Source organism: Protomyctophum bolini (assembly GCF_963924005.1).
Source record: "Protomyctophum bolini genome assembly, chromosome: 4".
Classification (NCBI taxonomy): Eukaryota; Metazoa; Chordata; class Actinopteri; order Myctophiformes; family Myctophidae; genus Protomyctophum; species Protomyctophum bolini.
In genome coordinates this window covers 5,252,923-5,397,101 of record NC_137865.1, presented here as the reverse complement: position 1 = coordinate 5,397,101, position 144,179 = coordinate 5,252,923, and the positions used below count along the sequence as shown (strand labels likewise).

The window sequence follows — 144,179 nt, the reverse complement described above, 5'->3', positions numbered from 1 at the left end:
ACTGTTGTTGGGCTTTTCCTCCAGAATTGAACTACTTGATAAGACACTTCAAACTATCCCTTAAAGGGAAAACAACTACCTTTTCCATGTGTTTTTAAATTATTACATTCGTGAGTGTGACTGGATATTTGGATAAAGGACCATTTAAAACTTTTGACTGTGATGAAGATCCCCATGGCAACCCTACAAACTTTGTTATTTAATCGTACTGCAGTAAACGGAAATTGAAATCTCACAATGGTGTTTAATTCAGGAACGGTCCCAAATGAACATGTTCGTCCTCTTTGCCTGCTTGATGACCCTCAAATGTGAAATGATTACTTGGCACAGGCATTCTTATCACCATGGGTCGAACTTGTTTGAGTGAAGAGGGAAATCTCGTTTGGCGGCAATGGCTTCTCAGCTTCACCTCCCTATATGTATGAATGAATGAACCATTGTAACTGTATGTTTATTTATTTAAGTAATATTATTATTATTAAATAATGAAGTGACTTATTAGATGGAGGAAGATTGAATTTAAAATGTCTAGACTTATTCCCTTAGCATACACATATTCCCACAAGCCAACAGTCTTCCTAACAAGAGTCTATTTTCGTTTTTTAACATACAGTATGTGCTGTTCAATTAGGTACATTGAAGCTCAGTCTCTAGAGGGCTCCACTGCATCCAAGACCGGTTGCCATACCCTTGTGAACCCTTCCATGTTATCACAGACGCAGGGACGTGCAGAGAGTGTTAGAGTGGCTGAAATCCCGTAAGAGAGCACTTTTGGACAAAAATAGCAGATCTACAAGCTCTACGAGTTTGTAGATCAGCTATTTTCGGGGCGCCAACCCCTGAACCCAGCACTCTTCAGCTAGTGGAGATGCAGGTGTAACGACATGGATTTAAATGAGTTCAACGCAAAATGCTGCGTTCAAGTTCAGGAGACTTTGGGGGAAAAGGCAATGGTGCCCTCCGGTATATATGGCATGGAAAGGAGAGGAGTGGCATTTGTGTTTCATTCACCGTGTAGAAAATGCTGCATTCGTGGTCTGGAGAGGGCAGTTGTTTGTTTTACAGATGGGTAAAGGGGTAGCTGAAGCCCCCTTTGATGTCTGTGTGTGGACGTCCCTGCACAGAGGATATAAGTCAGTTTCTCCAGAGGTGCCACACTCACACACCTCTTTATACCAATCATCCCTAAAACATTTAAGTGGGTTGAACTGTTTATTAAATATTTCTCATTTCGTACTGGTGGATGGATTTAATTTTAGGCAAACACAGGAGATGGAGGAGAGAGGTATTGACCACCACGGTAGAAATATAACTGATACGAAGGAGACATGATACAATATAGATTTATTAAAATAGTCTTGTGAACAGAACGGAAACGAGTGGACTTGAAGGACCAACATTCTTTCGGATACAGTTAATTTATGGATGATAATTGAGTTAACGTTATAGATTCTTGCTTGTTTTGTGACTATTCATTGAATACTCATGCTTTAAGTCAAAACTACAAGTTCACAACAAACAATACAAGCTCACAACACCACCTTGCATTGCAACACCACGTTGTGAGCTTGTAGAGCTATGACGTCAACTTGTAGATCGGCTATTTAACAAAAATGTGGTTAAATGTGTATAATGTGCATGGTTTTGGATAGCTATTAGCTATAATTTATCTGGTTCAACACTTATCGGGTTTGTTTTTTAATGATTTATTAGGTTATTTTTGGTCATCTGTGCTGATTCAGCTGATAGTTTGTGTTGACATTAAATTATTTTTGAATCATTCTGTCTATCCAAAAATTATATCCCAACTCGACAAACATTTGACCAGCTCAGTGACTTGGAGTGTCTGCCCTGAGACTGGGAGGTCGTGGGTTCGATTCCCGGCCCGGGTCATACCAAAGACTCGGTGCCTCCCTGCTTGGCACTCAGCATCAAGGGTTGGATTGGGGGTAAGTCCCTCCGACATACTAGCGTCATGTCCAGGGGGTGTACTTGTACATCAAGCTGCCTCACGCTACAGAAACAGGAGTTATAGGCTCCTCTATGGGCCTTCATTGCTTGGCAAGGTTTACTTGACAAACCTTTAGAATTTCACTGAGGTCCAGAGATTGCTGTAAAGCGCTCCATTCATGCTCCATTGCAGGACAGTGTCGATTCCAACAAGATCTGATGTAAAAAGCTAATCACTTAACATAATTGTTATTAAGAGACAAAGCCTGAAGTGACTTTGTTCCCTTAAAGCTTATTGTATTTGTCAGTTGTTTTTTCTCCTCCTCTTCTCCTTCCGCCAAAACAAGCAGTATTGTGGCAATATGGTAGAGGGCTATGCCAAATGGTGAGGACGCGAAGCCCACGACCATTGGCCAAAGGGTGGCACTATAGCACTCAATTGAAAATGCAAACTTTGAACAGGCATAGCTCATGAACCATTTGTCCGTCAGCAATAAAACGTTGATACACATACGAGTCTCCTCATGCCGAACAACTTTCGTGTTCTGACTTTTGACCTCTGACCTCTAGATCTCCCACCATTTTCATGTAAAATAAAAAAAGTTAATGTTAAAATTAGCCCAACCATATTTGAATTTAAATGTCACTGTAAAGGTGCAGTGACATGCTTCCAACACTAGATGGCACTACCCATTAGTCCATCCATACATGCATGAGTCCTATTCTCTTTTTGGTGAAACTTACCGGTATAACTTTCATCTTGATCACCGGATCATCAATGTCTTCATCGTTATGCCAACATGCTGTCTTCATCAGTGTAGTAAGTCAAACTCACAGATGTTATAGTTAATTTCCAAAGTGATCAAATTATTTTGTGCAATTAAATGGTCAGCTAGATGATGATAGAAAGGTGAGTATGTGAATACCAATGAGGAGGAATTGTTTACTAATTAATTACATTGTTTCGGTACTCTGGTGTTTTAAACCTTTTAGCATGCCTACTTTCTCTAGTGTTAACTCTAAACAACTATCCTCTCTCTCTCTCTCTCTCTCTCTCTCTCTCTCTCTCAATTCAATGCAATTTAAATGAAGCTGAAGTAAAACTAAAATGCACTAAATCGTGGCGACTTGGTAAACTGGCGAGTTCTCCGGATACCTTTTTAGGAGTGGGGTGTTTACTTTCATGCCATTTCATGAATTGCATGTTGAGACTTAATTGGCCACTCAAAAATGTTCAGTCATGAGCTTTTACTTTTCCTTTAATTCATGTGGTCAGATTGCAGTGCATTCTTTCCCCCAGGATGCCCCCTCCCCCTCCCCCCTGCTGATGTTGGTGACCCCATGGCTTTCCTCTAGCTGCTAGCACCAACCTCTCCACTTGTGTTAACCCATTCTGACCTGAGATCAGATTGTAAGAATGTCTTCTACATCCTGACAGTTTTCTGAAAAAGCTATGTTTCTATGAAAAATCACACCTGTGTGAAGTGAGGGGCGTCATCGCGGGGGGAGACGTGTGGGGACAAGATTTACGTCATATTTGACCCAATTTCTCCTTTCATTGTCGATGGCAAATATTGAGTTGTGTGGGGAAAAAAGCTGTATATAGGAGGGGCTAGCTCCCCTCAAAAATCGGACTCATAACCATACTGATTTGTGTGATTTTCAGCCTGGCGGAGCCAACTATTTAGTTTAGGTTTCCATGGTTGTCTATGTCTACTTTGGCTTCAGCTTCTGATCCTGACGATTTAGGACTTTTTTTTAAGGTGGCTAGTTAATAACGTGCTCACCCTTTTACCTCACAGGATCAAACACGGCGCCCAGAGACCACCAACACCACTGACTGCATGTACTCCAAACCCAGAGTGGAAGAACTGAAAGATTCTTGGGACGAGCTCAGTGGAACAACTTGGCTGCAAGTGGTCTTCAGGGGAGTCCCTTGGAATTCTGGGACTCGTGGCACGCCACAGTGGAACCCCAGTATTTAGTCAACTGTCACATCTCATTAACCACTGGGTCTTTGGTCTTGGAGAAGCTCTGCGCCCTTTGGATCTTCCAGAACATTTCACCCAAACTCCATTTAATTTACCCATCGTCAAAGTCTTTATTATAGGACAATTGCAGAGAATGTTGAGGGAAAGAATAAACACTATAGTCTAGCTGGCAAAGTGTACTAGCTTCAGGAGTTACAACCATAAACGTTCTTCTATCCGACTCTGACTGACTCAGCCCTCCGGGTTATGCTTCGGAAACCACTAGGGACCCCTTTGGGATTCTGCCTCCCCAGCCACTGGAGCTCTCTGCCTGGGTGGAGGGCTGACAGACACTGGGTCTGATATGGGTGAACTATACAGAGCTGGGCTGTACCGCAGAGACGGAGAGAGAGAAGAGGAAAGACACCCGAACGATGAAGATGTGATGTGATCAGGCATGAGAGTGGATATGGAGAGAGAGTGAGAGAGAGAGAGAGAGGAGGGGAGGGAATCCTAGTGAGCAAACTGTGAGGAATGGCGTGAGAGAAGAGTCGATAGCCGGAAGGAAATAGGGCACGGGAGAGAGAGAGAGAGAGAGGGAGAGAGAGGGATGACCCAAAGAGAGAGAGAGAGGAGGGGGGGGAATAAAAGTTTAGTATTATAGAGAGTGAGGGCACATGAAGAAACAGAAGTAGCATTTTAGTTCTCTGCAATGGAGTGTGGCTCAGAGAAAAGCAAGCATCACCTTCAGCGTCATCACTCACCTCAACACCCTGCTCACCATCAGGACCAGCAGCAGCAGCAGCAGAGAAGGAAGAGAGTCGGCCACACGTTGAACAACCAGAAGAAGGTGAGTTGAGAATGCCTTTGGCACTTTCAACCCTATTATTTTGGGCATGTAATTGTAGGCGAATTAATTACATTATTATTTGAAAAGGGCTCATTGACTTGACTTGTTAAACGGTGCCTGTTATACAGTTTGTTGCAGCAGACAGTAGACTAGTGGTTTAAGGGTTTTGTTATTTGACAATATTGCACAGACAAGAAACACATGATATTTTTTTATTCTTTCACTCTTGCTCTTATTCATTTATTTTAATAATAATAATTTAATAATTTTTTGGTATGCATGCACAACATACTTTTCATCCAGTCTTTTACACCTGGTGTAAACAATTGACGTTGTTTTGCTTTGAGAACTACGTGGGTATAGCTTTGAGAATCTTTTGCCTATAGCAGCCTAATATTTAAATTGTCATTCTAGACTGTATTTCTGTTGCAGCTGTGTGGGCTATAGTTTTTGGTCATTATTGTGTCACCTATATGAAAGGAAATTGTGTTGTCACTTCCCCTGTTCTTCATTGAGACTGTGGGAAAGCTGAACAGGGGACCAGTACAATTTGACTTGGCAAGTCGACGGTAAATGTGGTGTTTGAACTGGCCAGCATTGAATGGCAACTGTCAAGTGTAGCTCTGGAGGCAATAACACTCTTAACAACTACACCGTCAATGGGTTCTTTATTTCACAGTACAGTACAGTAAAGCAAGAGCAGGACATTTGGTTGAGAACACATACAAAACAAATAGAACACGCGCATGTGCGGCTAGCTACTGTAGGCAGACAAAATGATCCGAAAAAATGTCCAGAGAAAGGGCCCATACATGCCACAATGCTGTACCTGTATGCATACATTCACATTCTTACTGTTCTTGGCTTCTGGGGGGGGTCCCTGGAACAACATATTTTCACATGGGGGTCGGCGGCCAATTACAAAATTGGTCCTTGACATGGAAATGTTTGAGAACGGCTGACATAGAAACATAGGGTTTCCCAGAAAAGGATTTATAAGGCATTTGTATAGAATTGTCCTCGCGGGTCTAAATGGGTGAAGCCGCCGCCAGGAATGCCCATAATTATATTCAAGTGAATGCTGTGGACCACCCTCTTAAATAATGAAGTCATTTTGAGGTGTCGTCTGGGCTAAGCATGTCTGTCTGTTATTCTAGCATGTTTAATGGATGAGCTGTGGAAAGGACGGTGGGGGGACGGGACGGGGGGGATTTCTAGACCAGTGGCTTCAACCACATACCCATGTATGGCAAATATTTATTTTAAAGGTAACCTGTCTCTTCTATGTTTTTGTTTTTTTATGTTTTTTTTTACGGCTTTCGCCTTTATTTTATATATTTTTTTATAGAGGGACAGACAGTATAGGCTGACAGGAAATGGGGGAGAGACATGTGGGAGTGACAATGACAGTAAAGGCCGTCTGGATCGGGAGTCGAACCCGCGGCACGCTGCCAGACTCGGGCTGCCGGGCCAAGGTGCCTGGACCGCTGAGCCACGGCCCCAGGCCTTTTATTTTATTTTATTTTAAGCTCCCTATATCTAATTAATGATCATAATCAGAGATTGATTTCTCTCATGTTTTGTCCCTTTTGTTTCTCCCAGCAGACAGAAAATCGAGGCGTTTAGAAAGAGAACTTTGAAATTTGTACATGGCATTTTTTTCTTAAGAACGCAGCACTCGGGAGTTTATTTTTTACCGGTATGTAGTATATGTGTGTACAGGTATATGTTCAGTCTCTCAAACCAGACTCAGAATATTCAAATGTTGCATTAGTCTGTCTGTAATTACACGCCCTGCACACAGCACACAGAATCGTTCGTCAATTCAGTTCATGAATAGATATTTTATATTTTCATTCATATATTTAGGGATGCACCAATTCTTGGCCGATACTGATATAATAACAATTTCGCCGATGGCTGATACTGATATGTTTATTTCCCCCTTTTGTGCCAGAGAAACAAATACATATTCAATGCAAGAAATCAAATCATGTTCAGAATCTACAGCTTGGTAGACTACAGGTAACCAACAGGCACGCGGGTGAGATCACCCCTCAACGTGCTTATCGACAACAGATAAACATCGGCTACTGCCATCGGTTGACGTCAGTTTCATTTGCCGATACCGATATTGATCGATACAGAAATATCGGCCGATACCGATTATGTGGCCGATACATCGGTGCATCACACACATTGTCTTTGTCTTTGGTGGTTTACATAGATTGTGCATTACATTCACCCATTCACACACACATTAATACACCGATGGTGGTGGAAACTGTATGCAAGGCACCAACCAGCACATCAGGCAATTGGTGAGAAGAAAATATATGGTATTTTATATATGGTACCACATCAGCACAATGGTTATATTAAGGTTTTCTTTAGGTTTCTATCTTCCAGCCCTGCATACATACACTATACCAATTGCTTTAGTTCTTTGTAAACATTAAACAACGAATGTTGTCTTCATAGGAGACCTTTTATGAAGTGAACTGAACTGAACTCTGGGAGGGGGACGGTTTGGGAGTATATGAAGAAATGGGGAAGGAAGGGAGGGTTGTGTATGATGGATGAGAGAGAGAGAGAGGGAGAGAGTGAACAAAGGCAAAAGAGATGAAAGGATACGGGGAGGTGATGATGATGCTGATGCTGATGCCAGGACTGGAACTGTGACACTGTCAGAAGACATCACTCAGCACCAGGGAAACACGGACGCTTCACTCGCGGACTCGCCCCTGGTGTTGAATGAAAGTTTCCCAGTGGGACGTTGCAGTTAACTGTGTCAGACTCTGATCTATACACTCCGTAATACTGAGTGTTGCGTTTAGTACCGTTGTTCAAATGATCTAAAATCCAGTAAAGAGGCTGTAGAGCAGAGATTCAGTGGAACCTGGCATATTTAGTGACTACAAGGCAACATTCTCTTCATGATATGAAATATGAACTCCAAATTAACAGGGATAATGAGCTGTTATATTGCGAATCTATTGCGATTCGCTCCATATCAGTCTGTCTCTCTGTCTCTCTGTGGCCTTGATAAGCACAGCTGCACACTCTTTTGGGTAATCCAAAGGTACACCAAAAGGTCTACTTTGTACCATCAGGAGCCATACTGTATATAGAGCTTGCCAAGTTCTCTGTCATACGCTCATTCAAAATGCTTCGTGGACACATAGCTGCAGTCCAACGTGACAGCAGACAATCCAACGGAAACATTTATCACCTGGCATTTTGAGGTGTCAAGGGGAAGACTAATAGAACGACTTGTCACTGATAGTTGCTACTCAATACATCTATAGGCCTATCAGTATACATGTATTACTACTACTACTATAGTACTACTACTACTACTACTACTACCTATGTTTGTTTAGCGCACTTATGACGTAAATCGTCTGCCAGTCAATGGACTTTAATGTTTGTCTAGGGTTCCTAAAATGATAACGTGAGACGTCATGTGGCTGATATAAATATTGTGGGCGCCCTGCCCCTCACTTGACAGTTGACACAAGTGTGATTTTTTTTTAATTAAAAGCACATTCAATAAAACAAATACACTTAGACAGAAGAATAGGAGAGAGAGATTGATAAAGTACAGAAGGAACAGAAGCTGTGCTACAGATACATAGCCTTGACAGAGAGACTGGTGAATTATGTAAAACCAGAAAAAAAGATCAGTTATTTTCAAATATTTTAAAATAGTAAACATGGCTTAATCATCAATATACAGTATGTTTTAAGTAAGCCTATACCAAACCTTTCAAATAATTATAGTGGAAGTACAATCTTTGCCCATGAGTTGCCCAAATAGCTCAAACTGATTTGAGCTTCCAAAGAGAAGGTACAAAAGCAATGTGACACTTGAGAGGACTGAGAATGGGAGGAGGAGGAGATGGGCAGAGAGGGGGGCGAAGGAGAAAGGGAGAGAAGGAATGACATCATCCTGTGTGTAGTTGTAACGCTGAGTGGCACTGTGCGTGTGTGTGTGTGTGTGTGTGCGTGCGTGCGCCAGCACGTGTGTGCGTGTTTTGTCTCTGTGGGACTCTCTCATTGCTAGTCCTCATTCCCTTACTTTCTCTGACTGCTATTTGAGAACGGGGCAATCAACTTTGTGTGCGAGATGGGGGAGGGGGGTTGGCAGTGAGGACTATCAGACCCCTCAGTCCTTCCGTAGGGTTAGATCAATAATAGATGAGTTTTGGGGTTTTGCTTCTGTCTGAATCAGAATACAGGTCAGTATGTCAGCGTTATTCAAACACTATAGACTGCAGGAAGGTTAGGGTCAATCTGATCCGTTCATCAGAATCTGTTGGGCAGAAACCTTGTGTCTCTATATTTCAACGTTTTACGTTTTCTCGTTATACTGCCCTACTTCCTCATACTACTGTGCCACCCACAAGTAGCACAAATAGCTGATCTACAATCTCACACCACATTACAAGTGGTGTGAAAGTGTGTGGGTCCATTGTATATTGAACCAATTAAAAGTATTTTTTAGAGCTTGTGACTAAATAATAACTAGGCCTACATTGGAACATACAGTAGGTATTTCCTGAAAAGTAACCGTTTTGACCATACCGGTATGGTTTCCACCGACAGCGATGGTCTGGAAATATTCAACCGTAAATGATTGTGTCGTTTTTCTGCTCATCTCGTGCAGACTTATATAGTGGCAGTTATCTTCATTTGCAGAATCTATTCTCAAGCCATATTATTGCCAATTGCTTTGGCAGCTCACAGTGCACCAGCACCCAGAGATTGATTGATTGACTGACTGACTGATTTATTAACAGATTGGAGAATTACAGTACATTTCAAGCCCAACTCAATACAAAACTGTTAACTGTGGACGACACCATAAAGCATTACACTTGTTTACAATAGGGTCCACCATGTCATTGTTCAATTCATCATAACATTTAGAGACATAAAAATATACACTTCTTTATAGCCAAAAACAGGACATCGTCATAGAGGAGAGGATTTGATTATATCCACCATTCACGTTTTGCTTAATCAATACAGGATTTAGATTTTATTTTAAATCCAACTGCTCTTAGAATCAATATATTTTCCACTTTATTTGAGTGGATAAATTCCAGCACCAGCCCGCCAGCAGTCCCATCTCTGTGTAGCTATCATCATAGACACAGTGCTGCCCTCTACTGTTGATTGATCATTATATCAGGCAAAGAAATGTCAGGGCTAAGAGAAGGGTATTCCTTTATTTCCTTATCTAATTTACATGGATTCAATGTCTTCTATGGAAGCATGACACATGATCACACCAACAATATTTTGGGCTATTCGTCATTTTAAGATTACGGAGTATTTGAAGTGGTCACACTAAGAATATAATACAGTATAAATCTTCCAGAAATTACCAATGATTATATTTCATTAAATAAGGGTTAAAGCCTTTGCTTTCATGCCATCATAATTCTACAAAATCTAGTCTACATGTTGAGCTAACAGTTTAGTGTGTGTGTGTGTGTGTGTGTGTGTGTATAAACACACATGACAGCACTTAATAACTTTAAAGAGAAAGAAAAGGACAGAGACAGTGCCTCAGTTTCACCAATTTATTTTTGAAAACTCATATACAAAATATAGCACACTACATGTTCAATTTGTCAATGCAAAGTAATGCTTCTAAATAAAAAAAGGAGTTGTAAAAACAAGAACAAAAATATTTTGCCACAATACAATGGTCTTCAACTTGAGCACTTTGTACAAAAAAAATCGTGAAAAATATTTGATAAAAAGAAAGAATGTTTGACACGGTCTTAGTGTGAACCTTGAGCTTGTTTTCCTGAACAAAGAGTTTTTATCCTGGCTGAGATGCTGGACAAACTGACACGGAGCTCCTCATCAACTGCTCTCAGTCTCTCTCTGCGTTTGTTTCTTATGCAAGTCAGGCTTGAAAAGCTAAGATCACACAGGTATGTTGTGGAAAAGGGGAGCAGCACTGCCATCGCGCTCTCTGTGATGTCTGGATATTCTTTGCCAACAGCCAACCAAAACCGGTCCAGGCTTAGCTCCTTGAATTTCCTTTTCCAGTCATAGTCCCCCTGTATGTCTATTAACTGCTCTTGCTCCAGAATTGGGCTGTCCTCGTTTGCCGCGTTGAATGGGTCACGGACCCAGTCAAAGTCTTCGGTGGAAAGTGGGGGGACGCTTACTGCATCATCCAACACAACTGACATGTCTTTTGGTAAAGTATTTGCAACCAGCGCCTCACGGTGTAAAAAACAGTGCGTAGCCATGACGTCAGGATTAATCTCTTTCACTCGGCTAACAAATAACTTGTATCGCCCGGTCATAGCTGCAGCTCCGACAGTGCACACACTGACACAATCTTCCCAGCTTAAATTCCATTTCTCCAAATATCCCGATGTCACCCGGAAAACGTCCTCTCCTGTTCTATCTCCAGGCAATTGTTTGCAAAACAGGTAATTCTCTCTGATAAAGCCACCATCTGTGTCACAGTCAATGAATCTCACGTTTGCCAACAGATGTGCGTGTCCACTTATATCTGTTGATTCATCCACTTGCAGTGCAAATTTACCACTCGTCATTATTTTGTGTATGACAACACTCTCGATGTCTGCAGACATTTCTTCAATGCGTCGGCCAATTGTGCTATTTGAGAGCGGCACATTTGCTAATTCCTTTGCAATATCTGGTGGCAAATAGTGACGCCCCATGAGTTTCATAGTTTTGGCTACTACTGTTTCTGCCAATGTATGTGGCATTTTTAACTGTGCCAACATCTCTGCGATTTGGTAGCTTAATTCCAGACATTTTTCAGAACTCTTAGTGGTACTGCGTATCAAGACACTTGCCTGCTTCGGTGTGTCTTTCTCCTTTTTTTCTTTCAAACTCACGAAAAAGTGTTTGTCCTTTGTAGCGAGTTCATCATGATTGGTATCAAGGTGACGCTTCAGTTTACTCGGAACCATGCCGCTGTTTGCAAGCTTGAATCCACAAACTATACACATCGGAATCGGGTACGTTGTATCCCCAGTAAACGTGAAGCCAAACTTCATGTAATCATCACGGTACAGTCTGGCAGGGGCTTTCTTTGTAGGCGTAATTGCGTTGGTAGTAGTCGCCGTTGTTGTTGTTCCCCCCGGCGGCGAGGGACCGCTTGCTGTGCCGTCATCAGATGCAGGTGACACGGCGGCGCTGTCTGTGCTGTCGGGTTCTGGTGGTGGTGTCTTTCTGGAGGGAACGAAATGTAGCGTCTTCTGGATGCATCTCTTTTTTGCTGCTGGTTCCATCTTGTAGTAGCTGTACAATGTGAATGCCATGTCTGTGCCCCATTTATACAGTAAAGTTGCCAGGCGCGATTAACATTTCTATGGCCGATGGTCGTTAGAGTCTATTGTTCCGTCGGCATGTCGTTATCGCACGTGTGACAACAACAACGACACAACAATAGGACGCCTATAGCTATCGCTTTCGGGGATGGGCTAGTGTTACTTTCGGTCAAAATCTCGAGGTACACCTAGACAGATCAAAAGGCACAGTAAAGTACCGCGGTACATATATGAGAAACACTGCTCTAGACTCTATATTACTATTATTACGAAACAAATGAATCGATTAAGTCTTTATGTACCTGTTGAAGGATATATAGTCAAATGTATGCAGTTATAACTTTTATTTATACACCTTACATTTTTATAAACAAAGACAAACATTCACCTCCCACCCTCTGAGGAACAAGGAAACAGAAGAGGAGAAAAAGTAAAATAAAGTAACATACAGTAATAGCCTACATATGGCCAAGATGATGCTAGACATTGATATGAGTGGAAGAAACACAATAATCATATGTTCTCAAGTACATGCAATATTTTGATTGAATGCCTTTGATAACAAATCACACCTGTGTGAAGTAAGGGGCGCTCTTGTCGTCATCCATCAATTGTCAATGGCATTTTATGTTTGTTGCCACACATTTATGTCATATTTGACCTAATTTCTCAATTCATTGTCAATTGCAAATATGAGACGTGTGGGGACAAGATTTACGTCATATTTGGCAGACATTTTACCTAATTTCTCCTTTCATTGTCAATGGCAAATATTGAGACGTGTGTGGAAAGCTGTATAGCCTATAGGAGCTATATAAAAACCACACCTGTGTACTGTGAAGTGAGGGGACGCTCTTATCATCATACTCTCATCATGATGTAAAATATAATAATAATCTTTATTGTCCCGAAGGATATTTGTCTTCACAATCTGTTCAACAGTTCAACACCCACATCAAAAACAACACAGAGCACATGACACCAAGACAGTACAAAAAAAACATGAGTACAAAAAAAACATGAGGTTTGTTTAATGCCGCGATGGCTGAGGGGACAAAACTCCTACTAAAACTGACCTTTTTCCAGGGCAAGGTTCTGTATCTTTGTCCAGATGGCATGAGGTTAAAGAAACGATACAGAGGATGGTCAGTGTCATTTGATATCGAGAGTGCTAGTCGTGTGATGGCGTTATTGTTCATATCAGAAAGTGTGGGTGTAGGGAGTCCGATGATTTTGGAAGCAATACGGGTGATACTGAAAAGTTTGTTCCTGTTAGGCATGGACAGTATGGTGTAGAAACATGCAGAACAGTACAACAGAACAGGTTGAATAATGCTTTTGTACAATAATAGCAGAAGATGAGGAGCAACAGATAATGATCTTAGTTTACGGATTACATGGAGTCTTTGCTGAAAGCGTGACTGGATAGATGTAATGTGTTGGTCAAACCTAAGTCTATTGTCCAGTGTGAGTCCAAGATAAGTGAAGCTGTCTACCTGTTCTATTGTTTTACCATTAATGAGTGGGTTAAGTCCAGTGTGGGTTGTTGTTTCAATGACCCAGTTATTTTGTTTTGACCACATTCAACTAGGTAGTTGTCAGTGCACCACTGTGTGAAATGATAAATGGTATTCTGATAGACCGTAATAGAGTTATTGTCATGGAGCACGACACCATAAAGCATTACACTTGGGTTTACAATAGGATCCACCATGTCATTGTTCAATTCATCATAACATTTAGAGACATACAAATATACACTTCTTTATAGCCAAAAACAGGACATCATCATAGAGGAGAGGATTTGATTATGTGACTGTCTTATCCTGTATATCCACCATTAACGTTTTGCTTAATCATCAATACAGGATTTAGATTTTCTTTTCAATCCAACTGCTCTTAGAATCAATATAATTTATTTTTTTAATACAGACTTTATTTGAGTGGATAAATTCCAGCACCAGCCCGCCAGCAGTCCCATCTCTGTCTAGCTATCATCAGACACAGTGCTGCCCTCTACTGTTGATTGATCATTATATCAGGCAAAAAAAATGTCAGGGCTAAGAGAAGGGTATTCCTTTATTTCCTTATCTAATTTACATGGATTCAATGTCATCTATGGACGCATGACAATATTTTGGGCTATTCGTCATTTTAAGATTACAGAGTATTTGAAGTGGTCACACTAAGAATAGAATACAGTATAAATCTTCCAGAAATTCCTAATGATTATCTTTCATTAAATAAGGGTTAAAGCCTTTGCTTTCATGCCATCATAATTCTACAAAATCTAGTCTACATGTTGAGCTAATTGTTTAGTCTGTGCAGGTTCCTTTCACGGCACAAATCGCATATTAGGATTTATACTAAAATGTTTCAATCGTGAGATTTAAGTTTTGCTTTAAACCATGAATAACTTAATAATTATTATATAACTTCAGGAAGTTTCCATTTAAATGGTATAAAAACAGGCACCTCAGATTCTGGTGTGACACTCGGCACTCACCACTGCAGCCTTTGTAAACGTTGTGGAGGTGTGTGTGTGTGTGTGTGCACTTTTAAAAACACACATGACAGCACTTAATAACTTTAAAGAGAAAGAAAAGGACAGAGACAGTGCCTCAGTTTCACCAATTTATTTTTGAAAACTCATATACAAAATATAGCACACATGTTCAATTTGTCAATGCAAAGTAATGCTTCTAAATAAAAAAGGAGTTGTAAAATAAAAAGAACAAAAATATTATTTTTGCCACAAAAAAATGGTCTTCAACTTGAGCACTTTTGTACAAAAAAATCGTGAAAAATATTTGATAAAAAGAAAGAAAATATGTTTGACATGTTCTGTCTTAGTGTGAACCTTGAGCTTGTTTTCCTGAACAAAGAGTTTTTATCCTGGCTGGGATGCTGGACAAACTGACACGGAGCTCCTCATCAACTGCTCTCAGTCTCTCTCTGCGTTTGTTTCTTATGCAAGTCAGGCTTGAAAAGCTAAGCTCACACAGGTAGGTTGTGGAAAAGGGGAGCAGCACTGCCATCGCGCTCTCTGTGATGTCTGGATATTCTTTGCCAACAGCCAACCAAAACCGGTCCAGGCTTAGCTCCTTGAATTTCCTTTTCCAGTCATAGTCCCCCTGTATGTCTATTAACTGCTCTTGCTCCAGCATTGGGCTGTCCTCGTTTGCCGCGTTGAATGGGTCACGGACCCAGTCAAAGTCTTCGGTGGAAACTGCATCATCCAACACAACTGACATGTCCTTTGGTAAAGTCTTTGCAACCAGCGCCTCACGGTGTAAAAAACAGTGCGTAGCCATGACGTCAGGATTAATCTCTTTCACTCGGCTAACAAATAACTTGTATCGCCCGGTCATAGCTGCAGCTCCGACAGTGCACACACTGACACAATCTTCCCAGCTTAAATTCCATTTATCCAAATATTCCGATGTCACCCGGAAAACGTCCTCTCCTGTTGCATCTCCAGGCAGTTGTTTGCAAAACAGGTAATTCTCTCTGATAAAGTCACCATCTGTGTCACAGTCAATGAATCTCACGTTTGCCAACAGATGTGCGTGTCCACTTATATCTGTTGATTCGTCCACTTGCAGTGCAAATTTACCACTCGTCATTATTTTGTGTATGACAACACTCTCGATGTCTGCAGACATGTCTTCAATGCGTCGGCCAATTGTGCTATTTGAGAGCGGCACATTTGCTAATTCCTTTGCAATATCTGGTGGCACCAAGCCAACATCCCCCACGAGTTTGAGAGTTCTGGCTACTACTGTTTCTGCCAATGTATGTGGCATTTTTAACTGTGCCAACATCTCTGCGATTTTATAGCTTAATTCCAGAACTTTTTCAGAAGTCTTTGTGGTACTGCGTATCAAGAGACTTGGCTGCTTCGTTGTGTCTTTCTCCTTTTTTTCTTTCAAACTCACGAAAAAGTGTTTGTCCTTTGTAGCGAGTTCATTATGATTGGTATCAAGGTGACGCTTCAGTTTACTCGGAACCATGCCGCTGTTTGCAAGCTTGAATCCACAAACTATACACAGCGGAATCGGGTACGTTGTATCCCCTGTAAACGTGAAGCCAAACTTCATGTAATCATCACGGTACAGTCTGGCAGGGGCTTTCTTTGTAGGCGTAATTGCGTTGGTAGTAGTCACCGTTGTTGTTGTTCCCCCCGGCGGCGAGGGACCGCTTGCTGTGCCGTCATCAGATGCAGGTGACACGGCGGCGCTGTCTGTGCTGTCGGGTTCTGGTGGTGTCTTTCTGGAGGGAGCGAAATGTAGCGTCTTCTGGATGCATCTCTTTTTTGCTGCTGGTTCCATCTTGTAGTAGCTGTACAATGTGAATGCCATGTCTGTGCCCCATTTATACAGTAAAGTTGCCAGGCGCGATTAACATTTCTATGGCCGATGGTCGTTAGAGTCTATTGTTCCGTCGGCATGTCGTTATCGCACGTGTGACAACAACAACGACACAACAATAGGACGCCTATAGCTATCGCTTTCGGGGATGGGCTAGTGTTACTTTCGGTCAAAATCTCGAGGTACACCTAGACAGATCAAAAGGCACAGTAAAGTACCGCGGTACATATATGAGAAACACTGCTCTAGACTCTATATTACTATTATTACGAAACAAATGAATCGATTAAGTCTTTATGTACCTGTTGAAGGATATATAGTCAAATGTATGCAGTTATAACTTTTATTTATACACCTTACATTTTTATAAACAAAGACAAACATTCACCTCCCACCCTCTGAGGAACAAGGAAACAGAAGAGGAGAAAAAGTAAAATAAAGTAACATACAGTAATAGCCTACATATGGCCAAGATGATGCTAGACATTGATATGAGTGGAAGAAACACAATAATCATATGTTCTCAAGTACATGCAATATTTTGATTGAATGCCTTTGATAACAAATCACACCTGTGTGAAGTAAGGGGCGCTCTTGTCGTCATCCATCAATTGTCAATGGCATTTTATGTTTGTTGCCACACATTTATGTCATATTTGACCTAATTTCTCAATTCATTGTCAATTGCAAATATGAGACGTGTGGGGACAAGATTTACGTCATATTTGGCAGACATTTTACCTAATTTCTCCTTTCATTGTCAATGGCAAATATTGAGACGTGTGTGGAAAGCTGTATAGCCTATAGGAGCTATATAAAAACCACACCTGTGTACTGTGAAGTGAGGGGACGCTCTTATCATCATACTCTCATCATGATGTAAAATATAATAATAATCTTTATTGTCCCGAAGGATATTTGTCTTCACAATCTGTTCAACAGTTCAACACCCACATCAAAAACAACACAGAGCACATGACACCAAGACAGTACAAAAAAAACATGAGTACAAAAAAAACATGAGGTTTGTTTAATGCCGCGATGGCTGAGGGGACAAAACTCCTACTAAAACTGACCTTTTTCCAGGGCAAGGTTCTGTATCTTTGTCCAGATGGCATGAGGTTAAAGAAACGATACAGAGGATGGTCAGTGTCATTTGATATCGAGAGTGCTAGTCGTGTGATGGCGTTATTGTTCATATCAGAAAGTGTGGGTGTAGGGAGTCCGATGATTTTGGAAGCAATACGGGTGATACTGAAAAGTTTGTTCCTGTTAGGCATGGACAGTATGGTGTAGAAACATGCAGAACAGTACAACAGAACAGGTTGAATAATGCTTTTGTACAATAATAGCAGAAGATGAGGAGCAACAGATAATGATCTTAGTTTACGGATTACATGGAGTCTTTGCTGAAAGCGTGACTGGATAGATGTAATGTGTTGGTCAAACCTAAGTCTATTGTCCAGTGTGAGTCCAAGATATGTGAAGCTGTCTACCTGTTCTATTGTTTTACCATTAATGAGTGGGTTAAGTCCAGTGTGGGTTGTTGTTTCAATGACCCAGTTATTTTGTTTTGACCACATTCAACTAGGTAGTTGTCAGTGCACCACTGTGTGAAATGATAAATGGTATTCTGATAGACCGTAATAGAGTTATTGTCATGGAGCAGTCCGAGAATGGCAGTGTCATCAGAGTATTTAAAGTATGTGATGTTAGTGGGTGAGGGGCTAATACAGTCATTTGTGTACAGAGTGTAGAGGATGGGGCTGAGGACACAGCCTTGAGGGGCACCTGATGAAAATGATGTACCTACTTTAACTGTTTGTGGTCTATTGCTCAGGAAGCTGTGAGTCCAGTGTATGAGAAGTGGGGGGATGTTGAGCTGATGCAGTTTCTTGATCATATGATGGCGTTGAATCGTGTTAAAGTCAACAAAAAGAATAGTGGCAAAATTGTCCGAAGATGAATCCAGGTGTTGGAGAAGGGCATCCTCTGTCCCGACACTATGCTTATTTGCTTAGACAAAATTCTCCATTCATTGTCAATGAGAATTCCATTTTTGTGTAAGACGGAAATCTACACAATAGCTGAATATAGGAGGGGCTCAAAAATAAGGGTCCAATTTTATTCTCACCTTAGGCAGAACCAGAACTGAGAAGGAGAAGCTTACCGGTCTCCCATTTACACTTATAATTTAAAGGAGATGTGCCGGGATATATGTGGTTATGCCTGGACTTAGGCCTACTTAAAACTGAACTGAAAAGTACTGACTCCAAAACTTAATTTTAGGTTTCAATCCTGCTCCCAGTCACACCTCAATTTTGAAGCATTCACAATTGAGGCTCTTTACATGAGCCTTAAAGCGTAGCAAAATAAATAAACTGAAACATTATAGCCAGTGTATGTTAATATAGGTGTTGTCCAGGGTGGGCATATGTTCAAAAGAGTCCTGATAAAATTAATTATCTGGAGAAAGCTGAAGAAGTGAGCTAATAGCCAAACATTTTGTTATTGCTGAAAGGAAAATAGGTTTCCCCTCAATAGTCAATACAAAGGCCTTTAAGTGTGCATTCCTGTAGATATGCTTAAAGTTTAACTATGACAGCAACTTCTAAATTACATTTTGCACACATGCCCATTCTCTGTTGAGAGAAGGGCATGTCCAAGGGCCGCAACTTTCCGCAAGAAAAAAATGTCTATTATTTTGAAACGTTTACAATTTTATTTTGTAACAGACAACAACAAAATTGAAGGAAACAGAGTAAAAAGCCACATTTAGCCACAAATAAGCCCACCGGCTGTGGGTTGAGTAGCACTGGATGACAGGGTTTTAATGCCGTTTGCTTGCAACAGGGTGTGGCATATCAGTCTGTCATACATCCCCCTCTGTACCCCTACCAAGGAAACTGCAAATCAGTTAATCTAAATACAGTAAATAAATACACACAAAGATTACGTATATTTTTCTCAATTATGAAGTATTATGATCTGAGTGTGTGGCTCATCCAAGTAGCCTACGGTTTATGGGTATAGTTATTACAGAGTAAATGTGACTCATTCATTATCATATTAGTACTCAATGGTAAACAATTGGAAATGTAATTGCAAAAGAGCCACCATCGTTCACACACCATTCCTTCCAGACAAAGCCATGCAAATCACACCTTTAATGATGACATTGAAGGTTCCCTCAACAGGTGATTCAATGGGTAACTGATGGCCATTCATGAGTTTGATCACAATGTTGTAATGTGTGCCTTTTAACCACACTAAAGAATGCTTGGTTGGTTTACACATATTGAAATAAATCACCCCAGACGATTTACACATTTAGCAGATGTTGGAATAAACATGAACTACTTAAACAACATGGATTAACACACATCCTAATAACATCTAAATCAAGGTCAAGATATGTGGTGTACTCTTTTTGGGCAAGAGTAATATGTTACTACTAGGATATATTACTTTACTTGGTATAAAGAATACTATGTTACATAATATTACTTTTGCTGGATAGTGTCCTGAAGGTGGGGTACGAGGCATCATCAGAGTTGGATTGATTGTATTTATTAATTAACAGACTGACAGTTACAGTACATTTCAAGCTCAATACAACAAATCAATACAAAAACTGTTAACTGTGGACGACACCATAAAGCATTACACTTGTTTACAATGGGGTCCACCATTTTCAATTCATCAGAACATTTAGAGACGTACAAATATACACTTCTATATAACCAAAAACAGGAAATCATCAAAAGGAGGTAAAAAATAGTCAATACAAAGGCCTTCCCAGGTTTACACAAATGCATCTGTTGCTGTTATTGTGTCTCTGTTGTTAATACCAATGCAATCATAAATATAGGATAGCCTATTAGTATGATAAGGATACTGATTTATTTAGCCTGTTAATGGATTAATAATACCTTATAATGGAGCACAATAGAATATGAGGATTTGACAATATACTAATTTGTTGTTGGGTCTTGACCAGTCCTGTACCAGACCACTGTATGGAAAAACTCCCAGAAATTATGTTTCCCACTGCTGATTGAGTTTTTAACTTTCTTTCACTTCTGCACTAGTCATGGTTTAATGTGTTTCCTAATTTATGTAAAGCACATTGAATGGCCTTGTTGAACTTTACTATAGGCTACATATAACTATGTTAATAATCATGTTTTCTATAGTATATGCTTTGACTCTGACAGTGTCTGTTCTTTAGATTAATGTTCACTCCTGCTTTGACTTTACTCACATTCACATAGACTATAGGATGTACTACAGCAATGTATCATTATGTATTGGATGGTTTAGATTAATTAAATATGAAGCTTACAAAGCAATCTCACAGTTACCATGTATTTAGTTTGAAATGTACCAATTCTTATATACTGTGAAATAAAACATCTCAATCAATCTAACCAGTATTTCTAGAATGTTTGCTAGAGCATGACCTGGGGGAGGAGCTACAGAGGGGTGGAGCACATGCAGCAGTTTGTTATGTTGTGATTGCTGGAGACATGATTCTGTTGTTCTCTTTTGCCAATCAACACCAAGCAGTTAGTGGTTCCACCTCAGGCTCTCTAGTATAAGAAGAGTTTGTAGTTGTCAGTTCTCCACAACTCCTCCAGGATATCATTCATTTCTGACTTCAGCTGAAGATGAACTCTACCAATGCCACCATGAACGGTTCTGCTCAACAGGGAGGACCCAATGATCACCAAGACCTCTGTAAGTTACTTTCTGTGTATATATGGATATACAGCATGTCAAAGTCATGCTTATTTGTTTTGTTTTAATATTAACATTGACTTAAAATACAGTAGTTTGTCTCTTTCTAAAATGCACAACAGATTGTTGAATCGAATTATAAATGGCTGCTAATGTATAATTCAGGGGGGCAGTCAGACGGATATTTTGTGAAGCCACTAAGGAAATGAAAGTTCATATAATGGCCTGTTGTGGCGCTCTCATTGGGCTCAAAAAAACCCATAGCCCCATAGAAGTCCATGTATTTGGGCCCAACTTCACCTAGACTGTATTACCTTAATAAACATGGTCATGAATACTTTTTGCTTCCAGTCACTAGTTTAAAGTCTCATTTCTAATGTCATAATATTCTTTTTGGAAAATTATGGTCCCATTTATTAGAAAAATGACCATAAAGTCGCGCATGTTCTGAGGGGCGTGGCTACCGTTACAGTCTATGAACGGGATCCCCCACCCACTCGAGTCAAAATAAAAACCACGAAGAAGAAGGGGGAAGTCCCGCCTCGTTGTCTGGGCCAGCCAATGGGCCTGAACTGGGCCAAAACGGCTCTAGAAAGATGGCGACTTCCATTGCAAGGACTGACAGGCTTCATTTTACGTTCACGTTAGACCCGCAGGACGCTTTGTCCATATTTTTTACAGTCTATGGTATAATTGTGTACATTAACTTCACATTTCTGCAATTTTAGGTCCATGAAGTACAACTAACCAATGTTTCATTTGTATTTGTTTCCAATTCAGTGTTGCAACATCAGTCTGGTTTACCTGTTCTACCAGAGGTGAATGAACAAAGAAGCTTGGCTATGCAAAAACACCACTGCTGTGATCAGTGTGGTAAACGCTTCCCTACAATGTCTAGACTTAAAACACACCAGAGAATTCACACCGGAGAGAAACCCTATGGATGTGATGAGTGTGGTAAACGCTTCTCCCAAATGGTAAGCCTTAAAACACACCAGAGAATTCACACTGGAGAGAAACCATATGGATGTGATCAGTGTGGACAACACTTCTCCCACATGGCACACCTTAAAAAACACCAGAAAATCCACACTGGCGAGAAACCCTATGGATGTGATGAGTGTGGTAAACGCTTCTCTCGAATGGGCAGCCTTAAAATACACCAGAGAATTCATACTGGAGAGAGAGCCTATGGATGTGATCAGTGTGGTAAACACTTCTCCCATTTGGTCAGCCTTAAACCCTTAGACATTGATATGAGTGGAAGAAACACAATAATCATATGTTCTCAAGTACATGCAATATTTTGATTGAATGCCTTTATGATAACAAATCACACCTGTGTGAAGTGAGGGGCGCTCTTGTCATCCATCAATTGTCAATGGCATTTTATGTTTGTTGCCACACATTTATGTCATATTTGACCTAATTTCTCAATTGCAAATATGAGACAGTACAACAGAACAGGTTGAATAATGCTTTTGTACAATAATAGCAGAAGATGAGGAGCAACAGATAATGATCTTAGTTTACGGATTACATGGAGTCTTTGCTGAAAGCGTGACTGGATAGATGTAATGTGTTGGTCAAACCTAAGTCTATTGTCCAGTGTGAGTCCAAGATATGTGAAGCTGTCTACCTGTTCTATTGTTTTACCATTAATGAGTGGGTTAAGTCCAGTGTGGGTTGTTGTTTCAATGACCCAGTTATTTTGTTTTGACCACATTCAACTAGGTAGTTGTCAGTGCACCACTGTGTGAAATGATAAATGGTATTCTGATAGACCGTAATAGAGTTATTGTCATGGAGCAGTCCGAGAATGGCAGTGTCATCAGAGTATTTAAAGTATGTGATGTTAGTGGGTGAGGGGCTAATACAGTCATTTGTGTACAGAGTGTAGAGGATGGGGCTGAGGACACAGCCTTGAGGGGCACCTGATGAAAATGATGTACCTACTTTAACTGTTTGTGGTCTATTGCTCAGGAAGCTGTGAGTCCAGTGTATGAGAAGTGGGGGGATGTTGAGCTGATGCAGTTTCTTGATCATATGATGGCGTTGAATCGTGTTAAAGTCAACAAAAAGAATAGTGGCAAAATTGTCCGAAGATGAATCCAGGTGTTGGAGAAGGGCATCCTCTGTCCCGACACTATGCTTATTTGCTTAGACAAAATTCTCCATTCATTGTCAATGAGAATTCCATTTTTGTGTAAGACGGAAATCTACACAATAGCTGAATATAGGAGGGGCTCAAAAATAAGGGTCCAATTTTATTCTCACCTTAGGCAGAACCAGAACTGAGAAGGAGAAGCTTACCGGTCTCCCATTTACACTTATAATTTAAAGGAGATGTGCCGGGATATATGTGGTTATGCCTGGACTTAGGCCTACTTAAAACTGAACTGAAAAGTACTGACTCCAAAACTTAATTTTAGGTTTCAATCCTGCTCCCAGTCACACCTCAATTTTGAAGCATTCACAATTGAGGCTCTTTACATGAGCCTTAAAGCGTAGCAAAATAAATAAACTGAAACATTATAGCCAGTGTATGTTAATATAGGTGTTGTCCAGGGTGGGCATATGTTCAAAAGAGTCCTGATAAAATTAATTATCTGGAGAAAGCTGAAGAAGTGAGCTAATAGCCAAACATTTTGTTATTGCTGAAAGGAAAATAGGTTTCCCCTCAATAGTCAATACAAAGGCCTTTAAGTGTGCATTCCTGTAGATATGCTTAAAGTTTAACTATGACAGCAACTTCTAAATTACATTTTGCACACATGCCCATTCTCTGTTGAGAGAAGGGCATGTCCAAGGGCCGCAACTTTCCGCAAGAAAAAAATGTCTATTATTTTGAAACGTTTACAATTTTATTTTGTAACAGACAACAACAAAATTGAAGGAAACAGAGTAAAAAGCCACATTTAGCCACAAATAAGCCCACCGGCTGTGGGTTGAGTAGCACTGGATGACAGGGTTTTAATGCCGTTTGCTTGCAACAGGGTGTGGCATATCAGTCTGTCATACATCCCCCTCTGTACCCCTACCAAGGAAACTGCAAATCAGTTAATCTAAATACAGTAAATAAATACACACAAAGATTACGTATATTTTTCTCAATTATGAAGTATTATGATCTGAGTGTGTGGCTCATCCAAGTAGCCTACGGTTTATGGGTATAGTTATTACAGAGTAAATGTGACTCATTCATTATCATATTAGTACTCAATGGTAAACAATTGGAAATGTAATTGCAAAAGAGCCACCATCGTTCACACACCATTCCTTCCAGACAAAGCCATGCAAATCACACCTTTAATGATGACATTGAAGGTTCCCTCAACAGGTGATTCAATGGGTAACTGATGGCCATTCATGAGTTTGATCACAATGTTGTAATGTGTGCCTTTTAACCACACTAAAGAATGCTTGGTTGGTTTACACATATTGAAATAAATCACCCCAGACGATTTACACATTTAGCAGATGTTGGAATAAACATGAACTACTTAAACAACATGGATTAACACACATCCTAATAACATCTAAATCAAGGTCAAGATATGTGGTGTACTCTTTTTGGGCAAGAGTAATATGTTACTACTAGGATATATTACTTTACTTGGTATAAAGAATACTATGTTACATAATATTACTTTTGCTGGATAGTGTCCTGAAGGTGGGGTACGAGGCATCATCAGAGTTGGATTGATTGTATTTATTAATTAACAGACTGACAGTTACAGTACATTTCAAGCTCAATACAACAAATCAATACAAAAACTGTTAACTGTGGACGACACCATAAAGCATTACACTTGTTTACAATGGGGTCCACCATTTTCAATTCATCAGAACATTTAGAGACGTACAAATATACACTTCTATATAACCAAAAACAGGAAATCATCAAAAGGAGGTAAAAAATAGTCAATACAAAGGCCTTCCCAGGTTTACACAAATGCATCTGTTGCTGTTATTGTGTCTCTGTTGTTAATACCAATGCAATCATAAATATAGGATAGCCTATTAGTATGATAAGGATACTGATTTATTTAGCCTGTTAATGGATTAATAATACCTTATAATGGAGCACAATAGAATATGAGGATTTGACAATATACTAATTTGTTGTTGGGTCTTGACCAGTCCTGTACCAGACCACTGTATGGAAAAACTCCCAGAAATTATGTTTCCCACTGCTGATTGAGTTTTTAACTTTCTTTCACTTCTGCACTAGTCATGGTTTAATGTGTTTCCTAATTTATGTAAAGCACATTGAATGGCCTTGTTGAACTTTACTATAGGCTACATATAACTATGTTAATAATCATGTTTTCTATAGTATATGCTTTGACTCTGACAGTGTCTGTTCTTTAGATTAATGTTCACTCCTGCTTTGACTTTACTCACATTCACATAGACTATAGGATGTACTACAGCAATGTATCATTATGTATTGGATGGTTTAGATTAATTAAATATGAAGCTTACAAAGCAATCTCACAGTTACCATGTATTTAGTTTGAAATGTACCAATTCTTATATACTGTGAAATAAAACATCTCAATCAATCTAACCAGTATTTCTAGAATGTTTGCTAGAGCATGACCTGGGGGAGGAGCTACAGAGGGGTGGAGCACATGCAGCAGTTTGTTATGTTGTGATTGCTGGAGACATGATTCTGTTGTTCTCTTTTGCCAATCAACACCAAGCAGTTAGTGGTTCCACCTCAGGCTCTCTAGTATAAGAAGAGTTTGTAGTTGTCAGTTCTCCACAACTCCTCCAGGATATCATTCATTTCTGACTTCAGCTGAAGATGAACTCTACCAATGCCACCATGAACGGTTCTGCTCAACAGGGAGGACCCAATGATCACCAAGACCTCTGTAAGTTACTTTCTGTGTATATATGGATATACAGCATGTCAAAGTCATGCTTATTTGTTTTGTTTTAATATTAACATTGACTTAAAATACAGTAGTTTGTCTCTTTCTAAAATGCACAACAGATTGTTGAATCGAATTATAAATGGCTGCTAATGTATAATTCAGGGGGGCAGTCAGACGGATATTTTGTGAAGCCACTAAGGAAATGAAAGTTCATATAATGGCCTGTTGTGGCGCTCTCATTGGGCTCAAAAAAACCCATAGCCCCATAGAAGTCCATGTATTTGGGCCCAACTTCACCTAGACTGTATTACCTTAATAAACATGGTCATGAATACTTTTTGCTTCCAGTCACTAGTTTAAAGTCTCATTTCTAATGTCATAATATTCTTTTTGGAAAATTATGGTCCCATTTATTAGAAAAATGACCATAAAGTCGCGCATGTTCTGAGGGGCGTGGCTACCGTTACAGTCTATGAACGGGATCCCCCACCCACTCGAGTCAAAATAAAAACCACGAAGAAGAAGGGGGAAGTCCCGCCTCGTTGTCTGGGCCAGCCAATGGGCCTGAACTGGGCCAAAACGGCTCTAGAAAGATGGCGACTTCCATTGCAAGGACTGACAGGCTTCATTTTACGTTCACGTTAGACCCGCAGGACGCTTTGTCCATATTTTTTACAGTCTATGGTATAATTGTGTACATTAACTTCACATTTCTGCAATTTTAGGTCCATGAAGTACAACTAACCAATGTTTCATTTGTATTTGTTTCCAATTCAGTGTTGCAACATCAGTCTGGTTTACCTGTTCTACCAGAGGTGAATGAACAAAGAAGCTTGGCTATGCAAAAACACCACTGCTGTGATCAGTGTGGTAAACGCTTCCCTACAATGTCTAGACTTAAAACACACCAGAGAATTCACACCGGAGAGAAACCCTATGGATGTGATGAGTGTGGTAAACGCTTCTCCCAAATGGTAAGCCTTAAAACACACCAGAGAATTCACACTGGAGAGAAACCATATGGATGTGATCAGTGTGGACAACACTTCTCCCACATGGCACACCTTAAAAAACACCAGAAAATCCACACTGGCGAGAAACCCTATGGATGTGATGAGTGTGGTAAACGCTTCTCTCGAATGGGCAGCCTTAAAATACACCAGAGAATTCATACTGGAGAGAGAGCCTATGGATGTGATCAGTGTGGTAAACACTTCTCCCATTTGGTCAGCCTTAAACCCTTAGACATTGATATGAGTGGAAGAAACACAATAATCATATGTTCTCAAGTACATGCAATATTTTGATTGAATGCCTTTATGATAACAAATCACACCTGTGTGAAGTGAGGGGCGCTCTTGTCATCCATCAATTGTCAATGGCATTTTATGTTTGTTGCCACACATTTATGTCATATTTGACCTAATTTCTCAATTGCAAATATGAGACAGTACAACAGAACAGGTTGAATAATGCTTTTGTACAATAATAGCAGAAGATGAGGAGCAACAGATAATGATCTTAGTTTACGGATTACATGGAGTCTTTGCTGAAAGCGTGACTGGATAGATGTAATGTGTTGGTCAAACCTAAGTCTATTGTCCAGTGTGAGTCCAAGATATGTGAAGCTGTCTACCTGTTCTATTGTTTTACCATTAATGAGTGGGTTAAGTCCAGTGTGGGTTGTTGTTTCAATGACCCAGTTATTTTGTTTTGACCACATTCAACTAGGTAGTTGTCAGTGCACCACTGTGTGAAATGATAAATGGTATTCTGATAGACCGTAATAGAGTTATTGTCATGGAGCAGTCCGAGAATGGCAGTGTCATCAGAGTATTTAAAGTATGTGATGTTAGTGGGTGAGGGGCTAATACAGTCATTTGTGTACAGAGTGTAGAGGATGGGGCTGAGGACACAGCCTTGAGGGGCACCTGATGAAAATGATGTACCTACTTTAACTGTTTGTGGTCTATTGCTCAGGAAGCTGTGAGTCCAGTGTATGAGAAGTGGGGGGATGTTGAGCTGATGCAGTTTCTTGATCATATGATGGCGTTGAATCGTGTTAAAGTCAACAAAAAGAATAGTGGCAAAATTGTCCGAAGATGAATCCAGGTGTTGGAGAAGGGCATCCTCTGTCCCGACACTATGCTTATTTGCTTAGACAAAATTCTCCATTCATTGTCAATGAGAATTCCATTTTTGTGTAAGACGGAAATCTACACAATAGCTGAATATAGGAGGGGCTCAAAAATAAGGGTCCAATTTTATTCTCACCTTAGGCAGAACCAGAACTGAGAAGGAGAAGCTTACCGGTCTCCCATTTACACTTATAATTTAAAGGAGATGTGCCGGGATATATGTGGTTATGCCTGGACTTAGGCCTACTTAAAACTGAACTGAAAAGTACTGACTCCAAAACTTAATTTTAGGTTTCAATCCTGCTCCCAGTCACACCTCAATTTTGAAGCATTCACAATTGAGGCTCTTTACATGAGCCTTAAAGCGTAGCAAAATAAATAAACTGAAACATTATAGCCAGTGTATGTTAATATAGGTGTTGTCCAGGGTGGGCATATGTTCAAAAGAGTCCTGATAAAATTAATTATCTGGAGAAAGCTGAAGAAGTGAGCTAATAGCCAAACATTTTGTTATTGCTGAAAGGAAAATAGGTTTCCCCTCAATAGTCAATACAAAGGCCTTTAAGTGTGCATTCCTGTAGATATGCTTAAAGTTTAACTATGACAGCAACTTCTAAATTACATTTTGCACACATGCCCATTCTCTGTTGAGAGAAGGGCATGTCCAAGGGCCGCAACTTTCCGCAAGAAAAAAATGTCTATTATTTTGAAACGTTTACAATTTTATTTTGTAACAGACAACAACAAAATTGAAGGAAACAGAGTAAAAAGCCACATTTAGCCACAAATAAGCCCACCGGCTGTGGGTTGAGTAGCACTGGATGACAGGGTTTTAATGCCGTTTGCTTGCAACAGGGTGTGGCATATCAGTCTGTCATACATCCCCCTCTGTACCCCTACCAAGGAAACTGTGCAAATCAGTTAATCTAAATACAGTAAATAAATACACACAAAGATTACGTATATTTTTCTCAATTATGAAGTATTATGATCTGAGTGTGTGGCTCATCCAAGTAGCCTACGGTTTATGGGTATAGTTATTACAGAGTAAATGTGACTCATTCATTATCATATTAGTACTCAATGGTAAACAATTGGAAATGTAATTGCAAAAGAGCCACCATCGTTCACACACCATTCCTTCCAGACAAAGCCATGCAAATCACACCTTTAATGATGACATTGAAGGTTCCCTCAACAGGTGATTCAATGGGTAACTGATGGCCATTCATGAGTTTGATCACAATGTTGTAATGTGTGCCTTTTAACCACACTAAAGAATGCTTGGTTGGTTTACACATATTGAAATAAATCACCCCAGACGATTTACACATTTAGCAGATGTTGGAATAAACATGAACTACTTAAACAACATGGATTAACACACATCCTAATAACATCTAAATCAAGGTCAAGATATGTGGTGTACTCTTTTTGGGCAAGAGTAATATGTTACTACTAGGATATATTACTTTACTTGGTATAAAGAATACTATGTTACATAATATTACTTTTGCTGGATAGTGTCCTGAAGGTGGGGTACGAGGCATCATCAGAGTTGGATTGATTGTATTTATTAATTAACAGACTGACAGTTACAGTACATTTCAAGCTCAATACAACAAATCAATACAAAAACTGTTAACTGTGGACGACACCATAAAGCATTACACTTGTTTACAATGGGGTCCACCATTTTCAATTCATCAGAACATTTAGAGACGTACAAATATACACTTCTATATAACCAAAAACAGGAAATCATCAAAAGGAGGTAAAAAATAGTCAATACAAAGGCCTTCCCAGGTTTACACAAATGCATCTGTTGCTGTTATTGTGTCTCTGTTGTTAATACCAATGCAATCATAAATATAGGATAGCCTATTAGTATGATAAGGATACTGATTTATTTAGCCTGTTAATGGATTAATAATACCTTATAATGGAGCACAATAGAATATGAGGATTTGACAATATACTAATTTGTTGTTGGGTCTTGACCAGTCCTGTACCAGACCACTGTATGGAAAAACTCCCAGAAATTATGTTTCCCACTGCTGATTGAGTTTTTAACTTTCTTTCACTTCTGCACTAGTCATGGTTTAATGTGTTTCCTAATTTATGTAAAGCACATTGAATGGCCTTGTTGAACTTTACTATAGGCTACATATAACTATGTTAATAATCATGTTTTCTATAGTATATGCTTTGACTCTGACAGTGTCTGTTCTTTAGATTAATGTTCACTCCTGCTTTGACTTTACTCACATTCACATAGACTATAGGATGTACTACAGCAATGTATCATTATGTATTGGATGGTTTAGATTAATTAAATATGAAGCTTACAAAGCAATCTCACAGTTACCATGTATTTAGTTTGAAATGTACCAATTCTTATATACTGTGAAATAAAACATCTCAATCAATCTAACCAGTATTTCTAGAATGTTTGCTAGAGCATGACCTGGGGGAGGAGCTACAGAGGGGTGGAGCACATGCAGCAGTTTGTTATGTTGTGATTGCTGGAGACATGATTCTGTTGTTCTCTTTTGCCAATCAACACCAAGCAGTTAGTGGTTCCACCTCAGGCTCTCTAGTATAAGAAGAGTTTGTAGTTGTCAGTTCTCCACAACTCCTCCAGGATATCATTCATTTCTGACTTCAGCTGAAGATGAACTCTACCAATGCCACCATGAACGGTTCTGCTCAACAGGGAGGACCCAATGATCACCAAGACCTCTGTAAGTTACTTTCTGTGTATATATGGATATACAGCATGTCAAAGTCATGCTTATTTGTTTTGTTTTAATATTAACATTGACTTAAAATACAGTAGTTTGTCTCTTTCTAAAATGCACAACAGATTGTTGAATCGAATTATAAATGGCTGCTAATGTATAATTCAGGGGGGCAGTCAGACGGATATTTTGTGAAGCCACTAAGGAAATGAAAGTTCATATAATGGCCTGTTGTGGCGCTCTCATTGGGCTCAAAAAAACCCATAGCCCCATAGAAGTCCATGTATTTGGGCCCAACTTCACCTAGACTGTATTACCTTAATAAACATGGTCATGAATACTTTTTGCTTCCAGTCACTAGTTTAAAGTCTCATTTCTAATGTCATAATATTCTTTTTGGAAAATTATGGTCCCATTTATTAGAAAAATGACCATAAAGTCGCGCATGTTCTGAGGGGCGTGGCTACCGTTACAGTCTATGAACGGGATCCCCCACCCACTCGAGTCAAAATAAAAACCACGAAGAAGAAGGGGGAAGTCCCGCCTCGTTGTCTGGGCCAGCCAATGGGCCAGCTGGCCTGAACTGGGCCAAAACGGCTCTAGAAAGATGGCGACTTCCATTGCAAGGACTGACAGGCTTCATTTTACGTTCACGTTAGACCCGCAGGACGCTTTGTCCATATTTTTTACAGTCTATGGTATAATTGTGTACATTAACTTCACATTTCTGCAATTTTAGGTCCATGAAGTACAACTAACCAATGTTTCATTTGTATTTGTTTCCAATTCAGTGTTGCAACATCAGTCTGGTTTACCTGTTCTACCAGAGGTGAATGAACAAAGAAGCTTGGCTATGCAAAAACACCACTGCTGTGATCAGTGTGGTAAACGCTTCCCTACAATGTCTAGACTTAAAACACACCAGAGAATTCACACCGGAGAGAAACCCTATGGATGTGATGAGTGTGGTAAACGCTTCTCCCAAATGGTAAGCCTTAAAACACACCAGAGAATTCACACTGGAGAGAAACCATATGGATGTGATCAGTGTGGACAACACTTCTCCCACATGGCACACCTTAAAAAACACCAGAAAATCCACACTGGCGAGAAACCCTATGGATGTGATGAGTGTGGTAAACGCTTCTCTCGAATGGGCAGCCTTAAAATACACCAGAGAATTCATACTGGAGAGAGAGCCTATGGATGTGATCAGTGTGGTAAACACTTCTCCCATTTGGTCAGCCTTAAACCCTTAGACATTGATATGAGTGGAAGAAACACAATAATCATATGTTCTCAAGTACATGCAATATTTTGATTGAATGCCTTTATGATAACAAATCACACCTGTGTGAAGTGAGGGGCGCTCTTGTCATCCATCAATTGTCAATGGCATTTTATGTTTGTTGCCACACATTTATGTCATATTTGACCTAATTTCTCAATTGCAAATATGAGACAGTACAACAGAACAGGTTGAATAATGCTTTTGTACAATAATAGCAGAAGATGAGGAGCAACAGATAATGATCTTAGTTTACGGATTACATGGAGTCTTTGCTGAAAGCGTGACTGGATAGATGTAATGTGTTGGTCAAACCTAAGTCTATTGTCCAGTGTGAGTCCAAGATATGTGAAGCTGTCTACCTGTTCTATTGTTTTACCATTAATGAGTGGGTTAAGTCCAGTGTGGGTTGTTGTTTCAATGACCCAGTTATTTTGTTTTGACCACATTCAACTAGGTAGTTGTCAGTGCACCACTGTGTGAAATGATAAATGGTATTCTGATAGACCGTAATAGAGTTATTGTCATGGAGCAGTCCGAGAATGGCAGTGTCATCAGAGTATTTAAAGTATGTGATGTTAGTGGGTGAGGGGCTAATACAGTCATTTGTGTACAGAGTGTAGAGGATGGGGCTGAGGACACAGCCTTGAGGGGCACCTGATGAAAATGATGTACCTACTTTAACTGTTTGTGGTCTATTGCTCAGGAAGCTGTGAGTCCAGTGTATGAGAAGTGGGGGGATGTTGAGCTGATGCAGTTTCTTGATCATATGATGGCGTTGAATCGTGTTAAAGTCAACAAAAAGAATAGTGGCAAAATTGTCCGAAGATGAATCCAGGTGTTGGAGAAGGGCATCCTCTGTCCCGACACTATGCTTATTTGCTTAGACAAAATTCTCCATTCATTGTCAATGAGAATTCCATTTTTGTGTAAGACGGAAATCTACACAATAGCTGAATATAGGAGGGGCTCAAAAATAAGGGTCCAATTTTATTCTCACCTTAGGCAGAACCAGAACTGAGAAGGAGAAGCTTACCGGTCTCCCATTTACACTTATAATTTAAAGGAGATGTGCCGGGATATATGTGGTTATGCCTGGACTTAGGCCTACTTAAAACTGAACTGAAAAGTACTGACTCCAAAACTTAATTTTAGGTTTCAATCCTGCTCCCAGTCACACCTCAATTTTGAAGCATTCACAATTGAGGCTCTTTACATGAGCCTTAAAGCGTAGCAAAATAAATAAACTGAAACATTATAGCCAGTGTATGTTAATATAGGTGTTGTCCAGGGTGGGCATATGTTCAAAAGAGTCCTGATAAAATTAATTATCTGGAGAAAGCTGAAGAAGTGAGCTAATAGCCAAACATTTTGTTATTGCTGAAAGGAAAATAGGTTTCCCCTCAATAGTCAATACAAAGGCCTTTAAGTGTGCATTCCTGTAGATATGCTTAAAGTTTAACTATGACAGCAACTTCTAAATTACATTTTGCACACATGCCCATTCTCTGTTGAGAGAAGGGCATGTCCAAGGGCCGCAACTTTCCGCAAGAAAAAAATGTCTATTATTTTGAAACGTTTACAATTTTATTTTGTAACAGACAACAACAAAATTGAAGGAAACAGAGTAAAAAGCCACATTTAGCCACAAATAAGCCCACCGGCTGTGGGTTGAGTAGCACTGGATGACAGGGTTTTAATGCCGTTTGCTTGCAACAGGGTGTGGCATATCAGTCTGTCATACATCCCCCTCTGTACCCCTACCAAGGAAACTGTGCAAATCAGTTAATCTAAATACAGTAAATAAATACACACAAAGATTACGTATATTTTTCTCAATTATGAAGTATTATGATCTGAGTGTGTGGCTCATCCAAGTAGCCTACGGTTTATGGGTATAGTTATTACAGAGTAAATGTGACTCATTCATTATCATATTAGTACTCAATGGTAAACAATTGGAAATGTAATTGCAAAAGAGCCACCATCGTTCACACACCATTCCTTCCAGACAAAGCCATGCAAATCACACCTTTAATGATGACATTGAAGGTTCCCTCAACAGGTGATTCAATGGGTAACTGATGGCCATTCATGAGTTTGATCACAATGTTGTAATGTGTGCCTTTTAACCACACTAAAGAATGCTTGGTTGGTTTACACATATTGAAATAAATCACCCCAGACGATTTACACATTTAGCAGATGTTGGAATAAACATGAACTACTTAAACAACATGGATTAACACACATCCTAATAACATCTAAATCAAGGTCAAGATATGTGGTGTACTCTTTTTGGGCAAGAGTAATATGTTACTACTAGGATATATTACTTTACTTGGTATAAAGAATACTATGTTACATAATATTACTTTTGCTGGATAGTGTCCTGAAGGTGGGGTACGAGGCATCATCAGAGTTGGATTGATTGAAGTATTTATTAATTAACAGACTGACAGTTACAGTACATTTCAAGCTCAATACAACAAATCAATACAAAAACTGTTAACTGTGGACGACACCATAAAGCATTACACTTGTTTACAATGGGGTCCACCATTTTCAATTCATCAGAACATTTAGAGACGTACAAATATACACTTCTATATAACCAAAAACAGGAAATCATCAAAAGGAGGTAAAAAATAGTCAATACAAAGGCCTTCCCAGGTTTACACAAATGCATCTGTTGCTGTTATTGTGTCTCTGTTGTTAATACCAATGCAATCATAAATATAGGATAGCCTATTAGTATGATAAGGATATTGATTTATTTAGCCTGTTAATGGATTAATAATACCTTATAATGGAGCACAATAGAATATGAGGATTTGACAATATACTAATTTGTTGTTGGGTCTTGACCAGTCCTGTACCAGACCACTGTATGGAAAAACTCCCAGAAATTATGTTTCCCACTGCTGATTGAGTTTTTAACTTTCTTTCACTTCTGCACTAGTCATGGTTTAATGTGTTTCCTAATTTATGTAAAGCACATTGAATGGCCTTGTTGAACTTTACTATAGGCTACATATAACTATGTTAATAATCATGTTTTCTATAGTATATGCTTTGACTCTGACAGTGTCTGTTCTTTAGATTAATGTTCACTCCTGCTTTGACTTTACTCACATTCACATAGACTATAGGATGTACTACAGCAATGTATCATTATGTATTGGATGGTTTAGATTAATTAAATATGAAGCTTACAAAGCAATCTCACAGTTACCATGTATTTAGTTTGAAATGTACCAATTCTTATATACTGTGAAATAAAACATCTCAATCAATCTAACCAGTATTTCTAGAATGTTTGCTAGAGCATGACCTGGGGGAGGAGCTACAGAGGGGTGGAGCACATGCAGCAGTTTGTTATGTTGTGATTGCTGGAGACATGATTCTGTTGTTCTCTTTTGCCAATCAACACCAAGCAGTTAGTGGTTCCACCTCAGGCTCTCTAGTATAAGAAGAGTTTGTAGTTGTCAGTTCTCCACAACTCCTCCAGGATATCATTCATTTCTGACTTCAGCTGAAGATGAACTCTACCAATGCCACCATGAACGGTTCTGCTCAACAGGGAGGACCCAGTGATCACCAAGACCTCTGTAAGTTACTTTCTGTGTATATATGGATATACAGCATGTCAAAGTCATGCTTATTTGTTTTGTTTTAATATTAACATTGACTTAAAATACAGTAGTTTGTCTCTTTCTAAAATGCACAACAGATTGTTGAATCGAATTATAAATGGCTGCTAATGTATAATTCAGGGGGGCAGTCAGACGGATATTTTGTGAAGCCACTAAGGAAATGAAAGTTCATATAATGGCCTGTTGTGGCGCTCTCATTGGGCTCAAAAAAACCCATAGCCCCATAGAAGTCCATGTATTTGGGCCCAACTTCACCTAGACTGTATTACCTTAATAAACATGGTCATGAATACTTTTTGCTTCCAGTCACTAGTTTAAAGTCTCATTTCTAATGTCATAATATTCTTTTTGGAAAATTATGGTCCCATTTATTAGAAAAATGACCATAAAGTCGCGCATGTTCTGAGGGGCGTGGCTACCGTTACAGTCTATGAACGGGATCCCCCACCCACTCGAGTCAAAATAAAAACCAACGAAGAAGAAGGGGGAAGTCCCGCCTCGTTGTCTGGGCCAGCCAATGGGCCAGCTGGCCTGAACTGGGCCAAAACGGATCTAGAAAGATGGCGACTTCCATTGCAAGGACTGACAGGCTTCATTTTACGTTCACGTTAGACCCGCAGGACGCTTTGTCCATATTTTTTACAGTCTATGGTATAATTGTGTACATTAACTTCACATTAGTTTCTGCAATTTTAGGTCCATGAAGTACAACTAACCAATGTTTCATTTGTATTTGTTTCCAATTCAGTGTTGCAACATCAGTCTGGTTTACCTGTTCTACCAGAGGTGAATGAACAAAGAAGCTTGGCTATGCAAAAACACCACTGCTGTGATCAGTGTGGTAAACGCTTCCCTACAATGTCTAGACTTAAAACACACCAGAGAATTCACACCGGAGAGAAACCCTATGGATGTGATGAGTGTGGTAAACGCTTCTCCCAAATGGTAAGCCTTAAAACACACCAGAGAATTCACACTGGAGAGAAACCATATGGATGTGATCAGTGTGGACAACACTTCTCCCACATGGCACACCTTAAAAAACACCAGAAAATCCACACTGGCGAGAAACCCTATGGATGTGATGAGTGTGGTAAACGCTTCTCTCGAATGGGCAGCCTTAAAATACACCAGAGAATTCATACTGGAGAGAGAGCCTATGGATGTGATCAGTGTGGTAAACACTTCTCCCATTTGGTCAGCCTTAAACCCTTAGACATTGATATGAGTGGAAGAAACACAATAATCATATGTTCTCAAGTACATGCAATATTTTGATTGAATGCCTTTATGATAACAAATCACACCTGTGTGAAGTGAGGGGCGCTCTTGTCGTCATCCATCAATTGTCAATGGCATTTTATGTTTGTTGCCACACATTTATGTCATATTTGACCTAATTTCTCAATTGCAAATATGAGACGTGTGGGGACAAGATTTACGTCATATTTGGCAGACATTTTACCTAATTTCTCCTTTCATTGTCAATGGCAAATATTGAGACGTGTGAGGACAAAAGCTGTATAGCCTATAGGAGCTATATAAAAACCACACCTGTGTACTGTGAAGTGAGGGACGCTCTTGTCATCATACTATCATCATGATGTAAAATATAATAATAATCTTTATTGTCCCGAAGGATATTTGTCTTCACAATCTGTTCAACAGTTCAACACCCACATCAGAAACAACACAGAGCACATGACACCAAGACAGTACAAAAAACAAAACAAAACATGAGGTCCCCACTGTGTACAGAACCATCCTATCGGCGGGGCAGTTTGTTTAATGCCGCGATGGCTGAGGGGACAAAACTCCTACTAAAACTGACCTTTTTCCAGGGCAAGGTTCTGTATCTTTGTCCAGATGGCATGAGGTTAAAGAAACGATACAGAGGATGGTCAGTGTCATTTGATATCGAGAGTGCTAGTCGTGTGATGGCGTTATTGTTCATATCAGAAAGTGTGGGTGTAGGGAGTCCGATGATTTTGGAAGCAATACAGGGGATACTGAAAAGTTTGTTCCTATTAGGCATGGACAGTATGGTGTAGAAAAATGCAGAACAGTACAACAGAACAGGTTGAATAATGCTTTTGTACAATAATAGCAGAAGATGAGGAGCAACAGATAATGATCTTAGTTTACGGATTACATGGAGTCTTTGCTGAAAGCGTGACTGGATAGATGTAATGTGTTGATCAAACCTAAGTCTATTGTCCAGTGTGAGTCCAAGATATGTGAAGCTGTCTACCTGTTCTATTGTTTTACCATTAATGAGTGGGTTAAGTCCAGTGTGGGTTGTTGTTTCAATGACCAGTTATTTTGTTTTGACCACATTCAACTAGTTGTCAGTGCACCACTGTGTGAAATGGTATTCTGATAGACCGTAATAGAGTTATTGTCATGGAGCAGTCCGAGAATGGCAGTGTCATCAGAGTATTTAAAGTATGTGATGTTAGTGGGTGAGGGGCTAATACAGTCATAATATTAACATTGACTTAAAATACAGTAGTTTGTCTCTTTCTAAAATGCACAACAGATTGTTGAATCGAATTATAAATGGCTGCTAATGTATAATTCAGGGGGGCAGTCAGACGGATATTTTGTGAAGCCACTAAGGAAATGAAAGTTCATATAATGGCCTGTTGTGGCGCTCTCATTGGGCTCAAAAAAACCCATAGCCCCATAGAAGTCCATGTATTTGGGCCCAACTTCACCTAGACTGTATTACCTTAATAAACATGGTCATGAATACTTTTTGCTTCCAGTCACTAGTTTAAAGTCTCATTTCTAATGTCATAATATTCTTTTTTGAAAATTATGGTCCCATTTATTAGAAAAATGACCATAAAGTCGCGCATGTTCTGAGGGGCGTGGCTACCGTTACAGTCTATGAACGGGATCCCCCACCCACTCGAGTCAAAATAAAAACCAACGAAGAAGAAGGGGGAAGTCCCGCCTCGTTGTCTGGGCCAGCCAATGGGCCAGCTGGCCTGAACTGGGCCAAAACGGATCTAGAAAGATGGCGACTTCCATTGCAAGGACTGACAGGCTTCATTTTACGTTCACGTTAGACCCGCAGGACGCTTTGTCCATATTTTTTACAGTCTATGGTATAATTGTGTACATTAACTTCACATTAGTTTCTGCAATTTTAGGTCCATGAAGTACAACTAACCAATGTTTCATTTGTATTTGTTTCCAATTCAGTGTTGCAACATCAGTCTGGTTTACCTGTTCTACCAGAGGTGAATGAACAAAGAAGCTTGGCTATGCAAAAACACCACTGCTGTGATCAGTGTGGTAAACGCTTCCCTACAATGTCTAGACTTAAAACACACCAGAGAATTCACACCGGAGAGAAACCCTATGGATGTGATGAGTGTGGTAAACGCTTCTCCCAAATGGTAAGCCTTAAAACACACCAGAGAATTCACACTGGAGAGAAACCATATGGATGTGATCAGTGTGGACAACACTTCTCCCACATGGCACACCTTAAAAAACACCAGAAAATCCACACTGGCGAGAAACCCTATGGATGTGATGAGTGTGGTAAACGCTTCTCTCGAATGGGCAGCCTTAAAATACACCAGAGAATTCATACTGGAGAGAGAGCCTATGGATGTGATCAGTGTGGTAAACACTTCTCCCATTTGGTCAGCCTTAAACCCTTAGACATTGATATGAGTGGAAGAAACACAATAATCATATGTTCTCAAGTACATGCAATATTTTGATTGAATGCCTTTATGATAACAAATCACACCTGTGTGAAGTGAGGGGCGCTCTTGTCGTCATCCATCAATTGTCAATGGCATTTTATGTTTGTTGCCACACATTTATGTCATATTTGACCTAATTTCTCAATTGCAAATATGAGACGTGTGGGGACAAGATTTACGTCATATTTGGCAGACATTTTACCTAATTTCTCCTTTCATTGTCAATGGCAAATATTGAGACGTGTGAGGACAAAAGCTGTATAGCCTATAGGAGCTATATAAAAACCACACCTGTGTACTGTGAAGTGAGGGACGCTCTTGTCATCATACTATCATCATGATGTAAAATATAATAATAATCTTTATTGTCCCGAAGGATATTTGTCTTCACAATCTGTTCAACAGTTCAACACCCACATCAGAAACAACACAGAGCACATGACACCAAGACAGTACAAAAAACAAAACAAAACATGAGGTCCCCACTGTGTACAGAACCATCCTATCGGCGGGGCAGTTTGTTTAATGCCGCGATGGCTGAGGGGACAAAACTCCTACTAAAACTGACCTTTTTCCAGGGCAAGGTTCTGTATCTTTGTCCAGATGGCATGAGGTTAAAGAAACGATACAGAGGATGGTCAGTGTCATTTGATATCGAGAGTGCTAGTCGTGTGATGGCGTTATTGTTCATATCAGAAAGTGTGGGTGTAGGGAGTCCGATGATTTTGGAAGCAATACAGGGGATACTGAAAAGTTTGTTCCTATTAGGCATGGACAGTATGGTGTAGAAAAATGCAGAACAGTACAACAGAACAGGTTGAATAATGCTTTTGTACAATAATAGCAGAAGATGAGGAGCAACAGATAATGATCTTAGTTTACGGATTACATGGAGTCTTTGCTGAAAGCGTGACTGGATAGATGTAATGTGTTGATCAAACCTAAGTCTATTGTCCAGTGTGAGTCCAAGATATGTGAAGCTGTCTACCTGTTCTATTGTTTTACCATTAATGAGTGGGTTAAGTCCAGTGTGGGTTGTTGTTTCAATGACCAGTTATTTTGTTTTGACCACATTCAACTAGTTGTCAGTGCACCACTGTGTGAAATGGTATTCTGATAGACCGTAATAGAGTTATTGTCATGGAGCAGTCCGAGAATGGCAGTGTCATCAGAGTATTTAAAGTATGTGATGTTAGTGGGTGAGGGGCTAATACAGTCATTTGTGTGTGTGTGTGTGTGTGTGTGTGTGTACAGAGTGTAGAGGAAGGGGCTGAGGAAGGGGGCTGAGGACACAGCCTTGAGGGGCACCTGATGAAAATGATGTACTTACTTTAACTGTTTGTGGTCTATTGCTCAGGAAGCTGTGAGTCCAGTGTATGAGAAGTGGGGGGATGTTGAGCTGATGCAGTTTCTTGATCATATGATGGCGTTGAATCGTGTTAAAGGCAGAACTAAAGTCAACAAAAAGAATAGTGGCAAAATTGTCCGAAGATGAATCCAGGTGTTGGAGAAGGGAATGAAGGAGGCATGCCACAGCATCCTCTGTCCCTAGACACTATGCTTATTTGCTTAGACAAAATTCTCCATTCATTGTCAATGAGAATTCCATTTTTGTGTAAGACGGAAATCTACACCAATAGCTGAATATAGGAGGAGAACCAGAACTGAGAAGGAGAAGCGTACCTGTCTCCCATTTACGCTTATAATTTAAAGGAGATGTGCCGGGATATATGTGGTTATGCCTGGACTTAGGCCTACTTAAAATTGAACTGAGAAGTACTGACTCCAAAACTTAATTTTAGGTTTCAATCCTGCTCCCAGTCACACCTCAATTTTGAAGCATTCACAATTGAGGCTCTTTACATGAGCCTTAAAGCGTATCAAAATAAATAAACTGAAACATTATAGCCAGTGTATGTTAATATAGGTGTTGTCCAGGGTGGGCATATTATCTGGAGAAAGCTGAAGAAATGATCTAATAGCCAAACATTTTGTTATTGCTGAAAGGAAAATAGGTTTCCCTCAATAGTCAATACAAAGGTCTGTCAGTCTGTCATACATCCCCCTCTGTAATTATGAAGTATTATGATCTGAGTGTGTGGCTCATCCAAGTGCACAGTTGAGGTTACGGTTTAGTTATTACAGAGTAAATGTGACTCATTCATTATCATATTACTACTCAATGGTAAACAATTGGAAATGTAATTGCAAAAGAGCCACCATCGTTCACACACCATTCCTTCCAGACAAAGCCATGCAAATCACACCTTTAATGATGACATTGAAGGTTCCCTCAACAGGTGATTCAATGGGTAACTGATGGCCATTCATGAGTTTGATCACAATGTTGTAATGTGTGCCTTTTAACCACGCTAAAGAATGCTTGGTTGGTTTACACATATTGAAATAAATCACCCCACACGATTTACACATTTAGCAGATGTTGGAATAAACATGAACATATTTAAACAACATGGATTAACACACATCCTAATAACATCTAAATCAAGGTCAAGATATGTGGTGTACTCTTTTTGGGCAAGAGTAATATGTTACTACTAGGCTATATTACTTTACTTGGTACAAAGAATACTATGTTACGTAATATTACTTTTGCTGGTTAGTGTCCTGAAGGTGGGGTACGAGGCATCATCAGAGTTGGATTGATTGAAGTATTTATTAATTAACAGACTAACAGTCACAGTACATTTCAAGCTCAATACAACAACTGTTAACTGTGGACGGCACCATAAAGCATTACACTTCCTTACAATAGGGTCCACCATTTTCAATTCATCAGAACATTTAGAGACGTACACATATACACTTCTATATAACCAAAAACAGGAAATCATCAAAAGGAGGTAAAAATAGTCAATAGTCAAATTTACAGAAATGCAGTTGTTGCTGTTATTGTGTCTCTGTTGTTAATACCAATGCAATCATAAATATAGGATAGCCTATTAGTATGATAAGGATACTGATTTTGCCTGTTAATGGATTAATAATACCTTATAATGGAGCACAATAGAATAAGACTATATTGAGGATATTGAGGATTTGACAATATAGTAATTTGTTGTTGGGTCTTGACCAGTCCTGTACCAGACCACTGTATTCTATACTAAAGTGGAAACAATACAAAACTTAATAATGCAGTAGTATACTTAGTATAAAGACAAGATGCCTAACTGCCTTTCCCCCCATATGACATCAGTCAAAAACTCCCAGAAAACAGCAGGTATGCTGCCACTCTGATTTATTTTATTTTTTTAAATTATGTTTCCCACTGATTGAGTTTTTAACTTTCTTTCACTTCTGTAAAGCACATTGAATGGCCTTGTTGAACTTTACTATAGGCTACATATAACTATGTTAATAATCATGTTTTCTATATTTTATGCTTTGACTCTGACAGTGTCTGTTCTTTAGATTAATGTTCACTCCTGCTTTGACTTTACTCACATTCACATAGACTATAGGATGTACTTATGTCCATACAGCAATGTATCATTATGTATTGGATGGTTTAGATTAATTAAATATGAAGCTTACAAAGCAATCTCTCAGTTACCATGTATTGACTTGTGCTTTCGTTTGAAATGTACCCATTCTACATATAATAAAACATCTCAATCAATCTAACCAGTATTTCTAGAATGTTTGCTATGACCTGGGGGAGGAGCTACAGGAGCACATGCAGCAGTTTGTTATGTTGTGATTGGTGGAGACATGATTCTGTTGTTCTCTTTTGCCAATCAACACCAAGCAGTTAGTGGTTCCACCTCAGGCTCAGTAGTATAAGAAGAGTTTGTAGTTGTCAGTTCTCCACAACTCCTCCAGGATATCATTCATTTCTGACTTCAGCTGAAGATGAACTCTACCAATGCCACCATGAACGGTTCTGCTCAACAGGGAGGACCCAGTGATCACCAAGACCTCTGTAAGTTACTTTTTGTGTATATATGGATATACAGCATGTCAATGTCATGCTTATTTGTTTTGTTTTCATATTAACATTGACTTAAAATACAGTAGTTTGTCTCTTTCTAAAATGCACAACAGATTGTTGAATATAATTATAAATGGCCGCTAATGTATAATTGTGTACATTAACTTCACATTAGTTTCTGCAATTTTAGGTCCATGAAGTACAACTAAACAATGTTTCATTTGTCTTTGTTTCCAATTCAGTGTTGCAACATCAGTCTGGTTTACCTGTTCTACCAGAGGTGAATGAACAAAGAAGCTTGGCTATGCAAAAACACCACTGCTGTGATCAGTGTGGAAAACGCTTCCCTACAATGTCTAGACTTAAAACACACCAGAGAATTCACACTGGAGAGAAACCCTATGGATGTGATCAGTGTGGACAACACTTCTCTCAAATGGCACACCTTAAAAGCCACCAGAAAATCCACACTGGCGAGAAACCCTATGGATGTGATCAGTGTGGACAACACTTCTCTCAAATGGCACACCTTAAAAGCCACCAGAAAATCCACACTGGAGAGAAACCATATGGATGTGATCAGTGTGGACAACACTTCTCTCAAATGGCACACCTTAAAAGCCACCAGAAAATCCACACTGGCGAGAAACCATATGGATGTGTTGAGTGTGGTAAACGCTTCTCTCGACTGGACCCTCTTAAAATACACCAGAGAATTCATACTGGAGAGAAAGCCTATGGATGTGATCAGTGTGGGAAACACTTCTCCCATTTGGTCAGCCTTAAAACACACCAGAGAATTCACACCGGAGAGAAACCCTATGGATGTGATGAGTGTGGACAACACTTCTCTCAAATTGCACACCTTAAAAGCCACCAGAAGATTCATACTGGAGAGAAACCATATGGATGTGATGAGTGTGGACAACACTTCTCTCACATTACAAGCCTTAAAAGCCACCAGAGAATTCACACTGGAGAGAAACCCTATGGATGTGATCAGTGTGGGAAACACTTCTCTCATTTGTCCAGCCTTAAAATACACCAGATAAGTCACACTGGGGAGAAACCCAAACGGGACATGCAGAATTGTTAAGCTAAACGTTTTTGCCACCAGGGCATAATTAACCTTGGAATTTGGAGCAATCATGTGCAAATTAAGCTTATATAGGAACTTTAGATGTACTAGCCTACAGTTCTATTTTAATAATCATGTTTTCTATATTATATGCTTTGACTCTGACAGTGTCTGTTCTTTAGATTAATGTTCACTCCTGCTTTGACTTTTCTCACGTTCACATAGACTAATAGGATGTACTTATGTCCATACATCAATGTATCATTATATGGATTGGATGGTTTAGATTAATTAAATATGAAGCTTACAAAGCACTCTCACAGTTATCATGTATTGACATGTGCTTTCGATTGAAATGTACCCATTCTACATACTGTGAAATAAAACATCTCAATCAATCTAACCAGTATTTCTAGAATGTTTGCTAGATCATGACCTGGGGGAGGAGCTACAGAGGGGTGGAGCACATGCAGCTGTTTGTTATGTTTGTAATTAGACGTGTGACAACAACAACGACGCAACAATAGGAAGCCTGCAGCTCAGTATTGCTTTCGGGGGAGGGTTAGTGTTACTTTCGGTCAAATCAGACGGCACACCTGGACATATCAAACTAAAGTGCCGCAGCACAGGTTGGGGAAAAACTGGTCTAGATTACTATTATTACGAAACAAATGAATTGATAAAGTCTTTATGTACTCGAAAATAGTCAAGCCACAAGCCTGATAAAATTAATTATCTGGAGAAAGCTGAAGAAATGAGCCAAACATTTTGTTATTGCTGAAAGGAAAATAGGTTTCCCTCAATAGTCAATACAAAGGCCTTTAAGTGTGCATTCCTGTAGATATGCTTAAAGTTTAAATATGACAGCAACTTCTAAATTACATTTTGCACACATGCCCATTCACTGTTGAGAGAAGGGCATGTCCAAGGGCCGCAACTTTCCGCAAGCAAAAAATGTCTGTATTTTGAAACGTTTACAATTTTATTTTGTAACAGACAGACTACATGACTAGTCTAAAATTGAAGGAAACAGAGTAAAAAGCCACGTTTAACCACATTTAGCCACAAATAAGCCCACCGGCTGCGGGTTGAGTAGCACTGGATGACAGGGTTTTAATGCTGTTTGCTTGCAACAGGGTGTGGCATATCAGTCTGTCATACATCCCCCTCTGTACCCCTACCAAGGAAACTGTGCAAATCAGTTAATCTAAATACAGTAAATAAATACACACAAAGATTACGTATATTTTTCTCAATTATGAAGTATTATGATCTGAGTGTGTGGCTCATCCAAGTGCACAGTTGAGGTTACGGTTTAGTTATTACAGAGTAAATGTGACTCATTCATTATCATATTACTACTCAATGGTAAACAATTGGAAATGTAATTGCAAAAGAGCCACCATTGTTCACACACCATTCCTTCCAGACAAAGCCATGCGAATCACACCTTTAATGATGACATTGAAGGTTCCCTCAACAGGTGATTCAATGGGTAACTGATGGCCATTCATGAGTTTGATCACAATGTTGTAATGTGTGCCTTTTAACCACGCTAAAGAATGCTTGGTTGGTTTACACATATTGAAATAAATCACCCCACACAATTTACACATTTAACAGATGTTGGAATAAACATGAACTACTTAAACAACATGGATTAACACACATCTTAATAACATCTAAATCAAGGTCAATATATGTGGTGTACTCTTTTTGGGCAAGAGTAATATGTTACTACTACTAGGATATATTACTTGACTTGGTATAAAGATTACTATTTTACATAAATATTACTTTTGCTGGATAGTGTCCTGAAGGTGGGGTACGATGCTATGGCCCTGATCTGAAGTATTTATTAATTAACAGACTGACAGTTACAGTACATTTCAAGCTCAATACAACAACTCAATACAAAAACTGTTAACTGTGGACGGCACCATAAAGCATTACATTTGTTTACAACAGGGTCCACCATTTTCAATTCATCAGAACATTTAGAGACGTACACATATACACTTCTATATAACCAAAAACAGGAAATCATCAAAAGGAGGTAAAAATAGGCCAATACAAAGGCCTTCCCAGGTTTACACAAATGCAGTTGTTGCTGTTATTGTGTCTCTGTTGTTAATACCAATGCAATCATAAATATAGGATAGCCTATTAGTATGATAAGGATACTGATTTATTTAGCCTGTTAATGGATTAATAATACCTTATAATGGAGCACAATAGAATATGAGGATTTGACAATATACTAATTTGTTGTTGGGTCTTGACCAGTCCTGTACCAGACCACTGTATGGAAAAACTCCCAGAAATTATGTTTCCCACTGCTGATTGAGTTTTTAACTTTCTTTCACTTCTGCACTAGTCATGGTTTAATGTGTTTCCTAATTTATGTAAAGCACATTGAATGGCCTTGTTGAACTTTACTATAGGCTACATATAACTATGTTAATAATCATGTTTTCTATATTTTATGCTTTGACTCTGACAGTGTCTGTTCTTTAGATTAATGTTCACTCCTGCTTTGACTTTACTCACGTTCACATAGACTATAGGATGTACTTATGTCCATACAGCAATGTATCATTATGTATTGGATGGTTTAGATTCATTAAATATGAAGCTTACAAAGCAATCTCTCAGTTACCATGTATTGACTTGTGCTTTCGTTTGAAATGTACACATTCTACATATAATAAAACTAAAACATCACAATCAATCTTACCAGTATTTCTAGAATGTTTGCTAGAGCATGACCTGGGGGAGGAGCTACTGAGGGGTGGAGCACATGCAGCAGTTTGTTATGTTGTGATTGGTGGAGACATGATTCTGTTGTTCTCTTTTGCCAATCAACACCAAGCAGTTAGTGGTTCCACCTCAGGCTCTCTAGTATAAGAAGAGTTTGTAGTTGTCAGTTCTCCACAACTCCTCCAGGATATCATTAATTTCTGACTTCAGCTGAAGATGAACTCTACCAATGCCACCATGAAAGGTTCTGCTCAACAGGGAGGACCCAGTGATCACCAAGACCTCTGTAAGTTACTTTATGTGTATATATGGATATACAGCATGTCAAAGTCATGCTTATTTGTTTTGTTTTAATATTAACATTGACTTAAAATACAGTAGTTTGTCTCTTTCTAAAATGCACAACAGATTGTTGAATCGAATTATAAATGGCTGCTAATGTATAATTGTGTACATTAACTTCACATTCGTTTCTGCAATTTTAGGTCCATGAAGTACAACTAAACAATGTTTCATTTGTCTTTGTTTCCAATTCAGTGTTGCAACATCAGTCTGGTTTACCTGTTCTACCAGAGGTGAATGAACAAAGAAGCTTGGCTATGCAAAAACACCACTGCTGTGATCAGTGTGGTAAACGCTTCTCTCAAATGGCACACCTTAAAAGCCACCAGAGAATTCACACCGGAGAGAAACCCTATGGATGTGATGAGTGTGGTAAACGCTTCTCTACAATGTCTACACTTAAAATACACCAGAGAATTCATACTGGAGAGAAAGCCTATGGATGTGATCAGTGTGGACAACACTTCTCTCAAATTCAACACCTTAAAAAACACAAGATAATTCATACTGGTGAGAAAGCCTATGGATGTGATGAGTGTGGTAAACGCTTCTCCCATTTGGTCAGCCTTAAAACACACCAGAAAATTCACACTGGAGAGAAACCCTATGGATGTGATGAGTGTGGTAAACGCTTCTCTCGAATGGACACTCTTAAAAGCCACCAGAAGATTCATACTGGAGAGAAACCATATGGATGTGATGAGTGTGGTAAACGCTTCTCTCGACTGGACCCTCTTAAAATACACCAGAGAATTCATACTGGAGAGAAAGCCTATGGATGTGATCAGTGTGGGAAACACTTCTCCCATTTGGTCAGCCTTAAAACACACCAGAGAATTCATACCGGAGAGAAACCCTATGGATGTGATCAGTGTGGGAAACACTTCTCCCATTTGGTCAGCCTTAAAACACACCAGAGAATTCACACCGGAGAGAAACCCTATGGATGTGATGAGTGTGGACAACACTTCTCTCAAATTGCACACCTTAAAAGCCACCAGAAGATTCATACTGGAGAGAAACCATATGGATGTGATGAGTGTGGACAACACTTCTCTCACATTACAAACCTTAAAGGCCACCAGAGAATTCACACTGGAGAGAAACCCTATGGATGTGATCAGTGTGGGAAACACTTCTCTCATTTGTCCAGCCTTAAAATACACCAGATAAGTCACACTGGGGAGAAACCCAAACAGGACATGCAGAATTGTTAAGCTAAACGTTTTTGCCACCAGGGCATAATTAACCTTGTACCACTCATACCACCCCCCCCCCCCCAAACAAAGACAATTAAACAATAACGCACTGTCCCTTAACTAGAACAGCTTGTATTGTTCTGAAGGAATTTGGAGCAATCATGTGCAAATGAAGCTTATATAGGAACTTTAGATGTACTAGCCTACAGTTCTATGTTAATAATCATGCTTTCTATATTATATGCTTTGACTCGGACAGTGTCTGTTCTTTAGATTAATGTTCACTCCTGCTTTGACTTTTATCACGTTCACATAGACTAATAGGATGTACTTATGTCCATACATCAATGTATCATTATGGACTGGATGGTTTAGATTAATTAAATATGAAGCTTACAAAGCACTCTCACAGTTACCATGTATGTGCTTTCGTTTGAAATGTACCCATTCTACATACTGTGAAATAAAACATCTCAATCAATCTAACCAGTATTTCTAGAATGTTTGCTAGATCATGACCTGGGGGAGGAGCTACAGAGGGGTGGAGCACATGCAGCTGTTTGTTATGTTTGTAATTAGACACGTGACAACAACAATGACGCAACAATAGGAAGCCTGCAGCTCAGTATTGAAATTACATCATCCTGTGTGTAGTTGTAACGCTGAGTGGCACTGTGCGTGTGTGTGTGTGTGTGTGTGTGTGTGTGTGTGTGCCGTGCGTGTGTGCGCCAGCACGTGTGTGCAAGTTTTGTCTCTGTGGGACTCTCTCATTGCTAGTCCTCATTCCCTTACTTTCTCTGACTGCTATTTGAGAACGGGGCATCAACTTTGTGTGCGAGATGGGGGAGGGGGGTTGGCAGTGAGGACTATCAGACCCCTCAGTCCTTCCGTAGGGTTAGATCAATAATAGATGAGTTTTGGGGTTTTGCTTCTGTCTGAATCAGAATACAGGTCAGTATGTCAGCGTTATTCAAACACTATAGACTGCAGGAAGGTTAGGGTCAATCTGATCCGTTCATCAAAATCTGTTGGGCAGAAACCTCGTGTCTCTATATTTCAACGTATTACGTTTTCTCGTTATACTGCCCTACTTCCTCATACTACTGTGCCACCCACAAGTAGCACAAATAGCTGTTTTTTAGAGCTTGTGACTAAATAATAACTAGGCCTACATTGGAACATACAGTAGGTATTTCCTGAAAAGTAACCGTTTTGACCATACCGGTAGTCCGGTACAAGGTTTCCACCGACAGCGATGATCTGGAAATATTCAACCGTAAATGATTGCGTCGTTTTTCTGCTCATCTCATGCAGACTTACAGTATATAGTGGCAGTTATCTTCATTTGCAGAATCTATTTTCAAGCCATATTGCCAATTGCTTTGGCAGCTCACAGTGCACCAGCACCCAGAGATTGATTGATTGACTGATTTATTAACAGATTGGACTGAGAATTACAGTACATTTCAAGCCCAACTCAATACAAAACTGTTAACTGTGTGGACGACACCATAAAGCATTACACTTGTTTACAATAGGGTCCACCATGTCATTGTTCAATTCATCATAACATTTAGAGACATAAAAATATACACTTCTTTATAGCCAAAAACAGGACATCATCATAGAGGAGAGGATTTGATTATATCCACCATTCACGTTTTGCTTAATCAATACAGGATTTAGATTTTATTTTAAATCCAACTGCTCTTAGAATCAATATATTTTCCACTTTATTTGAGTGGATAAATTCCAGCACCAGCCCGCCAGCAGTCCCATCTCTGTGTAGCTATCATCATAGACACAGTGCTGCCCTCTACTGTTGATTGATCATTATATCAGGCAAAGAAATGTCAGGGCTAAGAGAAGGGTATTCCTTTATTTCCTTATCTGATTTACATCATGGATTAAATGTCTTCTATGGAAGCATGACACATGATCACACCAACAATATTTTGGGCTATTCGTCATTTTAAGATTAGAGTATTTGAAGTGGTCACACAAAGAATAGAATACATTATAAATCTTCCAGAAGTTCCTAATGAATATATTTCATTAAATAAGGGTTAAAGTGTGTGTGTGTGTGTGTGTGTGTGTGTGTGTGTGTGTGTGTGTGTGTGTGTGTGTGTTTAAAAACACACATGACAGCACTTAATAACTTTAAAGAGAAAGGACAGAGACAGTGCCTCAGTTTCACCAATTTATTTTTGAAAACTCATATACAAAATATAGCACACTACATGTTTAACTTGTCAATGCAAAGTAATGCTTCTAAATAAAAAAAGGAGTTGTAAAAACAAGAACAAAAATATTTTGCCACAATACAATGGTCTTCAACTTAAGCACTTTTGTACAAAAAAAATCGTGAAAAATATTTGATGAAAAGAAAGAAAATATGTTTGGCAAGTTCTGTCTTAGTGTGAACCTTGAGCTTGTTTTCCTGAACAAAGAGTTTTTATCCTGGCTGGGATGCTGGACAAACTGACACGGAGCTCCTCATCAACTGCTCTCAGTCTCTCTCTGCGTTTGTTTCTTATGCAAGTCAGGCTTGAAAAGCTAAGCTCACACAGGTAGGTTGTGGAAAAGGGGAGCAGCACTGCCATCGCGCTCTCTGTGATGTCTGGATATTCTTTGCCAACAGCCAACCAAAACCGGTCCAGGCTTAGCTCCTTGAATTTCCTTTTCCAGTCATAGTCCCCCTGTATGTCTATTAACTGCTCTTGCTCCAGCATTGGGCTGTCCTCGTTTGCCGCGTTGAATGGGTCACGGACCCAGTCAAAGTCTTCGGTGGAAACTGGGGGGACGCTTACTGCATCATCCAACACAACTGACAGGTCTTTTGGTAAAGTCTTTGCAACCAGCGCCTCACAGTGTAAAAAACAGTGCGTAGCCATGACGTCAGGATTAATCTCTTTCACTCGGCTAACGAATAACTTGTATCGCCCGGTCATAGCTGCAGCTCCGACAGTGCACACACTGACACAATCTTCCCAGCTTAAATTCCATTTCTCAAAATATTCCGATGTCACCCGGAAAACGTCCTCTCCTGTTGTATCTCCAGGCAGTTGTTTGCAAAACAGGTAATTCTCTCTGATAAAGTCACCATCTGTGTCACAGTCAATGAATCTCACGTTTGCCAACAGATGTGCGTGTCCACTTATATCTGTTGATTCGTCCACTTGCAGTGCAAATTTCCCACTCGTCATTATTTTGTGTATGACAACACTCTCGATGTCTGCAGACATTTCTTCAATGCGTCGGCCAATTGTGCTATTTGAGAGCGGCACATTAGCTAATTCCTTTGCAATATCTGGTGGCACCAAGCCAACATCCCCCACGAGTTTGAGAGTTCTGGCTACTACTGTTTCTGCCAATGTATGTGGCATTTTTAACTGTGCCAACATCTCTGCGATTTGGTAGCTTAATTCCAGAACTTTTTCAGAAGTCTTTGTGGTAGGCCTACTGCGTATCAAGAGACTTGCCTGCTTCGGTGTGTCTTTCTCCTTTTTTTCTTTCAAACTCACGAAAAAGTGTTTGTCCTTTGTAGCGAGTTCATCATGATTGGTATCAAGGTGACGCTTCAGTTTACTCGGAACCATGCTGCTGTTTGCAAGCTTGAATCCACAAACTATACACATCGGAATCGGGTACGTTGTATCCCCAGTAAACGTGAAGCCAAACTTCATGTAATCATCACGGTACAGTCTGGCAGGGGCTTTCTTTGTAGGCGTTGCGTTGGTAGTAGTAGTCGCCGTTGTTGTTGTTCCCCCCGGCGGGGAGGGACCGCTTGCTGTGCCGTCATCAGATGCAGGTGACACGGCGGCGCTGTCTGTGCTGTCGGGTTCTGGTGGTGGTGTCTTTCTGGAGGGAACGAAATGTAGCGTCTTCTGGATGCATCTCTTTTTTGCTGCTGGTTCCATCTTGTAGTAGCTGTACAATGTGAATGCCATGTCTGTGCCCCATTTATACAGTAAAGTTGCGAGGCGCGATTAACATTTCTATGGCCGATGGTCGTTAGAGTCTATTGTTCCGTCGGCATGTCGTTATCGCACGTGTGACAACAACAACAACGACACAACAATAGGACGCCTAGCTACGTATCGCTTTCGGGGATGGGCTAGTGTTACTTTCGGTCAAAATCTCGAGGTACACCTAGAGTCTAGGTGTACCTCGAGAGTGTGCCTTTTGATCTGTCTAGGTCCTAGACAGATCAAAAGGCACAGTAAAGTACCGCGGTACATATATGAGAAACACTGCTCTAGACTCTATATTACTATTATTACGAAACAAATGAATCGATTAAGTCTTTATGTAACCCTAAGCATAGTGTCTATTTTATCATTATATCATGATGTACGACATACATCATCATGATGTAAAATAGACACTATGCTTATTTTCTTAGACACTATGGCGTAAATTTCTCCATTCATTGTCAATGAGGATTTCATGTTTGTGTAAGACGAAAATCTATACCAATAGCTGAATATAGGAGGGGCTAGAATTTATTATTCTCACCTTAGGCAGAACCAGAACACTTATAATTTAAAGGAGATGTGGTTATGCCTGGACCTAGGCCTACTTAAAACTGAACTTGAATGTTATAAGTACCGACTCCAAAACTTAATTTGAGATTTCAATCTTGCTCCCAGTCACACCTCAATTTTGAAGCATTCACAATTGAGGCTCATTAGATGAGCCTTAAAGCGTAGCAAAATAAAGAAACTGAAACATTTTAGCCAGTGTATGTTAATATAGGTGTTGTCCAGGGTGGGCATATATTCAAAAGAGTCCTGATAAAATTAATTATCTGGAGAAAGCTGAATAAATGAGCCAAACATTTTGTTATTGCTGAAAGGAAAATAGGTTTCCCCTCAATAGTCAATACAAAGGCCTTTAAGTGTGCATTCCTGTATATGCTTAAAGTTTAACTATGACAGCAACTTCTAAATTACATTTTGCACACATGCCCATTCTCTGTTGAGAGAAGGGCATGTCCAAGGGCCGCAACTTTCCGCAAGAAAAAAATGTCTATTTTGAAACGTTTACAATTTTATTTTGTAACAGACTACATGACTAGTCTAACATTGAAGGAAACAGGGTAAAAAGCCACATTTAGCCACAAATAAGCCCACCGGCTGTGGGTTGAGTAGCACTGGATGACAGGGTTTTAATGCTGTTTGCTTGCAACAGGGTGTGGCATATCAGTCTGTCATACATCCCCCTCTGTACCCCTACCAAGGAAACTGCAAATCAGTTAATCTAAATACAGTAAATAAATACACACAAGGATTACGTATATTTTTCTCAATTATGAAGTATTATGATCTGAGTGTGTGGCTCATCCAAGTGCACAGTTGAGGTTACGGTTTAGTTATTACAGAGTAAATGTGACTCATTCATTATCATATTACTACTCAATGGTAAACAATTGGAAATGTAATTGCAAAAGAGCCACCATCGTTCACACACCATTCCTTCCAGACAAAGCCATGCAAATCACACCTTTAATGATGACATTGAAGGTTCCCTCAACAGGTGATTCAATGGGTAACTGATGGCCATTCATGAGTTTGATCACAATGTTGTAATGTGTGCCTTTTAACCACACTAAAGAATGCTTGGTTGGTTTACACATATTGAAATAAATCACCCCACACGATTTACACATTTAGCAGATGTTGGAATAAACATGAACTACTTAAACAACATGGATTAACACACATCCTAATAACATCTAAATCAAGGTCAAGATATGTGGTGTACTCTTTTTGGGCAAGAGTAATGTGTTACTACTAGGCTATATTACTTTACTTGGTATAAAGAATACTATGTTACATAATATTACTTTAGCTGGATAGTGTCCTGAAGGTGGGGTACGATGCTATGGCCCTGATTGCCTTGCAGGGCATCATCAGAGTTTGATTGATTGAAGTATTTATTAATTAACAGACTAACAGTTACAGTACATTTCAAGCTCAATACAACAACTCAATACAAAAACTGTTAACTATGGACGACACCATAAAGCATTACACTTGTTTACAATGGGGTCCACCATTTTCAATTCATCAGAACATTTATAGACGTACAAATATACACTTCTATATAACCAAAAACAGGAAATCAATTTTTAAATTATGTTTCCCACTGAGTTTTTAACTTTCTTTCACTTCTGTAAAGCACATTGAATGGCCTTGTTGAACTTTACTATAGGCTACAATATAACTATGTTAATAATAATGTTTTCTATATTTTATGCTTTGACTCTGACAGTGTCTGTTCTTTAGATTAATGTTCACTCCTGCTTTGACTTTACTCACGTTCACATAGACTATAGGATGTACTTATGTCCATACAGCAATGTATCATTGTGTTTTGGATGGTTTAGATTAATTAAATATGAAGCTTACAAAGCAATCTCTCAGTTACCATGTATTGACTTGTGCTTTCGTTTGAAATGTACCCATTCTACATATAATAAAACATCACAATCAATCTAACCAGTATTTCTAGAATGTTTGCTAGAGCATGACCTGGGGGAGGAGCTACAAAGGGGTGGAGCACATGCAGCAGTTTGTTATGTTGTGATTGGTGGAGACATGATTCTGTTCTCCTCTTTTGCCAATCAACACCAAGCAGTTAGTGGTTCCACCTCAGGCTCTCTAGTATAAGAAGAGTTTGTAGTTGTCAGTTCTCCACAACTCCTCCAGGATATCATTCATTTCTGACTTCAGCTGAAGATGAACTCTACCAATGCCACCATGAAAGGTTCTGCTCAACAGGGAGGACCCAGTGATCTCCAAGACCTCTGTAAGTTACTTTCTGTGTATATATGGATATAGAGCATGTCAAAGTCATGCTTATTTGTTTTGTTTTAATATTAACATTGACTTAAAATACAGTAGTTTGTCTCTTTCTAAAATGCACAACAGATTGTTGAATCGAATTATAAATGGCTGCTAATGTATAATTGTGTACATTAACTTCACATTAGTTTCTGCAATTTTAGGTCCATGAAGTACAACTAACCAATTTGTATTTGTTTCCAATTCAGTGTTGCAACATCAGTCTGGTTTACCTGTTCTACCAGAGGTGAATGAACAAAGAAGCTTGGCTATGCAAAAACACCACTGCTGTGATCAGTGTGGTAAACGCTTCCCTACAATGTCTAGACTTAAAAAACACCAGAGAATTCACACCGGAGAGAAACCCTATGGATGTGATCAGTGTGGACAACACTTCTCCCACATGGCACACCTTAAAAGCCACCAAAAAATCCACACTGGCGAGAAACCCTATGGATGTGATGAGTGTGGTAAACGCTTCTCTCGAATGGACACTCTTAAAATACACCAGAGAATTCATACTGGAGAGAAAGCCTATGGATGTGATCAGTGTGGGAAACACTTCTCCCATTTGTTCAACCTTAAAACACACCAGAGAATTCATACCGGAGAGAAACCCTATGGATGTGATCAGTGTGGGAAATACTTCTCCCTTTTGGTCAGCCTTAAAACACACCAGAGAATTCACACCGGAGAGAAACCCTATGGATGTGATGAGTGTGGTAAACGCTTCTCCCAAATGGTAAGCCTTAAAACACACCAGAGAATTCACACTGGAGAGAAACCATATGGATGTGATCAGTGTGGACAACACTTCTCCCACATGGCACACCTTAAAAGCCACCAGAAAATCCACACTGGCGAGAAACCCTATGGATGTGATGAGTGTGGTATACGCTTCTCTCGAATGGACACTCTTAAAATACACCAGAGAATTCATACTGGAGAGAAACCCTATGGATGTGATCAGTGTGGGAAACACTTCTCCCATTTGTTCAGCCTTAAAACACACCAGAGAATTCACACCGGAGAGAAACCCTATGGATGTGATGAGTGTGGACAACACTTCTCTCAAATGGTAAGCCTTAAAACACACCAGAGAATTCACACTGGAGAGAAACCATATGGATGTGATCAGTGTGGACAACACTTCTCTCACATTTCAAACCTTAAAAGCCACCAGAGAATTCACACTGGAGAGAAACCCTATGGATGTGATCAGTGTGGGAAACACTTCTCTCATTTGTCCAGCCTTAAAATACACCAGATAAGTCACACTGGGGAGAAACCCAAACAGGACATGCCGAATTGTTAAGCTAAACGTTTTTGCCACCAGGGCATACTTAACCTTGTACCACTCGTACCACCCCCCCCCCCCCCCAAACAAAGACAATTAAACAATAACACACTGTCCCTTCACTAGAACAGCTTGTATTGTTCTGAAGGAATTTGGAGCAATCATGTGCAAATTAAGCTTATATAGGAACTTTAGATGTACTAGCCTACAGTTCTTTTTTTTGTGTTTAATAATCATGTTTTCTATATTATATGCTTTGACTCTGACAGTGTCTGTTCTTTAGATTAATGTTCACTCCTGCTTTGACTTTTCTCACGTTCACATAGACTAATATGATGTACTTATGTCCATACATCAATGTATCATTATGGATTGGATGGTTTAGATTAATTAAATATGAAGCTTACAAAGCACTCTCACAGTTATCATGTATTGACATGTGCTTTCGATTGAAATGTACCCATTCTACATACTGTGAAATAAAACATCCCAATCAATCTAACAAGTATTTCTAGAATGTTTGCTAGATCATGACCTGGGGGAGGAGCTACAGAGGGGTGGAGCACATGCAGCTGTTTGTTATGTTTATAATTAGACACGTGACAACAACAATGACGCAACAATAGGAAGCCTGCAGCTCAGTATTGCTTTCGGGGGAGGGTTAGTGTTACTTTCGGTCAAATCAGACGGCACACCTGGACATATCAAACTAAAGTGCCGCAGCACAGGTTGGGGAAAAACTGGTCTAGATTACTATTATTACGAAACAAATGAATTGATTAAGTATTTATGTACTCGCAAATAGTCAAGCCACAAGCCTAATTATCTGGAGAAAGCTGAATAAATGAGCCAAACATTTTGTTATTGCTGAAAGGAAAATAGGTTTCCCTCAATAGTCAATACAAAGGCCTTTAAGTGTGCATTCCTGTAGATATGCTTAAAGTTTAACTATGACAGCAACTTCTAAATTACATTTTGCACACATGCCCATTCTCTGTTGAGAGAAGGGCATGTCCAAGGGCCGCAACTTTCCGCAAGCAAAAAAATTCTATTTTGAAACGTTTACAATTTTATTTTGTACCAGACTACATGACTAGTCTAACATTGAAGGAAACAGAGTAAAAAGCCACGTTTAACCACAAATAAGGCCACCGGCTGTGGGTTGAGTAGCACTGGATGACAGGTTTTAATGCTGTTTGCTTGCAACAGGGTGTGGCATATCAGTCTGTCATACATCCCCCTCTGTACCCCTACCAAGGAAACTGTGCAAATCAGTTAATCTACATACAGTAAATAAATAGATATTTTTCTCCATTATGAAGTATTATGATCTGAGTGTGTGGCTCATCCAAGTACGGTTTATGGGTATAGTTATTACAGAGTAAATGTGACTCATTCATTATCATATTACTGTATACTCAATGGTAAACAATTGGAAATGTAATTGCAAAAGAGCCACCATCGTTCACACACCATTCCTTCCAGACAAAGCCATGCGAATCACACCTTTAATGATGACATTGAAGGTTCCCTCAACAGGTGATTCAATGGGTAACTGATAGCCATTCATGAGTTTGATCACAATGTTGTAATGTGTGCCTTTTAACCACGCTAAAGAATGCTTGGTTGGTTTACACATATTGAAAGAAATCACCCCACACGATTTACACATTTAGCAGATGTTGGAATAAACATGAACATATTTAAACAACATGGATTAACACACATCTTAATAACATCTAAATATGGTCAAGATATGTGGTGTACTCTTTTTGGGCAAGAGTAATGTGTTACTACTAGGCTATATTACTTTACTTGGTATAAAGAATACTATGTTACATAATATTACTTTTGCTGGATAGTGTCCTGAAGGTGGAGTACGAGGCATCATCAGAGTTGGATTGATTGAAGTATTTATTAATTAACGGACTAACAGTTACAGTACTTTTCAAGCTCAATACAACAACTGTTAACTGTGGACGACACCATAAAGCATTACACTTGTTTACAATAGGGTCCACCATTTTCAATTCATCAGAACATTTAGAGACCTAAATCTAACCTAAACCTATAACCAAAAACAGGAAATCATCAAAAGGAGGTAAAAATAGTCAATACAAAGGCCTTCCCAGGTTTACACAAATGCAGTTGTTGCTCTTATTGTGTCTCTGTTGTTAATACCAATGCAATCATAAATATAGGATAGCCTATTAGTATGATAAGGATACTGATTTATTTAGCCTGTTAATGGATTAATAATACCTTATAATGGAGCACAATATAATATGATGATTTTACAATATACTCATTTGTTGTTGGGTCTTGACCAGTCCTGTACCAGACCATTGTATGGAAAAACTCCCAGAAAACACAAGCACATTGAATGGCCTTGTTGAACTTTACTATAGGCTACATATAACTATATTAATAATCATGTTTTCTATAGTATATGCTTTGACTCTGACAGTGTCTTCTTTAGATTAATGCTCACTCCTGCTTTGACTTTACTCACGTTCACATAGACTATAGGATGTACTTATGTCCATACAGCAATGTATCATTATGTATTGGATGGTTTAGATTCATTAAATATGAAGCTTACAAAGCAATCTCTCAGTTACCATGTATTGACTTGTGCTTTCGTTTGAAATGTACCCATTCTACATATAATAAAACTAAAACATCACAATCAATCTAACCAGTATTTCTAGAATGTTTGCTAGAGCATGACCTGGGGGAGGAGCTACAGAGGGGTGGAGCACATGCAGCAGTTTGTTATGTTGTGATTGGTGGAGACATGATTCTGTTGTTCTCTTTTGCCAATCAACACCAAGCAGTTAGTGGTTCCACCTCAGGCTCTCTAGTATAAGAAGAGTTTGTAGTTGTCAGTTCTCCACAACTCCTCCAGGATATCATTCATTTCTGACTTCAGCTGAAGATGAACTCTACCAATGCCACCATGAACGGTTCTGCTCAACAGGGAGGACCCAGTGATCTCCAAGACCTCTGTAAGTTACTTTCTGTGTATATATGGATATACAGCATGTCAAAGTCATGCTTATTTGTTTTGTTTTAATATTAACATTGACTTAAAATACAGTAGTTTGTCTCTTTCTAAAATGCACAACAGATTGTTGAATCGAATTATAAATGGCTGCTAATGTATAATTGTGTACATTAACTTCACATTAGTTTCTGCAATTTTAGGTCCATGAAGTACAACTAACCAATGTTTCATTTCTATTTGTTTCCAATTCAGTGTTGCAACATCAGTCTGGTTTACCTGTTCTACCAGAGGTGAATGAACAAAGAAGCTTGGCTATGCAAAAACACCACTGCTGTGATCAGTGTGGTAAACGCTTCCCTACAATGTCTAGACTTAAAACACACCAGAGAATTCACACCGGAGAGAAACCCTATGGATGTGATGAGTGTGGTAAACGCTTCTCCCAAATGGTAAGCCTTAAAACACACCAGAGAATTCACACTGGAGAGAAACCATATGGATGTGATCAGTGTGGACAACACTTCTCCCACATGGCACACCTTAAAAACCACCAGAAAATCCACACTGGCGAGAAACCCTATGGATGTGATGAGTGTGGTAAACGCTTCTCTCGAATGGGCAGCCTTAAAATACACCAGAGAATTCATACTGGAGAGAAAGCCTATGGATGTGATCAGTGTGGTAAACGCTTCACTACAATGTCCACACTTAAAATACACCAGAGAATTCATACTGGAGAGAAAGCCTATGGATGTGATCATTGTGGGAAACACTTCTCCCATTTGGTCAGCCTTAAAACACACCAGAGAATTCACACCGGAGAGAAACCCTATGGATGTGATGAGTGTGGTAAACGCTTCTCTCGAATGGACACTCTTAAAAGCCACCAGAAGATTCATATTGGAGAGAAACCCTATGGATGTGATGAGTGTGGTAAACGCTTCTCTCGAATGTCCACACTTAAAATACACCAGAGAATTCATACTGGAGAGAAAGCCTATGGATGTGATGAGTGTGGACAACACTTCTCTCATAAGGCACAACTTAAAATCCACCAGAGAATACATACCGGAGAGAAACCATATGGATGTGATGAGTGTGGACAACACTTCTCTCAAATTACACACCTTAAAAGACACCAGAAGATTCATACTGGAGAGAAACCATATGGATGTGATGAGTGTGGACAACACTTCTCCCATTTGGTCAGCCTTAAAACACACCAGAGAATTCACACCGGAGAGAAACCCTATGGATGTGATCAGTGTGGGAAACACTTCTCCCATTTGGTCAGCCTTAAAAAACACCAGAGAATTCACACCGGAGAGAAACCCTATGGATGTGATGAGTGTGGACAACACTTCTCTCAAATTGTACACCTTAAAAGCCACCAGAAGATTCATACTGGAGAGAAACCATATGGATGTGATCAGTGTGGACAACACTTCTCTCGAATGGACGGCCTTAAAACACACCAGAGAATTCACACTGGAGAGAAACCATATGGATGTGATGAGTGTGGACAACACTTCTCTCTTAAGGCACAACTTAAAATCCACCAGAGAATCCATACTGGAGAGAAACCATATGGATGCGGTCAGTGTGGACAACACTTCTCTCGAATGGACAGCCTTAAAATACACCAGAGAATGCACACTGGGGAGAAACCCAAAAAGGACATGCAGAATTGTTAAGCTAAACGTTTTTGCCACCAGGGCATAATTAACCTTAATCACTAGAACAGCTTGTATTGTTCTGAAGGAATGTGGAGCAATCATGTGCAAATGAAGCTTATATAGGAACTTTAGATGTACTAGCCTACAGTTCTATGTTAATAATCATGTTTTCTATATTATATGCTTTGACTCCGACAGTGTCTGTTCTTTAGATTAATGTTCACTCCTGCTTTGACTTTTCTCACGTTCACATAGACTAATAGGATGTACTTATGTCCATACATCAATGTATCATTATATGGATTGGATGGTTTAGATTCATTAAATATGAAGCTTACAAAGCACTCTCACAGTTATCATGTATTGACATGTGCTTTCGATTGAAATGTACCCATTCTACATACTGTGAAATAAAACATCTCAATCAATCTAACCAGTATTTCTAGAATGTTTGCTAGATCATGACCTGGGGGAGGAGCTACAGAGGGGTGGAGCACATGCAGCAGTTTGTTATGTTGTGATTGGTGGAGACATGATTCGGTTGTTCTCCTTTTTTGCCAATCAACACCAAGCAGTTAGTGGTTCCACCTAAAAAAAACACCCCTATGTGATCAGTGTGGTAAACGCTTCCCTACAATGTCCAAACTTAAAATACACCAGAGAATCCACACTGGAGTGAAAGCCTATGGATGTGTTCAGTGTGGACAACATTGTGGCATTTTAGATGTGTTTTTGTTTGGTTTTGGGTTGTGTGATTTGGCTGTTTTATACTTTATGCATGTTTATTTTTAAATTACTTCCTTTATTGGAATTATTATAAACCAGCTGCATTTAGTTTTTATGCTTATACAGGCAACACACACACGTACCTTGTTTCCTTTATTGATTTGGCTGTGAGTTGATTAGGCTATAGTTTGTTTTCATGAACTACTCCTTTTTTCCATTAAAAAAAAGAAAGACATACAAGGAACATAGTACACAAAAACAAAACATCAACACCATCGAAAACAAAACTGACAATAACACATACCCACCCACCTGCTAGCCCTGAGGGGAGAATAGACTTATAGAAAAATGTACGATAATAAACAATACTTCCAAAAAACAAGTAGATTTTAAATTCCGGACTAGTTCTAAATTGCATGTATTGGTACTTTACTTAAGTAAAACAACTGAGTACCTTTTCCACCACTGGCCGTTTTGAATTTGGTAGTTGTGAATTGGATGCAAGCAACAGAAACCAGTGACGGAAATCTCTGGGTTTCTGAGGTTCTACTATTACAACTGCTACAGTTACTAATATCTGTGTAAGTCTGTGTCATTTATCTGAGATAATGGAAAAACGAGATCATATTGAGAGTGACCGAAGGGACGTGATTCATAAATTACAATCCAAAGAGGGAACAAGATATAAGACATACAAAGCCATCAACCCAGATCTATCTGTTCACCCACTCTATACCAGCACCAGCAGTACACCTTACATTGAGGACTATTTGAGGATAACCTTTACACGGTTTCGGTTGTCCGCTCATAGACTGCGTGATGAAATGGGAAGATGGAGCGGCATACCACCTGAACAGTGGTTTTGCCAATGTGAGACTGGTATATGCAAAACGAACAGCACATACTGGTTTGTCCCCTCACACAAGATATCGGAGTGAAATATGGACATGAGGGTATTGATTTGAGCTCACTCTTTGTGGGCACTAACAGAGAGACTTTGTGTATGCTACATGCCTGCCTGTCACGTGTGGAGCAATAGAAACCTCCTGTTGTAAAGGGTTTCTGTATTGTGTATTGTATAGTTTAATGTATTGTACCTTTTTAAAGTTTTTGATTCATGGGTTTTTTATTATTGTTTGGACCCAGTGTTTTATACATTTGTGTCAAAAAGGAACTAACTAACTAACTAAGTCACAACTTACTAATTGTACTATTCTGTGTGTGTGTGTGTGTGTGTGTGTGTGTCTCTCTCTTTGCACCTAGATCTATACAGACTGGGCCAACCATTATTTGGCCAAGTCAGGTCACCAGCAGCGACTCATAAAGGACCTCCAGCAGGACTTAAATGATGGAGTTCTGTTGGCCCAGGTTATACAGGTGGTCGGTAAGTCTGTGTCAACCTAATCTCCAAATTAACTGGCGACTGACTATTAACCATTCTTTTACTTTACTATAGCCTACTCCTTTATTGTACACTACCACTCTTTTACTATCAGAGATGACTTAACTGTTCTTAAAACATTATCAAACGAGCTTTATTAACCCATTCTGACCTGAGATCAGATTCATACGAGGTTTCCACGGGACACACACTGGTCTGATTAACCCATTCTGACCTGAGATCAGATTCTAAAAATGTCAGTCGTTCTTCGAATGTTTCAAAAATAGCAGACCTACAAGCTCGTATCGCGCCATTCGGTGGCACGATATGAGCTTGTAGATCTGCTATTTTTCAATAGGTAAAGCATAACATGATGCGAACACCAAAATGGGTGCCCGGTCAGAATGGGTTAAACACAGACTTAAACCTTGCTTATCGTAATTCAATGTGTTATGACATGGTACAACAATGATGCCCATTAAAAAGTAACCTTTAACCATTTAAAAGGTAACCTTTATTAAAAAAAGTAACCTTTATGAACTGAAGCCCATTTGCGCTCACGAAAACCTATGTTTCCCTTCATCCACAGCCAATGAGAAGATATGTGGCATTAATGGTGTCCCAAAGACCAAAGCTCAGATGGTGAGTGGAGACATTTAGTAGCTGTTGAACCACAAGTGTTGCTGATATTTATAATGTTTCATGTTGAAAAGGGACATTTCACTTTCAGACATTTTTTTGACAGTTTTTAAATGGCTCAATTCAGTATTTAGATTTATGGCCTATTTGATATTAATTTAATCAGACACGCCCCTTATACGGACCAGCTGTAACTTAAAACTCTATTTTAACCATGATTGATTGATTATTTGATTGATACAGGTGAAAAAAAAGCACAGGAAAGTAATACAAGGTCTGCCATGAGGATTTAAACCCAAGAAAGCCTATATGGCTTGTTTCCATTGGGGTACTTACTCAATACTCAATCCGTACTCAATTAATCAAAAAATATAAAATATCTAAATACTATTAAGCAACATAAAATTGTCTGGGGTGCTCACAAAAGCCAGAGTAGATAAAATGACAAGTTTCAAAGTGAAATGTATGCCTTTAAGGCAAGCTCTTTCAAAAGGACATCAAATGGTTGTTTTTTTCTCCCACTATAGTGGAATTACATATAATATAATTCAATAACCTATGTGTGTATTCCTCTCCTCTCCATGTAAGATTGAGAATATTGAAGTGTCTCTGGGTTTCTTGGCTGCTAAAGGAATCAACATCCAGGGCCTGTGTTCAGAGCGTGAGTTATTCTACTGTAACAGCATAACTGAGGCGATTCACGCTAATCACTGTTAGTTTGAAACAAGTTACAGTTATTCAGCACCAACATACCAATATCTCGAACATTGCTTAACCCATTTAAACCCATCTCAATCATGACAGTTTTCTGTATTACCTATGTTTCTGTATCGGTGGTTCTCAATATTTCATGTGAAGGACCCCCAAAAAAGACATGTAATTGGCCATCTGAAAGAATATACATTCAAAGATTTGTGACACATTTTCATGATTAAAAAAAATAATAGCGCGGCACCGAGTGCCGCGCTATGAGCTTGTAGATCTGCTATTTTCAATAGCTAAAGAATAACCTAATCCTTAAAACACCCGCCCAGAATGGGTTATAAGTATGTATGTCTGTCTCCCTCTCTCTCTCTCTGCCTGCCCAACTGTCTGTCTCTCCTTCAGAGATCAATGGAGGAAACCTCAAGACTATTCTGAGTCTGTTCTTCAGCCTGTCAAAGTACAAACAGCAGCAGCACCAGAAGACTGTCACTGTAAGACAGGCCGGACTGTCTGAAACGCCCATCACTCCTGAACAGGCCAGTCTAATCCACAGCATTAAACCAACAGAGAGGCCCCGCCACACACCGGAAAGACAGAAAACACCATCTGCTGATGCAGTCACCAGGTGAGAATAGAAAAGTACTACATTATCCTATATTAATTGCCTAGTGGGTGGGCGTACGGATATATATATATATATACTGTAATATAATAATAAGTAGCCTTGCCGAGCCATGGGGCCCATGTTTCTGTAGCGTGAGGCAGCTTGATGTACAAGTACACCCCCTGGACATGACGCTATAGTATGTCGCAGGGACTTATTCCCCCAATCCAACCATTGATGCTGAATGCCAAACAGGGAGGCACTGCAGGGTCCCATTTTTACAGTCTTTGGTATGACCCGGGCGGGGATTGAACCCCGACCTCCCAGTCTCAGGGTGGACACTCTAACCACAAGGCCACTGAGCTGGTTGTACGGAGGACATCACAAATCTGTAACATGCAGACCCGAGAGGCGCACCGTTGCTCCGATCCACACCAAACTTGGCACCAACACTGGTCAGGGCAGGGGTCTGCCATCACAATAGTCACACCAGGGCTACACTACCTTTCCTTCCACCCATCGTCAACAATACCTGTCTGTCTCTCTGTGTTTGCTGCAGTCCATCCCAGATGACCGGAGGTGGGGAGTTGTCAATGGCGCAATGGCTTTGGTTTTAGTTGCCGAAATGTCATAAGATTTTAGTCGACTAAATCTACAGTTGATTTAGTCGACCAAAATGTAATTTGGCGGGCCTTGATGCTGTCGTAATGGCTGATTTTACACTTACGCCTATCTACAACTGCGACGCATTGTGTGTAGATCTGCAATTTCAGCATGCAACCAAGTGTAAAATGACTTATACTGGATCTCTTGTCCACTTGTCCATTAGTAACATTTTAGTCTAGTTTTTAGTCATTATTTGTTGACGAAATTGTCAATATATAAATATTATGTAGTCATCATAGCTTAGTTTTCATTTAGTTTCCATTTAGTTTTCGTCAGTGAAAAAAGGTAGTCGGCGAACATTTTTCATCTTAGTTTAAGGGTCGATTCATACTCCTATTTTAGAGCCGAATAAAAGTCGGTTCGGCGCTGTAGAGCCTACAATTTGACGTCATTTGAGGTTCGGGGGGGCGGGTACCGTCCTAAAGTCGGCTCTTCGGTGCTACTGAAATTTTCTGACGAGCCGAAATCATTTCGGCACTACAGCGCCGAAACAGGAGTATGAATCGGCCCTTAGTCGACAAAAACAACACTGCCTCTCAACACTGCCTCTGCCTGACCAGAGTAATATAGTAAGAGAGTGGCGACACTTTTGCGTTGACTCCCATTGTATAACAATGGAATGCGGAAGTGCTCATTCTATCTCAATGGGATAGTTCCAGCCATATAGGAGCAATGTTTGGAACTATAGCCCATAGGCGCCCGAGATCAAAGTGTGTCGACTCGCTACTCTCATATTCTACACTCTGACACAGACATAATAACTGGGTGTGGCATATGCATTTCCAACTTGCAGGCCAGTGCCAAACGGGCACTGCTCTAGTTACTTAACATTCTCTAAAATTCATTTTATGTTATTCTAACTCAATTTCCTTCACTTTCTACCCACTCTTTTCTCTCTCTCTCTCCCCCAAACTCCCCCCCCCCCCCCTCTGTTCTATTTCCTCCCATAATTCCCCCTGCTCTTATCCCCGCCATTCCTCTGTTCCTCGCTCTCATATAGACTGCCAGCACCCATCATGCGTGTCCCACCAGGTAATGGTATGGCCTCCTCCCCTTCCCGCTCCAGTTCTCTGAGTTTCAGCCATTATGACCGGCCCAGGGTCTGTCTCCAGCCTGCAGCCAGCATGCAACAGCCAAGAGGTAGGTCTCTCACATGGGAGGAGGGTACCGGTGTATATAGAACAGACTAAGCTCCTCAGTGTAAAACTGTTTATCAACTGTTTATTTACAACTGTTAATGTACAACTGTTTATCAAGACTGAGCCTGATGAACCACAAGGTCAGGTGCAACGAGGAAAGATATGCCACCGAATTTGGAGCAATGGGGAAGTATGGATAATAATGCAGTCATATTTTACAATAATATTATTTAATGCATATGGGAATGGGATGTCTTGAAGAGATTAACTATTTGGTCAAAAAAGGTTAAAGGTCAAGGTCAATATCAGGAACATATGGGCGGGCTGCCCTGACGAGATGATTAACTTTTGGGTCGAAAAGGTCAAAAGGTCAAGGGCAAAATTCCTTATTCATAATCTAAAGGTTGAAATGGCATAGATACGTATCTTGACAGTTGCACAGTGTTGGCGTAGTTATGAATATGAACTCTATACAGCGTGTAACCGTTCTACTTTGTTACTGTAATATTGATGTGTGAAGGGTGCCAGTCAGCCTGTTTCAATCAATTTCATTGACTGTTCATTCCCTGAAGAACACCTTACAGGTCGAAACCCCCTTAGATAGCTCTTTTTGTAGACTTAGATAACATTTGATACAGACTTATAGCATGTTATGTAGACGGCACTAGAATTGCATTGTAGTCATAGAACCTATTATGTATAGCAGAGTATAGTATATATTTATAGTTTCATTATATAGATATTCCACTGTTACATTCTTAGCTTACGCATGTTTCATGATAACTACTTCTTATATATGTGCTTATTGTACATCGCTCTGGATTAGGAGCGTCTGCTAAATGCCTAAATTGTAAATAGTAATAGAAGAACATGATGCTAAATACAGTCTTTCCCTCCTCACTGTCCCTGTCCAACAGAGGGCAGTATTTCCCCCTCTCCTATCACAATGGAACGGGCTCTCTCCCTGGCAGAACCACTCGACCCAGCCCCGTCCTGCTCCACCTTCTCTTCCCAATCGCTCCCACAGTGCACCTCCTCCACCTCGTCCCTGCCACTGCCTACCACCTCCTGCCGCTCCACCTCCCCTCTGGCCCAGTCGGTGTTCGACAGCAGCAGCTACAAAGCCTGGAAGAGCAAGTCCCTCGGCGCCAAACATTCTGCCATCTCCTCGTCCCTGCTGTCTGTCAGACAGACGGACACTCTCCCTCCATCTCTGTCGCCTCCTCCGTCCTCCCAAGCGCTGTCTCGCTCTTTGCCTCAGCTCCTCTATCAGGCCCCCGTCCAACAATCTCACGGTGCAGGCGAGGACCAGAAACAGACCCGGAACCATCCCAAGACCCTGGCCCTTTCCCTGCCTCAGCCCCAGATTAACCAAGCCCTACAGCCCAGAGTACCCCAAAGACAACCCAAGGCCCTGCAGGGCAAGGCCCTGGAAGTCCCCCCTAAAGTCATAGCTCAGAAGTCCATGTTGGAGAAGCTCAAGCTGTTCAACAGTAAGTCGGCTACCAGGGGCGGCGACTGCAGCGCTGGACAGCAGGCGGACACTCGGAGAGGACGCGGCGACGCGCAGAAGAAAGGGAGAGGAGAGAAGCGGGCGGAGAAGAATAAGGAGGAGAAGAGCACGGAGAAAGGAGAGAAGAGGAGGGGGGGACGCGAAAAGAGATCCCAGAGTGTGGCTTCCGTCAAAGAGGATGCCTTGGTGACCTCCCCCTGCAGCCCACCTCCTCCTCCTCCTCCTGCTGCTGTCTCCCCTCCCTCCCCCTCCCCTGCCCCCTCCTTGCCCAGTCCCAAGCAGGCTCTAAGGACCCTGGGACTAGCGCTGACCAGCAGGTATACACACCTGCTAATCTGTTTATTTATTCCATCTCCTGTATATATACAGTACATTTAAATTCATGCTCTGTTTATTCCATCTCCTGTAACTTCATGCTGGCACACAGCAAACACATGAAACATTTGTGTAAAATATAGTCTAGTGATTTGACTGAAGATTGAAGAAATGTTATCAGTAAAATGCTGCAATTCCCGCATACTTGCTCATGGTACCATTTATTTGAAATGATGACAAAATTGTGTGTTGACAAAATTCCAGTTCTTTATTATGCCCATTTAAAACGAGTATTACTGTATTTCCAACACATTAAGTAGAACTAGTTTGGATTGGAACTATGTGTTTCAGAGATACACAACACATGCAATGCTGCAGATGAGATCCCACATAAGTGCATTCATTAAAGACACCCCAAAAAAGCAATGGTTTGAGCACCTGCGTTTACTTTGGACGTGTGTGTTCTATTTTTAGACTACTCTGAAATCACACACTTTCCACCTTTTGTCCTAACGCTAAGGGTCATAATGGATTCCACAAGGGAGCTTTGTTTTGATTTAATTTCACTGCATGAAAAGCCCTCTACTTTGATCTGGTCAGATTGACTCTATGTTGTTGTGTTCTACAACACTTTGCTCTGATCTGATGTCACCCAGGAAGGGCACCCTGAAGCAGGGGGACAAGGACAGGTCCAAGGCTGCTCTGGGCTTTAAAGACAAAGACAAGGCCGTCTCTAGAGAGGACAGACCTGGAGCCAAAGACAGAGACAAGAATGGAGCTAAAGAGAGAGAAAACGCAAGGTCTGCATTAAAGTGTTATTCGGAGAGTATATGTTAACTCTGGTATTAGTTAATAGTATGCCTTTTAACAATTCTGTTAGCATGTTTAGTTTATTTTATTTATCAAGAAAAGTGCTATATAAATTGTATGTATTATTATTTTTAATAATAATAAGGGGCGGGCCTTGGTGGCCTGTTGCATGCCCCCTGCAAGCTTTCTTAAAACTATTTTGTAAAGCGAAAAAAAACAAACGAGTGTGCTGGACCCTGACCTCTTTAGTTGAGACTTATGCACCACCTTGTGGTTGGTTTGTGTTATTTCATCTCTTTTTTTAATGGTATATTCCAGGTGATGGTATGGTCCAGTTTAGGTTTGTCAGGGGAAATTGAAGCAATTTAGTTCATTCCCTCATGGCATAATGAGAAGCAAGCTTGCAGCAGAGTGTTCTCCACAGCTCTCCAATGTTTGTGTTTTGGTGTAGATATGTCTGTAAGTAAAACTGAAGAAAATGTTTGAGTTGAGGGAATATTTGTTGTAGCTTAAACTGTTATTAGTGTAGTAGCTCATTTGTTTGTATCTCATGTTTTCATGTTTTTTTCATTTGAGTGTGTTTCTGAAATCCTTGTATTTGTGTGTTTATTTTACAGTCTACAGTTTAAATCTACAGTAAAAATTACTCTTCCCAAGAAACGTCTTTATTATTGGAGTTGTACGCTATCTGTCTAGCCCTGCACAGACACGCAAGTGTGAGGACAGAATAACTAGTGTTGTCTGAAAAGCATATCTCCTGTTAGGCCGCACATGGTCATCACATAACACTATTTACTGTTTGACACCACACGCACTAATGCAGAACTGTGCTTTGATCCCATGCTCATATATATAGGGAGAAGAATGGAGGCAAGGAGAAGGTGAAGGGTGCTTCAGTGTTTGGCTCTAGGAGAAGTTGTTCGCAGTCTGGACCAATGGTGGTCCGACAGGTCAGTATGGCTAGTGTATACAATACAAATTCCTTGCATGAAACGCTGGACAGTGGGCTTATTAAACATGTTTTTTTTAATGTTTCATGCTAACAAAATATACTGTATATATTGTCATCTGAATTAGTGTCTTGTCAGTTGGCACTGCTCGTTACAGATGGTTAAAGGTACATTCAGTGATTTCACTTAACCCATTCTGACCTGAGATCAGATTCATACGAGGTTTCCACTGGACACACACACACTGGTCTGATGAAGCCATTCTGACCCGAGATCAGATTCTAAAAATGTCAGTCGTTCTTAGATTTTTCAAAAAATAGCAGAACTACAAGCTCGTAGCACGCCACTCGGTGGCGCGCTATGAGCTTGTAGATCTGCTATTTTTCAATAGCTAAAGCATGACATGATGCTAATACCAAAATGGGTTCCCGTTCAGAATGGGTTGATTCAAATATCACTTATTTTTTTGTTTTGTTGTTTTGATAATCCTCCCTGTCCCCAGTTAAAGCCCTGTTTAGCCCGTTTTTGGCTAGGTGGCCCAGCCCTTCATCCAATCAGCATAGAGAGGGGGCCTTCCGCCAATCAAGATCGAGAGGGGGGGCGGGCCTTGGTGTGTCTGCCACGTGTGTCGTCCCCCCCCCCCCCCCCCACACACTGCATGTGCACATCTTGTTACCGGGGCGGACCGGGTTTTTTTTTTTCCAAATCACTGAATGCTCCTTTAATACGAATGACCGCTTGACAAGCTATAGTACTGTTCTAGAGGGCGATTTGAAACATTCCCGTTGTCTACCGTGGGTGTGCATGCAAAGATTATCTGTTCACAGACGGACCCAAACAGACAAAAAACCCCATAATCTCTGCATGGCCTTGCGACATAATCGGTATCGGGGTGTGAAAATGACGATATCGGTATCACATCAGAAATGTACACTGTGTAGTTTGTGTACCACTCATTTCAAACCATTCCTCCGCCATAAAAGACACCACTGTTCTTTATTCTATAGGAAGGGGTGGGGTCAGAGGCGGAGGAGCACGCCAAGAAGGGCACCACGAATCAGCTCTCCAGCCTTCATCATGGCATCGCTAACGAAAACAAACCCGGCACCGGAACCAAAAAGGGGAGTTCCAACAACCCCGCCATCTTCTTTCCTTCCACTTCCACGGTGTCCGCCACTACCACCACCACCACCAGCATCCCCAAGCCTGTCGCCAACAGACAGAGGAAAGGCTCATTTGGCACACTGAGCTCTCCCGTCATGGAAGGAGAGAGACGGGACAGAGAGACAGTACATCAGGCTGAAGCACGGACCGAAAGAAAGGTTGAAAAGCTGTCCGACCGACGGTCGGAGAGACAGAGGTCCACTTCCTGCTCTGGTGGCCTCGAGCCCTCGCAGGTCGCCGGCAGCCTCCGCCTGCAGGCCGAGAGTGCGGCGGTGCCCCCTGTGGCGGGGAATGGCGCTGCACAGAGTAGTGTTCCAATCGGCGCTACAGGCAGCGTTCAGCTCCCCAGAGCACAACTTTACAGCCACCATAACATGGCCACGGTAGCTCCATATATATACAGGTATGTATGTAGCTGTCTGCTGTTTGACCCATTTAGACCTGGAAAATGGCTTCTTCTAGATCCTAAAGGTTTTCTGAAAAACCTCTGTTTCTATGTCAATGGTGCTCAACCTTTTTCATGTCAAGGACCCCCAGAATTGTCTGAATTTTGGCTGCGGACCCCCCCCATCTGAAAATATGTTGTTCCGCACCCCCCAGAAGCAAAGTTAAAAATGTTGGCTCTGAAAGAATATAATATTCAAAGCTTTGCACTACATTTTCACGATTTTTCAAGTATAACATAATGCTTAAAACACCAAAAGGGGTTCCCGCCCCGAAATGGGTTAATATGCCGCACTAAAATATATATTCTGCATAAATATCCATATCCTTCAATTCTTTTGGCAATAATAATTGACCGAGTGACCTTCCCCCCGTGAACCCCCTCTGTCGGTGTTGTGCAGGTCCCAGCCTGATGTCACCGCTGCAGGATTCCTAGAGGTGCAATGCAGAAAGGCAACAACTTTCAGCCAATCGGCTCACAGCTCCCTGGAGGATCTGACAAGTGGGTGTGGTCATATATATGATTCGGGGCGTAATGAGGTCATTGTGGGCCCCGGTGCGAGAATATTTTGTAGGCCCCCCACCACCGCGGCACCGCCATAAACAAGTGTGCGTGCGCGTGCCTATGCGCGCACACACACACACACACACACACACTAGGTATAAACTAACATTACAGGTGAGGTGACCGGCCACACAATTAAATTATTCAATTAAATTCAAAGGGGCTTTATTGGCATGAGAACATATGGTACAGCATTGAGTAAGTTAACAGTCTTTGTATTGAGTTTGTGCTTGAAATGTACTGTAATTCTGCAAAAAAAAAATATTCAATCAATCACACTAGCACCAGCCTTTCAGCACCACATGCAGACAGCACCAGCTGCCAAGCTCAGTGTCCATACAGTATATTCATCAATAAACAACCTGCCCTGACTTGGGCACAAAAACAAAACTACCACAGCCTGATGTCTCCAAACTATCAAACATAAAAATAAAAAAACACAGCTCATTATATGCCACTATAAAACCACAGCATGGAATGGATGTACTCACTTATTAGAAGGTCACCTTACGGGCCTTGTACTCAGCAAAGTCATTTATGATGCTTCTCAGGTCCAAAGCCCTCGCTCTGCAGTTCTCAATAGAAAGCGTAGCCAGTCCACTGAGTCTCTTGTCCCATGCTGCTCCTTAAATAAGTCTTTATCAACTTTAGCTTGGAGAATGAGTGCTCTGCACTCTACAGTGACAGGTATGGTGAGATATAACATTAATGCAGTGCAAACATCAGTAAATGATGCCACTATATGTGTCCCTGTCAGGGCTAACTGGCACATGACAGCACAGTCCTTTGCAATTTGCAACTCTAGATTTATTATAATGATATAAAGTGACCATCAATTTGCATCTGCTTGCATTAAACAACATTAAACTCACCAACATTGCAGCTGTAGGGAAAGCTTGAATATCCACTTTGAAACTGCAAAGCTTTTGTTTCATAAAAATACACCAAATATTTTTCCCACTCAGCTCTGCACTTTTTCTTCTTTTTTTAGTTCTATCTCACTACTAGAACTTTCTGATAAGATTGTTGGCACTTAAGTTGGCTGTCAACAACAGCGTCCATTTGTTTTTTCAATGTTGTGGACCGGAGCGTGGTGAAATAGTTGCTAAGATATGATACTGCATAATGATTGGCTCTGCTGCATGCCTATGAAGAGTACTGACCAATGAGCTGTGCCTAGCGCCTTGCTAGACACCAGGTTCCATGTCTTCCTCCTGTTCCCATAGCTCAGCTAGCTGCCCCTTCTGCTTGTGTGTATGTGTGTGTGTGTGTATTCACAAAACAGCGCCTGTCAGCTGTTTCTTTTCTTTTCTTCCCTTCCCCTCATGGGCCCCTAGGGGGCGCTGGGCCCCAGTGCTTTGCACTGGCTGCACTGCCCTATGTTACGCCACTGACTGTGTCACATCCCTGCGTCCACCTCCCCCCCCCCCCCAACGCAATGTGTGTGTATGCGTACTGTATCTACCGTTACGTATGCATGCACATACATGTCACGCCCCATCCATCCTAAATTTGTTTATGCCTTTATGCATTTGTGTGCATGTTTGTTGAGGGTGTGCATGTGTGTGTTTAAGATTTACTGTTCATTTTAAAAAGCAGGTTGAACTCAGAGAAAAGACTGATTGTTCTCAAACCCCCCCCCCCCCCCCCCCCCCCCCCCACCTGGAATGCTGTATAAGCGCACGCACTTTAGGGAACTTAGCCCTGTTTTTCATGGCTCTGCACCAGTGTGTAAGTGCGTGCGCTTGTGTTTGTGTGTGTGTGTGTGTGTGTGTGTGCATGTGCAGTAGGTTTAAATCCCTCTCTGATGTGTAGAGGCTACTGTTTTTTTCTTTTCACACACACACACACACACACACACACACACAGACACACACACACACACTTCATTTTTGCCTGGGGACCCGGCGTAAACACAACAGACAAGGTTGCTGCATGACTTCCAGGACATTTCTTGACAACGGCTAACCTCCTTCTTGTCTCCAGATATTTCAGACTACAGAACCTTACACTAGAGGTAGCTCGTCTAGCTTCTCAAGAATAAGTTTGGAGGCAGAGAATTGAGAACTGTAAACTCTGAGTGAAAAGAACAATTATGGGCCTTGTATTTTGCCCATAAACCTCAAGTTTAGCGAGCATATAATACAGTTAATATACGGTAATATACAGGTGTGATGGTACAATTTCAGGAGTTTACCGGAGTTTCCTGTAATATACACATCCGTATTCCATGCTTTTTTCGCAGTGCATTCTAATAGTTTTATGCAGTGCTTTTTAGTTGAAGCAGTCATGGATATTCTCTGCAGGTAAGACATTGTGTTGCAACATTGACAATTCCTTTCGTCTCCTCTGTGCTCCCACAGGCGAGGACCCGGCTGAGGTGAGGCGTCTTCAGACGGTGAGAAACATGGCTGACCTCAGGCAGAACCTCCAGGAGACGATGTCCTGTCTGAGAGGAACCCAGATCAGATCAGACTGGTGTGTGTGTGTGTGTGTGTGTGTGTGTGTTTATTCTGGGCAGACCCCCAAAAAAACTAAGCTAAGAATTGTCATTTTGATCAACGTTTCCCTGGTATCGCTCCTAATGGTACCAATTACATCAATTCAGCATGGAAATTGTGGACCAAATCTTATTCAATAACAACAAAATATTCTGAGACAGGCAAAAAAAATATCATCAAATGGTGGTCCGTGGCTCAAATGCCCAATTCATAATGGTGCCTTTGTATATATGAAAAGGGTAAAACTTGAAAACCACTGGTTTTAAGTGGTTGATAACTATAAGTGTCCTGGGCATTCTCCTCTCCTCTCCTCTCCTCTCCTCTCCTCTCCTCTCCTCTCCTCTCCTCTCCTCTCCTCTCCTCTCCTCTCCTCTCCTCTCCTCTCCTCTCCTCTCCTCTCCTCTCCTCTCCTCTCCTCTCCTCTCAGCTACGTGCAGGACTCTGCCTCTGACGTCAGCGCTGCTGTCATGGAGGCCGACAGCAGTGGTGTGGTGAAGCCTCTCCCCAGCCCCGGCCCCGCCGGCCCTCCTGCCGGCGGCGGCGGCTCCACGTTACCCTGGCGACTGGCCAGTATGTCCCGTCCTCCTCGGCTACAGGCTGGCGACGCGCCCTCCTCCGTGGGCAACGGGTACAGGAGCGTGCCACGCCTGAGCAATAACAACAGAGCTGACAGCCCAGTGAGCGGGCGCTACCTGAAGAGACCACAGCCTGCCGGAGAGGAGAGGGTGAGGGTAGATTCATATACGATACTCGAATATACAGTAATCCTCGAATATGGAGGGGGGGGGGGGGGGGGGAAATACGTTGGAATCAGTGTTGTTTTCATTGACTAATACTATGACGACTTTCCTTTTCCCCTGACGAAAACGAAATGGAAACCTCGCGTTGTGGGCTTGTAGATCGGCTATTTTCAGCAACGTAAAAAAAAACCCAATTACGACGGCATCAAGGCCCGCCTAAACACATTTCACTCGACTAAATCAACTGTAGATTTAGTCGACTAAAACCTTATGATATTTAGTCGACTAAAACTAGACACTAAAACATTCCAGGTGACTAAAATGTGACAAAAACTAAATGAAAACTATTCAAGAGACTGGCCAAAACTAAAATCTAAATTTGCTGCCAAAGACAACACTGAATTTGGAATATAAAAAAATAATATTTGAATATTGTGCGTGTACAAAATATATTATTATTGGCATAGAGCAGCACACATGCTGTGTGTGTGTCCCTTACTCTTGAGCGCTTGCAGTCACTGTAGTCACTGTGTCCTGGATTTCATCCTAGCTCTAGCTACTGGACTAGGAACATTAGCTAATGTTTTAGATTTGTTTTTTTTACCTCCTGTTTCCAGGATTTTTGTTTGACTTGTCAGTGAACTAATTGGAACACTTAACTGGCACTGTTATCACTCAAACTAAAGATATTGTTTACTGAGGTGAGGGCAATGACCTGGCATATGTAAAGCCTATTATGCCCATTAAGCCTATTATGCGTAATAATATTCGATTTTCGAGCCAATGTTAAACCCAGGGTTTTAGTGACCTCAGATTTTCCTTTCTTTTTTTTTTTACACCACTGCAGTGTTGATTTCATTGACTAAAACTATGACGAAAAATGTCTGTCGACATTCCCCTCAGGAAAACCAAATAAAAGCTAATAAAAAATTCAGCTATTGACGACTAAAAGTAAAACTATGACAAAATTGGGTCAACAAATCCAGTCAAACTAAAAGACAAGTCATTTTATGTTTGGTTGTGCTCTGAAAATAGCATGATCGTTATATGATCATGCATTACGAGGTCTTCCAAAATACATTTTAGTTGACTAAAATCAACTGTAGATTTAACTGAACCTAGATCTAAAACATTTAAGGTGACTAAATCAGCACTGGACCGCTGAAACTCATTTCTTAAAAAGGTATATTCAGTGATTACACTTAATTCAAATGTCACTTATTCTTTTTGTTTTGTAGTGATTATCTCCCCTACTGTAGAGTGTGCTGACCATATAAGGAGTACCTCCCTGTCTCCAGTTAACCCCTGGGGTTAAAAAAAAAAACCCTGTAGGTTTCGTTTTTGCTTAGGTGGCCAAGCCATCATCCAATCAGGATAGAGAGGGGTCCTTCCGCTAATCATGATCGACCGGGGGGGGCGGACCTTGGTGTGCATGTGTGTTGTTGGCCTGTTGCGTTGTAGAGCGTGCATGTGCTACCGGGGAGGACCGGGGGTGTTCCAAATCACTGAATGCTCATTTAAATTAAATGACGAATCAATGTCTTCTCCTATAGGAGAAAGCAGACGACGCGAAGGCCGGTTCCATGGAAGCGGGCGGCTACTCCAGTGACGGCGACGTGCTGGGGAAGAAGACCACAATGACGAACAACACCAGGTGCAGTCATTTAACCCAATCTGACCTGAGATCAGATTCATACGAGGTTTCCACTGGACACACACACACACACACACACTGGTCTGATTAACCCATTCTGACCTGAGATCAGATTCTTAAAAATGTCAGTCGTTCTTCGATTTTTCAAAAATAGCAGACCTACAAGCTCGTAGCGCGCCACTCGGTGGCGCGCTATGAGCTTGTAGATCTGCTATTTTTCAATAGCTAAAGCATAACATAGTGCTAACAGCAAAATGAGTTCCCGTTCAGAATGGGTCTCGCAGCTAACCTGACCCTTCAACCCCGTCCCTATAACCACCAAATCTGAGTCTGTATAGGGATGTCCCCTCATAGCCGATTAAAATGATCAATCGGTCGGTTTGACCTTATAGTTGACCAAGACTTTGTCAGTTAATTATGCATTTGTTATGCTTTTCTTTTAATGCCCATGGCCAGTAATTCTTCCTTTCTATTATTTTTGTAATAATTAATATTATTATAATTAATAATATTGTTGAAATCAATATTAGAATGTTCACTTCTCAACCTCACCGACATCATGTAAACAGTTTTAGTCATAGTCTCTTGAATAGTTTTCATTTAGTTTCAGTCACATTTTTGTCCCCTGGAATGTTTTAGTGTGAGTCTAGCTTTAAGTCAGCTAAATATAAGATTTTGGTCCACTAAATCTACAGTTGATTTAGTTGACTTATAGGCTACTGGATCTCTTGTCCACTAGAGTCCCTTCCTAACATTTAGTCTAGTTTTTGTTTGTTGACGAAATCTTCGGTATATTTAGTCTTAGTTGTAGTCGTCATCATAGCTTAGTTTTCATGTAGTTTATGTCAGTGGAAAAAGATAGTCGACGAAAATGGTTCGTCTTAGTTTTAGGACGAAAACAACACTCTGTATGAGCAGCATAGCAGCACAGTGCTTGTAAGTAGAGGTGTGAGCCACTAGATGGCAGCAGTACACCCATCTCCTCCAGTCACTACTACTAGGGCAGTGGTTTGAGAAAACCAGGTACTGCACAAGGGCTTCCCAAATACATTTACGGAGGAAAATAGTTACACGTACATTAGTCTCCGGCGTGCTGCTGGGATTCTGTCCCAGGAACAAATATCTGAGAAGAGTTCTTAAATGTATAACCCACTACTCCATCGTGTCGTTTGCAGACAATAACATCACAGTGTGTTATGGTCCCCAGATGATTAGCTTAATGCAACATTGTTTTCTCACTCAACCGTAAACAAACCAACATATAGTATAAAGTAAAGTGTACACATGGTATCTGCACATTTCTAAAGTTACAATGTAATGTCTTTTAATACTAAATTGGCCGAATATCATGTACGGAAGAGGCAAACATTGTGAAAATAGACAATCTACAAGCTCTGTAGCCTACTATTCTAACAATATCACCACTGTGAATCTATTGCTTGTGTAAAATGATGACATAGTCATTAGTCATGCACAATTTAATATTAATTCATATCAGGGCCCCTAGGTCAGAATCAATATAGGTCAATGACAGGAACAAGTTTTAAAATGCCTACTGTACACTGCTTTGTTGACGCACGCACGCACGCGCACACAGTACACACACACACCTGAGGGTATGTCAGTCAGAGCGATAATGTTTTAGTTTCCTAGCCATTTCTCCACATGCATCTGAGTCAGCTGATAGACAGACAGCCACAGGTTACAATGTCTCTGCTGTTTCACAACACATGCACACACACACGCACGCACGCACGCACAATGTGCGTGTTATTGAGAAGTTAACCATGGCTACTGGTTCTTAATAACCGTCCTAGAGTCCTAGAGTCGTTACACAGGCACACACACACACACACACACACACACACACACACACACACACACACACACACACACACAGTTCATATTACTATACCTGTGAGGACTTTTATTAATGCCATATTTCCAATGTTTTGACATTTTTAAACCTCAACCCAAAAGCCGAAAATACATCGGCTATTTTTCGATGCATGACACAGCTGCAGAACTAATCAGGCAAATAACTCCTCACAATGTACTGTATATTTATCCTATTCTACTATACTTAATTGTGCAGACATTTGGTCCTCACAAATCGTAATACAAGTAAACACACACGCACGCACGCACATTACTGGCAGTGAAGCGCGTAACTAAAACCCAGCTGTTAAATGGTTTAATTATTCTTTAGTTTTTAGACAGACAGTCAGACAGACAGGCTGCGACATGCCCAGTCTCCATGGCGATCAGTATGGCAGCATGCATGCAGCTCTTTTGGCTCAGACTGTGCCAGCAGTGTGTTTTAAGAGTGGTTCTCTCTGTCTTAGTGAAAACAAATCACACACTGGACAGTATACATCTACACTCTAAATCGCTGGTTCTCAATTTGTATTTTTTTGTAAACTTATTATTAGTATTATTATTTATTATTATCCCAAGACTATTCTAAAAAAATGTCTTCTAAATCCTGACATTTTTCAGAAAAACCCATGTTTCTATGTCAATCGTTCTCAAACTATCTCTTGTGAAGGCCCCACAAAATTATATGAAATTGGCCGCCGATTCCCATCTGAAAATATGTATATTCCAGGGAACCCCCCCCCCCAGAAGCAAAGATTTGAGTTTAAAACATTCGCTCTGAAATAATATAATAATATATTCAAAGATTTGTGCCACATTTTCACGATTTTTCAAAAATGGCAGACCTACAAGCTCTTAGCCGCGCTATGAGCTTGTAGATCTGCTATTTTCCAATAGCAGATCAGTATAACATGATGCTTAAAACACCAAAAGGAGGGGAAAGGAACTGGTTGGAATAACGTGTTCCTTCCACGCGCTACGTCCAACCAGGGAAACTCCCCCCTGTCAGGTGTAAAGGAGCAACTTGGACACTCAAGCATGAAGGAAGCATGAGTTAAGTCCGTTGCTCTCCCCAGGTTGGTGGAGGGTGTGTAGAGCCCGCAGGATCACAGTAGATGATTGACACAGGGGTGAAAAATGGGTTACAAAATCGTGGGATAAAAAAAAAAAAAACACCAAAAGGGGTTCCCGCCCAGAATGGGTTATTATTATTTTTTTACATTTCAAAGATCCCCATAACTCTGAAATTGTACAAAAAAGACCCATACGGGTCCAATTGTTTCCATATATACACTTCCAGAGTCCAGTGGGGTCCAATTCGACACCACTTTGAGAACCACTGGTCTAAAATTCAACGAGTAAATATTTAAATGTATTTTTATATTTATTTTGGCAGACTGACTGAACATCATGGAATTAGTGTGGATAAAACGATACAATAGATTAATGGATAATGTTAATACATCAAACCCAAAAAAAACCCACCATTAGGTTACCGTTAGTGGTGGAAAAAGTACTCAATTGTTTTACTTAAGTAAAAGTACCAATACTGCAATTTAGAACTACTTCGTTACAAGTAAAAGTACGGAATTCAATGGACGGAGTAAATGTACAAATTGTGGCTCTGAGATGTAGTGGAGTAAAAGTAAAAGTACTGGAAATTGAAAATACTCAAGTAAAGTCCAAATACCTCAAAATTGTACTTAAAAAAGTACTTAGTTACTTTCCGCCCACTGGCTACAGTTACATTCTACACTGGACATATTTCCAAGTCATAATTTTTCAACGTCAGCGTCTGCTAGTCAGTACTGGCCCCATGACCTCATGACCTTGTTACCTGTGATTGGTTTAGGGTCAAGACCACAGGTTAGCCGGGAGGTCATTGGCTTAGAGGGGCCATAGATATTACTGCCAACACTTCACCAAGCAAATACACCCACCCACTCTCTCTCTCTATCTCTCTCTCTCCCTCTCTCACGCACACGCGGACACACACACACACTCACACACACACACACACACACACACACACACACACACACACACACATGCGCGCACACGCCCCTCAAGGGCTCTATAATGTCATTCCCAGCGACCTTTGTTGTTCAGTAACCACGGTTAACAAACCTCCAGTCCGTTTGTGTCTCTGTTTCTCTGCGGCCATCACTCTGTTTCTCTGCGGCCATCACTCTTGTTTCTCTGTCTGCCCTTTTCTCTCTCTCTTAGCTACTCTCTCGTGTTGTTCAGTAAACCATTCTTCAACGCTGTTCTTTCTCTCTTCTATAACCCCTTCAGACCGAGGAATAACCTATACTGTATATGTCGTTGTTGTTGTTGTTGTTATACGTTTTGAATCTGGCAATGTGTCTACAAAACATCATTCAGAAACTCTTAAGTCCCCATTTAGACTTTATCACAGAGTTGGGACGTCGAAAAGAAACCTGATCTGCAAGCTCACGGGCCCAGCACGTACGTCTCCAATCTGCTATTTTCCAGCATATAACACGTGTCTCACAGTGTAATAGTATAAACGAGGATTTAGAATAGAAGGCGGTGTTAGAATCATCCTCAGGTCTAAATGGGCTATAACTAACCCCAGCCTATCTATCACTCTGTATCTCGTATTCAACAGTGTTGCTTGCCCAAAAAAGAACAGATCTATAATATACCATATAAGCTACAATAACAACACGTCACAGTGCAGCGCGGTGACACCCCGGCGTGATGGAGTGTATACACTAAGCTTAATGTCATTGTATAGTATTTTACAGTATACACTCAGCTTAATGTCATTGTACAGTATATACAGTATATACACTCAGCTTAATGCCATTGTACAGACGTCAGACGGAATACCAATGGGGTCAGTATAGGAGGGAACATTTGACGATGATGTCACTGGCTTACGGTGGTGGATAAAAAGTACTCTATTGTTTTACTTAAGTAAAAGTACCAATACTGACAATTTTAGAACTATACTTCGTTACAAGTAAAAGTATACGGAATTGAAAATGTATACTTGAGTAAAAGTGCAAAAGTATCGGCATCAAAATGTACTTAAAGTACTCAGAGTAAAAGTATTGCTATTGCAGAATGTCACATTTCACAAATTCAAAATGTGTAGAAAGTCTATTGAAAATGGCTCGCAATGCGTCGCGTTGTGAGCTTGTAGATCGGCTCTTTTCAAATGGCCCGAAACGTATAGGGTTAATGTGTATGTTTTCTAATCCAAATTAAAATCGCTTTTTTAAAAAGTAAAGTAAATAATTCTAGTGAAGTAAAAGTGAAAATGTTGGCTCTGAGATGTAGTAAAAGTACTGGAAATTGGAAATACTCAAGTAAAGTACAAATACTTCAAAATGTACTTAAGTAAAAGTACTTAGTTATTTTCCACCACTGCTGGGTCAGTGGAATGTCTACAGACGGACCCCCCCCCCCCCCCCACCAACCCCATCCAAACACACCACACCTCAGGCTGTTTGACCTGAGTCATTAACCACTAGAAACCTATAGCATCTCCACCATTCTGGGGCTAATGTTTGAGGAATATAGCAGATCTACAAGTATTAGCTCGGCTGGTTTTGGAGAAGATACTGTACTTGGAGGCCTTGGGAATCTAGTAAAACTAGGTTTAAGTGAAGTCTGGAGGCTATACAAATAAACTGTACAAAAAAAAAAAAAAACATAATAAAGACATCATTTCACCAAAGCTACAAAGAAGATTTTCTCCCTGGATATAAAAAACGTCTGGGGTTTCCGAGGCTAAGAAGATTCTAATGCGTCTAGTCTTTAAACAAGCAATTAATTATGATTACAACGGTCGTTTCAATGCAAGCAGCTTAAAGGGGGAATGTCATGCCCCTCGGGAGAACGGATATCTTTCATACTGTTTTATAAAAAAAAATGTGCCCCCTTTAGTCATCGTTGGGACTAAGTATTTGAGTTGACCGTGTGCACTTGCGTCTGGTATTTGTCCTTTGCGTCATAACTATATATTGGAATTAGTATAGGCAACTGTTGAACAGCCCCCAGCAGTTTGTGTTGCGGTTGTTTTGCTCAAGGACACTTTGACACTAAAAGCTAAAAGGAGGAGCTGGGGATTGAACCGGGAACCTTCCCATTTCCCAAAACAGCCACTCTATACCTCCTGACCTCCCGAGCCACTGCTTTCGCGTGCCACAGTTTCTCGCCCTGTGAAGGAAAGTGTGACGTGTACGACACGTTGTAGTCAACGTATAGTGCAAGCATTTGTTGTCATGTTTAGTTAGTTTCAGCTTACACTTGACTTAGCAAACCTTAAAGCTTATACCAAACCTTCCCCCGTGGCTGTGCCTTGTCGAAAACAAAAGGCCCTAGTGATGAGTCAGCTTCTGTGAGTCATCATGCTGGTGTAACCGAGGATTTGGCAACACTTTATACATCATAAAACATCCAATAAATAATCTTGTCTGCTTTACGCTTGTTTGTTCATGGTCTGATCTCCAGAAATCCGTGAAAGCCACCTTGACAAACAAATTACCGCTTTCTAATCAAAGTAGGTCATGAGGAATAAATGGATTATGAAATACAGTGCTATTGGTCATGTAAGATGATTAGTCATCACAGCCGTTGGAACCGTTTTACAATGACTCAACATGATTGAGTTATTGCATTTTGATTTGCTCAAAGAATCAGACACAGGGATAGATAAATTCAATTAGGTTTCACTACCATCTCTCAGTCAAATGTCCTTAATTGGCACAGCTGTTTTGTTTCCCCAAACAGACGTGGGCGACTGGCTGAATCTCTCGTTTCAGAGAAACCAGTTTGGCCATATAGGAAAAAAAGCAGAGAAAAGAGAAGAGTCGTTTATAACTTGTCAGCACTGGGTCTTATCAGAGGAAATTACACTTCCTCTTAGGTCTGTAGTTAGTATGCTAATGTTCTGACCAGACAGAACCAAATTGATATCTACAGTCAAATCAACATTCTTGCATGGTAATGTGTTGGAGACTGAGGCATAACTTTTCTGGCCTATAGTTTAAACATTTCTGAGCCTCCCACACACACACACCCACACAAACCAACCATGATGGTATTATGAAAAAAATAACGATGTGGTAAATATTAATTATCTTAAGCAGAAGCGAAAGGAGATTATCCAGCAAGACATGTTTGCGTCTATTCATTCTAAATCCTACAGTATGGGAACTCCAAGAGGTTCTGTTACTGCTTGCACTGACAGGGAAATAAAAAACTAAAAAATCTTCTTCTTTTCCCTCTGTGTGACAATAACACTATTATTAGCCAATAACAGCCACTTTCAGCCTAACAGAGACACACCCACAAACACCACCTGCTTCTACATGTTACCTGCCCGGCATTTACAGAAGAGAGAGAGAGAGAGACAGAGAGAGAGAGATACAAACACAGAACAACAGAGGAATAAAAAGAGAGAGAAAGACAAAGAAATAAAGCAAATTGGAGAAAAGAGAGGCCGACCCCTACTTGGAAATTTCTTTTATCAGTAGAAAGAAGGAAACAGGTACAGTGTGCTGTCATTTAAAGCCTGATCTATATATACTTCGTCGTACGACACTTGTTTCTTGCCTAAAAATTGCAGACCCACAAGCTCGCAAACTCGCAAGGCAACTCGGACGTGACACATTGTGGCGCTTGTAGATCTGATATTTTCAGCACGCGACACTGTACTGTCATACGACGAAGCATAACTTGAGCATAATTGGTTATGGAGCTATATAGTTACGCCGGAGCAGTGAACTTTTATACGTTCTAATTCCTGTATAAAGTGCTAAAGCATAACAGACTTTAAGACAAAATGATTATTTGGAGCGCTGCTTGACATGCAGATGACAAAACAGCCTGTCAACAGTGTCAACCTTTATGAATTGAATACACAGGGCTGCAATGGAAAGGAGCCCTCTGGGGCTTTTTGTGTGTATAGCTTTATTGTATAACTGTACCTCTGTACTGTCGATCAGTCAATTCCCGGCTTAAACTGTTACTGTGACTAACGGTAACAGTTTGGTGTTTGAAGCATTATCTTATACTTTGCCTATTGAAAAATAGCAGATCTACAAGCTCATGCCGCGCTATGAGCTTGTAGATCTGCTTTTTTTTTTTTATCGTGAAAATGTGGCGCAAATCTTTGAATATATATTCTTTCAGAGCGAAAGTTTTAACTCATATATTTGCTTCTGGGGGGGGTCCCTGGAACAAACATGTTTTCAGATGGGGAGGCCAAATACATTAATATATTTTTGGGAGTCCTTGGCATGAAAATGTTTGAGAACGACTGTCGGGATTTAGCAGGCATTTGTAGAATGAAAACATTGAATCTATAGGGGCTCTTTAGAGTTATGTTATAGCTCTGTATATAGTATAACTCTATATGTGCCTTTTATCTCTATGGTCAGTGTTCTATTATACCTCTATACAGAATATACTGTAATATAGCTTTATATTATTTATATCCACCATATATCTTTATTCTTCAGTAAGGTGTTGACCTACTGTCGCCCCACTTTTGCCTTTTTTACATATTAAATCAAATATCTGTAGGTTATTGATGCAAATGCTGTCCGTTTATAATATCTAAACACACAAGTTTAATATTTTCTTTTTACTGGTCCCCATTTGCAATGTCACAAAATGTGACAATTGATTCAGTTTTGATGTATTAACTTCTTAGCTGTATTAACATTAGCTTCTTTTAATGTTATAATAATCAAACTCTGCGAGCATGTGAAGCGTTAATTTCAGAAACGTCTTTTTTGAAATTCATGTACAATTTCAAGCCGGTCTGGTTTGTTTATTGGTTTTCAGACTGCTATTAAACACGTTAGCATGTCAGTTACCGCCAGTAAACCTTACAGACACGAGGGTTGTGTGTTGCTGTGGCAGGTTGAAGGGGGAAGGTGTTTGTCTAAGGTGTGTACAGTAAGTTTGACGGGAATGTTTGATGACAAATATCTGTTAAACGGTCTCCTTTTACCACCAATTTTAGCGCAAGATAATGTGTGTGCGTGCTGCGCATTAGCGCGTACGGGCGCGCGCGCGCGTGTGTGTGTGTGTGTGTTCATCAGTTCGTTTTAGTGCATTATCGGTGCCCCTGTGCAGTTGTAAATACAGTATACATTGTCTTATTTCATTGGTCAGTACTTGATCAGTGTTTCTCTATACAATTGAGATGTCTATGCATTAATGTTTGTGTTTCAATAGTATATACTATACTATAAAATAACATCAGTATTCGTGTGTATGTATGCGTGCGTGCGTGCGTGTGTGTGTGTGCGTGCGTGCGTTCTCTGCATTATCACAGAGATCTAGCGGACAGACAGTTTGGAGTGTTTTGCCGGCGCATGGCCAGCCTCTCCCAGCTGGACGTCATGACATCATCCGTGGCTTCCTCCTCCTCGAGACGCGCCGCTCTGCAGCCGCCTGTCAAAGACCACCGGGACTACGACAGGTAGGACACGATGTCTGTCTGTCTGTCCCTCAGGGTTCTCAGAGTGGGTTCTACAGACCACCGGGACTACGACAGGTAGGACACGATGCCTGTCTGTATATACATTTAATTCGGTGGTGCCTCGGATGAAAATATTGTTTACACGTGTGACCTGAGGAAAAACAAAGTTGGAGAACCTCTGCTCTACAGGACATGTACCCCTCTGAGAGTGTTAGAGGGGCAGGGGCTGAAATCCCGCAAAAGGGCACTTTTGTACAAAAATAGCAGATCTATATACAAGCTCACAACGCGTCGCGCTGCGGCACGTTGAGAGCTTGTATATAGATCAGCTATTTTTGGGGCGAAAAACCCAGCACTCTTTTCCTATAGTGGAGATGCAGGTGTAACGAGTCTAGATAACGACATGGATTTCTAAACCAATTTGTTGAACACAAAATGCTGCGTTCAAGTTCAGGAGACTCCGGGGGGGGGGGGGGGGGGGGAAGCAATTCTCCTGAATGCTGCCTTCCGGCATGGCATGGAATTTGGCGTTTGCATTTCTTTCACCGTGTAGTAAACGCTGCATTCGTGGTCTGGAGACGGAGAGGGTTCAGTTGTTTTACAGACGGGTAAAAAGGGAAGGGGCAGGGGCAACCCTTTGATGTCTATGTGTGCACGTCCCTGCGTCAGAGACCACCGCCCGGGACTATGACGGGTATAGGATGTACCCCGTCCCTCCCAGTAGGGTAGCGAGCGAGCCTATGGTTCAGCGCTTCTCAAACGGTTTATTTCCAAGGGCCCCCCCAGGTTATAATAGTTAACTAAAACGAACTAAAAAAACTATAACTAAACTAAGAAACTAAGCATTTCACCAAAATATAAACTAAATAAAAACTAGCAAACCCGCTCTACAAACGAACTAAAACTAAAAATATGTCAAAACTATAACTAAAACTAAACTATAATGGAAAAAAACTAAACCTCCAGTTTGGTATGCATTATTAGGCCACTACGGGCCATAACTCTGAGAGTTACAGACCAATGAGGGTCCATTTGATTATTGACTATAACCCCGTCAAGGGTCCCCAGGGGGACCCCACTTTAAGAACCACTACACGGTAAAATCTGGAGTTTTAACCCATTCTAGACGGGAACCCCTTTAAGCATTGTTATTCTTTAGCTATTTTTGAGTGGTGAAACCACTCCAAGGAACAGCAATGTCCGTGTTCACCTATGTGTTCACCCACCTATGTGACGTTAATGAGCACCAGTATGTACCAGTAGGGGCCAGTAGGGGCGCTGTAGAGGTGCTGTTGTGCCACTCGACACTTTTATCGTGAAAATGTGGCGCAAATCTTTGAATAAATATTCTTTCAGACTCAGAGCGAAGGTTTTTAACTCAAAGCTTTGCTTCTGAGAGGTTCCTGGAATAACATATTTTCAGATGGGGGGGGGAGGGGGGGGGGGGTCGGTGGCCAATTACATTATATTCTTTGGGGTCCTTGACATGAAATATTGAGCACCGCTGACATATATAGAAACATGGGTTTTCAGAAATTTAGAAGGATTTAGAAGACAGGCCTGGGAAGGTATAATTTATAACAATGGTGCATGTCAGTTTTAGCGAAACCTAAAAAGGGCACTTATTGAACTGTTTTTAGCCCCCAGTCAACGTCACGTGACCTCACTTTTCAGATGTTTCCTTTATTAGTTGATTTAGGGGGGGTATTTGTCAGTGTCACTTGTACATATTTCTCCTTCCCTCCTCAGGGTATATAAGAATAGGTTGCAATGGTCTGAGTGACTGGTGAGTGTGAGCGGTCAGCACGGTGGTCAGTGTGGTGTGGTGTGGCGTGCGTGCGTGCGTGCGTGCGTGCGTGCGTGCGTGCGTGCGTGCGTGTAAGTGTATGCGTGGGACTGTGTCTGCTCACTAATAGGATAATACAGAGGTTAGTCAACAGAGCAGCCATTGTTTGAAGCCTAGGGGGCTTTTCACACACACACACACACACACACACACACACACACACACACACACACACACACACACACACACACACAGTGTGTGTCTCTGTTGTGCATGTGTGTGTGTGTGTGCGTGTGACTGTCTCTGTATTTGCCTTGCGTACCTATTTGTACGCAACACAACTAGGTCCAATACTTGCATATAGGACCTATATATTTTATATCCTGTATCTCAGGTCATGTGACATTTCACCTTTCCTCAAAGTTCAGTGCTCAGGGTGTGAATTTCAGACGTATACAGTATTACTGTCTTGTTGGTGCGACAGCTCGTCTTGCTACAAAGCAGAATTCTGGAGTGTTGATTCAACTCTGAGAGTGTAAAATCAAATGAATGAATGAATGGCCCACGTTTAAGGTCCCTGCACACTGGATGCGTTTTTAGGGGAAAACCGACGGAAAAACTCTGAGATCAGGTTCTAAAATGTTTCTATGTCCGTCGTTCTTCAATTTTTCAAAAATTGCAGACCTACAAGCTCGTAGCTCGGTGGCGCGCTAACATAATGGCTAAAGCATAACATAATGCTAACACCAAAAGGGGTTTCCCGTCCAGAATGGGTTAATGCGGACGAATTGAACGAAGGAACTAAGTAAGTAAGTAAGTAACTAACAGCTAAATGACATAATATAGCATCAAAATCAGTTTAAACAATTAAACACCCTATTTTATACTCTAGCTATTTTCAAACGTGTTTGAAGGACCTTGGGAGTTTGTGAACAAATGTTGAAGAATTTTGAATATCTTTGACACAAACCATCTCTTGTTTGGGGGTCGCTGCAGGCACAAAATCCTTTTCATGGGGTTCGGTGGTCAAATACAGTATAGGCCTACTAATATCAATTTGGGAGTCATTGACATGGAGATGTTTGAGGAACACTGGTTTGTAATCATTCGACATGTCTGCAACACGTGAGCCTGTACGGTAGATCCGTTCTCTATTTCCGGCTCGCGAACCAAGTATAAATCAGGCTTCACTATCTTTGTGACCGTCGTTTTAGTCATAGTCTGTTGAATAGTTTTCATTTAGTTTTAGTCAATTTTAGTCACCTGGAAAGGAATATTCTAGTGTTAATCTAGTTTTAGTCGACTACAGTTGATTTAGTCGAACAAAATGTATTTTGGCGGGCCTTGATGCCGTCGTAATGACTGTGTTTAACTAATTGTAAAATGACTAATACTGGATCTCTTGTCCACTAGTCCCTTCCTAACATTTTTGTCTCGTTTTTGAGTGGTGCAACCACTCCCTTACGGAGCTGTGTGTGGGTGGGTGCGTCTGATCACGAAAACAGCATGGTTGTTTTTCACCACCTGTGCGCAACCTAACACACACACACACACACACACACACACACACACACACACACACACACACACACATGCACATATTAACTGTATATGGTGATTTCGGGTGTGCCAGTACAGTGACAGTACAGTACAGTACAGTAGAGGGTACCCCCCCCCCCCCAGGACCCCCACACGGAGTTGCACCACTCACTTCACACAGGTGTGATTTTATTTGTTGACAAAATTGTCAGTATATTTAGTCTGTCAGTGGCATTGTATCTGCTTGTTTCCAGTAGGTTATGGCGAGTCAGTCAGTCACTATTTATACAAGTTTTTATTTCTATTTTGTCCTTCATTGTGGAACGCTTGCTTTTAAAGAAAGAAGGTCCCCCCCACCCGCACAACCCACTGGACCACTCAACTTTAAAGAGCAACTCTAAATGTCACTTTTGCAACAACAGTTTAGGTCTGCTCTGTCAGGTGGGCATGCATTATGCACTTGGAACTGTCAAGTCGTGTGTTTGCGTGTGCATGTGCGTTTGCAGCCAGTTAATCCAGCCTCCACCGTCTGGGGAGAATTGAGGCCACATTGGTTGGAGTTCAGTCCAGGGCCATGAATCAACATGCACGCACGCACGCATAAACTGCATGGGTCAGGCTTTTAAAAATGTGGGTAATTCAGGGATTACTAGTAAATAAAGTCAGTATTGTGTTCTGCAGCATAGTGTCATAACCTCACCGTGGAGTTCATCCCTTTTACCTCATAACAACTGTTGATATGCGAGCTCCAGAGCCATCTAGTGGTCCAGGTATCCAACTATTCCACATGGGAGCCTGTGTTACAGGTTGCAAAACTTGCAATGCAGCATAATTGTAAATGGTACATTACAGTGCTTTTATCCAAAGCACTGTAGCCCGGGTTTGAACTGGGAACCTCACGGCCACTCTAACCCTGAGCCATTTCTAACTGATCAAAGACTAGCTCCTTAACAGGCTGTATGGCCTTATTGGTCAAATAGTAATTTAGGCCTGCACACTGCAATCAGAGCTAGTGATTCCAGCTTGATGTGCCACAAGAGCTTCATTTTTAGTTCAGTTTGGCCAACAGTAAGGACCTGTGCAGTGTGTGTCATTCTTGATATGTGTGAGTAGCAGTATTTGTGGGTGTTTTGTGATTATTTGTTTAGTTAATTCAGTAGTGTGCCATCTTGGTTTGTTTGCGCTATATTTATGCGAGTGTTCCAGAACATGCTTTCTTTCACAGTTTGAATATGTGTAAATGACTAAAAGTGAGTGCTGTTATTTGACATACATGTAGCTTAATTGCCTGCATTTTATTTGATCGTTTCTGTACACATTAAGCCAAGTTTGCCAACAATGTTTGCACTTGAAACCGTTTTTTGTCTGTCTTGTCTATAAAAAAAAACCCAATACAGACTAGTAATATAATAAAAAAGAATAAGAACGAAAGGGCTGGAATATTGAAAGCCATACACGTAAAGACAGCATACAACTGAACTTTTATAAAAGCATACATAGAACACCTGCTCCACCCTAACTAGTGTGTATCCATGCTTGTATAAACGTAAATGTATGCTCTTTAAGAAACATTCTGTCTGCCTGTCTGTCTTTCATCCATCTGACGTCCTGCCTGTCTATGGTTAACAACATATAGCTAAACATAGGAGGCAGGCACTTTTACTGCAGTGTGGCTGTTGACACTTATACGTTAAAACCCATACTTTTATTTCCGAGGCTAAACACCACTTTGTGGTATTCCTGAGGGTGTATAATATGTGAGGGCAAATGACTCGCCGCATGCGCTTCTATATTTCTCATTAAGCTGCACATTTGCAGTGGAATGAGCCTATGGGTGTTTTAGGGAGCAAACGGAGTTAAATGAAGCATGACCTATTATGGTCTGTTTACCCACTGAAGGTTTTTCTGAGCACGTATACTGTGTGTTTGTTTTCGGGCGGTGGTGGTAGTTGCACACATGGCCATTTGAGAGCCGCACGCACAGCTCTCCACGACTCCACCAGAGTTGACTAAAAAAACTATGACGAAAAATATTTGTCTTTTTTTTTTCACTGACGAAAACTGAATGGAAGCTAAATGAAAACTAAGCTATGATGACTAAATATACTGACAATTCGACTAAAATGTTAGGAAGGGACTAGTGGACTAGAGATCCAGTATGTCATTTTACAATTCGTTGCATGCTGAAAATAGCAGATCTACAAGCCCACAACGCGTCAAAATACATTTTGTTCGACTATAGGTCAACTGTAGATTTAGTCGACTAAAACTAGACTAACACTAAAACATTCCAGGTGTAGTGTAAGTGACTACTGAAAAGACTATGACTAAAACTAAAATCTAAATTTGCTGCCAAAAACAGCACTGCTCTCCACTGAGCAGCTCTGCCAAAACAGTTGGGGGTTAGTTTGCGTGCATTGCTCAAGGGCACGTGACCTCACACATGCTCTGCGTGTGTTGCCTCCTGTGATCAGTTTTGGTACGATGCCAATCCTATTTTTTGGAAAGTCGTCGTTTTGACCAACATTTTGTAAAAGAAAGTGCAAACTTTGACAGAAAAAGACTCGCTCACCGTATAAATAAAGGAAAACTCCTTAGACCGAGACTTAAAAAAACAAGAATTTCCTTTTATTTTATCATGCTATTTTACTCAGTGCTTCAGTAAAAGAAAGTGCAACATCTTCTAACATTGTCTTGGCGGTCAATGACTTAATTTGATACAAAATTTGAATAAAGTTTATATTTTTGTGGGAAATCTATAGCTCATGAGCAATAAAAACTAATCGTAAGCTCAAATCACTTTTTGAAACAGAATTTTGTTAACCACTTAATAATAATAATAATAATAAACTTTATTTGTATAGCACCTTAAGCCCTATTCAAATACAAATAGGCGCTCTAACCTAACATTGGGTTGTGAGTTTTTAAAAAAGCTTATTCTTTGCTTATTATGACCTGTCCAAAAGTAGTGACGCCAGATTCAGACGTGCGTAAAAAAATTGTTGATACTGATATCAAATAATATCAGTGAAATAATGACTGATGTATCAGTCAGGATTGCTTCGTTACAATGTGATGCATTGTAAGCTTGTATAGAATAGATGAGCTGTTTTCAGCAAAGGTATTTATTCATGTAGAGTGAAAACAGAAAACACACTAGGATGGAGCCCTGAGGTTTAAAACAACGTTTAAGTGGTTAATTGCCGCTTTAAAAAAAAAAAGAGGCTTTTCAAACATCATGAGTGATCACGTTAAGGTTAAGGTCAGTGGTTAAGGGAATGAAAGTGATTGGTATAGTATCTCCTCCATGATCTCCTCACAAGCGTGCGTGTGCGCGCCCTCCTAGTTCTCAGTAGTGAAGTTACTCCAGGTTAAACAGGGATCGAATTGCTGCACACAGGAGTGTCTGTTGTGTGTGTGTGTGTGTGTGTGTGTGTGTGTGTGCGTGCGTGCGTGCGTGCGTGCGAGCGCGTGTGCTTGTTTAAAAGGTTTGTGTATATGTGCATGTTCGTCCATGCAGAGCTTTTTGTCTCCTGCATATCAGTCGGTTGATGTTTGTTTAAGTGGCGAATGAATAGTGCGTGCTGAGACAGCCAGGCCCCCCCCCCCCCCTCCCTCCTTCTCTGTGTGTGTGCGTGCGCGTGTGTGCGTGTGTGTGTGTGTGTGTGTGTGTGTGCGCGCGTGCGCGCGTGTGTGTGTACAGCTTCAGGCGAAAGCTTAGTCACTATAGTCAGTCAGTGGCTCAGTGGTTGAAGAGGCTGCCTGTGGCCAGTTGGTGAGCTGGAAGAAGCAGTTCGGAGCTAAACAGCAGAGCAGATAGAACAGAGAGAGAGCAAAGAGGACAGAGGGGGAAAGGAAAAGAGAAGCATTAAGGTGAGCAGGAAATGAAACAATGCACTGAAGACTGAGGTGAACAAAGTGTAAACTAGAAGCGGACGAGAGAAAGACGAAGACGAAGAGCAGAGGAGAACGTGGGTGAGTATGTGACTGTGTGAGAGTCCATCTGTCAGCACTGTCTGTGGCAACAAGTTACTGTTAGAAGCCGCTAATAATAGTGGGAATGCACTGTGATAATTGCTATACGCATGCGACTATTCATGTTTCACGCGTAATTCTTCCACATGGGATCTATAAGGCTGTAACTATATCCATTTATTCATTTCTTAGATTTTTTTTGTTCTCCAATTCATCAAATTTTATTTGTCTGGATAAAATAAAATAAAAGAATACACAAAATAGCGATTGATATAGCTCTTATTTTTTCTGTGTTTTCGAAAATCAATTTTTATCAACATTTATTCTTTGTTTTTATAATCGACTATAAATCCGCTTTGATTAATTGCCGCCGCGCGCCTAAATGGCATCCAATCGGGAACGAATGCGAGTCGGTACAGTTTGACGTCACATACATAGAGGGTCAAACCTCAACCTGTCGGTTGGACTCGGATATCAGTGTGCAAATACTGAACAAACGAGACAAACGAGACTGACAAACAGACCAATACTGACTACCATTTACCCGAGTGAATGATTATGTGGCGACGGCGTGTCCTGTCCTGGATGATGTAGCAACGTTTGACTTCGAAGCAATGTGTGACAGACAACAAGGCACCTCAGAACAAGTTGCAGGCTGTGGATCCCAAGCCACGGTTGACCTCTTTTAAGACAATGATGGCTCTCTTCGAAGCCACTAGGGTAAACACAACAGAAGCCTGCAGTGTCTCTCTCTACACTACGATCTGTATAGGCTACTTTTATTTATCGTACAGTAGTTCAACATTGAGAGTTACAGCGTGCAAAGTATTAATCAGAGCTGCAGCTCAGATTCATGTTCTGCAACGTGTGTGTGCGTGCGTGTGTGTGTGTGTGTGTGTGTGTGTGTGTGTGTGTGTGTGTGTGTCTGTGTGTTGTGTCTTGAGTCTCGACGAGAGAGTGCCGGTACAAATGGAACCAAATGGACCCGTTGGTACTCTCTCAGGGTTAAGTGTATACTGTACTGTGTGTGTGTGTGTGTGTGTGTGTGTGTGTGTGTGTGTGTGTGTGTGTGTGTGTGTGTGTGTGTGTGTGTGCGTGCGTGCGTGCGTGCGTGCGTGCGTGCGTGCGCGTGCGTGCGTGCACACTTGTGATTGGAGCATAGTTTGGCATTCCCTGGTGATACTATTCATCGCCAGGCAACAGAGCTGAATAGTTCCAGAAGAAGAGACTAGTGATGTAGAACTAATGGTTTAGCACTGGGACTCGGTGTGGATCTGACAGCGTCTGTCTTGTCTCTGCTTTACATTCATCCACTTTAATCTATTATCACTCGTGCTTTTGTGTTCTGAACCTGACTTTAAAAGCAAGGTTCACCTTTGTACCCCCCCCCCCCAGCACGCGCGCATGCACGCAAAGGCGCACAGCACACACACACACAAAATGTCAAGGACAGTTTGGGAATAGTTTTCGTCCAGGGAAAACAAAACAAAAATCTAGAACTCTTGATTGTTCGTACGCTCGTTTGGCATTACACCACGATGTGCTCATGAAAAACAACGTACACATGCATGGATGTGTCAACAAGCGTTGCATTTCACTGTTGTTGTGCAATTGGTGGAATATATTTAAGCAATCTGCTCTCTCTATTCTTCAGTCAGCCTCTGCAGCTGGGGACACCAGGAATGAATTAGCTTGGTAAACCTAACCCTAATCTAATTCCACTTTTAATTAAAATGTGACCATTGCGGGAACCCCGTCCCCGTCCCCCCTTTTACAGCTTTAGCTGTTAAGCTAAAGCTGTGTTTTCAATGAAGAGCTATAGTTGTGTCTAATTTACGGTGCTAGGGTATAAAAAAGAAAGAGTTTGGAGCTCCGCTCAAATGGGTTTTCTGACAGCAACAGCAGGATAGCCAGAGTTTCCAAAGCATCTTTTTTCATCCCACTAGCCAAGAAAGCGTCCGCTACACACAGGGGGACAAACGTCAGAGCACCGTGGAACTAAACAGGTTTCTTTCTGTTGATCTACTTTGATGTTTGAATCACATTTCTCTCACCACCACCCCACCCCGCCCCCCTCTCTCTCTCTCTCTCTCTCTCTCTCTCTCTCTCTCTTTGTCTCCTTTGCGTCCCTCCCTTTCTCTATACTCACCGTTTCTCTGTCATTCCTTTTTTTGTGTCTCGAGTAAATCGGGGCACACACTCTTCTAAAGCCTGAGTTAAATACTTTTGTTTGCGCACAGGTGTGTCACACCCCGGGAAAATAGCACATCTACGAGCTCACAATGTGTGTCGCACTCATGCGATGTGTTGTGAGCTTGTATTCAAAGTTCAGACGTATTAAATGCGACTTGTTTCTGTGTCTCTCTCTAGTTGGGACGACAGTAGCTCGGTGAGCAGCGGCATCAGCGATGGCTTTGACCTCGACGACGTCAGAGGCTCGTCACTTCACAACGAGTTCGCCGACACACCTGTGCCTGTCGCCCTCCATAAGGACGTCACTCTAGAGGTGAGCAAACCAAACCAAACCAATGGTGGAAAAAGTACTCAATTGTTTTACTTAAGTAAAAGTACCGATACTGCAATTTAGAAGTACTTCGTTACAAGGAAAAGTACGGAGTTGAAAATGTACTTGAGTAAAAGTACAAAAGTATCGGCAGTTCAAAATGTGTACAAAATCTATTGAAAATAGCAGATCTACAAGCTTGTAGATCGGCTATTTTCAAATGGCCGAAATATATAGGGTTGAAGTGGTTAATGTATGTTTTCTAATCAAAATTTTAATCTCCAAAGTACCTAGTAACTAAAGTTTTCAAATAATTGTAGAGGAGTAAAAGTATACATTTTGTGATGTAGTGGAGTAGAAGCACTGGAAATTTGAAATACTCAAGTAAAGTACAAATACCTCAAAATTGTACAGTACTTAAGTAAAAGTACTTTCCACCAAAGTTACTTTCCACCACTGCATGTACCTGTCAATCTGTCTAGTATAAGATCTTTACTGGCTCCTATCCGGAGGATACCTCTGCTTCGCACCGTAGGTGAAACACCGGTCTCTCGCGGGGGAAACCAAGCATTCACCACCATCCAAGGGGAGATATTATTATGTTTAGGAGCCTATGTTTAGGAACAAACCTGATTCAAGTTATATACGGCGTGATAATGACACCCAGGATTCAAACCCCCTTATAAGGGTCAGAGGAGATGTTAGGCTGGCTTATGAAACGACAAGACTGTCACCACTGCCACTCCAAAGAACAGCTATGTCCCTATGTCCACGTACCTGTCCCTATGTCCACGTACCTGTCCCTATGTCCACGTACCTGTCCCTATGTCCACGTACCTGTCCCTATGTCCACGTACCTGTCCCTATGTCCACGTACCTGTCCCTATGTCCACGGACCTGTCCCTATGTCCACGTACCTGTCCCTATGTCCACGTACCTGTCCCTATGTCCACGGACCTGTCCCTATGTCCACGTACCTGTCCCTATGTCCACGTACCTGTCCCTATGTCCACGGACCTGTCCCTATGTCCACGCACCTGTCCCTATGTCCACGCACCTGTCCCTATGTCCACGTACCTGTCCCTATGTCCACGGACCTGTCCCTATGTCCACGCACCTGTCCCTATGTCCACGTACCTGTCCCTATGTCCACGTACCTGTCCCTATGTCCACGTACCTGTCCCTATGTTCAGAGTACCAGTAGGGGCAAAAGTGGCGCTGTTGTGCTAGAAACAGAGAGAGAGAGAGATAGTGTTGCACTGTTGCCTGCTAATGAGAGAGAGAGAGAGGGGTGTCTGCTAAATGCTAATGCTAAATGCTAATTCCCCCACACAGTAACTCTGACCATTTCGGACACAGGGCGGCTCGCATTCCTGTAGATCTGTAAGTTCCGGGTATACCCACCGGGGACCCCCACACGGAGTTGCACCACTCAGTTCACACGGGTGTGATTTCTTTTTAAGCTACGCTAATCTCACTGTGTAAATTAGCTGCAGTGCTTTGATCCAATCCAGTCTCTTTTCAGTGAACTATACTGAACGAGTTCTCACTCTTGACATCCACTCCTATATACCCCATTTGGAAAACATTCATCTGCCTGGTGTGATGAATGATTGCGGTGTTGATCCGTCAATGTTTTGTCTGTACTCGCAGCCAAAGAAATCAGGTGCACACTGAACAGAGATAATGTGTTTTTTTTTTGCAATATACATCATGGAAAGAATCCGGCTGAGCCTTTTTTCTGGCACCGCAGTAGCCTGTTAACTCATCCTATAAGTCAAGAGGACGCACGCACGCACGCACTAAAATCACCTCGTCTCAGCATTCTGCAGCACACTGTTAAGATTCCACGTTGAAACCAATTATCAGTAGCAGCTTTAAGCTAACAACAGATGGATAATGGGGAATTAAAGAAACCAACCAAACAACAAACAAACACCAACTCTATTTTTTTTTCTCCTGCAGACAGAGGCAGACTGTGAGAATCGTGGTGCTGCTGCAGAGTGCTGCAATGCCCGCTACTTCTCCGGAGCAGAAATGACTGACAAATCACAGCACAGCTCCTCGGGCAGGAAGGCACCTTCCATTGGTCAGACAGGCTCCTGGAGGCGGGGCATGACTGCACAGGTAGGTGTGGTTCTGCTCCTATAGGTATGCACTCCTCACAAAAAGTTTGGAAAACGTAACTTTCGTAGATTATTTCTCCCCTTCAATAACACCACTATAGCCTATTGTATTTTATTGCAAAGGTTGATTTGCAACGATTGATTTGCAACGAGGTACAGCTTGTAAGGACCAGGCGTTCGTGGAATGAGCAACACAGTTAAATGTGTCGGTAGCGACCCCCAAAAAAATGCTAAAATGGCAAAATGGTTGGTATTCACCCTTGCTTTGAGTTACAAAGCAACCAAAGGTATGGCTCCCCCATATCTTGAAAGTATATGATCGAACCCTACAAACCCTCCCACGCACTCAGATCAGCCAACGCAGGGAAGCTGGAAGTACCCTCACTAAAAACGCCGGGACAATTAACGCTCCACAGAGTCCACACACGTCCCAAAGTCTAGAGAGTCTCCAAAACTATGTAATACACTTCCCATCACAATCAGAACTGCAGCCTCACTCCCTATATGTAAACTCTTGATTTCCACTTTCCAGCCATTCAGTTGAGAACCCCTGGCGTAAACTCTTAATTTAATTCCATGACATTCCTAAAATGGTCACCAACTATAATTTAATTCTCGATGCCTCGATGTTTTTCAAGAGTTGATTAAAACGATGCGTAATATTTGCAAATATTATCACAAAATAATGTCGTAATAGTGCAATTTACCTTTAGCTAAGCCCCGCCCTCTCCCACTTAGACACTCCCACTTGGACACTTTCCAGCCGGGCTCATTCATTTCAATGTAAAAATCATGGATTTTCTTTTTTTACCATTAAATACTGGTTCATTTTTGGAACCAGACCTTCAAAATCTCTTCCAAATCCAACAACAAGGCCTGCTGTATGCACTGGAAAAATATGTCTGTGACATTTTTTTTTTTTAAATAATGTTTTATCATATAGATAAAACTATTGGTGGAGACGTTTGTCTAACCCATATTATGCTTATGCTGTGATTGGACCATAGCAGTTTGAGGAGGGGCTTAGTTGCTATAGGTCCATTGATGTATTGCTGTATTGCAGGTGGGTGTGGCCTCTCCCCGAGCCAAGACTCCGCAGATGATCAGTATGACAAGCGCCTCACTGAAGACTCAGGGAACAGGTAACTATATTTACCAATTCTGGGCGGGAACATCTTTTGGTGTTTCAAGCATTATGTTTTACTTTAGCTATTGAAAAATAGCAGATCTACAAGCTACTAGTTTGTAGATCTGCTATTTTTGAAAATTCGTGACAATGTGGCGCAAATCTTTGAATTTATATTTCAGAGTGAATGTTTTTAACTGATATCTTTGCTTCTGGGGGGGGGGGGGGTCCCTGGAACAACATATTTTCAGATGGGGTCGGCGGCTAATTACATATAATTTTTGGGGGTCCTTGACATGAAATGTATGAGAACGACTGACATAGAAACATTTTCAGAAAACTGTCTGTATTTAGAAGACATTTGTAGAATCGTCCTCAGGTGCTTCTGCTTTTGATATCCCACCACTGGTGATACTTTTTTTCTTCCCTGAACATTTACATTTTAATTAGTGGACAGCAGACCATCAAACAAAAACAGAAAAAACAGAACATAGAGGTCATGGAATGGTCAGTATAACCAAAAACAGTGCTCTGAGTGCTCTTTTCTTTATTTTGATGTTGCGTGGCTATCTCTCTAATTCACAGGCACACGCGCGCACACACACACGCACGCACGCACGCACACAAAGATCCAAACATTTTACAAAATAATGAAGAAGAAAAATGTAAAAAAAACTCTAAGAAATAGTGAAAATCTCCAAGTTCACAATGCGTAGCATCGTAACGCATTGAGCCTGTGGATGTTTTCACTAATAAGCCCAGCACACACCGGGTGCGCAGCGACGCAGCACAGGCGTTGCCGCCTGGAAAATAGAACAGTGGCGTATCGGAGGAGCGTCAGGCGAGGCGTGAACGTGCATCGGACGCCGCCGGTGTGGGATATAGGTTCATTGAAAATAAACCTGTCGCACGGCGTTCGCAGACGGTGTGTGCAGCCCTATAGCACTATTTCACTATTATCTCTCTCCACACGGTCCTGCAGCGAAGACGGATGATGCCAAGGTGTCAGAGAGGAGCAGCTGTCTGTCTCCCAGGAGCCTGCTGCTCCACTCTCCATCATCTGTTGCTGGGGAGGACACCACCACCAGGAGACTGGGCTCGGCTAGATCGGCAACCACCAGCACTCTGGGATTCAAGAAATACTTCCCGGGTGGCGGTAGGTTTTCATTTTCATACGGAGATGCTGCTTTTTGCAGCAGACTGGGGGTCTCGCATCGGTTGTTTATTGCTCGTCGATGTACAGTAGTAGTATTATGTCCTGATGAAGATTGAATAAGGTTACGTTGGCTTTTTGAAGATTACGTCATATGGCAGCCAAATCTATGGGAGTTTGTTTATTAGAGCCTTTATGACATGGATCATTTTGCCAGCCAAGTCTATGGACGTTAATGTTTAGCCGGGCACTAAGTGACAACGTAGGGCGGCATGTGGACGATATAAATACATCTTTCATCATACAAGGATCAAGCCAGGATGGACTAAAAAGTTTATATCCTTTTTTTTTTACCGCTTTTATTTTATATTCTGTATAGAGCAGGGACAGACAGTATAGGCTGACAGGAAATGGGGAGAGAGGTAGGGGGAGGGGGAGGGGGGGGGGGGGGGGGGGTTGACAGACATCGGGATAGACCGGAACTACCGGCCAAGGTGCCTCATGGACCGCTGAGCCACGGCCCCAGAGGGCCAAAAAAGTCCATATTCTCGGCTGCCACCTCGTCACCTATAGCAGCCGAGTCTATGGATTGCCAAAATGATTCCTCCTAGAATATATGGATGCTTATAGGGTTCTATAGTGGTTGAAGTGTAATTAATTATTGCTATTTATCTCCTTCTCGTGAACAGGAGGAGGGTCAGGAGGAACCTCGGTGACCTCCGGCGGCGTCACCATCACGAGCGGCTCGGCCACGGTGGGCAAACTGCAGCAGCACTCTGCCCTCGGCGGCGGTGGCGGCGGCGGCATCACCACCGGGACCTCCTCCGGAGGCCGCGCATGTCCGCAGCCCGGCTTCAGCGCGCGCTCCACGGGCCGCCACGGGAGCGTCGACGACGGCTGCCTCTCCTCCGTCAACAGCCGCCAGTCGGTCCTCCAGTACCGCAGTCTGCCGCGGCCCAGCCGAAGCCACCACCACGGCACTGGCAGCAGCGCCGGTAACCACCACCACCGCAGCAACGCCATGACCGCTGTCTCGTCGTCCCACTGCACGACGACGGCCTCCGCGGTGGTCGACATTCCAGGAGGAAGCAGCAGCAGCGACTCCTCCAGGGTAAACAACACGAGCGTCGGCACCAAGAGGAGCGTCGGAGGAGGAGGACTCGGGTCCAAGCTGCCCGGCTCAGTCAACCGCACGGACAGAGATAAAGGAGGAGGAGGAGAAAGGAGAAGAGGAGGAGGTGGAGGAGAGGAGGACAAGCAGAACGGCGTGTGTGGAGGAGAGGAGGAGAGGAGCAGGCTGACCCGAGGAAAGTATCCCGACGTGGCCTCTACTACGCTGCCGAGGTAAGTGATATATATATGGCCTTCTCTTCAATCAACCCCATGCACCGCAAAAACAACCATCACCACTGAATTCACCTTATACGATGTCCGTCTCTGTGTGGTTCATGTTTACACTATCGGAGATAAATGAATGCCCAATGTTTTTACAGTGACATATGACACCTATAGGCCACCACCACCAGGCAGGAATCCTGCAACAAGAAAGAAAAAAAATCTTATTTCTACTAGTACATCTTACGTCTCCGGTGCTGTTTGTAATTTGCGGTTCCCAGCTTGAGTGTCCAGAAGGAGTGCAGAAATGATTCATGGCCCTGGGAGAGTGTGAGAGCAAAAACAGCCGCAAAATGTTCTAAGGCTGCAGTCTCTGATAAGCCATAATGATCTGCTAGTCTTGGCCCAAATTCCTTTAACTTGGAGTAGCATGTTTGTGCTTTTAAGCTTGATTAATTGAATTTGAATGCGGTGAACATGACGCTATATACTTCATTAGTTTTCGCCAACGGCGACTCAAATATATATATATATAAAAAAAGGCCACATTCCGTCTCCCTGACTGGGAAAAACCCACAGAACCGAGCCTTGTTTTGGTACACGATCCGTTGGAGTCACTGGTCTGTACCCTAAGGCTATGCCATCTCCACACCCCCCCCCCCCCCCCCCCCCCTCAGACACTATCACAGCAACGCTGTTTGGATTACTAATCTTACGCATTAATCTTTAGCCCCGACATGGCCCGGGCCGCGGCCTATCCCAGAGATGTCACCGGGCAGATTTACAGCTCCTGTTCCGACCGATGGCCAATGACATGGTCCAGTGGGTGCTGCTGCTGTACAAAGGGGCATTCCTTAAATTCATGTGGCAGTAGCTGGAGACTTTTGTTATGTTTAACCCATTCTGACCTGAGATCAGATTCATACAAGGTTTCCACGGGACACACACTGGTCTGATTAACCCATTCTGACCTGAGATCAGATTCTAAAAATGTCAGTCGTTCTTCGAATTTTTCAAAAATAGCAGACCTACAAGCTCGTATCGCGCCACTCGGTGGCGCGATATGAGCTTGTAGATCTGCTATTTTTCAATAGCTAAAGCATAACATGATGCTAACACTGGTTTCCCGTTCAGAATGGGTTAAGGATCGACGGGGGCAGAAAGGAAACGGAGGCTTGTTTAGTTGTTTCCCTGCATGTCTGGAGGCCTGTCGATGTGTCTGCGGGCATTATTCGAAACAAATCTTTCTCAGGGGAATAATCTGGTAACATTTTTGGGGTCACATGTGTGAGTCGTGCAATACTCAAGACCAATGACCAATAATTGACATCAGACGTGGCATGTCATTTTTAGTGTATGGTTGTGTGTGGTTATGTGGATTTGGGCTTACCAGACCAGACAGACACACAGACATACAGCTATTTCCAGCATGCTAACCAAGTGTGAAATGACTTAAGATCTCTTGTCCACTATAGTCCCTTCCTCTGAGAAAGGAAAGAGGCCGCACAGCTCGTATACAGTCACGATTGCCATCAAATTTGGATTATTTTTCTTTTCCATTTTGTTTGACGAAATCGTCAGTATATATTTAGTCTCGGTCTCTTAGTCGTCGTAGCTTCGTTTTCATTTAGTTTCCGTTCAGTTTTCGTCAGGTGAAAAAAAGGTATAGTCGACGAAACATTTTCCGTCTTAGTTTTAAGTCGACGAAATCAACACTGCCCCAGCGGTTCAGCGTTCCTAATTGAATTTGTCCCAACGAGATAACAAAGCTACGTTAGTACTCCTTTTACCGTTCCCAGGCCAATCACACGCGACTTGCATGCCAGAGAGCCCCCCCCCTCTCTCTCTCTCTCTCTCTCTCTCTCTCTCTCTCTCTCTCTCTCTCTCTCTTTATGCCGCTGAGCATGGGACGCCCCAGTAGCTCCCAGTGCTTCATGCTCAATAAGCTAATACCGCTAGAAAAAAGTGCTTCATGCTCAATAAGCTAATACCGCTAGGGAAAAAAAGGGATTTCAGTTCAGCGGTGGTTTATTGGCAGAGGGGGAAACTGAATGACTGGCAGTGGTGGTGAAAAAGTACTCAATTTTTTCTACCTAAGTAAAAGTACCAATAAACTGCAATTTAGAAGTGCGCTGTTACAAGTATAAAAGTACGGGATTGAAAATGTACTTGAGTGAAGGGACAAAAGTATCGGCATCAAAATGTACTTAAAGTATACTAAAAGTAAAAGTAGTCGTTGTGCAGAATGTGCCATTTCACAAGTTCAAAATGTGTACAAAATCTATTGAAAATTAGCCGATCTACAAGCTCACAATGCGGCGCGTTGAGAGTTGCGACGCATTGTGAGCTTGTAGATCGGCTATTTTTGAATGGCCGAAATGTATAGGGTTGAAGTGGTTAATGTATGTTTTCTAATAAAAAATGAAATCTGCAAAGTAACTAAAGTTTTCAAATGAGTAAAAGTACAAATGTTGGCTCTGAGGTGTAGTGGAGTAGAAGTAAAAGTACTGGAAATTGGAAATACTCAAGTAAAGTACAAATACCTCAAAATTGTACTTAAGTACAGTACTTAAGTAAAAGTACTTAGTTACTTTCCACCACTGAATGGCTGGAAACATGAAGGACCGTACCGGCGTCGGGACATGTCATCGTCTATTCAGTAGCTTCAGTCATAAATCGTACATAAACATAGACCATATTTCCCCCATTAAAGGGTTTAGTTTTTTTGATTTGCAGTTTTTTCTATATTTCTCCCTAAAGTCAGTCAAATGTCACCAAACACATCTGAATAACTGCAGAGTCAGTGTTGGCTAAATGTAATTGCATGGCCCACAAAGTCACGGGCGTTTGAATGTAGTTGGTAATGAATCGTTTCTCTAGTGACTGGAGAAATGATTAATTACTAATGTTGTAGACTAGAGTCTATATAGTCTGCAGAATGCATTCAAAACTAAAGCAATGATGACGTAAACTGTGAGCTTTTTTATTTAGACAGGAGATGAGACATGAAACCAAAGGCAGAGGATAGGGGAGATATCTGATACGTGGTGGACGTTGGATTTGAAAATGGGTCCTCGACTGACAACCCACTGAGCATTTTTTGGTGTCTAAAGGATCGTCTAAAAATGTACATTCTTTAGCGGTCTAGGCTTAAATTAGACATTGAAACAATGTTGTTTCATAAATATAGACGTTATCAACGTTCTAGGCTATAAGCTTAGACCGCTAAAAAACTTTCATTTTTTTAGACCAATTATAGACATTTTAGTTTTGTAAACTTTTGGACCAATTATAGTCAATTATTGGTCATAATAATTGGTCCTGTTGGACCAATTATAGTCCATTTTTAGACCGACTTCCAATACGACGACTATTGCTCAGTGGGAAGGAGCATAATTCATTGTTTATTTCATAAACGAATGCCCTACTTTGTCATGCAAGTGTGTCGCAAACAAGTAGGATCCATTTGGAACGCATGTTTTCGCGTGTGAGTGGACATTCAAGGTTTCCGCCCGGCAGCGACACTAAATGGCTGCACCCAACCATAACCTGTAAGGTTGACAGAAAACAACCACATATTACCTCAAGCAAATTGCAAGTCTCTGCAAGTCTATTTTCAGTCTGAGTCATTATTTTAGCTGCATTTTGCGTGTCTTAAGTACCAACTCGTATTACTTAACTTAAGACCTGGAGGCGTGCAGGTCAATGCCATTTGGCTATTCTGAGTGGCCAAAGTGCATTGACCACGCCTCCAGGTCTTAAGTTAAGTAATAAGACCTGGGTAGCCTATACTTAAGACACGCAAAATACAGCCCCCAGTGTTCAAAGTTGACATTTTGTGTCCATAGTGGAAAGGTCATGGGGACGTGCAGAGAGTGTTAGAGAGGAAGGGGCTGATATCCCGTAAGAGGGCACTTCTGGACAAAAACAGCAGAGCTTGTAGATCTGCTCTTCCCGGGGCGCAACCCAGCACTCTTTAGCTAGTGCAATTGTGGTGTAGCGAGTCTAATGTAAAATACTGCGTTCAAGTTAAGAAGACTTCGGGGGGGGAAAAAAAGCAATTCTCCTGAATGCTGTCTTTCGGTATAATGGCATGGAAAGCAGTGGCATTTAGCATTTCTTTCACCATTATTATAGTACATGCTGCATTCGTGGTCTAGGGAAAGGACGGTTGTTTTACAGACGGGTAAAAGGGCCATGTGTGCACGTCCCTGCTCCTATAGTGCTGAGGATGTTTAGTCTGCTGGAGGACTCCTCTAGGTCTGGGAGGTGTCGGGGAGGTGAAAACATACACTCCTTTTGTGTTGTGTCTCTCTACAACATCCTCCTCCCCGCGGATGTTTGTACTCTGTCCCTCCTCTCTGCTTCTGTACTGTTGCTGTCGGGCAGAAACCTCTTAACAGTCTTCTCCATATAATATTCAAACTTTTTTTGTATAAATTAATTTAACGCTGTAGTGTCATATTACAGCATCACACAAAAGTAGCAGAGCTCAAAAGGGGGAGCATGACTATATTATATATTATTGACTGTGGACTTAAATATTGACTGTGGGGCTTAATTTTATTTGTATGGCTTGATTCACCTCAAATAAAGAGTCATTAATATGTTTAACTGACATATGCTAGTGGTAAAAAAAAAAAAAAAAAATCAAGAACCACTCATTCCCTGTAGTTGCCCTTACTATGTTCTCATAACCTATTAACCTCATGTCTGAGTCATTGCAACTTAATATGTATGAGCAAGCAGACACATGAGATTGCATGATTATATGGGCACATTTCCCAAATAACGGTGACTCAACCAGTCAATCCGGTCCTAGCCTGGGGTCCACCATATGCTTTCTGTGGCATACTGTAGGCAGCTCCCGGCAGGATCCGCCGGAAGAATCTATAGACGCAGCTGCGCGACATGAGACTAATTAATTAGAACGACAGAGAGAGTGAGGAGTGTGTGTTTGTACGTGTGTGCGTGTGCGTCAATTTAACAAAGGTGCAGACGATCAGCAATCAGCAGAGAGTGATCGATGTTTGCGCTACTCTAGTCTTAAATGGATTCTCTCCCTGGAAATAAAAACGTCTGGGCCTCTGGGTTTCCCCGAGGCTAATCCGGTACAGTTCTTGAGATTCTAACTCTTGACGTCCGACTTCCCAGTAAATTAAAACATTGACGCGCCATTAAAACCCATTATGCACCACCAGGTCATTCAGTGCACCGTTTCTCAACTAATGGTCGATTTAAACAAGTCTTCAATTTCCTACATTACTGAATGCATGGTCAGCTGGGACCACATGCAATACCTTCACGGACCACCAGTTGAAAACCCCTGGTCCAAAGCAGGCGAGACTAGGATAGTGACACTTGTATTTGGGATGAATTTACCTAATGACAAGAGTCCTTCCTTTTTTAAGATATTATTTTTGGGGCTTTTTTGCCTTTTATTGATAGATGTACAGTAGGTAGACAGTATAAACGGGGAGAGAGATGGACACACACACACACACACACACACACACACACACACACACACACAGTACAGTTCGTCTGAATCAGGACTCGAACCCGCGACCCACTGTCATGCTGGATTACCAGCCAATTAAGGTGCCTGGACCGATGAGTATATTCATCTTTAATGATTAGTTACCATACGAAACCTTCCTTGTAATGAGCGCTCAAATGGAGAGGAATGAGAACGCCTCCTGGAATGAAGTTTGACCTGAAAGGGCATTGAGAGGCCAGACATGCTGTGGACGGTGTGTCTGCGTTTGGTTTAATTGTGTGTGTGTGTGTGTGTGTGTGTGTGTGGGTGTTCAGTTGCAAGTGAACCTTGTTGTTAGCGGCCTCTCTCAGTCACACACCTGGCCTCCGCGCAGCAGTCTATAGGTGTAATTATAGTGATCTTCCCTCTCTCTCTCTCTCTAGACTCTCGTCCTGTTTTAACTGATGTCAGCACTGTCATTTTGATTATGACCATCATTTGAATTATTCTAAGCACTTCACGTGTTGTGATGATAATCTAGACAGCACAGCACAATTGTGAGTGTCCATTTGACTGTGCAAAACCCGGGCCTGTGTAAGGTCAATTCGTTCACACTCATTTTAACTGAGAGTGTAACTAACAAGCACATAATCAGTGATAAGATGCGACAGGCTTTTGGTTTGGGCTTGAAAACTTTGGACAGACAGCCCAACCAACCGCAACCGACAGTTTGTACAGTTATCAACTTTGCGTTTTAGTTAAACGGATTCTTAGTATTTTTTACAGTCGGTAGAGCTCTCGCCTTTGGACCACAAGTTCATGGGTTCGATCCTGGGCACCTCCAACTCAGTGAATGAGTTGCTGCTTGGTGCAGCAAGTACTGGGAGCTGATGGTATAGGTGTGGCGCTCCACCTCAGCAATCCATCTCCCAGGGGTCTAGTGCATTGTAACGGGGATAGACTCCATCTCCCAGGGGTCTATAGCGCATTGTAACAGGGATAGACTCCATCTCCCAGGGGTCTAGTGCATTGTAACAGGGATAGACTCCATCTCCCAGGGGTCTAGTGCATTGTAACAGGGATAGACTCCATCTCCCAGGGGTCTAGTGCATTGTAACAGGGATAGACTCCATCTCCCAGGGGTCTAGTGCATTGTAACGGGGATAGACTCCATCTCCCAGGGGTCTATAGCGCATTGTAACGGGGACAGACTCCATCTCCCAGGGGTCTATAGTGCATTGTAACGGGGACAGACTCCATCTCCCAGGGGTCTAGCGTATTGTAACGGGGACAGACTCCATCTCCCAGGGGTCTAGCGTATTGTAACGGGGACAGAATCCATCTCCCAGGGGTCTATAGTGCATTGTAACGGGGATAGACTCCATCTCCCAGGGGTCTATAGCGCATTGTAACGGGGATAGACTCCATCTCCCAGGGGTCTATAGCGCATTGTAACGGGGACAGACTCCATCTCCCAGGGGTCTATAGCGCATTGTAACAGGGACAGACTCCATCTCCCAGGGGTCTATAGCGCATTGTTACGGGGACAGACTCCATCTCCCAGGGGTCTATAGCGCATTGTAACGGGGACAGACTCCATCTCCCAGGGGTCTATAGCGCATTGTAACGGGGACAGACTCCATCTCCCAGGGGTCTATAGCGCATTGTAACGGGGACAGACTCCATCTCCCAGGGGTCTATAGCGCATTGTAACGGGGACAGACTCCATCTCCCAGGGGTCTATAGCGCATTGTTACGGGGACAGACTCCATCTCCCAGGGGTCCAGCGTATTGTAACGGGGATACATACTTACATACAACTAATACATACTTTGAGTGGAGTAAAAAGTACAACATTTGCAGATGTAGCAGAGTAGAAGTATAGCGGTCTGTAGTACTTAAGTAAATCCACTCTTTCCGCCACTGCATGGAATGCGTGTCCCACATGTGTGCGTCCCTTAAAGTGCAGATGATGTTGTGATTGTAGATGCACATCATCATGTATAATATACAGTGTCACTGCAATGTCAGCTGGGTCACACTGCACATGTGACAGGAAGAAAGCCATGACCTACATACAGGCAGACTGTGAGCCATTGTTGCTCATAACACACACGCACGCACACACACACACGCACGCACACACACGCACGCACACACACACACACACACACACACACACACACACACACACACACAGTTCAGCCTCAAAGTGTTGACCTCAGGAATGCTTTGATAGTGCTGTGTGCATGTGCATGAGTGGCAATTAAAGAAAAAACTGTCCACTATTGTCCAGGCGAGTCTGTTTGCTCGTAATAAAAAAATGTGGAAAGGAAAGGAAAGAAAATAAATAACTGTGTGCAGGTGAGATAAAAAAAAAGTAATTTGGTTCATAAAAGAAAACGAGACAAAAAAACAGTTAATTAAGTCCTTGGCAGACATTGAGTTAATTAATAGACTTCTCTGTGGAAGCGCAAGGTGAGCTGGGATTGGTGCAGCAGTGTCACCTGAGCAGTGCGGCTCACCGTGATTGGTCTACTTTTGTGGGGCCAGCAGTACAGACAGACAGACAGAGATATAGACACAAACAAACCCTGTTCGATGGTACACGTTGGGCCCCTTTGACGCTGTGTAACTGGGATAAATTAAACGCCACAACTGAATAAAAACCAAATCTAGATACAGTAAAAGCATGACTGTGACCTTGGCACATGACATTTTGTGAGCACATGATGTATTGCTGGAAAGACTGGCCTCGAGTTACAACAACTGTACTTCCGTCTACAGTCTCTATACAGCAGATTTCTTCGCCCAAAATTGCCGATCTCTACAAGCTCACAATGCTTTTAGATTGTTGACAATGCTTGACAATGCGTCGCAGTGCGACACGTTATGAGCTTATAGATCTGCCATTGTTTTTTTTTGGCTATTGTCTTCACCTGCACCAGAATATGTACACTGGGGTTCCAAATGGTTCGACGTTACATTTCAGTTTCAGATGAAGGCACGAAAAGTGACTGTCTTCTATATAGGGATATGACTGTTTACCGCGTACACAGCACTGATTGGTCCATATCCCCGTCTGTCCAGGTACGGCCACCTGTCCCCTCTGCGAGGGGAGGAGCCTCGTGATTGGCTGCGCTCCCATTCGGGGGGAGGAGTCCAGGAGCCTTTGCCTTCGGGAGCGCGTTTCACCTACTCCTCCCAGCTAGGTGGGTACGGCCTGCCACAACCACAACGTATGTCCACATCTGTTACTTTGCAATTCATGGTAAAAAAATGTACGATGTGTTCCAAATGGATCCCATGTAGAGATTAGTCGCAAGCTCTGTTTAATACTTTTTCATTGGTTATTCTTTTGTAAAAGACACTTGATGTCCCTATTGGGCATGTCGTTATAGGTGAAAATCGTAATGTTCAAAGGTTTTCGAATAGCGGATCAACAAGCTCACAACGGGATTAGCTTACACACATTTTGAGTGACACTGTCATAATGAAATAAAAATGCAGATGCCTTTATTTGCCTATATACTGTATTTGACTATACAATATTTGTCTATGTATGGGCGTATCGGTCAGATTGCATCTGCATAACCGCCTACCCGTATTACTGTACCTGTAAACCTTTTGTAAACATGTGAAGTCATATATTAACTCACTCAATATCAGGTCAAAACTAGTAGAAAAAATACTGTTCCTGAAGAAACGGTGTGGGCTTGAGTAGTTCTCCACTCTGAGATCATGTATTGTCCCACATGACGCCCCCCCCTCCTCCCCTGTCTTCCTATTGGTCGACCCATATGATGTCACAGCCCAGCAGGAAAAACGGGCCCAGGAATAAAAATGTAAGAAATAGTGAGCTGGGTCCACAATTACTAACATGCTGTGTGTCTGTCTGTCTGTGTGTGTCTGTCTGTCTGTCTGTCTGTCTGTCTGTCTGTCTGTATGTGTGTGTGTGTGTCTTTTTGCCCCCCCCCCCCCACCTGTCTGTCTCAATTATAGGATGTCCTACGGTAGGCAATTCAGGAACCCAGTCTATTCCACGGGGTGGTGGTGGTGGTGGTGGTGGGGGCGTGGCAAACGGGCTGTCCAATCAGGAGCCGGGGGGGAGCTGTGACGCGCACAAGAGCTCCGACATGTCACTGGACGAGAAGAGCAGGACCATCTCTTCCTCTGGCTCCTTCAGAGACGGCCTGGAGGAGGGTGGGTAGTCTGTCTGTCTGTCTGTCTGTCTGTCTGTCTGTCTGTCTGTCTCTGTCTCTGTCTCTGTCTCTGTCTCTGTCTCTGTCTCTGTCTCTGTCTCTCTCTCTCTCTCTCTCTCTCTCTCTCTGTCTTTCTCTCTCTCTGTCTCTCTCTCTCTGTCTTTCTCTCTCTCTGTCTCTCTCTCTCTGTCTTTCTCTGTCTCTCTCTCTCTCTCTCTGTCTCTGTCTCTCTCTCTCTCTCTCTCTCTCTCTCTCTCTCTCTCTCTCTCTCTCTCTCAGAGGGTTCTTATACTGTTGTCTGTGAACAGTAGTTCTGTCAGCTGTAGACTAATGATGATGGATAGTTTCGATACAACATAAGCCACGGTTTCAGACCTGGCAGAGGTTGGCAACTACACAAAGGCCCTAGGACTACAAAGTACAGACGCGCACACACACACACACACACACACACACACACACAGTCACACACAGTCACACACACACGCCTTACTTTCCCTTGTGCAGGGAGCAGTCCGTTCTTGTCCCAGCCTTCACCGCTCTGTGACTCAGTATTATTCCTGTAAGGTTGAATCATTGGGGGGGAAAAAGGTCATCGCCGCCATTACTGAGGATTTAGAAAGTTCATTAGACGCCTGACAACGTTTCATCGACATGTCAGAACAAATGAAGTGAGTCACAGAATCCAGTATAGAGGCTCCCATGCAGGTGATCTTGAACCAGTGGTTCTCAAACATTTCAAGGTCACCCCTCATAACTCTGACAGTATACAAATGGAACCAAATGGACCCTTGTTTAGGCCCACTTTGAGAACCGCTGGTCTGGAACAACAAGAGGTCACAGAATGGACAAGAACCTTTAGGCAATACAACCTATAATATAGCCAATAAGACAATGGGAATAAGCTCTCGAGCGTTTGACAGATATGTACAAATATGTGTTCATGTAGGGCTATACTAAGTGCATTTTTGTCAATAAACACGTCAACCGCTCAATCGATATGTAGACTGTGCTTAAAAGAATGGATCTTCAAGCGAACAGTGTATCGCAAGTTAACACCATCTTTATATGGCATGTAGTTCCACAATAGTCCAGCTGTATCTCGTGATTTTGTAACGACTATATATACATTATTCTAAAATACAACGATTCGAAAACTTTAGAATTATTATTTTATTTAGTTTTACACTTTTTTCCCCGCTGGTTTTGAAGTTTGAAAAGCACTGCTCTATGAAGTATAAGTTCGCCATGATTAATTAATTCCCTAAATCGTGAGGTCTAGTAGTGCCTGTCTAGTATGTCAGTCTGTGTGTCTTTCTGTAATTCCCCGTTTTGTCTCAACCGGTCCAGAAGTCGAGGCAGACTTTGTGTTTTCAGCGTGTTCACGATCTGTTTGCTTGTTTTTGTTGTGTGTAGTGAATGGTTCCAGTCTGTCCCTGGTCTCCAGCACCTCATCTGTCTACTCCACCACGGTAAGAACAGGCACGGTACGTGTGTGCGTGCATGTGTGCGTGCGTGCTGCAAGTGGATATGTTGAGATAATTTATCAGACTGACACATCTATCCATCCATCTACTGTATAATCACACACAAGACATGTTCTAACTTCTGTGTTTTATACTTGTCACCTGTTTTATACCTACATCTCTTTACTCTTTGTGTTCTCCCTCTCTCTCTCTCTCTCTCTCTCTCTCTCTCTCTCTCTCACACACTCTGTTTTGCAGCCTGAGGAGAAGTCTCAGTCTGAGGTGAGATTGAGTTACTAGTCTGAGTTCATACCGTTATATCAATGGTTGACCCATTCTGGACGGGAACCCCTTTTGGTGTTTTAACTAAGCATTATGTCATGCTTTAGCTATTGAAAAATAGCAGACCTATACAAGCGCTCATAGCGCGCCACCGAGTGGCGCGCTATGAGCTTGTATAGGTCTGCTATTTTTGAAAAATCGTAAAAATGCGGCACAAATCTTTGAATATATATATATTCTTTCAGAGCGAATGTTTTTTTTCTTTTTTTCGACGTCGGGCCTAAATGGGTAAACTCGTTATAGCTGACATTGGTTTCTGCTGTGTCCCGTTTAGATCCGTAAGCTGCGCAGGGAGCTGGACTCCTCCCAGGAGAAGGTCTCGGTCCTGACCACACAACTCAATGCCAACGTGAGTAGTACTACTCAATTGTTTTACTGAAGTAAAAGTACCAATACTGCAATTTAGAACTACTACTTCGTTACAAGTAAAAAGTACGGAATTGAAAATGTACTTGAGTAAAAGTACAAGAGTATCGGCATCAAAATGTACTTAAAAGTGGCCCAACTCAAATGGCCAAAATGTTTAGGGTTGAAGTGGTTAATGTATGTTTTCTAATCAAAATTAAAATCTCCAAAGTAACTAGTAGTTTTCAAATGATTGTAGTGAAGTAAAAGTACAAATTTTGGCTCCGAGATGTAGTGGAGTAGAAGTAAAAGTACTGGAAATTGGAAATACTCAAAAGCACTTTCCACCACTGCTGATTGAAGCGGCGTGCGTGCACGGTGCTCGCCTGTTGGGTTGGCATTCTTTATGTATTATTTTATTCTCGTCCCGTGGCTCAACAGTTAATCAAACAAATCAATTTAGAATAAGGACATTTTTGCGTCCATCGGTTGATAAGGAATATATGGCTACGCTTCTCGATTATTAAATTAATCGATAAAGTCATGGATAGGATAGAGTGGACTCTTAAGGGAATAATCAGTCGCAGCCCTTAACACATTTTGTACATAATACGTCCTGAAACGTCATAAGGATTGGAACCGAGAGGTGCCTTAGACGTCTGTGGACGTCCTAGCGACGTCCAAACGACGCGGGGCGAGATAATAATATTCAGAATAATTACTTTTTTTTTTTTTTGGCATTTCGCTTTTCGCTTGCCGTATGCTAACGCTCTGTGAAACTATTAGCTTGTCATTGACTCCCATGTTAGCGCGGCGGAAAGAATGACTCGTATCTCCTCATCCAGTGCGCTCTCCGTGGTGATGAATGGATCGATATGCTGGCGCTGCGTTTCTGCTCCTCATCCGTCTCTCCCGCAAAATATGAACTATTTTTGGAGCGTATATAAATATATTAAGATGATCGGGGATTGTGATGGCACTTTGTCAGTCAACTTTTTTAAGAAAGTATTTCCGGTTCATGGCTTTCAAAATAGAAGCGATCACTACTCTGGCGATTACTCTGGCGCAAGCAGCGCCTTTATTTTGATGCAGTTCCTGTACTAAATGTGTTAATAATTTAGTGTCGACTATGAATATATGATTAACCACTTAAACCCTATACTTGGTTGCTTCTATGGGAGTCCCTGGAACAAAATATTTGAGCTGGGGGTCCGCGGCCAAATACGTATAATTTTGGGGGGGGGGTCCTTGACATGAAATAGTTTGAGCACCACTGATATAGCAACATACGTTTTTTTCTTCTCCAGAAAACTGTTAGAAGACTTAGAAGACATTTTTAGAATCGGCCTCAGCCTCTTAATGTGTCAAGTGGTTAATTGTGCTCATGTGCTTATATACCACATTTGTGACCAGATTTGACTGAGAGACTGCCATCGCGCAAATTCCAGAAAACCTTTTTCTTTTTTCTTTTTCTTTTTTTTTCTCCAAAATGAGTCGATAGCACAGGCGGACTCTTCACATACTAGAGCATCTCTGAAATAAGTGTCAGAGCTGAAATCGAAAATGCTTAAACATGTAGCTATAGGTGTAATGTTAGAGTCCACGGAAGTGAACCTTTCAAGCCTGTTTTCTCAACTCGCCGTTTCTCTGCAAGACATCACTCTATATAAGCCATATCTCCAAAACGGGTGGGTCAAACTGAAACTGTCAATTTGAAGCTATGACTCCCTGCTTTCACACGACACGAAATAACTCTTTTTTTTTGGGTCACATTTGTGACGAACAAGCTATAACGTTGTCCCTCATTACAAGGCTTTGACGTTATACGACAGTTATGTTAAACATGGGGTTGGGGAAACTGGTCCAAGGTTTTCTAGGAATCTCAGGGTCAAAGCAGTGATTCATTTTAGTACCAGTTGGGAGAGTGAAATCTGTTCCTTGTGGCCGGGCCGTATGACGCGGTCTGCTGAGATGTACATCACAGCAAGGACTCTTGTCTCATCTGCTCTGGTCTGTTGAGTGTCTAGACTCTAGACAGCATGCCTTTTACACATCCACCATCATATCGCTGCTGCTGCTGTCGGAGCAGAAACCTCATAACTCTAATGTTTAAAGGTTTTGTTTCATTATTAAAAATCCATTCTGGACGGGAACACCTTTTGGTGTTTTAACTATAAAGCATCATGTCATACTTTAGCTATCGAAAAAAAAGCTCATAGGAGCTTGCAGGTCTGCTATTTTCATTTTTTTGCGGCACAAATCTTTGAATATAATATTCTTTCAGAATACTTTTGTTTTTATTTCGACGTCAGGCCTAAATGGGTTCATGCCTTCATCATACAAAAGTGTCACAAAAAGGAAAAAATACCAGATATGCAGGCTATTTCACTATTATTATTATAATAATAATAATAAAAAGGAACTGTGTTGAACATATGAGGTTTTCAGCCGACAGTGACGATGTTATCTAGGATCAAGGCTCCAGTCAGAGCTCTAGCATGGCGTGAATGTTGCATAACAACAATGTTGATGTGATAAAAAATACTACTGTGTGGACAAGCAGACTGTCTTCACTTATCGCTATCAATAATCAGGCATGCCTGAAGAAGACATCGTGGCTGTGTTTCATTAACTCCATTGCATGCACCTGTCGCCAAAATGTCACTCTGGTGCAGCAAAAGACCTTTTATTATTATTATTATTATTATTTATTTGGATTACCTGCCAAAAAGACAACTGGAAATGGATTGTTTCACATTATGACTTGTGTGATGCAACGGCCTGTTTTTGAAGACGTTTGGAAATCTTGAACATTATTTTGTTAAACCCATTATAACCAGGAAAGCGTCCGTGTCATTTTAGATGTAGATATCTTTTTGCGTTGGCTATTCAAAAAGAGCAGATATATACTGTACAGGCTCAGCCAGCTTGTACATCTCACCGGTGTTGATTCCGTCGACTAAAACTATGACGAAAAATGTTCGTCGGCTACCTTTTTTCACTGACGAAAACTAAATGGAAACTAAATGAAAACTAAGCTATGATGACTAAAACTAAGACTATAAATATACTGACAATTTCGTCAACAAATAAAAACTAGACTAAAAGGTTATGAAGGGACTATAGTGGACAAGAGATCCAGTATAAGTCATTTTACACTTGGTCTGAATGCTGAAAATAGCAGATCTACAAGCTCACAAAGTGTCACGCTGCGACGCGTTGTGAGCTTGTAGATCTGCTATTGTCAGCAAGTGTAAAATAAGCCATTACAACGGCATCAAGGCTCGCCAAAATACATTTTTAGTAGACTAAATCAACTGTAGATTTAGTCGAATAAAATCTTATATTTAGTCACTAAAACATTCCAGGTGACTAAAATGTGACTAAACCTAAATGAAGTTTCATTCCAAAGACTATACGACTGCTGCCAAAAACAACTCATGTTTTTGAACATTCTCAAATGTGTGAGAACTGCTGATTTATATTAAGAAGACATTTTTTATAGAATTGGCCTGAGGTCTCGATGGTGTTTTAACCCATTCTGAACGGGAACCCATTTTGGTGTTAGCATCATGTTATGCTTTATAGCTATTGAAAAATAGCAGATCTACAAGCTCATAGCGCGCCACCGAGTGGCGCGCTATGAGCTTGTAGGTCTGCTATTTTTGAAAAATCGAAGAACGACTGACATTTTTAGAATCTGATCTCAGGTCAGAATGGGTTAATCAGACCAGTGTGTGTCCAGTGGAAATCTCGTATGAATCTGATCTCGGGTCAGAATGGGTTAAAGTGTCTTGACTGTCAACGTCCGCTGCCGATGCTGAAGTATTGTGGTTCCTTCCCAACAGTCCCACCTGGTGGCCGCCTTTGAGCAGAGTCTGGGCAACATGACGGTCAGGCTGCAGAACCTCACCACTGCTGCTGAACAGAAGGTAAGGTGGAGATGGCTGAGAGAGAGAAAGGACGACAAGGGGGAAAGAGTGAGAGAGTTAGAGAGTGAGTTGAGTGAGTGAGGGGGCTGAGTGAGTGAGTTGAGTTGAGTGAGTGAGGAGGGTGAGTGAGTTGAGTGAGTGAGTGAAGCCCATCGCACACCGCCTGCGACCGTCTGTGTTCTACCGGCGCGCCGGGCGACGCGGCGGACGGAGCCGGTGTGCGATAGCTTCATTGAAAATAATGGAGGCGGCTGTGTGGTGGGCTTGAGTGAGGAGGGGGTTGGGTGAGTGAGTGAGTAAGTAGAGTGAGTGAGGTGAGTGAGTGAGAAAATGTACTGCAGTTTTTCCCAAAGTGGGGTCTGGGGACCCCCAGGGGTCCATCAGGGAGTTCCAGGGGGTACCTATAGCTAAATGATAGTTTGGAACAAAATGGACCCTTATGTGTCTGTAACTCTGAGAGCGTACAAATGGAACATTTGTACGCTCTCAGAGTTACATTAACATTGATTTTACAATATAAATTGGGGGTCCATTTGTCTCTGTCTGTCTGTCTGTCATAACATGCGGCAGCATGTCCAACTTTGTTGTAAAACGTGACAAAGAAGTTATTAACCAGCTGTGCATGCTCCTCTCTGGGTCACGCAGAGTGTGGTGTCGTGAGGGTTGTGATATGGTTATACGGCGCTCGCTGACCTCTGACCTTCTTGCGTAACATTCCACCCACCCTGTGCTCCAGGACAGTGAGCTGAGCGAGCTGAGGCGGACCGTCGAGGAACTCAAGAAGCACACCAACAACAGGACTCAGGCCGCCATTAACACTGCTGTTAACACCACTGAAACCTGCACGCCAGGTGAACCACGCATGCACGCACACGCACACACACACACACACACACACACACACACACACACACACACACACACACACACACACACGGGCACACGGGCACACACTCTGTAAATGACTGTGTCGATCTAAAACCACAAAGGTAACGTAAATCCATACCACAGTGGAATCTTCACTGTTTTCTTTTCTAAGCTGCTTCGAAAGAATAATAACTTTTTACCAGCTGAGAGCTGGTCAGTCACTGACTGTGAAACTAACGCGTGCCCCATGAACTTAACAATGATACATTCATAATGATACTACCTTTCATATAATCACCAACATGAATTATTTGTTTGTTTGAAAGTTTTGAAATGCATTGTTTTCAGCTGGTTATTATCCACGACGTATGAATTCTTGTTTAACCCATTTTGGGGCGGGGAACCCCTTTTGGTGTTAGCGTTATGCCATGCTTTAGCTATTGAAAAATAGCAGATCTACAAGCTCCTACGAGCTTGTATAGATCTGCTATTTTTGAGAAATCGAGAAAATATTTAGTTCAGAAAACTGGAGGATTTAGAATAATTTTTTTAATGTTTTGAGGTCAGGCCTAAATGGGTTAAATAATGGACTATTATTATTAAACGTGTTGCTGCGTCTCTCCCCTCCCCTCTCCACAGACACGGGCTCAGAGCAGGGCAGCACGGTCAGCGGGGGTTCGGACGGCTCGGAGTCCTCCATGGTCCGCCAGCCGTCCACCGACAGCGTGACCAGTCTGACCAGCGCCAACAGCCGCACCAGCCGCTCCTCCAGCCTCAGCAGCAGCAACAACGACCTCCGCAACAGCCACGCCGCCGGCAACGTCAACAAGAAGAAGACCAAGAACTGGGTAAGAGGAGAAGAATGACTGCCATGACGCCTTCGTGCGTGTGCGTGCGTGTGCATGTACGTGTGTGTGTGTGTGTGTGTGTGTGTTTGTGCGTGCGTGCGTGCAAAAAATCATTGTTTCGGCCACTGTTGAATGGACTGGACTTGCTGGATGTTGAAAAGCCGGTCGTTAGGGCCGATTCATACTCCTATTTTAGAGCCGAATAAAAGTCGGTTCGCCTCTGTAGAGCCTATACAATGTGACGTCATTTGAGGTTCGGGGGGGGGGGCGGGTACCGTCCTAAAGTCGTCTCTTCGGTGCTACTGACGAAAAGTTCTGACGAGCACTACAGCGCCGAAACAGCGGTAAAATAGGAGTATGACGGCCCCTTTGTCTAACTTTTGTTTTCGCTATAAGGTGCCATACCTTGCTTTTTGAAGGCCAGCATCAGTTTTCCATATTATTTTTTCTGAAAAACCTATGTTTCTATATCAGTGGTTTTCAAACTATTTAATTTCAAGGACCCCCCCAATATCATATGTACTTGGCTGCCGATCACCCTATCTGAAAATGTGTTGTTCCAGGGACCCCTCCCCAGAAGCAAAGATTTGAGTTAAAAATGTTCACTCTGAAAATATATATTCAAAGATTTGCATCACATTTTCACGATTCTTCCAAAAATAGCAGACCTACAAGCTCGTAGCGTGGCACTCGGTGCTGCGCTATGAGCTTGAAATCTGCTCAATAGCTGAAGTATAACATAATGCTTGAAACACCTCCGGGAACTATTTTTGGGGTTGTTGTTGCTATATACATAGCAACAACTAGCATAGTATAATAGCAACATACTACTTTTTTTGGTAAGTTTTGAATACATATTTGTTCATATACGTTTTTCAGAATCGGCCTCAGGTCTAATTGGCTTCAAACCGGAAAAGTGTAATTTTCGATATTCTTTGGGGAAACTTGTGGCGAAATACATAATTATCATTTTGGAGGTCCTTGGTAGAAAAGGTATGAGAACTACTAGAAGGCATTTGTAGAATGGACTATCAGTCTGTGGGTTAATGTTCACAGTACGTGCTTGCCTTTTCTTTGTGTGTGCAGGGTTGCCAGGGTACACTGGGGGCGAACATCTTTGTGTATTCAACCCCCCTTGACCTTATCCCCCTGATAAAACTCTTCCAGATTACCTATACCTACAACACACAACACCTTGGTTCATCGTGATGTCTGGTTCTGTAATCGGGATAGTTTTTTTATTAGTATTATAATTAGTTCATGTTTTGTTAACATCAGGAACCTTGTTCGAGTGTACTTCATTGTAGGTTTTTGCTATTTTGAAAAACATTAAAAAATAATTAAAATAGCCAGTCTATAAGCTCACAACGTGTCTATGTAGATTGGCTACTATTTTAAATTGTGTTTCAAAATAGCAAATTATGGCTAATGAATTTAGGGACGCACGATAGGGCACGATAGGGCCCCAAATGTGGCTTCCAGTAAGAAAAATAATATTATCTGTAAGAATATATAATAATATAATAATTCTGAGATTTGCGCCACATTGGGCGCACTTTAATTTTTTTTTTAAATAGCTAAGTATCAAATAATGCTTTAAATGCCAGAATAAGCACTGTCCAGTGCTTCTCTTTTTTTTTTTACTCGAGATACACTCGAGATACACCAAAAATGTAATTTCTTCATGAAATGGATAACGGTATTCTCACTGAGACGTTCTTTGTCTGTGACACCAAAAGCGGGTCATGCATGCTGCAATGATTGAGAAACACTGTATCATTCTAAGAACAGAAATTGCTGTTTGTTCGTAGCTAATACACCTATAATAACCTCTCTGATAGTCTTGTCTAGTTGAGTTCCTGTGGGAAGAGAGGAGTGCTGTTGCCAGGGGGCGTAACAATACCGTGACGCAGACAACGCGACTGCGTGGGGGTGGCCCAGAGCCAAGGGGGCAAAAAGCCGTGCCGTCTGTAAAATAAAATAATAATACATAGACGCAATGACAGTTTAGTTGAACAAAGTTTTGGCGGAGCCTGGTGGTGGCTGCTGCTATAGCCACACACCATACCATAGACCAATTATTTTAGTTTACAAACCTTGGGACTGGGCGCACGGGTGACCGTTGTAATCAATTCCCAACAGATCTCCAAACCTGTTGTCTTAGGGAGCGCTGGTTTCAGTCCATTCAACCTCCTCTCGTGTGTTGGCTAGTGAGGTGCCATAGACGTGAGGTGCACCCTAGGAGACATTTATATACTTCAAAGCGCAACAGTGTCGCGCACAGAGAACAGCTGATATACAAGCTCACATCGCATCACGAATGCGACTGTTGTGAGCGTAGAGGTCTGCGTGCGGCGTGGCACCATCGCGGGACGAAGCGTACATTATACTTGATGGGCTGCAGGTGCGCGTGCAGCCGCGGACAAACATAGGCTCTGCTGCCATCATGAGCACACCTCCCGTTCTTATAACGGCGACTGGAGGTGTGGTTTTGAGGACAACTGTTTTGAATTGCTATATTATTGTTCAAACACAACAGAAACCAATGGATTATAATATATTTCAAGAGTGAGAGAATACAACAAAGATCCTATTCATTCTTCCTCCTCCACACTGGGAGAAAAACAGCATCTGAAAGTTCGATGGGGGATTTCGGGGGCACTCGCTGATCAGCCTGCGTCAGGGCCCAGTGACATCGAGTTACGCCCCTGGCTGTTGCACAAATTGTCCCTGATTGTTGTCCCGGTCGTGTTTTGTCTTTCTCCTCTCGCTGTAATGTGACAGGTCTGTGAGGTAAGGCAAAATATATAATTAGTATTTATTATAAAGTAACAAAATTGCCAATAAAACTAAAAACGTTGTCCCTTCTCTTTTGTTATACCGTCTTCATTCCGTCTTCCACCTCCAGCTGCGCAGTTCCTTCAAGCAGGCCTTTGGAAAGAGGAGGACTCAGAAAGCGGTCTCGTCCCATTCGGACGTGGAGGACTCCTCCTCTCTGCCCACCACCACCAACTCCAAGCTGTCCTCCTCCTCCGGTCAGAGAAAACAACAACAACAGAACACAGAAGGTCCCATGAAGGCGTCTTCTTCCCAACACAACCAGAATGTCTCTAAGGCCTCCCACAATCCCATCAGAACAGGATTGGGGAGCCCCCATTCCGGCTCTCTGTAAGTCTATAGTCTGGATGTATAGTTACAGTAGCTGCAACTTCCCCTTTAAAGCAGTGGTTCTCAACCTTGTCTGGCCCACGACCCCCCCCCCAAAATAATCATGTTTGAACTGGTGTTATGATTACGTCCTCTGGTGACGTTCAGGACCAGAGTGTAGAGTAGGAGAGTAGCGACACACTTTGATCTCGCCACAAAGCGGGTGCCTATGGGCTATACATAGTTCCAAACATTGCTCCTATGGCTGGAACTATCCCATTGAGATAGAATGAGCACTGCCGCATTCCATTGTTACTATGAGAGTCAACGCTAGTGTCGCGCCACTCTCTTACTATTATTACTTTGTTCAGGACTAGGCCAAATCACAGCCCATAATGCGGACGATCTTTACGTCATTTCCAGGACGTCTTCTCCAGTTGAAATAATATGTTTGTTAGTTAGTTAGTTAGTTTCATTTATTGTCCACGTGTGGAAATTCGTCTTCGGTCTCAACAGTAAAAAAACAAACGGTTACAACAACAGCAACAACACTTAACACAATTATTTTTGGCAAATGGCAAAAAAGTGCAGGACAACAGTGGCAAATACATTGGAAAAACAAACAAATCTAGCGAGACATGGTATCATTTAGTGCCTTAATGGCATTTGGTATTTTTTAATATATAATAAATATAGCTTTATTCTGGGCCAGATCTGACTAGTTATGATATGACTTAGGTTGATTTGCAGATCAGCTATTTTCCCAATCTTGGACGCTTTCTTATACTTTTTTTTTTGACAACTTTTGGCCAGTTTTATAGTAGTATAATTCGTTGATTACATTTGATGCAGTAATGGTCTTCTTTCGTTTAATTTAATTTGGGTTTTTTGGTGTGTGTCCCAGATAATGTGCGGACCCACATGTTGAGAACCACTGCTTTGAAGGACCATATCGGTATCTATACATGTCATTGTCTATTCCAGCTTACAGTAGGTCTATATAACGTACATAACGCACACCATTTACCTGTTAATTACCTTTGACATCACATTAGTTTGATTTAGTTATTTTGTCCAAAAATGTATTGGATTTACTGAATAGTTTAGTTTGTTTATTTCGGTATGGCATGATTCTGAACATCTACTTTAGTCTGCAAGTAGATTTTCATACCATCCAAAAAGTATAGTGTCAAAGTAATGTGAATATTTAGTCAATGGGCTCAACATGCCAAAACCACCGGCATGGTCCTTTAAATATAAAGATGATATTTTACCATGATATTTGACCATATTTTAGCCACACTCGTCTGTCAAAACCCAACTGTTTTAGTCGTTTCTTAACTTTCTTTCATTTATTCTATGTTGTGTTGTGTTTATGCACATGTGTTTGTGTAGTCCCTGTCTGCCCCCTGCTGGCGGAGGCTGGGCTTACAGCTCACTGTTGAGGACTGGCTCTTTGGCTCGGTAAACTGGCCTCAAATTAAATAATAATAATAATTATAATTAAGCAATAATAATCAATTAAATCACGGGTTTAGAGGTGCCACAAAAGGCAATAATCAATCAATCACAGGTTGTAACTGTAGGTCCTCAGACCCTCAAAGTAATTAAAGGTTTGTTGAATGAACGGAGACTTTGCACAGCTTGATGATGGGACTGTGATGGACTGTTGTTTGCTGAAATGCACAAACCTCTGTCTGCATGCGGCATGCAACCTCAGGTATATAATCGGCAAAGCCTTCCTCCCTAATTGTTCTCCCTTTCTCACCAGTCTTCACAATGGCCGCCATGGTAGATGTCCCAATTATCTTGCAACTTTGCTACAACTATCCGCTACATACTGCAACCAACAATCTCTTCTTTCTCAAAAACAATAAATTTAAACTTAAATAGAACACACAACTTTTAAATCCGTCAGATTAAATATTTGAACCATTTGGTGTCTGGAAAGGAAAGACATGATTGATTGATTGATTGAAAAGAAACATCTCTCAAAGATGGAAAGGCAGTGCGGCAGTATAGTGCAACAAATAAAGCAGTAAAAATGGGACATCTGCAATGGCTTTTATCTGCACGGTACTCCAAATCTAAGTGGAATCAAGTAACTATAGTTTAGGGAATATCTGGGTCTGATGGGAGTGGAGGACTTGATTTCATTTGACATTTATAATGGACACGTGATTTAATTTACAACACATGATTCACTGACTTTGGGGCTTTGGGTCTGGCAATTTCCACAAGTGAAATGAAAACAGTTAACACTGTACATGCTGTACATAACAGATGTTTTCCCACCAAGACCTGCCCTACAGAAGCTGCTTCAATTACAGTGGTTCTGTTTTGTTCTGCTTTTAACTGTGTTTTGTACTGTTTTTTTTTACCTGTACGGCGACCTTGAGTGCCCTGAAAGGCGCCTTATAAATATAATGTATTATTATTATTATTATTATTATTATTATTATTAAACCTTTCAGGGTCGACACTCAAAAGGGAGATATGAGACCAGGGACCCAAACTAGTGAAAATTGCAGATATAGATGCGAGCACACAACACAACGTGTGCTCCCCCGTTTGCAAGCTTGTAGATGGGGCCATTTTCACTACTTCTTAATTATTTTTTATGTATAGATTTATTTGTTTGTTTTGTTTAAGATGTTATACTTTTATACTTTTTATATATATAAAAAAATATTTTTTAGATAGTTATATTGATATTTTAAACGTAGGAAAATAAAGTGTATTTTTTTTACTCGAGGTCGTCGTGACTCATACAAACTGGTCCCAGTGTTTTGGGGAATAGCGAAGTTTAACCCATTTAAGGCCTGACGTCGACATTAAGAAAATGTCTTCTAAATCATGACAGTTTTCTGAAAAAAACCTTTTTATTTCTCTACAGTATATCAGTAGTGGTGCTCAAACTATTTCATATCAAGTAACCCAAAAAATGATATGAAATTGGCCACTGACCCCCATCTGAAAGAACATACATTCAAAGATTTTCGCCACATTTTCACGATTTTTCCAAAAAATAGCAGACCTATACAAGCTCGTAGCGCGGCACTCGGTGCCGCGCTGCGATCTTGTAGATCTGCCATTTTCCAATAGCTAAAGCATAACATAATGCTTAAATCACCAAAAGGGGTTCCCGCCCCGAATGGGTTTTTAACGGACTATAGAATCAAAATATGTTTTGTATTGTGTTCAGGATCTCGGAGGGTGTCTCTGCCAGCGAGGAGAGAGAGACGGTGATGCAGCTTCGCACTGAACTGAGAGACAAAGAGATGAAGCTGACCGACATCAGGCTGGAGGCTCTGAGTTCGGCCCATCAGCTGGACACCTTACGGGAGGCTATGACGCGCATGCAGGTATACAGCGTTCATACATATTAAGTCATTGTAAACTTGTTAGAAATTATTAACTAACCAGATCAAAGCTCCAGCTCTCCCTGAGGATACATTGCACCAGCATGTTCTGTTGGAATACTGCACAACTCACCCCGGTGCTTGCCCGTTTTTCCTCCCGGAATTTTCACCAGTGAGGGGGGGTAACTAGGTAATATGCAATTGGCTGTTTGTATTCTTTTTGGAAAAATATAAAAAAAGATACTCCTGTGGAAAGGCTATATTATTTTACTTATATTGACCCTATATAAAATGTAGTATTATTTAGTATATGTAAGGTTTTGCACACTCAAATGGTACCTCGTGAGATAATCCCCACATAATGTATCCTACAACAACTTATGTGAACAGACTTCACTGTAGTAGCTTTTCATAAATTATATTTGCACTTAGGCTGTTCTGCTGTCATGAAAGTTTATAGTTAGAGACATTCAAAGTCCAGCCGTCTGCTGTCCAGCCTCTCCCACCCCTCACTGGGGAGAATTCTGGGAGGAAAACAGAAACGGGGTGAGTTGTCGTGATACCTTCTGTTGCATATTTTTCCTACTTACTTTGCGTATTATTCAAAAATGTTCATTTCATTGCACTACTAGGGCCATGGATGGACCCCGTCCCCCATATAACTCTGAGAATGTACAAAATGAATCAAATGGTCCATTTGGTTCCATTGACGATCATTCAGCTCAGGCCCCAATTGGAACCCCTCAATAAAAGACTTTAGTCGACTAAAAGTTCCTTGATGGCATCGTAATGAAAGATTTTTACACTTGGCTGCATGCTGAATATAGCCGATCTACGAGATTTAGTCGCCGAAATGAACACTGGTCTGTATCAGTGTTGTTTTTTGCAGCAAATTTAGATTTTAGTTTCAGTCATATAGTCTCTTGAATAGTCTTTTTGAATAGTCACCCAGAATGTTTTAGTCTAGTTTTAGTCAACTAAATATAAGATTTTAGTTGACTAAATCAACTGTAGATTTACAGTAGTCAACTAAAATGTATTTTGGCGAGCCTTGATGCCGTCGTAATGACTGTTTTTACATTTGCTGAAAAGTGTAAAATGACTACTGGATCTCTTGTCCACTATAGTCCCTTCCTAACATTTTTGTGTAGTTTTTTTTTGTTGACGAAATTGTCAATATATTCAGTCTCAGTTTTAGTCATCAGAGCTTAGTTTTCATTTAGTTTCCATTTCGTTTTTCGTCGGTGAAAAAAAGGTAGTCGACGAACATTTTTCGTCTTAGTTTTATAGTCGACGAAATGAACACTGGCCTGCTGTATCCACACAACATGGAGAGATGGAGGCACTGAGGCAGGAGAACGTGAGACTGAAGGTGGAGACAATATTCAGTCTCAGTTTTAGTCATCGTGGCTTAGTTTTCATTTAGTTTCCATTTAGTTTTTCGTCAGTGAAAAAAAGGTAGTCGACGGACATCTTTCGTCTTCGTTTCATAGTCGCCGAAATGAACACTTGCCCTGTATCCACACAACAGGGAGAGATGGAGGCACTGAGGCAGGAGAACGTGAGACTGAAGGTGGAGACACAATTTGTTGACGAAATTGTCAATATATTCAGTCTCAGTTTTAGTCATCATGGCTTAGTTTTCACGTAGTTTAGGTTTTCATCAGTGAAAAAAGGTAGTCGACGGACATCTTTCGTCTTCGTTTCATAGTCGCCGAAATGAACACTTGCCCTGTATCCACACAACAGGGAGAGATGGAGGCACTGAGGCAGGAGAATGTGAGACTGAAGGTGGAGACCCAACAACAACAACACGACGACCAGCAGCAGCAGCAGCACAGCGTTGTGAACCCCGGGAGCCTGCAGACGCCTGCAGCAGCAGCAGCACAGCAGAGCAGCCTCCTCCTCCTCCAGTTCAACCACAACCACCACAACCACAACGCGTACCTGAACCAGCAGCAGCAGAACCACGGTGGCTCACAGCAGCCCAACGGCCGGCTGCAGCACAGCGCCCTCTACAGAGGAGGAGGAGGAGGAGGCGTGGTGGTGGAAGGAGGAGGAGGAGGAGGAGAAGGAGGAACGCAGCCCTGCGCGGTTCACACTCAGAACCAGCACGCTTCTTCAAACGTCACAGAGTCGACTACTGGCCTGGGTAAAAGAAGTCGGCCATATTGAATATTATAGATGGATGGATGGGGTGGGATAATAAGAAAAAGGATGCAGCTAAGGAAAAATTGAGTCATTCACATTGTACTAAAAAATTCTCTCATTGAGAGAATTTGACTAATGACTAATCTGACTAGTCTGCAAGTTTCACTTGGCATTTCAGTGAAACATCAGCAAATTGTCCAAGCATTGTCACAGACAACAAAGAAGGGGGGGGGGGGGGGGGGTTTCCCAAGTGTGGAACGCTAGGCTAGGGGTGTAACGATAATAGTAACTGCATCGAAAAATCCATTTTAATTTCAATAATCGAAGTATATCGAAATGAAAACTGCAACATCTACTATGTATCGTATCGCTTTGCGCAATGGAAATAATCGGTATCGAATCGTTTCGCTATGCAATTAATCGATTGTATCAATACAATTATTAGTATTTATATAGTATTTAGCAATTTTTTAAAAAAAAGTGAAAAAGAGGGGTTTAATTACTTAAAGTATATTATATTCAGTGATTTCACTTAATTCAAATATCACTTATTTTTTTGTTTTGTTGTGATAATCCTCTCTACTATAGAGTGTGCTGACCATATAAGCAGTTCCTCCCTGTCCCCAGTTAACCCCTGGGGGTCAGAAAACCTTAGGTTTCGTTTTTGACTCTCTATCCTGATTGGACGAAGGCTTATGTCCCACAGCCAAAAACGAAACCTATGGTTTTTTGAGTGAAATCACTTAATATACCTTTAATTTAAAATAATGTCAATGTATTTTAAACGGTCTACTCTATCGATTTCAAATCATTGAATCGTATCGTATCGTATAAAGAACCAATATCGTCCATGTATCGTATCGTCAACCATGTATCGTGATACGTATCGTATCTATGTTAAAATGTATCGTTACACCCCTACGCTAGGCACATCAGGCACAACAAAGGGGAAAATATCAGGAATAGAAAAGGGTGAAGAATGAAGATGGTTAGGTGTCATGTCTGTATAATGCAGAAAAACCAAAAAACCTACTACATTGTAGTCTCTGTGTTGCGTTGCAGACATGCTGCTCTTGGACGGTGCAGAGAGCGGCAGCAGGAAAGAAGGCCGACATGTCAAAGTGGTGGTGTCTCTGTCTCACAGGAGCAACACACCAGACACACAGGTACTGTAGTACCAGGGGTCCTTGAGGGAGTTCCAGGGAGTTCCCAGCTAAATGATAGTTTGGAACCAAATGGAGCCAATATGGGTCTGTAACTCTGAGAGTGTGCAAATGGAACAAAATTGACTCTCAGAGTTAAATTAATGAGTATCATGTTTGAGGTCCTTGACATGAAAAGGTTTGGGAACCACTGCTGTACCCCACATTATTTTTTGGGGGGGGTCCCCAGATGATTAGCTTTATAAACAGTAAACAAACCAACATACAGTATAAGTGTAGTATACAGCATTGGTTCCCAACCTTTTTATGCCACCTCAGAAAATATTTGGCTCCCCCACGTACCACCATAATAACTGATATAATATACAGGAGTGTATACCTGCCTTTTTATTCCATCCCTAAGCCAATAATGCTGCTGCTCTGACAAAACTATGTCTAATCACTAATCGGCACAACTGATGGTATTTCGAATTAATCCGTTCTCAAATATTTTAGTGTGTCTGTCATGCTCATTTCAACACGGCTGGATAGCCTAGCTATGTCAGAAGAACTACCTGTAGTAATATACAAATATTTCATTCCACTTTTGTCTTTTTTTGTACAGTATGTGGACCATGGTGACATTGATCAATTCTTGATAAAAAAAAAGCTTCTAATATATTATTTATGCCCCAAAATCTATAAATCTCACACTATTAAGGCAACCTGCACAAGGTGCCCTTTTTCACTTGAGCATCCACTGTGCACGCCACTGTTTTATAACTATTTGCACCGCAAGACACCATCGTGAAAGTCTTGACTGAATTTGGCGATCATGTCTCTATTTGTGAACTCATATTTCAACATAAAGGTGAAAAAGGGTATTTAGAGAATTACTACATTTGAGGAGTAAACTCACTCATTTTCTGTGTACAAATCATGCGTGTTATTTTGGGTTGGTGTTCCAGGAGGACAATGAGACGCAGTTCCTGATTGGCTGCATGCGGGTGAGTGGGCGGACCCGGTGGGACGTTCTGGATGGAGTGGTGCGGAGTCTGTTCAAGGTAAAAGAAAAATCCATCCATTAGATTCTATTTGACTTTAGTTATCTTGTTAACCCTCTGACTGGATAATCTTAATAACATCTTATTGTGCATTGGGCCAGACTTTTTGAATGACAATAGAAATATGTGCGATATGACCACAATGTCATGAAATGTCTCATTTTCAAGCTGCATGTCTGTACTTTACAATGAAAAAATAATTATGATTCTAGCATTTTCCATTGTTTACTAATAAGCATTTTAATACACCTTGGTTTCACTGTTCACTGAAACCAAGGTGTACTAAAATGCTTATAAGTAAACAATGGAAAATGCTAGAATCATAATAACTTTTCCATTGTAAAGTACAGACTTGCAGCTTTAAAATGAGACATTTCGTGACATTGTGGTCATATCTCACATTTTTTGATTGCCATTCAAATAGTCGCCAAGTTTCATTCCAAAGAGTTTCATTCCAAAGACTAGTGACTATAAAACTAAAATAGAAATTTGCTGACCAAAAACAACAATGACCTCCTTCCTTCCCTCTCTTCCCTCTGGCCTGTCTGCTGGGTATATAGGAGTATGTCCTCCACATAGACCCTGTGGGCCAGCTGGGTCTGTCCAGTGACAGCGTCCTGGGCTACAGCATCGCGGACGTCCACCGTCACCCCGGCTTACAGACGCCGGAACTGCTGCCCTGCGGATACCTGGTGGGAGACAGCGACACCATATCTGTCTCTCTGAAAGGTACACACAGTCCTGTCTGTCTGTCTGTCTGTCTGTCTGTCTTGTCTGTGGACATTTGAAGAGGTCATAGCCATGTGATATATATAAAAGCTTAATTTATACCAGAAACAGACCCATGTATACATGTGTACATTTTGGCCGACAGTCATTCTCTTTTTTTCTTTTTCTTTTTGCCAAACCTGTTGTGAGCTTGGTAGATCGGCTATTTAATGTAGACTAGCGAAAGCAGAAAAGACACACTTTAGTAGAGCACCGTAAAGTCTGAACTCACTGTGACTGCCACTAGAGTGCGCTATTATCCCCCCCCCCCCCCCCCTGAATCACAGGTTATTTCTTGTTTTTGGATTTGGATTTCCCACAATAGGGAGAATCTTAGATGTCGTGTTCCTGTGTTCCAAGAAATGAACAAATCATCGTTAACCCATTTTGGGCAGGAACCCCTTTTGGTCTTAGCATTATGCTATATGCTTTAGCTATTGAAAAATAGCAGATCTACAAGCGGTGGCGCGCTATGAGCTTGTAGGTCTGCTATTTTTGAAAAATCGAAGAACCACTGACACAGAAACATAGCTTTTTCAGAAAACTGTCAGGATGTAGATGTAGACATTTTTTAGAATCTGATCTCAGGTCAAAATGGGTTTTAAATGCGAGTCTCTCTCTCTCTCTCTCTCTCTCTCTCTCTCTCTCTCTCTCTCTCTCTCTCTCTCTCCAGACTCGTCTCTCCAATGTGCCGACGGCCTGGCGTTCGAGACGCTGCTCCCGCTACCCATAATGCAACGGTACATCTCGCAGCTGCAGGAGCGTCGCTGCGTGGTCCTGTCGGGGCCCAGCGGCACGGGCAAGAGCTTCCTGGCCGTCCGATTGGCCGAGCACTTTGTGCTGAGGGAGGGGCTAGACGTCGCGCCGGGACTAATCACTACCTTCAGCGTCGGGGAGGACAACGTGCAGGTGTGTGTGTGTGCGTGTGTGTGTGCGTGTGTGTGTGCGTGCGTGTGTGTGTGTGTGTGCGCGTGTGTGCGTGTGCGCGTCGTTTTCTGTTTGTGTGTCGTCATTAGCCACATGAGCCATATAGCATCCCTATCTCGGGTGAACATTCGGGCGAAAAAAGCTGATCTACAAGCTACGTGAAACCACTCATCTGCCATGTGATCATGTCCCTGAGCAGGGCACCGACTGACAAACACCATGACCTGACCTCCACGTGGTTGGAAACAGAACTTGTCCTGTTCCTAACCAGTATAATGATTTTCTTTTAAAATAAAGTATAGGGTCATCTTTAATTTGTGGGTATTTGCAATCACATTCATAACACACATGTTTTCCCAGGCAAGGTTCAAAGGGTGCAAGCTTGGTTTCAACTGTCGCTCTCTCCACTTGCAATTATTCTGATACAGGAGAATTTCCAGGTCATTTCTTTGGCTAAACAATGACCAAACCGCTAAACAAACCGTGTGTGTGTGTGTGTGTGTGTGCGTGTGTGCGTGTGTGCGTGTGCGTGCGTGCGTGCGTGCGTGCGTGCGTGCGTGCGCGAACAGGAGGTCCATCAGTCTCTCTGTAAGCTGTGTGAGCTGTACAAGGCCAGTAACAGTGGGAGAGGAGGGGATAAAGTGCTGCCCCTAGTGGTGATCGTGGAGAACCTCCACAACTTCCCGTCGCCACCCACCGAGCTGATCAATGGGCTGTGTAACACCACTCAACACCACTGGTCAGTATGTGTAACGCAATGCATGCTGCATGTACAGTACTGTATGTGGACAAATACGACTAACACTCACAGCCAATTGTCTTAACTGTAACTTAATTGTCTTAAGCGTAACAGGAACATAACTACAAACATCAAAGCAAGCTTATTATTGTGTGTTGTTGTGTTGTGTTCTCCAGTCCCTACGTCATTGGAACCATGAGGCAGACCTGTCCTGCTGAGCTTCAGCCCCAGCACAGCCTCAGGTACACTACTGTCTGTCTGTCTGTCTGTCTGTCTGTCTGTCTGTCTGTCTGTCTGTCTGTCTGTCTTCTAATGCCTTCTAATGCTGGTATCTACTATAGAGCGTCGCAGTCCCGCCCCCCCTCGAGATACCCGGAAAATAAATCCCTTTGAAATCCCATTTTCCTCATAGACTTTTCAGAAAGTATTTATTTAAAGACGTTTACGCCGCGGACAAAGCCAACTCTTGTCGTGACAAATCATGACAACAAACTACAATTATTCGGGCCAAACACAGAATTAGAAAGTAGATTCTGTGATCATGATTGGCCTTCCGCCAAAATGAGCTATATTATAATGATATTGAATTGTTATATATTGTATTTGACTGGCCATCTCTCATTGGTTCTAGCTGGATCACGTGGTCCAGTAAGGCGGAGCCTGTGAAAGGCTTCCTGGGTCGTTTCCTACGCAGACAGCTTCTAGAGGCGGAGCTAAGCAGTCGCTGTCGGAACCCCGAGATGAACAAGGTTGTTGATTGGCTGCTGGCAGTCTGGCAGCACCTCGACCACTTCCTGGATGTGCACACTTCTGCAGATGTCTCTATAGGTACTGTACTGTACTGCAGATGTCTCTATGGGTACTGTACTGTACTGTACTGTACTGTACTGTACTGTACTGTACTGTACTGTACTGTACTGTACTGTACTGTACTGTACTGTACTGTACTGTACTGTACTGTACTGGTTCGTTCCCAAACCCCAAAAGAGAGATTAGATATTTGCCCGGGACCCAAACTACTAGTGAAAATAATCGATCTACAAGTAGGGCGAGCTTATGGAATTTCTTAATTCTTAACATGCACGCACTTACTCACTCACTCACGCACGCATGCGCGCACGCACACACACACACACACACACACACACACACACACACACACACACACACACACACACACACACACACACACACACACACACACACACACACACAGGGGGCCGCTCTAGTATACATTAATGTAGGAAAAGAAAAGCTCAGACAGACTAAGAGCATATATTGTCAGAAAGTGACTGTGATGCTCTTGTGCAGGGCCGGGTCTCTTCCTGTCTTGTCCCATGTCAGTGGAAGCTTCCAGATCCTGGTTTACCCGCCTGTGGAACTACGCCGTCATCCCATACTGTCTGAAGGCTCTGAGACAGGTACTGTACAAACTGTGTGTGTGTGTGTGTGTACTGTATTATAGAGCGTCGCCAGGCCCAGGAAATAATTCCCAATGCATTTTCCCCATAGACATTTCAAAAAGTATTTTATCTAAAGACCTTTTAAGCGTCGTACGAAGCCAACTCGGAGTTGTGACAAATCATGACAACAAATACAATATTTTGGACCAAACAAAGAACTTCTTCTTTCTAATTATTTGTTCGGCCCAAAACATTGTGTTTATTGTCATGATTTGACAAGAGTTGGCTTTGTCCGCAGCGTCTTTAAATAAATACCATTTGAAAAGTCTGTGGAAAATGAACGGCAGATTGTTTTCCGGGTCTCTCGAGGGGGCGGTACTGCGACGCTCTATACACTGTCATAGTTATTAAAAATCCAGCCTTCTAGTTCGTGTGTACTATTGTGTGTGTGTGTGTGTGTGTGTGTGTGTGGGGTGTGGTGTGTGTGTTTTTCTCTGGCAGCTGTCTGATGCTGGAGCAGAGTGGGAGGATCCTACTGATTGGGTGATTGCCAGCTGGCCCTGGTCCTCTGGTCCCACCCACCATGATTTGCTCCGCCTTTGTCCCAAAGACGCGTGTTTCTCTAGTAACCATGGCACGGGCTCAAAGACCGACCCAATGGTTAGTAGTATGAGTGACACGGTTGGCCTTTGTCTGTCTTGGCGTGTTTATGTGTGTCTGTTGTTTGTTTGTGTGTTCCTGTATTTATTTAGATGCACTTTTGTTTTGTACATTTGTTACAGGAAGACAGCATTTTTTATATTAATCCGTTTATGTATTTACTATTTTTAGTGGGGTTGCATACTTAGTTTAGACTAGTCATTGGTTTAGACATGGGTTAAGGTTAGGTTTAGGTGTGCTGCCCCCGTGGGAGGTTAGGTTCAGGGTGAGGGTTTGAGATGGGTTGTATAGTTCTAGGACTAATGACTGGTCTAACCAATGACTAGTCCAAACCAAAAACTGTTTAGTTGTTTGGAACTTGGAACTGGAACTTTGGAATTGTGTGCTACTGTAAAGTATCATGAGTTATGCTAAGATATAGCTGGTACTGTCCACCAAAAGGTTCAGAGACATGACATACCCAATTAATCCCTACCCTCTCACTCTCTCGCCCCCCTCCTCCCCTCAACCTCCCAAACACGTCCAGGTGTCCATGCTGCAGAAACTCAAGGACGTCACACATTGTTACCACAGCAACGGTACATATGACAGCACAGCAGAACCGGCTCCAGAGTCTGCCATTTGAAAGCTTGAATGGAATATTGGATGAAAGAGTTTTTTTTTCCTTTTTTTAGAAAAGAGTTTGCACAACAAGGTAATGGATATAATTATATTCATTTTTAAAGGGTCTATTTGGCTCCCTGACTATACAGTCAAACCTAACGAATACTTGAACAAGATGCATAATGGTAGCAAGAAACAGAAGTTCTTCCCTCAACAGAAAAGCCACGGCTGTCCTGGAGGAAGGCCTGTTTTAGTGGATAGAAGAGCACGCGTACACTATTTGGAAGTGCGAGCGTATACCTACCGATCACATTGTTCGCTTTGGGGCCTTACTCTGTGCTCTTGCAGGTTCTTGCTTTTGTCATTTGCCAGGAAAACATGTGCCAATAATGTGCATAATATCAATGACACCAGGAACCAGTGAACCAGCAACGGCTCGCTCGCTCACTTCCAGCAGCGAGGTCAGTCGTGCGACGGAGACTTTAACGTTTACAGCCGTCAACTGTGATGGAGGAGTATTGATACAGATCTTTTTGCCTGAACTGAACGACGTGAACTAAAACGGAGCCAATTTGAGCAGAAACGAGAGTGAACCTAACGGAGTGTACGCTGATCTGAACATGGCTATGATTCAAATGACGCAAACGTTTCATTTTTTTTACCCCCGGTCGGCTATCATTTCTAATTCATGCCACGGACACAGTCGCATGAAGTCACAAGTCTGGAAGTTAGAGAGCGAAAAACATGCTTTGGGGTCTGTCACGCAGTCCAACTGCCCCGGGGAGACTGTCTCGATGCCAAGATACAGCCCTTGACAGAGAAACTGTGGTGTTTTTGTTTTCACTGAAATAGCAACCGTAATGTTCTCTAGTATAGGAAGATGTTTCGCTACAAAGCCAAACGTTGCCAATGCAATACAAAAGGTGAACTGATTGTCACTTTGGTGGCCACACCAAAAAGGGGAACTCTCAGCCTAGCAGGTCCACAAAGTATGAAAAAAAACCTCCAACGATCTTATCTAATAGAGCCCGACCAATACATTGGTCACCATTTGACTTTTCTGATGACATTAGTATCAGCAATTATGCAGCCAACATGTTCCAATTTTTAACCACTTTCAATCTGGTGGCCCTATTTTGGATACTATAATGTCATTACTGGCGAAGATTTATAAATGTTTTGTCTTCAGAAATAGGTCAAATAAATCCGATAGTTCAAAATATTGCTCAAAACATTACATATCGATGTTATCGGTGGCCTATATAGGACTGTCCAAAATAGGGATATATCAGCCCCAAAGATCTGACACAGTGAGGCTCTCATATCTAAATGTCATCTGATCTCAAACATCAATGTTACGGCGTCTGACAATCTGTGTTTCCGCAAAATATACTAAGGATCAGAACTATATACAATATTCTACACTGCATGCACACCCCTGTTCCCCTTCTTAGAAGAGATTTATTTCATAATGCTTGCTATGAATGATAATAATTTTACATATTTTACAAAATGATGGTGCAATCCTCCTTCACTCTGCATAAAGTAGCTCCAAAAACAATGCAATACTGCTTGTTAAATATCCCTGTAACTAAAAGGAATGAACTCAATGTAAAGAAAGCAATGTGGTTGATGTTAAACCATCACACTGACCTTACCTCATGCATACCATCTTAAAAAAAAAACATTTTATTCTCTTTATCACTGATCATTTTGTGGTAAAAAAAGGTTATTAGAACCTCAGCTAAAGAGATACTTTGCATCAGTATTGTTAAATAATTTCTACATATTGGCAGTTTAAATTATTGCCAAATGTACAGGAAAAGGTTAGTGTGAGCTGGTTTTGAAGAAGATAATATCAACTTATTGTCAGTTTTATTAACTCAATTTCCAATAATAGACAAACCTTTCCCCACATTGTAAGTGTGTAAGAAAACCTAGTGGTGTCCTAGTACAGTATGTCTGCCCTTTATGACCCCCTTATTCCACCGGTTGATTCCCATTGGGAACTGAACCGGTTTCAGTTCTTCGGTTCAGTTCTTTTTGGTTCTTATAGTCCATGAGCCAGAGCTACAAAACGTTAATTATTAATTGAGTGGGCAAAACCATTCCTATATTAGATTTTTATCACCATGAAACTTCATTTGAATGAATTATTGTATTACACATTTAAAATAAGTAAATATGCAAATGAGGCATATATAGGAAAATATGAAAGAAAAAGAAAATATGAAAAAGCTACTACTGTGGAAGGGTTATCATATATTAATGTACTTATATTGATCCTAGGGACAATTTAATATACTGTAGGTATAGTTTTGAACACTCAATTCATAATTAACGTTCCCAATGTTGGACCTCTGGCTCATGGACTAAGAACTAAACCGGAACCAACCGGTGGAAAAGGGGTCTCTGTGAAGTCTTTAAATCATCAGGCCAGTATTAAAACATGCATAGCTCAAATTGTAGAGGAAATACTGTTAACTACATGATGTGCATTTTGATTCCCACCTCAATAGTGGAGGTGTGTGTGTGTGTGTGTGTGTGTGTGTGTGTACTTGAAGTAATTTAACTCTGCTGAACTTGAATGATTGGTGGGTTGTTTGTGTTGTGCGTTATCATTTTTAATGTATTATTGTATATGACATGTCTGACTTTGTTTTCATGTCATAATGTACAGTTTATGTACATAACCTGACTTCCTGATGTTAGTTCTTCTTTCTTTTTTTTTTTTTTTAAATGTAGACCTAGAATTTTATATTTCCATTAAGGCTTGTTTTGTAAATTGTTCCATTATTGTTAAAAGCAGATTTATAAATAAACAAATACAATGGCATTACTTTAGTGCTGTGTGTATTTCTCTTCACAAAGCAGTCGGTGACATTTTGACCTACAGTATCTACAGAAATCTAAACCCTTGAAGAGTGTACAGTAGCTGCATTGTCATGGCCAGTATCAAGTATGTCGGATATACAGACCATGACTCATATAATATCCTGTCACACATACGGGATATTAAATGGAGAATTTGAGAAACTATTGATTAATGTAGCTAAAGGTGGGTTTAAATATCCACCAAACACCAAATGATAGTCATTAACATAGTCATGTTGTGCAGGATTTACCTTCATAAACCATAATACAGTATGTTGAGTAAAAAAATAGAGGTTTTATTCCAAATCTTCCACTATTCTTCAAACTTTACCCACAGACTTTCGATGTGCTGAGTCGGGGACAAAGAAAAGAGAACACCCTCCGCTGGCTTCCCCATATAGGATAGATTTGAAGGTACTACTCATAGTTTACAAAGCACTCAACAGCCCTGCATACATAACCGATTTATAATTTACCATCATACACTCCATCCAGAACATTAAGATCCTCAACAGCAAGTTTACTAACCAGTAACCACAAAAGAAAAAAATCACACCCGTGTGAACTGAGTGGTGCAAAAAGGGAGGAGAAGATGCACGTTATCTCCCCCCACAGAGATGCCACTAAAGATGAATTACATCTGGCTGAAAATATGACCTTATTTCTAAAAATCTGTTATTTCAGTACTACACCACTAGATGGCTCCCTTGGGCCAGAACTGTTGCATCCCTCCTTGTCCCTGCTGCTGTTTCTTCTTTCATCTGTATAGCTCTCTTCAGTCTTCTCTCACACAGTATCCTCTCACTGCATTTCTGTCTCCTTCTGATTTTACTTCCTCCTTACAGTTGCCTTGTCTCCCTATATATTGTGTGTATGTCACGTTTCATGGTTTTCAGCGATAAAAGAATGATGAATTCATGCTATCCTACTATAAATCTCTGCGTACGTTCGTGTGTGTGTGCGGTTGTAATGCACGTAACTCGAGAACCGTTTAACCCACCGTCACATTCGACACGCGCGTTCCACACCCCTGTAGGGAGTGCAGTGCCCGGTATCGAGTCGGTCGGTCCCACGGTTCTCTAGAACCACCAAAAAAGGCTCTGGTCAGGCTCTGCCAGTGGGCCTAATGAGGCCAACTCCTTTCACCTGGGCCAGGCTCTGCCAGTGTGGGCCTAATGAGGCCAACTCCTTTCACCTGTGCAAGTTCCAGCCTCATGCCTCAGCCAATTGAGGCTCAACCAATCAGGCTCTGCCAGTGAGCCGAAATGATTGCCAAGTACACTTTTCAGTTTGCAGTCTTCGGACACCGGCTGACAGTTAAAACGGGTGCTATATGACAACGTTTATCATTAGGTTCCCAAGTTGCATCGTTCCCAAGTAGGCCGGTGGCCGACTGCGACGGGCACGTACAGGTTCTAGTTCTAATCAAATAATCTATTTATAAAATGCCCCAAGTCTCTGTGTGTGCAGGTGGGACGTCACTGTGTACATCTGTAATCCACGTATAGGCCTAACTGGGGAACTACATGTTCGCCCCACAGACTTCAAATTTGACACACGCGTTCCACACCATCACAGGGGGAGTGCACTGCACTGCACTGCCCGGTGACGAGTCCGTCGGACACACTGTTGTCCAGAACCAGCACAAGAGCCTCTCCCTGGGCTCTGGACAGGGCCCAAATTATATCTCCATTATACAGGTCTATAGTGTGTGTCTCTGATCCACATAGCTCCGCGACCCAATATAGACTTTGCTCGTGAGTGCACGGTAAGCTCTGTGCATCAGCGCCATCTAGTGGCTGAGCCCCATATGACTCTTCGAGAGGAACTTAATGCAACTCCATAGACACATGCAAAACATCTGAGTGACAACAGTCACTCAGATGTCTTTATTTGTATATTAATACAAGAATAGAATAATGTGCGTACAGGCTATACAGCTTGTGTTATGAGAGGAATTTTGGGAGAAAACGAGACAGCTGTAGGGAGTTGAAGAGATGGAGAGGGACAGAAAAGAGACATGGGGATACTTTGGTGTCCCTATGTGTTGTTGTAATTAAATGTCTTCAACATGTTTTTAAGCCAATCACGCATCTCTCTCTGTCTCTCTGTGTGTGTGTGTGTGTGTGTGTGTGTGTGTGTGTGTGTGTGTGTGTGTGTAATGTGCGTGTGTGTGTGTGTGTGGTTGGTTCATTTAAGGAACAGATGGGCTTCAGGCCTTCTGGGATCAGAAATAGGGAGATGGGGAGAGAGAGAGAGAGAGAGACAGAGAGAGAGAGAGAGAGCCAGTGAGCCACATGAGACAGAAACACAGTGAAAACAACATCAGACAGATCAAGAGTATCATTAGTCTGTGTGTGTGTGTGTGTGTGTGTGTGTGTGTGTGCGGCGCGCGTGTGTGCGTGCGCGTGCATGCGTGCGTGTGTGTGTGTTTAACAGAGTATGATTATTCAGTGTGTAATACGATTGACCTTGTTGCTCCTCGGGGAGCGATGTGCCGTCTCCATCTCCCCTAACACTCGGGGCCCGGGGCGTCGACATCACACAGTCAAACCTGTGAGTGTCGACTGAACTCCGGAAGCGTCAAAACGGAACCCTTTCGGGTCCGTCCGTGACGGTCTCGGAGTTAGATCGACACGCTCTGTTTTACAGTGCACATTGTTATTATTCTCTGGCGTGGTGAAGCCGCTCGCACACAGATTATAGAAACAAATTAGCCCTTTAGATTATGTGAATTAGCCCGTTAATGTTATAGGATTAGTACCAGATTAGCTCAATTAGTCGTTTTTGCTTCCTTGTCAGTCAGTCGTTATAAGCGTGAAATCAGCGCTGTCGGATGATGTGGACCTCGTGTCCTCGTTCAGTTCCCGCGCTGGGTTTGAACCCCAAAGGCAAAGAGCGTCATGGACCCCGTCCGTACAGTGCACACCGGTGCCTCAATTATACGATGAACACAGTTAATACAATAATTAGTACACCGCCATTAAAATAAGATCTGGTTGCAAAAGGGGTGAAGTGGCCCTTTAAAGACAAACTTGAGAAGATGTTCAAAACAGTGTGGGTGTGGGGTCACTAACGAACAGAGATGTATTTAATTTAGAACGAGGGTAACTGCATGTTTCCAACTTTCCTCAACCTTCATCTGTCCACCGGTCATCCATCCATCTTCAACTGCTTATCCGTAGTCGGGTCGCGGGGGCAACAGCTCCACCAGAGTGTTCCAGACTTCCCTCTCCAGAGCAACATCAGTGACTTCCTCCTGGGGGGGATCCCGAGACGTTCCAAGGCCAGTGAGTGGATGTGTTTCCTCCAACTGCGCCTTGGTCTCCTCCCAGTGGGACGTGCCTCGAAGACCTCCCTATAGGGAGACGCCCGAGAGGCATCCTAACCAGATGCCCGAACCACCTCAGCTGGCTCCTTTCCGGTCGAAGAAGCAGCGGTTATACTCCGAGTCTCTCTCGTGTGACTGAAATTCTCGCCAGCCACCCGTCGAAGAAAACTCATTTCGTCCGCTTGTATTCGCGACCTTATTCTTTCGGTCATGCCGGCCATACGGACTACAAACGCGGACGACCGTTTGGTATAATAGTTGAATGTACAATTGAGAGAGGCTGCATGCTCACACAGTATGCGCAAGTGCCGTCCTGTGAGTCCTGTGCTGTGGCCTGTGCTCTGACATCACTCACTTCACCTCTGCATTTTCAACCCAGCTTTTGCAGCTTCCGTTTCTCAGTGTTACAGGTGCATGATGGGAAGTTTTTTTTAACGTGTGCTGCTAGATGTGAGTGCTCCCAAGGCGCGTGAACCTCTAGTATTATACATGTGCCTTTACTCAGTGAATGTCACTTACTTACCGGTACTTACTTACTTACTTACTTACTTACTTACTTACTTACTTAATCCTCTTCGTCCCAGGTGGGACGATCTTCCTCCATCGGGACCTGTCTTGTGCTGCATGTTGTGCCTCGCCCGAGTCGCCCGAGTACCACAGTTCGGCGCCAGGTTATTTTGGGCCGACCTTTCTTCCTTTTCAGTACAGGAGTCCATCCTATAGAGCGACCTTATAGGTCTACGATCCTGTGCCATCCTGAAAACATAGGCCCCAGCCATCGTAATCTGCGGTGTTTGATTGATCTCCATCACTAGTATACGCTGTTCTGTTGCACTTGGTCATCCGGTGTATATAGCTCTATGTTAGGTATCTCAGGCCCGAAGATTCGGCCGATTTTCCCGAGGCATCGGCTGTGGAAGGCATCGATCTTCTTCATATCCTGACCTGAGTTGTGACTCGTCGACTGTAGTATTATACCATGCGCCTTAACTCAGTGAATGTACCCTTTTATTGTATTTCATTGTATATCCCATTTTGGGTTCGGAAACCCCTTTTTGGTGTTATAGCATTATGTTATGCTTTAGCTATTGAAAAATAGCAGATCTACAAGCTCATATAGCGAGCTTGTATATGTAGGTCTATCTGCTATCTTTGAAAAATCGAAGAACGAATCTTTCAAACAGACATTTTTAGAATCTGATCTCAGGTCAAAATGGGATGTACACGGCACGCTCACAAGCTTGCGAGGTGTGTAAGCTCTATTTCCAACACTGTCCTAGGATTATAGAGCCTAAATTAGAGAACAATTCAGCAGCAG

The 144,179-nt window shown here is 41.6% G+C and overlaps 2 protein-coding genes across 4 annotated transcripts in view; both read left to right on the top strand.

The window, feature by feature from the left end:
• The window catches only part of LOC308313521 (metallophosphoesterase MPPED2-like), a 9,001-nt gene extending 8,414 nt beyond the window's left edge, over positions 1-587 (top strand). For all 3 annotated transcript variants that reach the window (XM_080760680.1, XM_080760679.1, XM_080760678.1), the window contains exon 8: positions 1-587. This exon is cut by the window's left edge and continues 246 nt beyond it. The gene's annotated coding sequence lies outside the window, so the exon portion shown is untranslated.
• A 76,003-nt stretch (positions 588-76,590) lies between these two features.
• On the top strand, positions 76,591-138,792 carry LOC308313893 (neuron navigator 2-like). The gene is made up of 31 exons (XM_080761220.1): positions 76,591-76,651; positions 78,220-78,320; positions 87,520-87,666; positions 97,337-97,472; positions 99,435-99,596; positions 100,659-100,737; positions 101,704-101,877; positions 102,564-103,052; positions 103,155-103,218; positions 111,779-111,927; positions 112,691-112,891; positions 114,307-114,362; positions 114,615-114,638; positions 114,973-115,047; positions 118,892-118,975; positions 119,712-119,826; positions 120,482-120,690; positions 123,599-123,858; positions 127,043-127,202; positions 128,731-128,772; positions 128,991-129,351; positions 130,413-130,516; positions 131,461-131,556; positions 132,117-132,285; positions 132,998-133,233; positions 133,821-133,990; positions 134,167-134,232; positions 134,622-134,818; positions 135,302-135,411; positions 135,895-136,053; positions 136,580-138,792. Exons 2-31 carry the CDS (start codon positions 78,250-78,252, stop codon positions 136,676-136,678), a joined length of 4,464 nt encoding a protein of 1,487 aa, XP_080617346.1. The 5' UTR covers positions 76,591-76,651; positions 78,220-78,249; the 3' UTR covers positions 136,679-138,792.
• Positions 138,793-144,179: the final 5,387 nt, after the last annotated feature.

What these genes read in the sequence shown, in the direction of transcription:
- LOC308313893 (XM_080761220.1), top strand. Translation starts at nt 78,250, where the DNA reads ATGGAAGCGGGCGGCTACTCCAGTGACGGCGACGTGCTGGGGAAGAAG. An exon ending in GACCACCGGGACTACGACAG is followed by an intron (nt 87,667 to 97,336) that starts GTAGGACACGAT and finishes GTCTCTCTCTAG; the next exon opens with TTGGGACGACAGTAGCTCGG. An exon ending in AGGCTATGACGCGCATGCAG is followed by an intron (nt 127,203 to 128,730) that starts GTATACAGCGTT and finishes TCCACACAACAG; the next exon opens with GGAGAGATGGAGGCACTGAG.